Source organism: Pristiophorus japonicus, chromosome 2, assembly GCF_044704955.1.
Source record: "Pristiophorus japonicus isolate sPriJap1 chromosome 2, sPriJap1.hap1, whole genome shotgun sequence".
NCBI classification, from domain to species: Eukaryota; Metazoa; Chordata; class Chondrichthyes; family Pristiophoridae; genus Pristiophorus; species Pristiophorus japonicus.
In genome coordinates, this window is record NC_091978.1 from 87,706,656 (window position 1) to 87,828,551 (window position 121,896).

Sequence of the window (121,896 nt, forward strand, 5' to 3'; positions counted from 1 at the left end):
CCGCTCATTTCACTGTTCTCTGAAAACAAAGGTATCAATGCTAATGCTTCATCCCGCATCCAGAGGTGGGCACTGACATTGTCCGCTTATGATTATGTCATTTGCCATAGACCTGGCACCGAAAATTGTGCCAATGCTTTGAGCCGTCTGCCATTGCCCACACCAGAGGTGGAAACGCCACAACCGGTGGACCTATTGTTAGTTATGGATGTTTTTGTGAGTGAAGGAGCCCCTGTCACGGCTCAACAAGTTAAGACCTGGACCAGCCAGGACCCAATTTTATCGGTGGTGAAGAGTTGCATCCTCAAAGGTGGTTGGTCTGCCATACCCAAGCAAATGTGTGAGGAGACCAAACCTTACATTTGTCACAAAGACGAACTGTCTATTCAGTCGGATTGTATACTGTGGGGCAATCGTGTTGTTATGCCCAAGAAAGGGAGAGAGAAATTTGTACGTGAGCTACATAGCACACATCCCGGCATTGTAATGATAAAAGCCAGGTTTCATGTATGGCGGCCGGGAATTGACTCTGAGCTGGAATCATGTGTCCTTCAGTGCAACACTTGTATGCAGCTCAGCAAAGCACCAGCGGAATCGCTGCTGAGTCTGTAGTCATGGCCGTCCAAACCATGGTCCAGGATCCACATAGACTTTGCAGGTCCCTTCCTGGGGAAGATGTTTTTAGTTGTGGTGGATGCATATTCGAAGTGGATAGAGTGTATAATCATGTCATCCAGCACGTCCACAGCTACCATTGAGAATCTCATGTTCGCGACACATGGTCTGCGTGACATCGTTGTTAGTGACGACGGATCGTGCTTCACCAGTCAAGAGTTTCAAGACTTCATGAAACTCAATGGTATCAAACATGTAAGATCAGCACCGTTCAAACCTGCATCCAATGGGCAAGCAGAACGTGCTGTCCAAATCATAAAGCTGAGTATGAAGCGAGTAACCCAAGGGTCACTGCAGACCCAGCTGTCATGCATATTGTTGAGTTACAGGACAAGACCACACACGCTTACCAGGGTCTCACCTGCTGAACTAATGATGAAGAGAGGTCTCAAGACCAAGCTATCTCTTGTACACCCTGACTTAAATAATCATGTTGAATATAGAAGACAAAGTCAGCAAGGGTATCATGATCGCGCAGCTGTGTCACGCGATATTTCTGTAAATGATCCTGTATATGTTCTGAATTAGGGTCAGGGTCCCAAGTGAATTGCTGGTACTGTCATGGCCAAGGAGGGCAACAGAGTATTTATTGTCAAGCTCAAAAATGGGCAAACATGCAGGAAACATATGGATCAGACAAAGCAGTGGCACACAGACGAACCGAAACAGTTGGAGGAAGAGACAATCGACGACCAACCAATCTACCCCTAGTCATCAGGAGACTCAGTGGTCATCAGTGAATTGGGCCTTTCAATCACTGACATGTTCAATGAAAATGGACTTTCAATTGCTGACATGGCCTTTGCCACTCGCACCAGGTCAGTCACCCAGCCACCAATCACAACAGACTCTGAACACTCACCCAAGGCTGGAGTTGAACTGAGATGGTCAATCTGGGAGCGTAAACCACCAGACCATCTCAATTTGTAAAAGACTGTGTTAATATCTCAGAGGGAGGGTATTGTCATGTATGTACTTTTGGGATCACTAGCCACTAGCTGGTGTCACTGTTGGAGACCATTGGGCTGCACACGCATGTATATTAGTCATTTTGTATATTAGTCACTTTTTGGGCCTAAATAAAATAGAGCCAAGGTCGTACCTCTTGGAGTTAAACAGTACTCAGTCTAACAGTTATTGCATACACAACACCCACATACACTCTATGAACTCTTCCTCAAGGCTACCTTTGCCAATTTGATTATTTCAACCAATATTGTTTCAAATTTCCCATGATTATTGCCGTACCTTTCTTACAAGCCTCCATTATTTCTTGATTTATACTCTGTCCTCTAGAGTGGCTACTGTTTGGGGGCCTGTAGACCACTCCTGCCAGTGACTTCTTTCCCTTATTATTTCTTATCTTTACCCAAACTGATTCTACATCTTTATCTTCTGAACCAATATAATTTCTCACTATTGCACTGATCTCATCCCTTATTAACAGAGCTAACCCACCTCCTTTTCCTTTCTACCTATCCTTACAAAATGGCAGATACCCCTAAATATTCAGTTCCCAGCCTTGGTCACCTTGCAACCATGACTCTGTAATGGCAATCAAATCTTACCCATTTAGTTCTATTTGTGTCGTCAACTCATCTATCTTATTACGAATGCTTTGTGCGTTCAGATATAGAGCTTTTAATTTTGTCTAATGTGTACATGCTCTGTCCCTTCCTGTCACACTCTCGTTGTCATTATCCCTAACGCCACCTTGCACTTTTGCCTTCTCCTTTCCCTTTGACTTTTTAAATTGCCACTCCACGACCCCCCCCCCCCTCCCCTCACACACACACACTATTTAATTTAAAGCTCTATCAACAGCTCCAGTTATTAGATTCACCAGGACACTGGCCCCAGCCTGGTACAAATGAAGTCTGTCCCAACGGGAAAGCTCCCTCCTATCCCATGTACCAGTGCCCCATGAATTGAAACCTATTCCTCCCACACCAATCTTTGCCACGCATTCATCTCTCTGATCCTATGTACCCTATGCAAATTTGCTCGTGACTCAGGTAGTAATCCAGAGATTATTACCTTTGTGGTTCTGCTTTTTAATTTAGTCCCTAGCTGCTCATACTCCCTCAGCAGAACCTTTTTGTTTGTCCTGTCTATGTCGTTGGTACCTACGTGGAGCACAACAACTGGATCTTTCCCCTCCCAGTCCAAGTTTCTCTCCAGCCCAGAGGAGATGTCCTTAACCCTGGCACTGGGCAGGCAACATAGCCTTCGGGACTCATGCTCTCGGCTGCAGAAAACAGTATCTATCCCCATAACTATACTGTCCCCTACCACAATTCTTTTTACTCCCCCAACTTGAATGGCCCCCTGTACCATGTGCTGTGGTCAGTTTGCTCATCCTCCCTGCAGACCTTGCTCTCGTCAAACCAGTTGGACAAGAGGCTCCTCCATCACTACCTTCTGGGTCCCCATAGCTGCCTCACTCATAGTCACACCCTCCTGTCCCTGACCATAGACCAAATTTGAATTATTTAACTTAAGGGGTGCTGGAATACAGTGTCCAGGTAATTCTCCCCCTTCCTAATGTGTCACAGTGTTTGAAGCTCGGACTCCAGCTCATCAATGCGGAGCCGAATTTCCTCGAGCCACCAACACATACTGCGCATGTGGTCACCATGGATTACACTGGTGTCCACCAGCTCCCACATGTTGCAGTAACAACACATCGCCTTCCCTGCCATCTCGAATATATTTTATTTAATTAATTACGTTTTGAAGTTACAGGTATTAATGTTTAGTTTTTAATCCCGGCTCTTAATTTAAACCAATGTCCAAGAAAAAGAGAGAAATACTGACCAACCAATCACTTCCCTGGGTTCTGCTGCTCTCCCGCTGTCAGTACTGGCTCTTTTTATCCCCGCTGGGTTCGGCCCCAAGATGTCTTACTGCATTTATATAGTACCATTAGTGAGACGACATCTGGAGTACTATGTACAGTTTTAGTCTCCTTACCTAAGGAAGGTTTTAATTCCCTTAGAGAGAGTGCAATAAAGGTTCACTGAACTGATTCCTGGGATGGGAGGATTGTCCTATGAGGAGAGATTGAGTAGACTAGGCTTATATTCCCTAAAGTTTAGAAGAATGAGAGGTGACCTCATTGAAACATATAACATTCTTACAGGGCTTGATAGGGTAGATGCTGGGAGGATGTTTCCCCTGGCTGGTGAGTCTAGAACCAGGGGTCACAGTCTCAGAATATGGGGTCGACCATTTAGGTCTGAGATGAGGGGAGAAAATTCACTCAGAGGGTGGTGAATCTTTGTCATTCTCTACCCCTGAGGGCTGTGGATGCTCAGTCAGTCAGTATATTCAAGACAGAGATTGATTGATTTTTGGATACTAAGGGAACCAAGGGATATGGGGATAGTGGAGCTGAGGTTGAAGATCAGCCATGATCTTATTGAATGGCGGAGCAGAAGCGAAGGGCCAAATGGACTACTCCTGCCCCTATTTCTTATGTTCTTATGTTCTAATGACCCCTACCTACTAAGAAAGACAAGAGCAGCAACATCATGAGAACACCATGACCTGCAAGCTCCCTTTCAAGTCATGCACCATCCTAACTTGGACATAATGTTGTTACTTCATCATTGCTGGGTCAGAATCCTAGAATTCCTTATCTAAGACAGTGGGAGTACCGTCAGCACAATGTCTGCAACAGTTCAAGGAGAAAGCCCACCATTATCTTAAGGCAATAACAGATGGGCAATAAATGCAGGTTGACAGTATCACCAATATCTCAAGAATTCATAAATAAAAATATAACTCACGTTTAGCATAACACACATTTAGCAGCTGTACAGAGAATTCTCTATCAGTGTGGTGATGTCGCCATAAGTGCTGATTCCTTATTCCAATTATTTCATTTTCCTTGGCTATGATTTTAAAATTAATTTGCTCCCTCTCCCTCATACCTGCTTCATTTTCTAATATTTTAATGTTGTGGAACTTATGTCTCATCGGCACAAAGTGTTCCTCTGTGAAGAGATGATTAACCAGATTTACTGCCCAAATCTCAGTCCATTGACGGTCTACACATCTGGATGTCCAATACAAACAGAAACAGACTGAACTGTGACACCACATCTGCTCAAAAAGCCTGCCAATGCTGTCTCAAGGGAGATACTGGAAGATTGTTGCTGCCTTTTGGGTTGTAGCTGAAGAGTTGGGGAGTGTCTATGGAGTCATTAACAAAAACCATAATGATGTCATAAAGGTATGAAAATAAGAACACCTTGTGGGTAACATAACTAACTCATGATGCTACAATATGTTCAAACAGGTCAGCTGGTTAGAGGTTGTGAAAACAGTTCAGCTCCACAAAATCAAAATACTGAAAATGAAGATTTAACAAAGGTATGAAGGAAGGGAAAAGGAGAGCGGTAGCAGAAAAGAGAGAGAGAGAGAGTCAGGTTTAAAAGCATGGACAATGGAAGGGAAACTGCTGGAATTAGGGACAACATAAGGTGGTCATAAATATTGATTCATAAAGAATTCTCTGTAAAGCTGCTAAACATAGGTTGTATTTCAGAGGTAGCAATGGCCCTGAACATCATATTATTTGAAATTGAAAACCACACATTTTATGTGGTTTGGGCTTTGGCTCTCCTCAGCCTAACTTTGATATTTTCCTCTGTGTGTTATTGTCAATAAATTTGTAAATTTGTAAACACAGCTACAAACAATATGCTTGCACTTGAAGAATATTGTCAGGGTTATATGAATAATTGGACAGAGCTTTTTCTCACCGTGCAGCTTTGTTAACATTCTGAGTGTGATTTAAGAACATAAGAACATAAGAAATAGGAGCAGCAGTAGGCTATACGGCCTGTCGAGTGATGGTACTGTGCAATGAGACAGGATTAATAAATGATCTCCTAGTAAAGGATCCTCTAAGAAAGAGTGACCATAGAATTGTTGAATTTCAAATTCATTTGGAGGGTGAGAAAGTTGGATCTCAAACCAGTGTCCTGAGCTTAAATAAAGGAGACTATAAAGGATGAAGGCTGAGTTGGTTAAAGTGGAATGTGAAAATAGATTAAAGTGTAAGATGGTTGATGAGCCGTGGCGAACATTTAAGGAGATATTCCATATCTCTCAACAAAACTATATTCCAATGAGAAGGAAAGACTTTAAGAGAAAGGATAACCATCTGTGGCTAACTAAGGAAATAAGGGATGGTATCAAATTCAAAAGAATGGCATACAAAGTGGCCAAGATTAGTGGGAGGCCAGAGGATTGGGAAACTTTTAAAAACCAGCAAAGAATGACTTAAAAAATAAGAAAGAAAGGGAAGATAGATTATGAAAGTAAACTAGTAAAAAATATAAAAACAGATAGTAAGAGTTTCTACAGGTACATGAAAAGGAAGAGAGTGGCTAAAGTAAATGTTGGTCCCTTAGAGGATAAGACTGGGAAAGTAATAATGGGGAACAGGGAAATGGCAGAGACTTTGAACAAATATTTTGTATCGGCCTTCATGGTAGAAGATACTAAAAACATCCCAATAGTGGATAATCAAGGGTATATAGGGAGGGAGGAACTTAAAACAATTACTAAAGAAGAAATACTCGATAAAATAATGGGACTAAAGGTGGACAAGTCCCCTGGACCTGATGGCTTGCATCCTCGGGTCCTAAAAGAAGTGGCTGCAGAGATAATTGATACATTGGTTGTAATCTAACAACATTCCCTGGATGCTGGGTATGTCCCAGCGGATTGGAAAACTGCAAATGTAACACCCCTATTTAAAAAAGGAGGCAGTCAGAAAGTAGGAAACTATAGACCAGTTAGCTTAACATCTGTCATTGGGAAAATGCTGGAGTCCATTATTAAGTAGTCAGTAGCAGGACATTTGGAAAAGCATAATTTAGTCAAGCAGAGTCAGCATGGTTTTATGAAAGGGAAATCATGTTTGACAAATTTGCTGGAGTTCTTTCAGGATGTAACGAGTAGGGTGGATAAGGGGGAACCAGTGAATGTGGTGTATTTGGATTTCCAAAAGGCATTTGATAAGGTGCCACATAAAAGGTTACTGCACAAGATAAAAGTTCACGAAGTTGGGGGTAATATATTAGCATGGATGGAGGATTGGCTAACTAACAGAAAACAGAGAGTCGGAATAAATGGGTCATTTTCCGGTTGGCAAACAGTAGCTAGTGGTGTGCGATAGGCTGGGGTCTCAACTATTTACAATTTATATTAATGATTTAGATGAAGGGACCGAGTGTAATGTAGCCAAGTTTGCTGATGATACAAAGATGGGTGAGAAAACAAGTTGTGAGGAGGACACAAAAAATCTGCAAAGGGATATAGACAGGCTAAATGAGTGAGCAAAAAATTTGTCAGATGGAGTATAATGTGGGAAAGTGTGAGGTTATCCACTTTGGCAGAAAAATTATTATTTAAATGGAGAAAAATTACAAAATGCTGCAGTACAGAGGGACCTGGGGGTCCCTGTGCATGAAATACAAAATGTTAGTATGTAAGTGCAGCAATAATCAGGAAGCCAAATGGAATGTTGGCCTTTATTGCAAGGGGGATAGAGTATAAAAGCAGAGAAGTCCTGCTACAACTGTACAGGGTATTGGTGAGGCCACGCCTAGAGTACTGCATATAGTTTTGGTCTCCTTATTTAAGGAAGGATATAGTTGCATTGGAGGCTGTTCAGAGAAGGTTCACTAGGTTGATTCCTGAGATGAAGGGGTTGACTTATGAAGAAAGGTTGGGCAGGTTGGGTCTGTACTCATTGGAGTTCAGAAGAATGAGAGGCGATCTTATTGAAACATAAGATAATGAGGGGGCTCAACAAGGTGGAATCTAGAACTAGGGGACATAGTTTTAGAATAAGGGGTCGCCCATTTAAAACTGAGATGAGGAGGAATTTCTTCTCTCAGAGGGTTGTAAATCTGTGGAATTCTCTGCCCCAGAGAGCGGTGGAGGCTGGGTCATTGAATATATTTAAGGCTGAGATAGACAGATTTTTGAGCGATAAGGGAATAAAAGGTTATGGGGAGCGGACAGGGAAGTGGAGCTGAGTCCATGATCAGACCAGCCATGATTGTATTAAATGACAGAGCAGGCTCGAGGGGCCAAATGGCCTATTCCTGCTCCTATTTCGTATGTTCTTATGATTAGCTCTGTCTCACTTTGTAAATATGGGTATTACATTGACCACTCGCTGGTCCTCCAGCATACATTCACATTCAATTGAGCAATGAAATATAATTTATAGGGCCTCAACAACTGCCTCCCTCATCTCCCCTAGAATCTCAGGATTAACAACAATAAGAATAAAACCAGACGGATCATCTGGCATCGACCCAAGCATCGGCTAGGGCCCGGAAACGGCACACCCAGCCAAGTCTTATTAAATGGCGGAGCAGGCTAGAGGGGCCAAATGGTCTATACTTGCTCCTATTTCTTATGTTCTTATGGTGAGGAGGCACTTGAACTTTGGAAGCAAGGGTTACACCTTGTCACCCGTACTCCATCCTGAAACTTTCCTGGTTTTCCTAAATGCACCTGTGAGGCTGGACAGTCTCCAGATAAAAGCATTGTGACAACTGCTGGCAAATTTTAGCCTAAACATGAGAATTTGTTGCTGCTGTTCACAAACAATTTGAACATTCAGAGAGTGGAATCTTTTTCTATTCAGGAAATTCAGTGGATTCACAGTAGGGGTCCATAATGCAACATAATTGTCATCTATTGCCCTCTGACTTTTTGGAAAACCACCAGCAAAATAGAACAAAATAGCCCTTCATGCTGTTGCCTTGGAGTTACCCCAGTGTAAGTGAATTCCTAGCTCTCCTAAAGATGGTATCAGTGACCTTTTTTATTCATTCGTTCCGGGATGTGGGCATCACTGACAAGACCAGCATTTATTGCCCGTCCCTAATTACCTTTGAGAAGGCGGTGACGAGCCGCCTTCTTGAACCGCTGCAATCCTTGTGGTGAAGATACTCCCACGGTGCTGTTAGAGAGGGCATTCCAAGATTTTAACCCAGTGACGATGAAGGAACGGTGATATATTTCCACATCTGGATGGTGTGTAACTTGGAGGGGAATGTGGAGAAGATGGTGTTCCCATTCTGCTGCTACCCTTGTCCTTCTAGTTGGTAGAGGTCTTGAGTTCTGGAGGTGCTGTTGAAGAAGTCGTGGCGAGTTTCTGAAGTGCATCTTACAGACGGGACATACTGCAGCCACGGTGCACTGGTGGTGGAGGGATTGAATGTTGAAGGTGCTGGATGGGGTGCCAATCAAGTGGGCTGCTTTGGCCTGGATGGTGTCAAGCTTCTTGGGTGTTGTAGCTGCACTCATCCAGGCAAGTGGAGAGTATGCCATCACACTCCTGACTTGTGCCGTGTAGATGGTAGAAAGGCTTTGGGGAGTCAGGAGGTGAGACACTTGCTGCAGAATACCCAGCCTCTGACCCGCTCTTGTTGCCACAGTATTTATGTGGCTAGTCTTGTTAAGTTTCTGGTCAATGGTGACCCCCCCCAGGATGTTTATGGTGGGGGATTCGGCGATGGTAATGCCGTTGAATATCAAGGGGAGGTGGTTAGACTCTCACTTGTTATAGATGGTCATTGCCTGGCACTTGTGTGGCATGTTACTTGCCACTTATCAGCCTAAGCCCAAATGTCGTCCAGGTCTTGCTGCATGCGGGCATGGACTGCTTCCTTATCTGAGGCGTTGCGAATGGAACTGAACACTGTGCAATCAACAGCAAACATCCCCATGTCTGACCTTTATGATGGAGGGAAGGTCATTGATAAAGCAGCTGAAGATGATTGGGCCTAGGACACTGCCCTGAGCAACATCTGCAGCGATGTCCTGGGGTTGGGATGATTGATCTCACGCAACCACAACCATCTTCCTTTGCGCTAGGTATGACTCCAGCCAGTGGAGAGTTTTCCCCCTGTTTCCCATTGCCTTCCATTTTACTAGGGCTCTTTGATGCCACACTTGGTCAAATGCTGCCTGATGTCAAAGGCAGTCACTCTCACCTCACCTCTGGAATTCAGCTCTTTTGCCCATGTTTGGACCAAGGCTGTAATGAGGTCTGCAGCCGAGTGGTCCTGGCGGAAATCAAACTGAGCATATTGGTGAGTAATTGCTGCTTGATAGCACTGTTGACAACACCTTCCATCACTTTGCTGATGATTGAGAGTAGACTGATGGGGCTAAATAAATCACTGAATGGCATCCTGAGTGATGTTACAAAGTCCCGTGTTCCAGCCTGGCATGAGCCAGTGCATAAAAGTTGCTCACTTTGACAGCCACTGACAGAGCTGTCTGGGTCTGTGTGTAGAATTATCACAGGGTGTCTAAGGTTTCCTTTGTGAATCAAAGTCTGCAAAGGCATTATGTCGCTTTCAGACCCTCATAAGATCTTCTGGGGTCTGTCGACTTATACAAGGATTGTTATGGGTTGACGACATCCTTCATCAATGCAGACATACTCTCCTTTGCACCATTCTGGACTTCTCCTTTAATATTGCATGCAGAGGAATTCCCATAGTGTAACCCATGCTATTATATAGCATCCTTATCCCTGGTTGGGGGTTGTATATTTTCAGGTAATCAGAGTGTCCCTCACTGTGTCAATTTAAAGGCCATCCCAGTAGCTCTCCAAGTCAAAAAAAAACCCTGAAATACGCAACCCTCAGATATGGAAAAATGTTGCCCAGTCAGTCAATGCCTTTAAATGTAATATTTCTGCCAGAATCAAAGCAGAAACTTGGAGGAAGCATGTCCTGCCGCAATGTCTTTATGAATCCCCTGCTGTCATTACTCGCCAGTCCACTAAAATTGTGAGGGAATTTAGGGCCTGGTACTTAGCATTCCGTGGGCAGGGGGCGGGAGGGTGGTTTCGAATGGGGTTTTGCTGCACTTGGGGGCAGTGCTGTGGTATAGCAACAATGGCAGCAGTCCTGGGCTTTAGTCGCACGGAATCCTAGATCCTGGAGTCCTGCAGAATTAGGGTGGGGGTCCTGGAGTTTGACAGTGGGGTGGGAGTTAATATGACATCACTGGGCGAGGGAACCTGGGGTTTAGAAAAACTGAAGAAGACAAACTTGGGGTTCGGCACAATTGGAAGGTTTGGGGAGGGGGAGGTTGGAATTTTAACCTAAAAAATGGGTGGGTTTGGAGTGTGGGGCTAGTTACATTTTTAAAAATCGGATTCCTGACCTGAACATGCCTTCAACCCACCCACTTCCAGTTTTAACGGAGGCAGGACGGGAATCAGAACACGTTTGGCCAGCCAACGCTCTCCATGGAGGCGGGACATCAATTGAAATGATATAATGAAGTTGGAAGCAGCTTTTTTAACCTCAATTTTATTTTTAACTGCATGTGGGTGGGTTTTACACACCTTATAAAACCCGGCAGTTCGAGCAAGGAGGGGACTGCTGCATCCAGGAGGTAAGCCCATGGGATCCAAGGCAAAGTGGCAAGTTGGATCCAAAATTGGCTCAGCAGCAGGAAGCAAAGGCTAATGGTTGATGGGTGTTTTTGTGACTGGAAGTTTGTTTCCAGTGGGGTTCCGCAGGGCTCCGTACTTGGGGTTAGAAATTCGCCATCGTAATATGCGTTTTAACGTGATTTTTTTTGTGTTAAAACAAAGTTTTTGTCCTAATAATAAACTGCTTAAAATTCCACAAACCTTAAGGATGGTATTGTCAAAATATCACCAGTTTCAGTAACGCCATACCTAAAAAAATATATCACCTTAGTTTGGCCATTTGGCACCGCTGTACTCGCTTTGCAAAACACTGTTTTGCAAAAAACCTTGCGTTGCAGTTTCAAAAATGTCGTAAAGTAAAAAGACCTACAAAAAAGGTAAGTTGAATTTTTTTTAATTTTCAGCAATTCTGTTGTTAATGTTTTTTGAATGTTTTCTCAATTTGTTGTTGGAAAATTTTTTGGTGTGTTTTTTCCCCTGTATTTTTTGTGATATTGGCGTCGTGGTAAAGTTGGAGAGGACAGTGCTTTCCAATATGGTTTTTTCAGCAATGCCGTTTTTTAACGATGGGGGAATTTTTTGGCCAAACTTACCCCATTAAAAAATGGCATAATTTTTCTTATTATTTTTGCACTAAAATAACGTTATTGGTCAAATAACGACAGTCTGTCAAAATTCTAGCCCTAGGTCCCTTGCTTTTTGTGGTATATATCAATGATTTGGATTTGAATATAGGGGGTATGTTTAAGAAGTTTGCAGACGATACAAAAAATTGGCTGTGTGGTTGATAATGAAGAAGAAAGCTGCGGACTGCAGGAAGATATCAATGGACAGGTCAGGTGGGCAGAACAGTGGCAAATAGAATTCAATCCAGAGAAGTGTGAGAAATGCATTTGGGGAGGGCTAACAAGGCAAGGGAATACATACTAAATGATAGGACACTGAGTATAGAGGAACAAAGGGACATTGAAGTGCATGTCCACAGATCGCTGAAGGTAGCAGGCCGGGTAGATAAGGTGGTTAAGAAGGCATATGGGACACTTGCCTTTATTAGCCGAGGCATAGAATATAAGAATAGGGAAGTTATGCTTGAACTGTATAAAACACTAATTAGGCCACAGCTAGAGTACTGCATGCAGTTCTGGTCACCACATTACGGGAAAGATGTGATTGCACTAGAGAGGGTACAGAGGAGATTTACGTGAATGTTGCCTGGTCTGGAGAATTTTAGCTATGAGGAAAGATTGGATAGGCTGGGGTCATTTTCTTTGGAACAGAGGAGACTGAACGGAGACCTAATTGAGGTGTATAAAATTATGACGGACTGAGATAGAATAGATAGGAAGGACCTATTCCCCTTAGCAGAGGGCTTTGAGTTAAAGTAAGTGGTAGGAGGTTTAGAGGGGACTGGAGGAGAAACTCTTTCACCCAGACGGTTGTGGGAGTCTGGAACTGACTGCCTGAAAGGGTGGTAGAGGCAGAAACCCTCACCACATTTAAAAAGTACATGGATATGCATTTGAAGTGCCTTAAACTACAAGGCTGCGGACCAAGAGCTGGAAAGTGGAATTAGGCTGGATAAGTCTTTGTCGGTCGACACCGACATGATGGGCCGAAATGGCCTACTACTGTGTTGTAAATTTTTAGGATACTATGATTCTATGATTCTAAGTGCCTTTATACCTATCTCCTGCACCCAGGGTCCGTGCCTGGTCCACCTCCTGAAACAGAGACCCCCTCACAAAGCCTCCGATGAAGGGGAAATCATGTTTGACAAATTTGCTGGAATTCTTTGAGGATGTAATGAACAGAGTGGATAAAGGGAAACCGGTGGATGTGGTGTGTTTGGACTTCCAGAAGGCATTTGACAAGGTGCCAGATAAAAGGTTACTGCACAAGATAAAAGTTCACGGGGTTGGGGGTAATATGGGCAGAGGATTGGCTAACGAACAGAAAACAGAGTCGGGATAAATGGTTCATTCTCGGGTTGACAATCAGTAACTAGTGGGGTGCCGCAGGGATCAGTGCTGGGACGCAAACTATTTACAATCTATATTAACGATTTGGAAGAAGGGACCGAGTGTAACGTAGCCAAGTTTGCTGACAATAGAAAGATGGGAGGAAAAGCAATGTGTGAGGAGGACATAAAAAATCTGCAAAAGGACCTAGACAGGCTAAGACAGTGGGCAAAAATTTGGCAGATGGAGTATAATGTTGGAAAGTGTGAGATCATGCACTTTGGCAGAAAAAAATCAAAGAGCAAGTTATTATTTAAATGGAGAAAAATTCCAAAGTGCTGCAGTACAGCGGGAGCTCGGGGTACTTGTGCATGAAACTCAAAAGGTTAGTGTTATGTATATACACTTGTATATATCTTGTACAGCCACCAGAGGGCTCATCCCCTGGAGTCCCAATGGATCCCACAATCCCTTGGGAGCACAGGTACTTAAGGAGGCCTCACAGGCTGGAGAGGCACTCTGGAGACCTGCAATAAAAGACTAAGGTCACATTTTACTTTGAGCTCACAGTATCCAGTCAGACTCTTTATTCATAATTAACAACTGGCAACGAGATACAGATGACGAACCCAACGATGCAGAGAACAGTGGGCATCCTGAAGAAATTTTCGGAGGGAAGTGATTGGGAAACCTTCGTGGAGCGACTCGACCAATACTTCGTAGCCAACGAGCTGGAAGGAAAAGCGAATGCTGCCAAATGAAGGGTGATTCTCCTCACTGTCTGCGGGGCACCAACGTATGACCTCATGAAAAATCTGCTTGCTCCAGTGAAACCCACAGAGAAATTGTACGATGATTTATTCACACTAGTCCGGGAGCATCTGAACCCGAAGGAAAGCGTTTTCATGGTGAGGTACTGGTTCTACACCTACAAAAGGTCTGAAGACCAGGAAGTGGTGAGTTATGTGGCCGAGCTAAGACTCCTTGCAGGACATTGCGAATTTGAAGGACATTTGGAGCATATGCTCAGAGACTTTTTCGTACTTGGTATTGACCATGAAGTGATACTTCGCAAACTTTTGACTATAGAGACCCCAACCTTGAGTCATCACTCTTAGGCGGTCCCTCGAAACGAGGATGACTTGCTTCCACACCAAAAAAAAAAGGATGAGTTCACAGGTGTTTCGAAAGAAGAACCCAAACTACATCCTCAAGGGTCGAAGATGCCTGTGCGTGGAGTTTTTAACATGTGGTGGCCATTGCACACCAGCCACCACACGGGCTTGACAGAGCTAGGTCTTGGTCCAGTGGTAAGGATTACCCAAGACAACTGGAGACCTGCTCTGCTGCACGAACCTAGTACGTGCACATATCACAGTGTGGGCTGGCCCGTGCTGCCCCTGGGCCCCTGGCCCCGATCTCACGCCTCACCTGGGCTCCAATCATCTCCCTCCACAGTCTCTCACAGCTCCTTCGCCCCAATCTCGTCGCTCCTGCTGCACCTGCCCATGCGCCAATCACCGACCTGGACCTTGCTGACATCACTCTTCGCTGCCATTGCCCTCCTGCACCAGCTCGTGCTGTACCTTGTAGTGGCATGCCTCCTCGCTCAACCTTGAGTAAGGCCATAGCGATAGCCCAGGCATTCAGTGACAGTACTAAGCAAATCTCTCAGCACACATGTGCTGCTACAAGTACTGTGAACAAAGTGATGTTGTTTTCAAATCGCAAAGTACAGGGCAGTCCCCACATGCCTGCAGCTGCACATCTGCTGATGTCTCAGAGTCCACCATCAAGGGTGATGAATGCAAGGCCATTAATACCTTGTTGGCGCTGTGAAGGTGATCATCGTTTCCATTCATGCCGCTTCAAAGGGTACGTTTGTAAGGGCTTGGAACAATGGGACACCTCCAACGTATGTGCAGATGAGCTGCAAACCCTGTTAATCCTGCAAACCACTATGTTGCAGAGGAGGACAGATCCACGGTGGGAATGTACAATAGGTTGGGCCTCTCCTCATTGGATTTCAGAAGAATGAGGTGATTTTATCGAAACGCATAAGATTATGAGAGGGCTTGACAGGATGAATGCAGAAAGGATATTTCCACTGATAGGGGAGACGAGAACTAGAGGGCATAATCTTAGAATAACGGGTCATCCATTTAATATTGAGATGAGAAATTTCTTCTCTCAGAGAGTTGTAAATCTGTGGAGTTTGCTGCCTCAGAGCTGTGGAAGCTGGGACATTGAATAAATTTAAGACAGAGATAGACAGTTTCTTAACCAATAAAGGGATAAGGGGTTATGGCAGGAAAGCGGACCTGAGTCCATGATCAGATCAGCCATGATCGTAATGAATGGCGGAGCAGGCTCGAGGGGCCGTATGGCCTACTCCTGCTCCTATGTCTTATGTTCCTATCACTCCACAGATAATGCTGAGGCCAGCCATGATCTTCCCTCCCCCCCACCGCCGATCATCTGGTGTCTGGTCCTGATCCTGCAGAGGCCGCCCATGATCTTCCCTTCACCCCCCCAATCCGATCATCCAGCCCCAATCCTCTCTTCCAATGCCCCCTCCCCATCGATCTTTTACCCAACCCCACCCCACACCCGATCTTTTTAACGGCCTGGACCAGCCCCCAGTTTGCTGCCTGACCCACCCTCCATCCGATCCTTAATGTCCCGGCCCCCACACAAACCCTCCCTCGCTCTTACCACCCGCAGCCAGCCATCCTCTCAATCTGGCTCGCTGCAGACAGGAAACCAAGGCATTGCATGCAAATCAGGCCATGCCATTAAAGTTGGCAGGACCTGCGGGAAACCCAGCCTAGGTTGGGTGTGGTGGGGCTCCGAGGCGGGGGGAAACCCAGCCTCCCAGGTTTCCCGCCCACCTCGGAGCCCCACCATCTCCAACCCAGCTTCCTCCTTAAAGTCCAACCCCTGGTGACCGTCATTAATGAGGAGAGGGACAGGGAATGGGCCTGTCAACACAGAGGTGTCATATCTGAACACAGCAGGTAACGCCATTTCTCTGGGCTTCCACCAATCTCCCACCAAATGAGATTAGGGCAACTCCTGTTCCTATGTTGCTATGAGCCATTTGTTTTGCTTTCTGACTTAAGAAAAACGTTATGTTAGACGAGAAAATAAAATTCTTGTGTTCTATGCAAAAAAACAGAGGATGAAATTGATCTTTGCCAATAGCATGAAACATAAGAACATAAAAATAGGAGCAGGAGTGGGCCATACGGCCCCTCGAGCCTACTCCACCATTTAATACGACCATGGCTGATCTGATCATGGCCTCAGGTCCACTTCCCTGCCCGCTCCCCATAACCCCTTGTTCCCTTATCGGTTAAGAAACTGTCTATCTCTGTCTTAAATTTATTCAATGACCCAGCTTCCACAGCTCCCTGAGGGAGCAAATTCCACAGATTTACAACCCTCTGAGAGAAGAAATTCCTCCTCATTTCAGTTTTAAATGGGCGGCCCCTTATTCTAAGATTTTGTCTTTAGTTCTAGTCTCCCCTATCAGTGGAAACATTCTCTCTGCATTCACCTTGTCAAGCCCCCTCATAATCTTATACATTCCAATATGATCATCTCTCATTCTTCTGAATTCCAATGAATAGAGGCCCAGCCTACTCAACCTTTCCTCATAAGTCAACCCCCTCATCTTCGGAATCAACCGAGTGAACCTTCTCTGAACTGAGCTCGTAGTGAATCAGCAGGCGATATTATACCACGCCCAGCTATTGACATCAATCGCAAAGTAAATTGGGCATGGTGTAAAACAGGCTGCTTGTTTCACACTACTGGCGATGACTAATTTCACCCACATTTTTTCCTAAAAAGAGGTGGGAATGCATGGGATGTGACTCTCCGAAAGGAGGCTCAACTAAACAAGTTGGTAAGCTCTGTCCTAGTGATAGTCTTAGTAAAGTTATTTCTACTTAAATATTTGGGCAGAATTTTCTTGGGAGGTAGGTTGGGGGCGGAGCTGTTCCGAGGTGGGCGGGAAACCCAGGAGGTTGGATTTCCAGCAGGCCCTGCCGACTTTCACAGTAGAGCCTGATTTAAATCGAGGCCTCAGATTCCTGCCCGCAGCAAGCCTAATTGAGAGGCTGGCTGACTGCGGGTGGGTAGGCCTCAGAAGCGAGGGGCCGGTCTGGGGAAGGGATCATGGGAGGAGGATCAACAATCGAAAGGGGTTGGGGATCGCGGGGGGGCGGGGGGGAGGTGGGGAGAGAGCATCGGCAGGGGATTGCAGGAGGTGGGGTGGGGGGGGAGGGGGGGGGGTTCGGCCAGGGATAGTGGGGGGAGGTGTTGGCCAGGAATCGTGGGGTGGGGCAAAGAATTTTGGGGCTGGCCACCGGGGAATCATGGACGGCCTTGTCATCATCGTTGGTGGGGGGGGGAGACCTGGAGGGGACTGGGGTTGGGTAGGGACCCTAGATCCAGGAGGTAGGTATAAAGCCACTTACCACCTGGATGCAGCAGTCCCCGCCTCGGTTTAACTGCTGGGTTTCACGAATTGTGTGAAACCCGTCCACAGGCATTTGCACAAAATGGATCGGAGAAAGAGACTTCCAGCCTCATTCCAATATTTAAATTGAGCTAACACCCCTGTCAGCTCGCCGCCCCCCCCCCCCCATCCCGCCTCTGGTAAAAGCGGAAGTGGGCGGCTTGGAGAGGTGGGGGGGATCAGGTCATGAATCCCATTTTTAGCACTTTAACTGCCCCCATGCTCCAAACCTATCTGTTTTTTATGGGGAACATTCTGGACTTTGTATTTCCCCAAAAGTAATGTTGGTTTTGTTTTGAGGGTTGAGGAAATGAATCAGCTTTTTTTTCATCTCTACATTTCCAACTTTTTGGTTCAACAAACTTTGTATATATTATAAATCACAGAATTACATGGCTGTTAGTTGATTACACTTCCTGTTATTGAACTCCATATATATTTTGCTCTGTTCTGTTTTAAACAGTCCATTTTATTTTTAGTCTCTGATATAAAATGTGTATGTTTACAATTCGGAGATTATTTCGACTCTTTGCTGGTGGGGTTTCACTCTTGTTCTTGTTACTGATTTAATTTCTCTACTTTTTTACAAGCTAGTATTGATTTAGTTGTGTAATTCTCTTCTTTAATTATCAATTCTTTTTGACAGTAATTCCACTAGCTTTTTTATAAATTGGTGTCAGTTATAACATTCTTATATCTTTGTTGGAAAGTTGGAGTTCAAGCCCCACTTCAGAGTATATACCAATACTGAAGGGTGCTATAATGTCACAAGTGCTGTCTTTTGTTGGACTGCGGCTTCATCTGCCCTCTGGTGGATGTAAAAGATCCCATGGCACTATTTGAAGAAGAGCAAGGGATTCTACTGGTGTCCTGACTAACATCAATAAACAGATTAACTGCCATTCATACTAGTTACCGTTTGTGGGATGCTTCTCCGTACAAATGTGTGCTGTGTTTGCCTATTTAACAATTATTGCACTTCAAAAATGATTCATTGGATGTGAAGTGCTTTAGGACCTGAAAGGCTCTTTATAAATTATTTTTTTTTAAAAAAGTACATTACAGAGTAACCATTCTTCAATAAAAACAGAAAATGCTGGAAATACTCAGCAGGTCAGGCAGCATCTGAGAAGAGAGAAACAAAGTTAACGTTTCAGGTCAATGACCCTTTGTCATCGACCTGAAACGTTAACTCTCTTTCTCTCCTGACCTGCTGAGTATTTCCAACATTTTCTGTTTATATTTCAGATTTCCAGCATCTGCAGTATTTTGCTTTTGAGCCATTCTTTAATTCCTTGTATCTTCAGCCCAGTGAAAATATGTTCTAAACAGATTTTCTTTTGGAAATATACAATGGCACAGAGATCAAAGCCTTTCCTTATTGATTTTTATGTTGAGCACATAAATCTAGCCTGTCACTCCAGTGCAGTACTGAGGTGCCGTCTTTCGGATGAAACATTAAACCGAGGCCCCATCTGCCCTCTCAAGTGGATGTAAAAGGTCCCATGGCACTATTTCGAAGAAGAGCACAAGAGTTATCCCTGTTGTCCTGGCCAATATTTGTCCCTCAATCAACATAACAAAAACAGATTATCTGGTCATTATCACATTGCTGTTTATGGGAGTTGATGTGCACAAATTGGCTGCCGCGTTTCCCACATTACAACACTTCAAAAGTACTTCATTGGCTGTAAAGTGCTTTGAGACATCCGGTGGTCGTGAAAGGCACTGTATAAATGTCAAGTCTTTCTTTTTCAAAAGTGTTAATATAGTTTTGATGTTGCTTTGTTGTTTTTGAAATTAAATTATTTGTATCCTTCACCCCAACATGTGATTTTTCTCCACTGTTGTCAGTTCTATCCAGATTTTCCTCACAGTTTCCTCTTTTAATAATTGTGACCGATTGTAATTTTTTGTTAAAGAATTTACCTATATGTGATTTTGTTTGGGAACTCACTCCTTAGCTCTTCTCATGGTCAAATACAAAGGCTAACAGCTGTCTATCCAAGTAGACAACAGCTTTATTTGAAAAAGCCACAGCCGGGATTTTGCTGATCTCAGCGGGTTCGTGGCAGGCGATGTCGGTGGCAGGTCCCAGCCCTGCTGCTGGCTCCATCCCGCTCTGTGAAATGATTTTCCCTCAATAGGGCCTGGTAAGCCTGCCCAGCGTGTTTCCCAGTTCAATTACAGGAAACAAGTCTGGTGATGTCATTTCATAATGCGTCACCAGCCGGTTTCTTAAAGGGACCATGTCCAACTTTATTTTGACATTTGTGCTGTCAGTGTCCAACAGCATTGAAGTGCTGCAAACACTGAAAATGACTGTACAGAGGTGCACGGCTGCACCCAGGCTCTCCCATGACTCCCTGCATATGCTTATGGAGGGAGTCAGAGCAAGTAGGGACGTCCTCTTCCCTTCCGATGGCTGGAAGAGACCTCCGCAGGAGACAAAGGCAGCCTGGTTGCACGTTGCACAGGAGGGCACAAGCCCGGATGGCATAGAAACATAGAAACATAGAAATTAGGTGCAGGAGCAGGCCATTCGACCCCTCGAGCCTGCACTGCCATTCAATAAAATCATGGCTGATCATTCAACCTCAGTACCCCTTTCCTGCTTTCTCTCCATACCCCTTGATCCCTTTGGCCATAAGGGCCATATCTAACTCCCTCTTGAATATATCCAACGAACTGCCCTCAACAACTTTCTGTGGTTGAGAATTCCACAGGTTAACCACTCTCGAAGTGAAGAAGTTTCGCCTCATCTCGGTCCTAAATGGCTTACCCCTTATTCTTAGACTGTGACCCCTGGTTCTGGAACTCCCCAGCAATGGGAACATTCTTCCTGCCTCTAACCTGTCCAATCGGTCAGTAATTTATATGTTTCTATGAGATCCCCTCTCATTCTTCAAAACTCCAATGGATACAAGTCCAGTTGATCCAGTCCCTCCTCATATATCAGTCCTGCCATCCTGGGAATCTATATCGTGAACCTTCGCTGTACTCCCTCAATAGCAAGAACGTCCTTCCTCAGATTAGGAGACCAAAACTGAACACAATATTCCAGGTGTGGCCTCACCAAGGCTCTGTACAACTGCAGTAAGACCTCCCTGCTCCTATACTCAAATCCTCTAGCTATGAAGACCAACATACCATTTGCCTTCTTCACTGCCTGCTGTACCTGCATGCCAAACTTCAATGACTGATGTATCATGACACCCAGGTCCCGTTGCACCTCCCCTTTTCCTAATCTGTCACCATTCAGATAATATTCTATCTTCCTGCTTTTGCCACCAAAGTGGATAACCTCACATTTATCCACACTATACTGCATCTGCCATGCATTTGTTCACTCACCTAACCTGTGCAAGTCACCCTGCAGCCTCTTAGCATCCTCCGCACAGCTCACACCGCCACCCAGCTTAGTGTCATCTGCAAACTTGGAGATATTACATTCAATTCCTTCATCTAAATTATTAATGTATATTGTAAATAGCTGGGGTCCCAGCACTGAACCCTGCAACACCCCACTGGTCACTGCCTGCCATTCCGAAAAGGACCCATTTATTCCGACTCTCTGCTTCCTGTGTGCCAACCAGTTCTCTATCCATGTCAATACATTAACCCCAATACCATGTGCTTTAATTTTGCACACTAATCTCTTATGTGGGACCTTGTCAAAAACCTTTTGAAAGTCCAAATACACCACATCCACTGGCTCTCCCTTGTCCACTCTAGTAGTTACATCCTCAAAAATTTCTAGAAGATTTGTCAAGCATGATTTCCCTTTCATAAATCCATGCTGACTTGGACCGATCCTGTCACTGCTTTCCAAATGCGCTGCTATTTCATCTTTAATAATTGATTCCAACATTTTCCCCACTACTGATGTCAGGCTAACTGGTCTATAATTCCCTGTTTTCTTTCTTCCTCCTTTTTTAAAAAGTGGTGTTACATTAGCTACCCTTCAGTCCATTGGAACTGATCCAGAATCAATAGAATGTTGGAAAATGACCACCAATGCATCCACTATTTCTAGGGCCACTTCCTTAAGTACTCTGGGATGCACCCTTTCAGGCCCCGGGGATTTACTGGCCTTCAATCCCATCAATTTCACTGGACCTGGGTGCGGTGACGCAAACCTTTCAATGATCTCAGTAGATTATGAAATGTTAGTACAAAGCCACACTCACCTTCATCCTGCTGTGCCTCTCATCACATCCCCATCACTCTGCTTTCCCTACCCTATTCCTGCACATCCTTACTCACACCAACTTACCTTGCACCTCCACCCATCCCTCTCTCTATCTACATTATCACATCCACAGCTCACTAGCCACCCCTCACACTCACCCTCATTCTTGTCCAATCATATGAACTAACAACACACAAAGGTAGCCACTTGGGTGTTTTAACCAATGTTCATGTAAAGTTTCTGTTAATGATCTGTCAAACATTGAAACCTTTAATTTCAACACTTTGTGTTCTTGGACAGATGTATGTGCACCTTTGGAAGTGGCTGAGTGAGTTGCAGTGAATGGTGAGACATAATGGTACCCCCCCGCCACCCCCCCGCCCCCCCTGCTATGCTGATGTGTGTGAAATGAATGACCTGGGTATTGTAGGGTGCTTTATGGTGTTGGTGTGGGGTGGTGCCAACCTGGCGTATCATGTGGCAGCTAGGATGGGCAGCGTGAAATGAATAAAATGTGGCCATGGTGAGTCCATCCCTGGCCACCCGGGCAGCAACGTGGTCGGATGCTCATGCCTTCTGTCCTGTGCAGCATCAGGTGATTGCGGAGAAGGTTGGTGTTGTTATTGGTGCTGCTAGTGTGCCTGATGCTGCTGGTGTTGGGGCTGATCGTGGTTGGATTCTGAGGACCAAGGTGAGACACTATAAAGAGCGCCTATGCTGATGGAATAGATGGCAGGCGAAGTACAGATGACAGAAGCGATCTGTCAATGATCAGAGAGGTAATGAGGTGAGACTTTGGTGGCAACACTTGCAACTTGTTGATTCTGTTCTGGAAATGCAGTGAGGAGTAGCTTGTGGCTGAGGAAAGTGATCATCTGTCAGGTGGGAGCTTTTATTATACATTTGAAGCTGTCAAGGAATGACCACTGAACTCCCACCTCAGATGTGGTCCCCAAACAGCGTGGTTTCCGTGGCCATGAAGTTAAAATTAAAAAGTAAGTTAAAAAAAGCTGTTAAGGACTTAAGTAGAATATAATGTGTTTAATTGGGTCTCCTGCCTCTGCCTGTTGGCTCTGCTCAACAGTGACAGATGCGACATTGGGAAAGGTATGTTGCGGTGTGATGACAGCGGGTTTGGGGCAGTTCTTTCACCGATGGATATTTTTATGCACTGGCAAAGGATGCACCGAGCCCCATGTGGATTTGGGCTCTTTGTGCAAAAAAAATTTTGACTACGCTAAGCCGGCGTTTCCCCGGCATTTGCGCGCGCTCACAGGATGCACATCAGCGCCATGCTGATGATGTCAGCGCGTCACTGGCATGTGGCATCATGGTGCAGCGTCGCAATGTCCCTTCCCTTCTCTGAAAGGGTCGGGTCACTACGATCTGAGCCACCAGGGAGGATGCCTGCCTAGCTGTTGGCGGCCCGGCCGAACTAGCGGCTGCCATTGTCGGGCTGACTGAAAAGTCGGCTGACACAAAAAGCATGCGGCCATCGTGCTCCCACCTCCCCTTTAAGGGCAGCCAGGGCGCCACAGCCGCCACAGCTTCTTGCGCCGAGAAGTTGTCGGTGGCATTGCTCCACGCTGACCTCGCTCCCGCAGGGCAATTTTCCCCGAGAGGCGCAAAGGAGTCGACACGCACAGCTATGATGACATTGTGGCACTGTGCTAACCATGCGGTGCGGCGCAAACCATTTTTCGCCAGCGGAGCCCCGGGGGCAAATCCATGTGAGTCGACATGGCCACCGTACCCGCGGCTAACGTATTACTGCTCCACTAGCGCCGGCCAACAGCGCTGACTGCGCAAAGGGGCAATTTCGGCCCCAAAGGCCAGCATCTTCACCTTGGAGTCAGGTCAGATGCGTGCAGGTTGCATTGCGCGTTGAACTTAATGGTACCAATTGAAAGACTCATGTGCGTTTCCCAGCCCGATTAAATGGAGTGGGTTTGATGATGTCACTGAATACTCGTTTTCAGCGCTGATATTTAAAGCAACCTTGCACACATCTCATTTGGAAGTTGTTGAAGGGGTGTAGAAGATGGTTTCACGAGGTCTAAATTACAAAATAAAACTGACAAATCTGTGGGTAATGGAGACAAGGCAGAGGGCAGCGGCAAGATTAACAGATACCTCCTTGGAAGTGCTGCTGCAGGCAGTAAGAGCACGCAGGGAGGTCTTCTTCCCTGGGGATGGATGAAAATGACCACCCAATGAGACAAACAGGGCATGGCTAGAGATCGTGGTCAGTAGCAGGGATGTCGTGAGGAGGTCATGGATCCAGTGCCGCAAGAGATTCAATGATCTCATAAGGTCAGGAAAGGTGAGTGCAAAGCCACAGTCATCTACATCCTGATCTGCCTGTCACCACAAACCGCTCACTCTGCCTTCCCAAGCCTGCTCCCACACCATTCGTCGCACTAACCTAGCCTGCACGTGCACCCTTCCCTCTCTGTCTATGTACTCACATCCCGATCTGACTAACCACCACTGACACTCACCCTTATCCTAATGCAATCATAGCAAGTAACACCACAGAAGGAGGCCATTTGGCAATGTCACGCCACTCCCTCATAATCACCCTCTACAGATGTAGCACATCCATTACACTCCTTCCATCAGTCTAAGTCAAAGTTCTCTTCTTTCCTCCTTGCAGGAGAAGAGAGAGCACAACAGAGAGACACAGAGCACTGGAGGTGGCCCTCCTTCTTTCAGTAATTTGACACCAGCAGAGAAATCTCTGGAGTTGCAGAACTGCTGGCAGTGGTGACAAAGAATGGAGACCTCCCAGCAACCCTGGTAACAGAATTAAATCTCATACATCACATGACATACCCGCGAACTTCAGTGCCAGTTTAGCGCTGGCGTTAACACTTACCGCCTGGGCCTCTAGCACCTCGCAGATCACAGCGTCATAAAGTGCGCTGCGTCCCATTACCGCCCCAGATGTGAAATTGCCTCCTGCCCCCTGCTGTATCACCATTTAGCCCCTTGAGCCTGTTCTGCCATTCAATGAGATCATGGCTGATCTGTGACCTAACACCTTTGGCCCATATTCCTTAATACTTTTGGTTAACAAAAATCTATCAATCTCAGATTTAAAATTAACAACTGACCTAGCATTGAGTGCTGTTTTCCGGAAGAGAATGCCAAACTTCTACCACCCTTTGTGCGTTGAAGTGTTTCCTAATTTCACTCCTGAAAGGTCTGGCTCTAATTTTTAGATAATTCCCCCTAGTCCTGGACACTCCAACCAACAGAAATAGTTTCTTTCTATGAGGAGAGATTGGGTCAACTGGGCCTGTATTCACTAGAGTTGAGAAGAATGAAAGGGGATCTCATTGAAACGTATAAAATTCTGACTGGGTTGGTGAGACTGGATGCGGGGAGGATGTTTCCACTGGCTGGGAAGTCCAGAACAAGGGATCACAGTCTCAGGATATGGGGTAGGAAATTTAAGACTGAGATGAGGTGAAATTTTTTCACTCAGAGGTTGGTGAACCTGTGGAATTCTCTACCACAGAAGGCTGTGGAGACCAAGTCACTATATATATTTAAGAGGGAGATAGATAGATTTCTAGAAACAAAAGGCATCAAGGGGTATGCGGAAAAAGTGGGAATATGGTGTTGAGATAGAGGATCAGCCATGGTGATATATTGAATGGCGGTGCAGACTCAAAGGGCCGAATGGCCTACCACTGCTCCTATTTTCTATGTTTCTATGTTACCCTATCTGTTGCCCTTAATATCTTTAAAACTTCAATGAAATCACCCCTTAACCTTCTAAATTTTAGGGAATACAACTTTAATTTGTGTAATCTCTCAGGGGACTTGTCCGCTTTTAATCCCATTATTTTACCGAGTACTACTCCCTCCCTATAGCCCTTTGATTATCCCCTGTTGGGATGTTTTTAGTGTCTCCTACTGTGAAGACCGATACAAAATATTTGTTCAAAGTCTCTGCCATTTTCCTGTTCCCCATTATTAATTCCCCAGTCTCATCCTCCTAGAGGACCAACATTTACTTTAGCCACTCTTTTCATTTTTATGTAGAAACTCTTGTAGAAACTCTTACTATATGTTTTTATATTTTGTGCTAGTTTACTTTCATAATCTATCTTCCCTCTCTTTATTATTTTTTTAGTCGTTCTTTGCTGGCTTTTAAAAGTTTCCCAATCCTCTGGCCTCCCACTAGTCTTGGCCACATTATGGGGCCAAGTTTCGGCCTGAGTTGCTCCTGTTTTTTTGGAGCAACTGGTTTATAAGGGAGTATCTTAGAAATTTGAATTCTCGGCATTTAGTTTGCTCCAGTTCTAGTCAGTTAGAACAGTTTCACTTTGGAACAGAATTTTTTTTTTTCAAAAGGGGGCATGTCTGGCCACTTACGCCTGTTTTCAACGTTTAGGCAGTGAAAACTTACTCCAAACTAACTTAGAATGCAGTAAGTGAAGATTGTTGTACGTTTGAAAAAACCTTGTCTACACTTTAGAAAATCAGGCGTAGGTTACAAATTAGGCATACGGAATGGGGGGGGATTTAAAGGGAAGTTTACAAACATTAAACACTTCAGTTTTACAAATAAAGAGCCATCATCAATAATAAATGATAAATACATCAATAAATCAACCAATAAATCAATGAAAAAAAATTAATAAAAAATAATTTTTTTAAAAATCAATAAATAAAACATTTTATACTTCCCGACTGCAGCACCGGGAGTTCTCCAACAGCGTGCTGGGATGCCCCTCACCCCAGTGTGTCTCTGTCAGTGTCTCTATCTCTCTGTCTGTCTGTGTGTGTGTCTCACTCTCTGTCTGTCAGTGTCTGCGTTTCTGACAGCGAGGGGAGGGGGAGAAGGGGGGTGGGAGGGGGAGAGGGAGAAAGGGGGGTGGGAGCGGGAGAAAGGGGAAGGGGGTGGGAGGGGGAGAAGGGGGGTTGGGGGAAGGGGGAGAAGGGGGGATGGGGGGTGGGGAGAAGGAGAAGGGGGGAGGGGGAGAAGGGAGGTGAGGGAGGTGGGGGGGAGGGGGAGAAAGGGGATGGGGAGGGGGATAAGGGAGGTGGGGGGGAGAGGGAGAAGGGAGAGAGGATGGAGGGAGGGAAGGAGAGGCGGGGAAGGGAGAGAAGGAGGCTGAACGGCCGGGCCCAAGACTTCGGGCTGGATTTACAGGTAGGTGGCGTCGGGTCTCGGGAGGGGTCGCAGAGATCCGGGGGGGGGGGGGTGGGGAGAGAGTCACGGAGGTCTGGGGGGTGGGGGGAGCGGAGGTCGGGTCGGCCGGGGTGGGCGGGGGTCGGGTCGGCGGGGAGGGAAGCAGAGGTCGAGTCGTGGAGGTCCGGGGGATGGGTGGGGGAGAGTCGCTGAGGTCCGGGGGTGGGGGGGGGAGAGAGAGAGTCGCGGAGGTCTGGGGGAGGGGGGGGGAGCGGAGGTCGGGTCGGTCTGGTCGGGTGGGAGGAGCCTTATTCATGCAGCCCCAGTGAGGCCATTCGGCCAGGGCTAGGGGCTGCGTGCTTCGGGCCCCTCCCACAGTTGTGGGCGCCTGGAGCTACTGCACATGCACTGTTACTGTAGCGCGCATGTGCAGAGGTCCCGGCACTGTTTTCAGTGCAGGGACCTGGCTCCGCCCCCTACAGCTCGTGCTGCACTGCGCCAAGCTCCAGAGGGCCTGCAGGGAGCCGGAGAATAAGTAAGTTTTTTTTAGGCGCACTTTCTGGCGCGGCCCGAAACTTGGGCCCTAGTTTTCAATTTGATACCATTCCTTATTTCCTTAGTTAGCCACGAATGGTTATCCCTTCTCTTACAGTCTCACTGGGACTGCACCGAATTCGGGCACAATCTACTTTCCAAGCCACTGTGCTAGAAATGTACTGATCCTGAGCACTCAGCATAGATTGTCTGACATAGGCCTTCCACTTGGGTTGTGAGAACAGGAGGATAAAAACAGCCCGAAATTCTCATTGGTAGTCAGGCATTTAAACAAAAAGCTGCGCTGGCAAGGTTTCACCAGGTTTAGAAGGTCAAATGCAAGTCAGAAGTTAGCAGTTACTTTGTTTAAATCAAGCAAGACCACCCTCTGATGTGGGGATGAATTTGTTATTTTGTATTATTACACAAAGATAGGTTGTACCAATTGAACTAATTGAGTCTGATCATAAGTGTTGCTCTGTATGTTCAATTGCTGTGAAATAAAACATCTTAACAATTGGTATCTGGCCTTGTCTTACCAAATTTTTCACTTTGATCGCTCTCACCCAAAAATGGCCGCAATTTCCGGTGATAGTGCTTTTTTTATTTTTCAGGATCGCTGGAATATTGACCATTTTTAAAACCGCTAGTTTCGCCTTTTTAATTTGGGTGATAGCCTTAATGATGTGAAATGGGCGATAGCGATATATTCAGTCATGCAAGGCTGGCATCCATAGCAATGGTCGTTCTGCGCATGCGCTTTTTTTTCAGGCAAAGAACGTTTCCCGTGATTTGGGAGGTCAGGGGTCATCTTAGCATGCTCAGAAGGCAAAGGGAGGGAGAGAGAGAAGGAAGGTTTGTGAAGTCTTGCATTTGAAGGAATTGATATGAAGAATAATTAGATAACTATAATAATCAGATAACTAGATGGAGCACGAGGAGTCAGGAGAGAGTGTTGAGGAGGTTGCAGGGACAAGGAGGGCGAAAGCCTTCTCCTGAGGCAAATGAGGCCCTTAGTCCATGAGGTGGAGACTCGGTGAGTCCAATTAACCCGAGGTGGGTGTGGGAACCCCTCCCCCCCCCACCCAAGTGTATACCAGCAAATATGGGCAGATACCACCGCGATAGTCTCATCGGCAGCCCACGATAGAAGAGAGGCAGACCAGTGCCGCAAGCGCTGGAACAGCCTTGTTTCATATGCAAGAGTAAGTATTAAATTATTAAATTTATAATTGTAATGATGCACTGACTCATTAATTAGAATGTAAATCTGCCGGATTGTAATTAAACTGGGTAATCTTGGGTAGTTTCCCTGTTACGATTTGGACTGGGGTCAGAACCTGTCCCCTTTTACTCTAATGTTGCTGAGATGCCTTAAACTTAATCGACGGTATTAATTATTATTTAAACACTTTGATCAAAAATTGGGGCCGAAGGAATGACTGGAAACAGACAGACCGCTAACATTCGGCATTTCTACCACTAGTTTAGAAGGAGAATTATAGGGCCCAAGTTTCCACATGATTTGCGCCTGATTTTTAGGAGCAACTGGTGGAGAACGGACTATCTTAGAAATCGCAATTCTCCACATTTTTTTTTCTGCAGTTCTAGTCAGTTAGAACAGTTTCACTTTGGAACAGAATTTTTTCTTCAAAAGGGGGCGTGTCCGGCCACTGACGCCTGATTTCAAAGTTTCCACAGTGAAAACGTACTCCAAACTAACTTAGAATGGAGCAAGTGAAGATTTTTGTAGAACTGAAAAAACCTTGTCTACACTTTAAAAAATCAGGCGCAGGTTAGAAATTAGGCGTCCAGAACGAGGTGGGGGGAGGGGGGAAGGGAAGTCATTAAATTCTATAATAAATCCTTATTTATACTTCTACAAATATTATACAAATAAATCCAACCTGAATAAATATTTATAAGCAAAAAAAAGATTAAATAAACCATGTTCCTACCTGTGTGAAAGTGCTTCAGCCAGGGAGAATGCTGCAGGAAGCCTCACAAGTTGAGGCAGCCGTTCCCGCGGGGGGGGGGGGGGAGGAGGAGGAAGCCGTTCGTTCCCGCGGGGGGGGGGGGGGGGGGGAGGAGGCAGCCATTCGTTCCCGTGGGAGGGGGGAGAAGGAAGCAGTTCCCGACGGCGGGCAGGGGGGGGAGGGAGTGCGGGCCCAACCGACCAACCGACCGAACGCAGCGGGGTGGGGGGGGGGGGGGGGGGAAGCCGTTCCAGACGACGGGCGGGGGTGGGGGGAGGAGACAGTGAGAAGGCTGCAGGAAGCCTCACAAGTTGAGCAGCCATTCCCTGACGGCAGCGGGGGAGGCCGTCGGGAAACGGCTGCCTCAACTTTCTGAGGCTTCCTGCAGCCTTCTCACTGCTGCAGGAAGCCTCAGTGCTGATGTGCTGATGGCAATGTGCTTTTATTAAAAAATGTTCAAATTAAACAGCTACAAAGAACTACAAAAATGGCCGAGTGCCAATGTTTCCTTCACACTGCGCGTGCGCGAACGCTCCAACGCGCACGCGAAGGGTTGCCGGCAGGAAAAAAACGAATTTAAATGGTACCCGCCCCCTCCCACTTACAAAATCGGCGCGAGTGTAGGCTCCGCCCCCCTGGGCACCGCGCCAAGCAGACATGGAGCTGCAGGGCGCTCCAGAATCGCGCGTTTTTTTTCCGGCGCCGCTTTCGGCGCGAAAACGGGCGCCCAGCTCGGAGGGGCGCCCATTTTTTATCGTGTGGAAACTTGGGGCCATTAAATTATATCGCTGCTTATGTGCTGTGAGCAACTCTTTAACTTGGGCACCATGTCCTTTTTGGTTAGGTTGGTGGATGGGGGCACGACTGAGCACTGAGGGGTCCGGTCAGCTTTGCCCAGACTGTGTGAGTCTGTCCGGCTGCTGTCAGTCACACAGTGACCCAGCCTGGGAGAGCTGCCCTGGCTCACTGTATGCCCGGGGACACTTTGGGATATTAGCACAGCCACACAGAGGTTCTCCGAGCACAGCCCAGGGACATGGTGCCCCCTCCCCTCATGGTCCTGTCATTGCCGAGCTCACCAGCTCAACAGCAGTCCTGATTCCCCCCCCCTCGGGGACCTCCATTAATTTCCAATAAACCGCCTCCCTCCCCTCAGGTGCCGAATGGCACAGCCCGTGGATGGGGCCTTTCCTGGGGATTGTACACAAGAGGGTTGGTGTCAAGCGTTAGTTCTTAAACACGATCTTATTAAATATTTTCTCTGAACGTAGATATTATCACCATGCATCCATTGGATACAAACCATATTAGCATATAATGTTAATGTTAATGATGAATAGCATGTGGGGTGACTAATTATGGATTACAATATATGTTGTGTTTCTGTAATAGTACCGAGGCAATTAGCTTTGGCCATGCTCTTGTCACGTTTGCAGAGGAAGATATCTAAGAATCAGGCGGAGTGGAGGCGGACCAGAGGAAGGCCTGATGACCTGTACTCTGTGACTTATCTGGAGGAGTATACCGCAGCCTTAGTGGACACGCATAATCGTTCTGCCACCCGTGCTAGTGCAGATCCCGTTGTTCCGCCACGTGAGTAATGTGTAAACCAGTGGTAATTTAAAGTAATTTAATGCCATTTGATTATAATATATGAATGATGTAATGTTATGCATGCAGCTTCTCTATTCTTCTGTACCCTCATGTTAATCCTATGTAAAGTCTCTCGTTCATAGAAACATAGAAAACATAGAAACTAGGTGCAGGAGTAGGCCATTCGGCCCTTCGAGCCTGCACCGCCATTCAATGAGTTCATGGCTGAACATGCAACTTCAGTACCCCATTCCTACTTTCTCGCCATACCCCTTGATCCCCCTAGTAGAAAGGACTACATCTAACTCCTTTTTGAATATATTTAGTGAACTGGCCTCAACAACTTTCTGTGGTAGAGAATTCCACAGGTTCACCACTCTCTGGGTAAAGAAGTTTCTCCTCATCTCGGTCCTAAATGGCTTACCCCTTATCCTTAGACTGTGGCCCCTGGTTCTGGACTTCCACAACATTGGGAACATTCTTCCTGCATCTAACCTGTCTAAACCCGTCAGAATTTTAAACGTTTCTATGAGATCCCCTCTCATTCTTCTGAACTCCAGTGAATACAAGCCCAGTTGATCCAGTCTTTCTTGATATGTCAGTCCGGCCATCCTGGGAATCAGTCTGGTGAACCTTTGCTGCACTCACTCAACAGCAAGAATGTCCTTCCTCAAGTTAGGAGACCAAAACTATACACAATAGTTTGGTGTGGCCTCACCAAAGCCCTGTACAACTGTAGTAACACCTCCCTGCCCCTATGCTCAAATCCCCTCGCTATGAAGGCCAACATGCCATTTGCTTTCTTAACCGCCTGCTGTACCTGCATGCCAACCTTCAATGACTGATGAACCATGACACCCAGGTCTCGTTGCACCTCCCCTTTTCCTAATCTGTCACCATTCAGATAATAGTCTGTGTCTCTGTTTTTACCACCAAAGTGGATAACCCCACATTTATCCACATTATACTTCATCTGCCATGCATTTGCCCACTCACCGAACCTATCCAAGTCACTGCAGCCTCATAGCATCCTCCTCGCAGCTCACACTGCCACCCAAATGAGTGTCATCCGCAAATTTGGAGATACTACATTTAATCCCCTCGTCTAAATCATTAATGTACAATGTAAACAGCTGGGGCCCCAGCACAGAACCTTGCGGTACCCCACTAGTCACTGCCTACCATTCTGAAAAGTACCCATTTACTCCTACTCCTTGCTTCCTGTCTGACAATCAGTTCTCAATCCATGGAATGTTGGAAAATGACTGTCAATGCATCCGCTATTTCCAAGGCCACCTCCTTAATACTCTGGGATGCAGTCCATCAGGCCCTGGGGATTTATCGGCCTCCAATCCCATCAATTTCCCCAACACAATTTCCAGACTAATAAGGATTTCCCTCAGTTCTTCCTTCTTACTAGACCCTCTGACCCCTTTTATATCCGGAAGGTTGTTTGTGTCCTCCTTAGTGAATACTGAACCAAAGTACTTGTTCAATTGGTCTGCCATTTCTTTGTCCCCCGTTATGACTTTCCCTGATTCTGACTGCAGGGGACCTACGTTTTTTCTTTACTAACCTTTTTCTCTTTTTCATATCTATAGAAGCTTTTGCAGTCCGTCTTAATGTTCCCTGCAAGCTTCCTCTCGTACTCTATTTTCCCTGCCCTGATCAAACCCTTTGTCCTCCTCTGCTGAGTTCTAAATTTTTAAGTCTAAGGATAAGGGGTAAGCCATTTAGGACCGAGATGAGGAGGAACATCTTCACCCAGCGAGTGGTGAACCTGTGGAATTCTCTACCACAGAAAGTTGTTGAGGCCAATTCACTAAATATATTCAAAAAAGAGTTAGATGTAGTCCTTACTACTAAGGGGATCAAGGGGTATGGTGAGAAACCAGGAATGGGGTACTGAAGTTGCACGTTCAGCCATGAACTCATTGAATGGCGGTGCAGGCTAGAAGGGCCGAATGGCCTACTCCTGCACCTATTTTCTATGTTTCTATGTTTCTCCCAGTCCCCGGATTCGCTGCTATTTCTGGCCAATTTGTATGCCACTTCCTTGGCTTTAATATTATCCCTGATTTCCCTTGATAGCCACAGTTGAGCCACCTTCCCTTTTTTATTTTTACGCCAGACAGGGATGTACAATTGTTGTAGTTCATCCATGCGGTCTCTAAATGTCTGCCATTGCCCATCCACAGTCAACCCCTTAAGTATCATTCGCCAATCTATCCTAGCCAATTCACGCCTCATACCTTCAAAGTTACCCTTCTTTAAGTTCGGGACCATGGTCTCTGAATTAACTGTTTCATTCTCCATCCTAATGTAGAATTCCACCATATTATGGTCACTCTTCCCCAAGGGGCCTCACACAACGAGATTGCTAATTAATAATTTCTCATTACACAACACCCAGTCTAAGATGGCCTCCCCTCTAGTTGGTTTCTCGACATATTGGTCTAGAAAACCATCCTTTATGCACTCCAGGAAATCCTCCTCCACCGTATTGCTTCCAGTTTGGTTAGCCCAATCTATATGCATATTAAAGTCACCCATGATAACTGCTGCACCTTTATTGCATGCACCCCTAATTTCCTGTTTGATGCCCTCCCCAACATCACTACTACTGTTTGGAGGTCTGTACACAACTCCCACTAACGTCTTTTGCCCTTTGGTGTTCTGCAGCTCTACCCATATAGATTCCACATCATCCAAGCTAATGTCCTTCCTAACTATTGCATTAATCTCCTCTTTAACAAGCAATGCTACCCCACCTTCTTTTCCTTTTATTCTATCCTTCCTGAATGTTGAATACCCTTGGATGTTGAGTTCCCAGCCCTGATCATCCTGGAGCCACATCTCTGTAATCCCATTCACATTTATTGCAGTGGTGTTGCTCCTCGTACATATGCCTGCGCAGCGCAAGCATTCTCATGTCTTCTCTTCTCTTCTACTAACCTCAATTATATTTTCCAGCTTCCCAGGCGCAACAGGAGGTGCCTGAAGCATCACCCCAATTGCTGCAGGTCGTGCTGACCATGGGGGAAGAAGAAGATACGACCGAGGAGGAGGAGGATGAGCCCGAAGGGTCATCCATTGTACCTGCAGTCACGTCATCCTCAACGGATGAAGTAGTGGGGCCAAGCGGCTTGCAGCAGGGCACTCCGAGTGGTCCAGTGCTCACCCCAATCCCACGGGGATTGGGTCGGCAAGGTCGGCACGAGCAGCGACGGGCAGATGTGAACCAGGACATGGTGTCTCTGTCGAGGGTGAGCATAGACATTAATCGAGAGCTCCTCCAAGCGCTTGGTGGGTTGACCGGCAACATTGTCACACTATCTGCACGAATCGCGGAGGACATGGGGCAGATGGTTGTGGCAATGCAGCGAATGGCCGACTCCATCGATGCCATGCAGCAGGCGATAGTTTCGGGATATGGCACTACACCCCAAGGTGCCGTACCACCATCAACTTCGACAAATGCAGGTCAAGAGGAGGCAGTTGCTTCTGACTCGGAAGAAGTTTCTTCGGAAACTTCCTCTCCTCGGCCCCCTGAAGTCAATCTGCCAATATCACCTTCCCACCCCCCCGGCCCCTACAGCAGCAGCCCTCGAGGTGCTCTACTGCAAGACGACTTGGCCCCATTACTAGGGGCGTAAGTGGGAAAGGGGGGTTGAGATGAGGGGGGTGGTAAAGATGGAGGAGGGAAGCATGGCTGCAGGTAGGAGGATCGGCCTAATCTATTTTTGTTATTAAAAATTTGTTGAATGTTGGGGGTTGTTGGAGGGTGTTATCATTAACTAAAAGTTATTGTTGTTGGGAAAATGTTGTTGACTGTTGGGGGTGGAAGGAGATGGGTGTTATATTGTTTGTTATAGTTTGTTGACATTTTTTTTACGTCACTTGTTAAGGTATTAAAATTTTTTATTGAACTTTACAATTGTTGTGCAGTGTCTTTTAATAACGTAAGGTTGCAAACAATGGCCAGGCCAGGAAAGGCAAGGATGAAACATTACGCAACTGTAACTGTCACCAACGTAACTTCACGCAAAGCGTTCATTTATGATCTGCTGACGCGACAATTTTGCAGCTGCGTAACTGCCATGGGGCTTTTCCAGTTGTGTGAGGTGGGATGGGGCTATGGGTTCATCGCCAGGCTGATTATCCTCCACGAGGTCCTCATCCTCTTCCTCCTCATTCTCTTCTTCTGCCTCCCCCATCTCCTGAGGTGGACTGGCAGTCCAATCTGGCAATTGTTGTCCACTTCTGATAGCTCGATTATGCAACATGGAGCACACCACAATGAACTCAGTGACCTGGTCAGGGTGGTATTGTAGGTTGCCTCTTGAGTGGCCCAGACATCTGAAGCGCTGCTTCAGAACTCCAATTGTCTTTTCGACAATATTGCATGTGGCTATATGGCTTTTGTTGTAGCGCTTCTCAGCTTCTGTCTGGTACTTAAACAGGGGGGTCATGAGCCAGCTGGCAAGGCCATATTCTTTATCCCCCAGCATCCAACTGTGACCTTGTGCTGACTCTTAAACAGATCAAAGACAGTGCTTTCACACAAGATGTGCAGCATCATGGATGCTCCCTGGAAAATTAGCATTTAATGCCATGATTATTTGCTTGTGGTCGACATCGAGCTGCACATTCAGAGAGTGAAATCCTTTTTGGTTACGGTATACCTCTGCACCCTGTAAAGGTGCTCACAGGGCAATGTGCGTACAGTTTATTGCTCCCTACACCTTGGGGGAGTTTGCTATTCTCGAGAAACCCAAAACCCTCTCACTCTCTGCCTCCCAGGTTATAGGGATGTTTATAAAGTCCATCCTGCGTGCGTAAAGGGCTTCAGTCACCTGTCGAATGCAGCAATGTGTGGTGTGCTGAGAGATACCGCAAATGTCGCAAGCTGAGGCCTGAAATGAGCCCGATGCATAGAATGAAAGTGCCGCAGTAACCTTAACCTCAACAGGCAGTGTGATCCTGATGGTGCTGGTAAGCTGCAGATCTCCCTTAATTAGCTGGCATATCTCACTGATGACCTCCTTTCGGAATCGCAGCCTTCTAACGCACGTGTTATCGGTCAAGTCCAGGTATGATTGCTTATCCCTGTAAATGCGTTGGCTGTAACATCTCCTCCTCCTCAGCAGTCTGCCACCTCTTTGATTGAAGAGCATTATGTGCCCAATGAACCTTCTCCCATCTCTATTCTGCAGCATGTGAGTTGTCATCAATACTGGTTGAGAAATTACAGGTCCCATCCCTATAAATCACTATAAATGCCCTAATCTGTCTTCTTAAATTGTCCTCAACAAATACAATATAAACTGCAAATTAACTATAATGTGATTAGGTGATTGGCAAGATTCAAAAATGCCCTTAAAATCACTCACAAATTACTTCAATGCTTCCAACCACTTCAAGCAGCCTTTTATTAAACTTCCTCCATACTACCTTGTTAAGTTCAGGTGAATGCAGCTTTTCTTGAGCGTCTTTTTGGGCGAGCGATCATTTTGGCGCAATATGGGCGAAATGCTGAAAGTAGCGCTCGGCGATAGCCTGGGCAATAATCGGGCGCTATTTTCCATGGTAAACAGTATTCTGAGCCTTGCACGAGTGATGACGCATATTTTTTTTTTAAATAGGCCGGCCGATTCAGCTCATTCCTATATGCCGAAAGTTGCGCCAGCAATAAATGGGCAATAATCGGGCGCTAGTTTCCATTTATCATCAAATGTCACTGCCTGGAAGAGTGATGGATGCAGAAACCCTCACCACATTTAAAAAGCGCTTGGATGGGCACTTAAAGTGCCGTAACCACTGCAGGGTTACAGACCTAGAGCTAGTAAGTGGGATTAGACTGGATAACCTCTTGTTGGCTGGCGCAGTTACGATCGTAAGTATTGCAGGGAATCGAATATGGCCAAGGTGATCTCCTGGACTAGTTTCGATCGCCTGGATGGGTCGGAGAGGAATTTTCACAGATTTTTTTCCCCCCCAATTTGCCTATTCCAGGAGATCACATGGCTCCGGTTGGGGTGGTGTGTAAAATGTTGCGATACATGGGTTATCGCAGTTGTGTGAGGCGGACTGGTTGGGCTGGGTGTTCTTTACTTTTTCGCCATTGTTCATTATTCATAGGTTTATATGTAACCTTCAGAGCTGCTGAACAAGGACCGTGTGGCTCTTTGTCAGCTGGCACGGACACGATGGGCCGAAATGGTCTCCTTCTGTGCTGTAGATTTCTATGTTTCTATGGGTGATAACCTGAATCTCAGCATTTATATGGAAGGTAAATGGGTGCTAAATGGGCGATTATGTGCTGAAAGTCTAGCCCCAAGTGTTTTCTCAGTCTACCTTTGAAAAGATTGAGGAGATGCTTGTGGGGCAGTGTACATAAGACACAAGCAGACAGTTCAGATCACAAGGCAGTAGTACAGTAGTACTGTTACACCACTGTGTCACACTATTGTATCGTTAGATATTGATCAATACAGGCACACCCTAAATGTAAAATGCTCAGATCGTTTACTGAAATGACTTGTACCCAAGGCACGACCTGCATTTGTAACACATAATGAACTTTATCTGGCATGCTACCATACTGCATTTATGCATTTTATTATCTATCTTCAATGTGTATGTTAAACCGTTGACTAAACTGCTACTTCTTCTCATAGAGTGCTGATTTGTTCTTCAGAAAATAATGCTTGTTTTCCTTTTTCATTGTACCAGTGCCAGTTCTCCCCAGGAAAGTCTTCCTGCCCATTACCCTGACTGGATTGTTGTTAATAATACAAACGGTTTCCTGGTTACAGTGCAATTCAGCCAAATAACACCACGTCACATGCTTGCACTTCCAGTCAGGTAGGACTTTACAACCTTACAGGTATTTTTTTGCAAAGCTCTAAAGAAAAGAGCTGATTGTAGGTTTGCTGATGTAAATGACTTTCTAAATGTACCTGTCAAAATGGACATTCCATTTCAATTGTCAATGTTCCAGTGTCAGGCTGCAGTGGCCAAGTACTGCTGAAACACACACAGACAATGTCTACTGGTCAAGGCTCGGGAAAACATAAGGCGAAGAAGGACCATTTTATCCCCCAGGCTGCAGGTAACCAATCCAACCAGATGGCTCCAGGAAGCAGGGCAGGCAACCCATCTGGAACTAGCCAAGCCCTCGTGCCACATCAACCATCACAAGCCCAGCAAGAACAAACAATGCTTGTCCCAAAAGGTAACGTAAAAAACACTTGCGTCTTTAAGATTCACTTTAGTTATCACTTCAGGCTGGCAGCATGTAATACTATAACAATACAAAGACTAAGGGCTGCAGCTAGACTTGCCGACTCAAAATTTCCATGGGGTTTGTGCTGATCTCCCTTTTCAGCAGGAGATTAGCGGAACCCCCAGAAAAAGTTATGGCAAGAGTCGGGACGACCGCAATGGAAATTCAGAGCTGCCATCTTTTGCCAAGTCCAAAACCAAGCAGGAAGCAAGATACTGGCACAGCAGGAGCGATAGAACCAAACCATATAGCAGGAGGCTTTAGAGGTGGGATCATGGATTAAGTTCTGATGTTTTCTTTTGGGGTGATGAAAAGTCTTTAAAAGCAAAAGAACTTTAATAATTAATGCATCTCCATCATAGAAACATAGAAACATAGAAAATAGGTGCAGGAGTAGGCCATTCGGCCCTTCGAGCCTGCACCACCATTCAATATGATCATGGCTGATCATGCAACTTCAGTACCCCATTCCTGCTTTCTCTATAGAAACATCATAAGAAATAGCAATATGGAAAATGTAGCCTTCTATTTTATGGCCTCTGGTGTGACTTCAGAAGTGTTCGCACAACCAGACTATCCACTCCAACACTGAGCAGGTGGTAATACCACCCACAGTGGCATACAATACTGGAGTCTTAAAGAACCAGTGTTGTCAGGAATTTCTTGTTTCAAGAAAGAATTTACAACTTACAAAGAAGTATGTGGATTGGGAGCTTCCAAACAACAAAAACTTGTATTTACATAGCGCCTTTAACATAGTAAAACACCCCAAGGCGCTTCACAGGAGACAAAAAATTTGACACTGAGCCACATAAGGAGAAATTAGGGCAGGGGACCAAAAACTTGGTCAAAGAGATAGGTTTTAAGGAGCATCTTTAAGGACGATAGAGAGGTGGAGAGGTTTAGGCAGGGAATTCCAGAGATTAGGGCCAAGGCAACAGAAGGCACGGCCACCAATGGTTAAGCAATTGTAATGGTTTTGGTCTTCCCAATATTCAATTGGAGGAAATTTCTGCTCATCCAGAACTGGGATGTCGGACAAGCAGTCTGACAATTTAGAGACCGTGGAGGGGTCAAGACAAGTGGCAGTGAGGTAGAGCTGGGTGTCATCAGCATACATGTGGAAGCTGACACTGTGTTTTCGGATGATATCGGCAAGGGACAACATGTAGATGAGAAATACAAGGGCCAAAGATAGATCCTTGGGGACATCAGAGGTAACGATGTGTAAACGGGAAGAGAAGCCATTGCAGGTGATTCTCCAGCTACGATTAGATAGATAAGAATGGAACCAGGCGAGTGTAGTCCCACCCAGTGAGGAGGAAAGGGTGTAAGAGAAAAGATAGCCATCCGTGGCTAACTAAAGAAATAAAGGACGGTATCCAGTTAAAAACAAGGGCATACAAAGTGACCAAAACTAGTGGGAGGACAGAAGATTGGGAATCTTTTAAACGCCAATAAAGAATGACTAAAAAAATGATTAAGAAAGAGAAGATAGACTATGAAAGTAAACTAGCATGAAATATAAAAACAGATAGCAAGAGTTTCTGTAGGTATATAAAAAAGAGAAGAGTGGCTAGAGTAAATGTTGGTCCCTTAGATGATGAGACTGGGGAATTAGCAATGGGGAACATGGAGATGGCAGAAACTCTGAACAAATATTTTGTATCAGTCTTTACGGTAGAGGGCACTAACAATATTCCAACAGTGGATAGTCAATGGGCTATAGGGGGGAGGAAATTAACACAATCACAATCACTAAGGAGGTGGTACTCAGTAAGATTATGGGACTAAAGGCGGATAAATCCCCTGGACTTGATGGCTTGCATCCTAGGGTCTTAAGAGAAGTAACGGCAGGGATTGTGGATGCACTGGTTGTAATTTACCAAAATTCCCTGGATTCTGGGGAGGTCCCAGCAGATTGGAAAACTGCAAATGTAACACCCCTATTTAAAAAAGGAAGCAGACAAAAAGCAGGAAACCATAGATCAGTTAGCCTAACATCTGTGATTGGGAAGATGTTGGAGTCCATTATTAAAGAAGCAGTAGCAGGACATTTGGAAAAGCAAAATTCGGTCAGGCAGAGTCAGCATGGATTTATGAAGGGGAAGTCATGTTTGACAACTTTGCTAGAATTCTTTCACGATGTAAGGAACAGGGTGGATAAAGGGGAACCGCTCGATGTGGTGTATTTGGACTTCCAGAAGGCATTTGACAAGGTGCCACATAAAAGGTTACTGCACAAGATAAAAGTTCATGGGGTTGGTGGTAATATATTAGCATGGATAGAGGATTGACTAACGAACAGAAAACAGAGGTCGGGATAAATGGTTCATTCTCGTGTTGGCAATCAGTAACCAGTGGGGTTCCGCAAGGATCAGTGCTGGGACCTCAACTATTTCCAATCTATATTAACGACTTGGAGAAGGGACCGAGTGTAAGGTAGCCAAGTTTGCTGACGATACAAAGATGGGAGGAAAAACAATGTGTAAGGAGGATACAAAAAATCTGCAAAAGGACATAGACAGGCTAAGTGAATGGACAAAAATTTGGCAGATGGAGTATAATGTTGGAAAGTATGAGGTCATGCACTTTGGCAGAAAAAATCAAAGAGCAAGTTATTATTTAAATGGAGAAAGATTGCAAAGTGCTGCAGTACAGCGGGACCTGGGGGTACTTGTGCATCAAGCACAAAAGGTTAGTATGCAGGTTCAGCAAGTGATCAGGAAGGCCAATGGAATCTTGGCCTTTATTGCAAAGGGGAGGGAGTATAAAAGCAGGGAAGTCTTGCTACAATTGTACAGCGTATTGGTGAGGCCACACCTGGAATACTGCGTGCAGTTTTGGTTTCCATATTTACGAAAGGATATACTTGCTTTGGAGGCAGTTCAGAGAAGATTCACACGGTTGATTCCAGAGGTGAGGGGGTTGACATATGAGGAAAGGTTAAATAGGTTGGGCCTCTACTCATTGGAATTCAGAAGAATGAGAGGTGATCTTATCGAAACGTATAAGATTATGAGGGGGCTTGACAAGGTGGATGCAGAAAGGATGTTTCCATTGATAGGGGAGACTAGAACTAGAGGGCATAATCTTAGAATAAAGAGCCGCTCATTTAAAACTGAGATGAGGAGAAATTTCTTCTCTCAGAGGGTTGTGGATCTGTGGAATTCGCTGCCTCAGAGAGCTCTGGAAGCTGGGACATTGAATACATTTAAGACAGAAATAGACAGTTTCTTAAACGACAAGGGAATAAGGGGTTATGGAGAGCGGGCAGGGAAGTGCACCTGAGTCCATGATCGGATCAGCCAAGATCGTATTAAATGGCGGATCAAGCTCGAGGGGCCGTATGGCCTACTCCTGCTCCTATTTCTTATGTTCTTACGTTCTTATCCTTAGAGGAAGTTTGGCCTGGTGGGCTAGAAGAAGGAAGAGAAGAGGCAGAGGCGGCTGAATGGATGATCTTAATCTTAGAGACAAAGAAGTCCATGAACTCCTCACACTTATTGTCGTAGGTGAGGGTGAAAACTGGAGAGAGGGGTTTAAGAAAAGGGTTCTCAGTGGAGAAAGAAGCCAGGGTTTATCTTTGCATTCCAGGATGATTCTGCAATAGTGAGCAATTTTGGCTGACGAGAGCAAGACCCAATAATTCTTTATGTGGTCCAGCCAGATCTGGCGGTGAATGGCTAAACCAGTTGTCCGTCATAACCGTTGAAGTCTTCGTCCCTTGGAATTAAGGGAGCAAAGATGAGGGCTGTACCAGGGGGAACGGCCACATGGTGAGAGAGAGTAATTGTTTTAATAGGGACTAGGGCATCAAAGGTGGTGATGAGGATGTGATTGAGCAGATCGGTAGCTGCAGAAATGTCATGGTGAATGGATAGTTGGGAGTTCATAAGTGCAGTTGTAAGAGAGTCAGGAGAGAGTTTTTATCCAGGGAGGACACAGAAGAGGTAGGGGAGACAAAGCAAATGCTCTCCACCATTAATAAATTTAGGAGAGTTTTATTTTTCATCCCCACAACTTCACAACTGACAAGTGCCGAGGTACATGCGATTCCACAGGTACCTGGAGTCCCTGAAATGTTCCTGTTTCGAAAAGGTAACCCCAGCAAATTATACTGTATCATGGGATAGTTTCAGCTCCTGATGTTACCAGGAACTGGTTCTCTAAAGTTAAGTTTCCTGTCATGCTGTTGCTGCAATAAGTGCACAGCGAAGACCATGTCTGAAGTTACTTGTTACAATAATTCCAGTGCAGACTCTTTCATTCAATTCTCAATTTTTTAATCTTAGTCTTTTATATTTTTTAAAAGTGTGATCTCAGCAGTTGGGGTGTTAGGACTGACCTCACCATCCTTGGATGAGAGGTTTTAGTTATGAAGAGAATCAAGAAAAACTAGGCTTTTTTCATTAAAGCAGTAAAATGTCAAGACAGATAGATTATGCTCAAATTTCAGAGGGTTTTGATAATGTAAATAGATGAGTTGGTAACTGGCACGCATAGGATCATCACCAAAGGAATGAACGGAAAGGATAAGAGAAATATTCTTATGCAGAAGGTTGTCAGAACATGGAATGGCCTACCAGAAACAGTGGTGGAAACAAAATCTATATTAGCTTTGAAAGGAAAGCGGATAAATATTTGAAAAAGAAAAATTAAAAAGGATACATGGAAAGGGCAACGGAATGAGACTAACTGGATAGCCCTTTTAAAAAACTGACCCATAGTAACCCAAATGGCCTCCTTCTATGCTGTAAAATTTATGGAGGTGAAATTTAACATTAGTGAGGGCACAAAACGGGTTGCCTGTTATGCACACTGCTCAATTATCTTTTCCATGGAAGTCAGAAAAATCGGGCAGGGATTGTAACATTCAGTAAATCCGTTACCGCACATTTTGTGCACCAACCAAGGTTATATTTTACCCACTATGATTCTAATAGTTACTTGGGTGAGGTGCGATAGAGCTACAATAGCAAGGAACTATACACTGCACCTTGATGAAAACTTTCGTCTTCAGGAGAAGAGTGAATGGGAAAGACAATCAAAAGAAAAGTTAAGCGGAAAAAAATAACATTATTGCATTGCAAACTCCATCTTCATGCACACCGTCATTTTAAAAAAGGCATTTTCTCACTGTTCCTTTTTAAATGTCCCTGAAAGTCTCATTATTCTAAAGCTCACAGAATATTTGATTGTCAGTCTCTTTAATAAATCTATCTGTTGCTATGGTAACAACTTATGCCTCTTAACAGTCCCTTCCTGAACCTGGGTGCTGAAATGTAACATAGAAGCTCGGTATTACCGGCACTTTTAGGGATGGGAGCCCCTTGTTCATCTTCATGGCAACCATTGAATATGAACCTATTGTATATGTCATCCACTGACATGGGAATTCTCCATAAAACTGCAGTTAGACTGGGCCAGTTAAGAATATTTCTTCTCGGGGATGAAGCATGTTAAATATTTTTTAAGTGACTCATGCTCTTTCAATTTTGTAATTAGTTTTAACAGGAAAATATTATTGAATATATTTCTTCCTTAAAGAAATGTACCAGCATTATATATTTTGGGCTCACATAAAAAATGTTTGAAATCCTAATGGCTAATCCTCACTTACTGAGAGTGAATGAGAGACTGAGGAACTGAAATGTGAAACATATGTCACACCTAGCTGAACATCCACAGCCATTTTCACTGCATTCCCCAGTCCCCAACCCAGCTGGTCACCTGACTGAGGCAGCTTTCAAAGACTCTTCACATTCTTCGAAAATTATTTGGCACTAGCTTTAAGGAATTTCCCCAAATTCCAACGATCGAGATTTATTTTAAAAATGTTTATGTGACCTTAAGTTTATTCAAAATTGATTTGATTTTATTGACAGCTAGTTGGATTTATTTTACCACACAAATTAAAATGCATTAATGTTTCTAAACCCTTTGGGCTGGATTTTCAGTTCATTGTCATCTCTGTTTTTGCCACGGAGGGGTAATAATGGCAGAGGAATGCATTTCCAGGAGGTTGGCCAACTTCCAGCGCCCTGCCGGGAAATTCGGTGCAAGGTTTGCAGGGACACAGATCAGTACGACCCGAGAGAGGCGAGCCGGTGTGCAACGCCCCCTGGTTGCGACACTGGCTCGAAGTTTTGAAACTCGCCCGATCTGTAGCGCCCTGTAACACGCCCTAGTGGGACCACCTGTGAATGCTGGCAGTCTGAGCTGCAGCGGCCGCTGTGAGTGAAGGAATGTCGACCTGAGGTAAGTGTGATTGTTTTTCATTTTTTTATTTTTGCGTTTTACGTGGATGTGGTGTTTTTTGGTTTTTGTTTTTGGTGGGTTTTATTCAGATTTTTTTTTCCCACGGATGCCTCTCTCAGGGTGCTCCGAGGCTGGCTGTTTACCTTGGCATTTTCATTTGCTCAGCCGGCCTAGCGCCCTAAAAGAGGTGTGGAACATCTCCCTTAGCACTCCGCTCCATACTCAGGGTCTAGCTGCTGAATTTTGCGGCTGAAGACACTATTTCCTGGCACAAAATTTAGCGCTCCACCCGGGTTAACGCCGCAACAGAGGCATGACCGAATTTCCACCCCATATTCTTCACTTCTTCTTAAAATCTTCAGACATTTAAGATTCAAGCTTGGTGTCACTTAATCATTGTTTCCTCATTTAACCCGCATTGTCTTCTACCCTTTCCAACCTTGGTTGTGTCCGTCACTATGGGTCTTGGCCCTTCACCTTGGCTTCTCAATAAAGGAAGAATCGAAATTTTTTATAATAGCAAGTTAAGAGTCTAACAAAAAAAACGTCTATCTGATGAAAGGTTTCCTGCAATTATCTTTTATAGGATACACAGTAAAACCCATAGTTCCAGCCGAAAAGGCTGAGCTCATCTCTGTCGCCAAAGCAATGCATAGAGAGGAATTTGGGAGTCGGGTGAAGGAACTATTTGATCCTGAGAGAGAAGCAGCACTGGATGCCCTTCAAACAGGTGTTTTTAATTATTATTGTTATTTGTTCTCGGGATGTAGGATTTGCTGTCAAGGCCACATTTGATGTTCATCACTACTCTAAGAATTCACAGTGAATACTGAGCCACTTCAAAGCACATTAAGTGTCCAAAAAAAAGTCACATGTAGGTCAGACTAGGTAGGGGGTGGTTGGTTCCCTTGCCTGAAGGGCATTAGTAAACCAGTTGGGTTTTTGAATCTCTTACAAAGGGTGGCACCTCTAACAATGCAGCACTATTCAATGCTGAATGTAATAGAATCTGTGAAGGATCTTCAATTGAAAAGTGACCTGGGGGTCCAGATAAGATGCATCCTAGGTTGCTGAGTGAAGTAAGAGTGTGTCTGAATTGCAACAGGAAGGAACATGCAGGTGCAGCAAGTAGTTAGGAAGGCAAATGGTATGTTGGCCTTCATTACAAGAGGAGTTGAGTACAAGAGCAAGGATGTCTTATACAGGGCCTTGGTGAGACCGCACCTGGAGTATTGTGTAGCGAAGGTTCACCAGACTGATTCCTGGGATGGCAGGACTGTCGTATGAGGAGAGATTGGATCAACTAGGCCTGTATTCACTAGAGTTTAGAAGAATGAGAGGGGATCTCATTGAAACGTATAAAATTCTGACTGGGTTGGATAGACTGGATGCAGTGAGGATGTTACCCCTGGCTTGGAAGTCTAGAACAAGGGGTCACAGTCTCAGGATACCGGGTAGGAAATTTAGGACTGAGATGAGGAGAAATGTTTTCACTCAGAGGGTGGTGAACCTGTGGAATTCCCTACCACTGAAGGCTGTGGAGGCCATGTCACTGAATATATTTAAAAGGGAGATAGATAGATTTCTAGAAACAAACGGCATCAAGGGGTATGGGGAAAAAGCGGGAATATGGTGTTGAGATAGAGGATCAACCATGATCATTGTAAAGTCCTGTCCCCTCAGCACAGATTCACACGAGGCATGTAGTGAAGTCAAGGTCACTCTGGACCTGCACCTTTATTTCACAGCTCTGGAATGCTGCACTTGCCTGAGACTTGTCCTTATATACCTGTCTCTTGCAAGTGCACCCCTGGTGGTAAGGTATGCTGATGGTTACATGTCATATCTTATTACAGTCATGTATAGCATGTTAGGATACTGTTATATATAATAATGTAAGATACATGACATCACCCTCACCCAAGATCTTATTGTCTTTATAGGTTCAGTCTCTCAGGTGGTCTACGCTCTCACGTGGAGCGTCTGAGTTGTGGTTCAGTTGTTTGCCTTGGTGTCTGTTTTTCTTTGGGTGTGGTTGCTGGTATCTCGCTTGGGCTGTCTGTTTCGATTGGTGTGATTGTTGTTGACTCGCCTGGGCTGTCTGTTGGAATTGCCCTTTTCTCAGGTAGTTCCCTCTGTCTGTCCACCAGGTGTGGTGCGAGTTCCACATTGTAGTCTGCCTCTGGTTCCGCAGTGTTGTTGGTAAATATGCTTTTGACTTGATCTACATGCCTCCGGCAGGTTTTGCCATTGTCCATTTGTACTACCAGTAGCCTGTTTCCTTCCTTGCCTGTTACTGTCCCTGCAAGTCATTTGGGACCCCTGCCATAGTTTAGTACAAACACTTTGTCCCCTCTCTCATTCCATCTCCTCCTCGAATTTCTGTCATGGTACTCAGTCAGCTTACGGCGCTTTGCCTCAACGATTTCGTGCATGTCTGGGAGGATTAATGAGAGTCTTGTCTTTAAAGTCCTTTTCATCAACAATTGCGCGGGGGGAGATCCCAGTCAATGAGTGCGGACGAGATCTGTATGCCAGCAGGAGTCGCGACAGGCGACCCTGCAGCGTGGGACCTTGGATTTTAAGCATGCCTTGTTTAATGATTTGCACTGCTCTCTCTGGCTTGAACGGTGCCGTCTTGACGTGATTTATGCCGTGGTCAATTATAAAATCTTGGAATTCTGCGCTGGTGAAACACGGACCATTGTCACTGACCAATATGTCAGGGATTCCGTGCGTTGCAAACATGGTTGCGAGGCTCTCCACAGTGATGGAGGTTGTGCTCGAGTTTAAAAGGGTGCATTTGATCCACTTTGAAAATGCATCTACAACTACGAGGAACATTTTGCCCATGAATGGGCCCGCATAGTCTACGTGCACCCGCGACCACGGTTTGGTAGGACAAGGCCAGGGGCTCAGGGGAGCCTCCCTGGGGGCATTGCTGGTGCACCTTCGGACGCAGAGCTTCAAGTCCGCGTCAATACCAGGCCACCAGATGTGGGATCTGGCTATGGCCTTCATGAGAACGATCCCCGGGTGCTCGCAGTGGAGCTCCCAGACAAATGCCTCTCTGCCTCGCAGAGGCATGACTACTCGGCTGCCCCACACCAGGCAGTCTGCTTGTAGTGATAGCTCATGCATGCGCCTGTGAAAGGGTTTTAATTCCTCGGAGCAGGCATCGCGAGCCTCTGCCCAGTCACCGGCTAGGACACATCGTTTTACTAAGGATAACCTGGGGTCGCTGGCCGTCCAGGCTCTGATTTGGCGAGCCGTCATGGGCGAACCTGTGGACTCAAAGGTATTGATTGCCATGACTATCTCACAGTCCTGTTCGTCAGAACCTTCCGTGGTCGCAAGGGGTAGCCTGCTGAGCACGTCGGCACAGTTGTCTGTGCCTGGTCTGTGCCTTATGGTACAGTCGTAGGACGCCAGCATGAGTGCCCACCGTTGAATTTGCGCCGAGTCGTTGGCGTTTATTGCCTTGCTCTCGGAGAGGAGGGACGTGAGGGGCTTGTGGTCGGTTTCTAACGCGAACTTGGCCGCGAAAAGGTATTGGTGCATCTTTTTGACACCATACACGCACGCGAGCTCCTCCTTCTCCACCATTCCGTACCCACACTCCGCCCGCAAAAGTGACCTGGAGGCATAAGGTATGGGTTGTAATTTGCCCGCATTATTGACTTATTACAAAACGCACCCGACCCCATACGCTGACGCATCGCATGTGAGAACTAGCTTTTTACCTGAATCAAAGAAAGTCAAAAAACTGTTGGAACACAGAAAGTTTCGTGCCTTATTGAAGGCGCGTTCCTGGGCGTCCCCCCAAAACCAATCGCACCCCTTCCTGAGTAGCACGTGGAGAGGATCCAGCAGCGTGCTTAAGTTCTGCATAAAGTTCCCAAAGTAATTGAGTAGCCCGAGAAAGGCGTGCAGTTCTGAGACATTCCGGGGCCTGGGTGCCAGGTGAATTGCTTCTGTTTTGGACTCTGTTGGGCGGATTCCATCAACGGCAATCCTTCTGCCCAAAAATTCAACCTCGGGTGCGAGAAACAGGCACTTGGATTTCTTGACTCGTAGGCCTACCCAATCCAACCGCTTTAGTACTTCCTCCAAATTACGGAGATGGGAGTCGGTGTCCCTGCCCGTGATAAGTATGTCATCTTGAAATACAACCGTCCCCGGGATGGACTTGAGCAGACTCTCCATATTGCACTGGAATATGGCAGCTGCCGACCTGATGCCGAATGGGCATCGATTGTACATGAAAAGTCCTCGATGTGTGTTGATGGTGGTGAGTAGCTTGGATTCCTCAGTCAATTCTTGCGTCATATACGCAGATGTGAGGTCTAGTTTTGAGAAAAGTTTACTCCAGCCAATGTGGTAAATTAGTCCTCCGCTCTGGGCAGCGGGTACTGGTCCTGTAGGGAGACTCTGTTTATGGTAGATTTGTAGACCCCACAGATTCGTACGGATCCATCAGGCTTCATGACTGGGATGATGGGACTTGCCCAGTCGCTAAATTTCACAGGTGATATAATGCCTTCCCGCAGAAGCCTGTCTACTTCGTGTTCAATCTTTTCCCTCATCACATAGGGTACAGCTCTGGCCTTGTGATGGACCGGTCTAGCATCCTGTGTGATGTAGATTTTGACTTTGGACCCTTTGAAAGTGCCCACACCTGGCTGAAAGAGATGTTCAAATCGCTTTAGAACTGTTGAGCAGGTGGTCCATTCCTCTAATGACATGGCATGGACATCATCCCATTTCCAGTTTAGTTTTGCAAGCCAGCTTCTCCCCAGCAGTGCTGGGGGGTCTCCGGGGACAATACACAAGGGAAGTTGGTTCATTGTCCCTTTGTGTGTGACAGAGAGCATGGCGCTGCCGAGGACTGGTACGATTTCTTTGGTATAGGTCCTTAGTTTGGTGTCGACCCTTGTGAGTTTTGGTCTGTCTCTTTTATGCGGCCACAGTTGTTCAAATTGTTGAGCGCCCATGAGAGATTGACTCGCTCCCGTATCCAGCTCCATGTTGACAGGTATCCCGTTGAGTAGGACCCTCATCATTATAGGAGGCGTCTTGTTGTAGGAGCAGCGGCCATTGATCGTGTTGACCCGCTGTACATCGGTGTCCCGGGTACTGTCCCCACTGTCTTCTGGTCCGCTTTACGACCCATCCGATTCGTATACCAGCCGAGCTGCCGTTTTTTTGCACATGCGGGCCAAATGCCCTGTATATTCACAGTTCCTGCAAACAGCCTGCTAAAATCGACATCCCCTTGATGAGTGCCCACCTTCACACCTCCAGCACAGACTGCTTGCAAAGAATGAGCTGCGTCTGGCTGATCTCTCTTGAGCTTCTCTCAGTTTGTAGTTGATTGCTCGCATTGTGGGTTGATGAGGTGGAAACGGCCGTTCCTGTGGCCCTTGATGGCTTCTGGCACCACTGCCTGCTGTCGAGAGCCTGTTCTCCCGGTTTTGTCTGTGTGTGGGGTTGCAGCTTGTTTAATGCTGTGAACTTCTTGTTCCGATATTCCGTTAGTTGTCGTACCTGCATTGTAAATTAACCTCGTTTCTTCTTCCCCTACCAAGAATGTCTGTGCAACCAGTGCTGCTGCCTCTAAGGTCAGGTTCTTGGTCTCGATGAGCTTTCGGAATATGCCTGCGTGGCCTATTCCTTCAAAGAAAAAGTCTATCAGCATTTCTCTCCTCAGTTCATCGGAGAACTCACATAAACGAGCCAACCTCCGAAGTTCCACTACGAAGTCGGGTATGCTCTGGCCCACACAGCGTCTGTAGTTGTAGAACCTGTGTCTGGCCATGTGTAAGCTGCTCGCTGGCTTCAGGTGGTCTCTCAGCAGTGTGCTCAATTCTTCAAACGACTTGCTTGCTGGTTTCTCGGGTGCCAGCAGATCCTTCATTAAAGCTTATGTTTTTGAGCCATAGCTGGTCAAGAGATGGGCTCTTCTCTTGTCTGCCTTATCGTCGCCTAACCAGTCTTTGGTTACAAAGCTTTGCTGGAGCCTTTCTATAAAGTTCTCCCAATTGTCTCCCGCATTGTACTTTTCATCTGATCCGTTGTTCGCCATTCTGTGGATTCTGTAATCCTGTAACTCGTCGCCACTGTAAAGTCCTGTCCCCTCAGTACAGATTCACACGAGGCATGTAGTGAAGTCAAGGTCACTCTGGACCTGCACCTTTATTTCACAGCTCTGGAATGCTGCACTTGCCTGAGACCTGTCCTTATATACCTGGCTCTTGCAAGTGCACCCCTGGTGGTAAGGTATGCTGGTGGTTACAGGTCATATCTTATTACAGTCATGTATAGCATGTTAGGACACAGTTATATATAATAATGTAATGTACATGACAATCATATTGAATGGTGGTGTAGACTCAAAGGGCTGAATGACCTACTATTGCTCCTATTTTCTATGTTTCTATGTTTCTATATTTCTATATATTTCAACCTGGGCATTATATTAATTTTGAAAGTATTCACCTTGTCTTGTAGTGAAAGGAGAATGAGCTTTCCTCCTCTTTAGACCTTGTTTTTAATGCCAGCCAATAGTTTGAACACGTTACCGTCTAATAGTAAAGTGGATTTGTGACAATAATTATGCCCAAGTAAAACTTCCCTTTAGGCTCTGTTCCATATAGTAGAGTGAAGACGTCAGGGGAACTTAACCTTAGCACTTAATTATTTGATCGACATATTTTGTGCCTTCTTCAGTAACTTTTTACCTGTTTAGAAGACACAGGGCTGAACTTTTCTAATCAGCATAATAATGTCTAAAAATGGCTGGTCCAGTGAGATTGCACACTGTCCTTTCACGTCAGAGATCTAGTTTTGAATGCAAAACAAGTGAGATAAAGACCTGTTCTCTCTGGAAGTTGTAAATACCTTGTTATATATGCAGACTATATATATATCTCTGTGTAATCACGGTATAGTTGCATAAAATGGAAACTTGTTTACCTGATGTACTGTCAATAAGGTTTACACTGTTATATACATGCTGGCACCACTAGAGGGTGCAACTGGCGGAGACCATGGTTTCCTGCCCTGGTGGCAGGGGCTGTGTAAAAGGGGAGCCACCATGTGGCTGCCTCACTCTGGAGTTAGAAATAAAGGACCAAGGTCACTACAGTTTGAGTACAACACATTGCCTCGTGGAGTCATTCATAGGTACATTCCAGACATAATATATCCGACATGAAATGAGTTTGGGCACTCTCAATCCACTTGACCGCCCAGAACTTCCACTATTGGCATTAGGCTGGTAGCCTCAAGGACAGAAAGACAACTGGGGCAGAGATTTCTGAGTGTGCTACATTTCAAAAATTGTAAACTTAATAAATGTGTTCAAAATTTTGCTGCACGTGTTGCACAAAGGTAATCTTCCCCTTGATGTGAAGATGGAAAATCACACTATTGCAGTGTGGTTCTGTTCTGCAGCTTTGCTTAATTTGGTCAGGGTAGCAGGAGTTGACTTTGCTAATCAGAGGGAACAACTTCAGCCTTGTAGTTTCATAAGTATTAATATTGTAACTTTTGATGTGAAGGAGATGGAGTTATTTTTCAATGTATAGTAAGGCAAATGCTTTGGGCATGAATACCTGTGTTCCTTTCTCACATTCATTTGGGACTTATCACAAAATGCTTTGGTATATTTCAGTATTGCTTTAAGGTATTTTCACCACCTGCATTGTAAGTGAGTAGCATGTAGTTCAACTATTACATTTGTAACCGATGCATTGATGCATTGTATTGCTTTGAAAGGGATCTATATTGGATATCGATGTCCTGAATACAAATGGGATTGCATCCGAGTTGGAGTAAAGTCAAAATGCTTTTGCGGGCACCTCCTCGCTGAACATGAACGTTTTACCGGTATGGAACAGAACTTGGTATCTAAATCTATATTTTTGTCTGAATGTAAAAATGAGGTAGCATGTTATCAAGACATTCACTCTCAGAATTTTAGCGATGTTAATAGCAGTGTATGTTTATTTCACAAGAGGGAGGGAAGGAAATTAGTGTTATTCAAAATAGGACTTCACCAGCTGATGGGTACAGCATAAAGGTCCTTGATAGAATAATCATACATGGACTCTGGAGGGAGGGGCTTGATGGGCCGACTGAACTTTTCTCCTTCTGTACTTGCTTACATTCTCATCAGCATGTATCCTTGCTAGCAGCAATCACAACTAAATGTTATCACAACCACAAGGATGACTGGCTCATTAACTCATATACGTTTTTATTCCAAATATAAATTCAGTAGAAATTCAACACTGGATTAACAACTCCCTTGTTTTTAAACATTTCTCACCTGAAAATGTTGACTTTTGCTGACATGGGCCCAAGTTTCGACAGGAGTTGCTCCTATTTTTTTGAAGCAACTGTTTTTTTTTTGAGTATCTAAAAATCGCAATTCTCCACATTTAGTTGCTCCAGTTTCAGTGAGTTAGTTCAGTTTCTTTTTAGTTCAATTTTTTTTTCAAAAGGGGGCGTTACCAGTCACTTATGCCTGTTTTGGCCATTTAGGCAGGTTTAGACAGCTAAAAGTTACTCCAAACTAACTTCACCCTGCATATGTGTCCACTTTTGTACGTTCAGAAAAACCTTATGTAGACTTAAGAAATGAGCGCAGATAGCCAGAGATGCGGGGGGTGGAGGGAAGTTAGAGGATTTTCCAAAGCATTAAACACTTCACATTTAACAATAAAGAACCATCATCAATAATAAATGATAAATAAATCAATAAATAAAGAACTAAAAGTTCCTACCTCACCTACTGCAGCACGCAACGTCTATCCGTTCGGGCCATTCGGCCAGGGGCTAGGGACGGGATTCGAGTACTGGGGGCCAGCAGCACACGCAGCAGCAGCGTCTTTTTGTGCCATTCAGCCAGGGGCTAGGGGCTAGGAGCCAACTTTAAAGATGGCCGATTGCCAATGTTTGGAGCGCGCATGCTTCAACACGCTGCCGGCACTCAGAGACACGCTGGGCCCTAGCCCCGCCCCCCCTGCTGCTCCTGCTGCGCTGCGTCGAGTCCGATGGAGGCCTGATGAACGTCGAGAATACTGTGGTAAGGATTAGGCGTGCTTTTTATTCCAGAAACTCGGCGCCCTCCAAGAGGTGTGCCGTTCTAAGGATCGGTTGAAACTTGGACCCATAGTTTCTGCCCTCTCAGACCTCGTCCAAGTGGCCGTTCTTCATGTGTGAGCCTAGGCAGAGATTGTCTGCTCACATCACTCACACACTCACACTCACAGACACTCTCACACACTCACACTCACACACTCACACTCACAGACACTCTCACACACTCAAACTCACACACTCACACTCACAGACACTCTCACACACTCAAACTCACACACTCACACTCACACACTCACACTCACACTCACACTCACACACTCACACTCACTGACACTCTCACACACTCACGCTCACACACTCACACTCACACACTCACACTCACAGACACTCTCACACACTCAAACTCACACACTCACACTCACACACTCACACTCACAGACACTCTCACACACTCAAACTCACACACTCACACTCACACACTCAAACTCACACACTCACACTCACAGACACTCTCACACACTCAAACTCACACACTCACACTCACAGACACTCTCACACACTCAAACTCACACACTCACACTCACACTCACACTCACAGACACTCTCACACACTCAAACTCACACACTCACACTCACACACTCACACTCACAGACACTCTCACACACTCAAACTCACACACTCACACTCGCACACTCACACTCACACACTCACACTCACAGACACTCTCACACACTCAAACTCACACACTCACACTCACACACTCACACTCACAGACACTCTCACACACTCAAACTCACACACTCACACTCACACTCACACTCACAGACACTCTCACACACTCAAACTCACACACTCACACTCACAGACACTCTCACACACTCAAACTCACACACTCACACTCACACACTCACACTCACACACTCACACTCACAGACACTCTCACACACTCAAACTCACACACTCACACCCACACACTCACACTCACAGACACTCTCACACACTCAAACTCACACACTCACACTCACACACTCACACTCACAGACACTCTCACACACTCAAACTCACACTCAAACTCACACACTCACACTTACAGATACTCTCACACACTCACGCTCACACACTCAAACTCACACACTCAAACTCACACACTCAAACTCACACACTCACACTCACAGACACTCTCACACACTCACGCTCACACACTCAAACTCACACACTCAAACTCACACACTCAAACTCACATACTCATACTCAAACTCACACACTCAAACTCACATACTCAAACTCACAAACATACACTTCGCAACAGGAGCAGTCATGCTGGATAACATTTAGCCTGCCAAACCCAGAAGAATTGAGTTACATAGAAACATAGAAAATAGGTGCAGGAACAGGCCATTCTGCCCTTCGAGCCTGCAACGCCATTCAATATGATCATGGCTGATCATGCAACTTCAGTACCTCACTCCCGCCTTCACTCCATACCCCCTGATCCCCTTAGCTGTTATGGCCACATCTAACTCCCTCTTGAATATATCTAATGAACTGGACTCAACAACTTTCTGTGGTAGAGAATTCCACAGGCTCACCACTCTCTGGGTGGAAAAGTTTCTCCTCATCTCGGTCCTATATGGCTTACCCCTTATCCTTAGACTGTGACCCCTGGTTCTGGACTTCCCCAACATCGGGAACATTCTTCCTGCATCTAATCTGTCCAGCCCCGTCATAATTTTATATGTTTCTATGAGATCCCCTCTCAGTCTTCTAAATTCCAGTGAGTATAGGTCTAGCCGATCCAGTCTTTCTTCATAGGTCAGTCCTGCCATCCCAAGAATTAGTCTGGTGAACCTTCGCTGCACTCCCTCAATAGCAAGCACATCCTTCCTCAGATTAGGAGACCAAAACTGCACACAATACTCAAGGTGTGGTCTCAACAAGGCACTGTACAACTGCAGTAAGACCTCCCTATTCCTATAATCAAATCCTCGCACTATGAAGGCCAGCATGCCATTTGCTTTCTTTATTGCCCCCTGCTGGACCTGCATGCCTACCTTCAATGACTGATGTACCATGACACCCAGGTCTCGTTGCACCTCCCTTTACTAATCTGTCACCATTCAGATAATAATCTGCCTTCCTGTTTTTGCCACCAAAGTGGATAACCTCACTTTATCCACATTATGCTGCATCTGCCATGCATTTGCCCATTCACCTAACCTGTCCAAGTCAACCTGCAGCCTCTTGGCATCCTCCTCACAGCTCATACTGCCACCCAGCTTAGTGTCATCTGCAAACTTGGAGATGTTACATTCAATTCCTTTGCCCAAATCATTAATGTATATTGTAAATAGCACTGAACCTTGCGGCACCCAACTAGTCACTGCCTGCCATTCTGAAAAGGACCCGTTTATTCCCACTCATTGGGCCCAAGTTTTGAGCCGCGCCTAGAACGGCGCAGTCCCAACCTGGACGCCCGTTTTTCGTGCCACAAAGTGCGCCTAAAAAAAACTTCCAGATTCTCCAGCTCCCTGCAGGTCGTTTGCAGCTCTGCGCAGCGCAGCACGAGCTGTAGGGGGCGGAGCTAGGTCCCTGCGCTGAAAACAGAGCCGGAACCTCTGCACATGCGCGCTACAGTGGGCGTGCATGTTCAGTAGCTCCAGGCGCCCAAAACTGTGTGGGAGGGGCCGAAGCACGCAGCCCCTAGCCCTGGCCCAATGGCCTCACTGGGGCTGTGTGAATAAGGCTCCTCCCACGGCCAGCTCCTGCTTCCTCTCGACCCGACTCGACTCCCGCTTCCCGCCTCCCGTCTCCAGACCGGACCCGACTCCCGCTTCCCCTGCCCCCCCTGGACCGGACCCGATCCCGACCCGACTCCCGCTTCCCCCCCTCCGCCCCCGGACCGGACCCGACCCAAACCCCCGGACTGGACCCGACCTGACTCCCGCTTTCCCCCCCCCCTGCCCCCCGCCTCCAGACCAGACCCGACACCAACCCGACTCCCGCTTCCGCACCCCCCCCCCCCCGGACTGGATCCGACCTGACCTCCCTCCCCCCGACCTGACCTCCCTCTCCCTCCCTCCCCCCGACCCGAACCGAACCGACCTCCCTCCCACCAGCCCCCCCGACCCGCGCTCCCCCCGACCCGACCCAACGCCACCTACCTGTAAATCTGGTGCTGGGGATGGGCCCTGCCCGAAGTCTCGGGCCCGGCCCGTTCAGCCTCCCTCCCCCTTCTCCCCCCCCTCCCCCCTCTCCCCCCCTCCCCCATTCCCCCCTCCTCCCCCTTCTCCCCCCCTCCCCTTCTTCTCCCCAGCTCTCCCCCTTCTCCCCCATCCCTCCCCCTTCTCCCCCATCCCTCCCCCTTCTCCCCCCCTCTCTCCCTCTCCCCCATCCCTCCCCCTCCCCTCGCTGTCAGAAACACAGCCATTGACAGACAGAGAATGAGAGACACACACAGACAGACAGAGAGATAGAGACACTGACAGAAACACACTGGGGGGGGGGGGGGGGGGGGCATCCCAGCATGCTGTTGGAGGGTTCCCGGTGCTGCAGTCGGTGAGTAGAAAATGTTTTATTTATTGATTTAAAAAAAACATTATTTCTTATTAATTTTTTTTGATTGATTTATTGGTTGATTTATTATTGATGATGGCTCTTTATTTGTAAAACTGAAGTGTTTAATGTTTGTAAACTTCCCTTTAAACCACCCCCCCCCATTCCCTACGCCTGATTTGTAACCTACGCCTGATTTTCTAAAGTGTAGACAAGGTTTTTTCGAGCGTACAAAAATCTTCACTTACTCCATTCTAAGTTAGTTTGGAGTAAGTTTTCACTGATGAAACTTTGAAAACAGGCGTAAGTGGCCGGACACGCCCCCTTTTGAAAAAAAATTCTGTTCCAAAGTGAAACTGTTCTAACTGATTAGAACTGGAGCAAACTAAATGACGAGAATTCCGATTTCTAAGATACTCCGTTCTACACCAGTTGCTCCTAAAAATCAGGAGCAAATCATGTCGAAACTTGGGGCCTTTGCTTCCTGTCTGCCAACCAGTTCTCTATCCACGTCAATACATTACCCCCAATACCATGTGCCTTAATTTTGCACACTAATCTCTTGTCTGGGAGCTTGTCAAAAGCCTTTTGAAAGTCCAAATACACCACATCCACTGATTCTCCCTTATCCACTCTACTAGTTACATCCTCAAAAAACTCTAGAAGATTTGTCAAGCATGATTTCCCTTTCATAAATCCATGCTGACTTGAACCGATCCTGTTACTGCTTTCCAAATGCGCTGCTATTACATCTTTAATAATTGATTCCAGCATTTTCCCCACCACCAATGTCAGGCTAACCGGTCAATAATTCCCTGTTTTCTCCCTCCCTCCTTTGTTAAAAAGTGGGGTTACATTAGCTATTCTCTAATCCATAGTTACTGATCCAGAGTCCATGGAATTTTGGAAAATGACCACCAATGAATCTACTAATTCTAGGGCCACTTCCTTGAGTATTCTGGGATGCAGACTATCAGGCCCTCGGGATTTATCAGCCTTCAGTCCCATCAGTTTCCCTAACACCATTTCCTGGTTAATAAAGATTTCCCTCACGTCCTCCTTCTCGCTAGATCCTCGGACCCCTAGTATTTTCGGGAGGTTAATCATGTTTTCCTTCGTGAAGACAGACCAAAGTATTTGTTCAATTGGTCTGCCGTTTCCTTGTTCCCCATTATGAATTCACCTGATTCTGGCTGCAGGGGACCTATATTAGTCTTCACTAATCTTTTTCTCTTCACATATCTATAGAAGCGTTTGCAGTCAGTTTTTATGTTCCCTGCAAGCTTACTCTCATACTCTATTTCCCCCCTCCTAATTAAACCTCCTCTGTTGAATTCTAAATTTCTCCCAGTCCTCAGGTGTGCTGCTTTTTCTGGCCAATTTATATGCAACTTCCTTGGATTTAACACGATCCCTAATTTTCCTTGTTAGCCAAGGTTGAGCCACCTTTCCTGTTTTATTTTTACGCCAGGCAGGGATGTACAATTGTTGAAGTTCATCCATGTGATCTTTAAATGCCTGCCATTGCTTATCCACCATCAACCCTTTAAGTATCATTTGCCAGTCTATCCTAGCCAAATCACACCTCATACCATCGAAGTTTCCTTTCTTTAAGTTCAGGACCCTAGTCTCTGAATTAACTGTGTCGCTCTCCATCTTAATGAAGAATTCTACCATATTATGGTCACTCTTCCCCAAGGGGCCACGCACAACAAGATTGCTAATTAATCCTCTCTCGTTACACAAGGCCCAGTCTAGGATGGCCTGCTCTCTAGTAGGTTCCTCGACATATTGGTCTAGAAAACCATCCCTTATACACTCCAGGAAATCCTCCTGCATAGTATTGCTACCAGTTTGGTCAGCCCAATCAATATGTAGGTTTAAGTCATCCATGATAACTGCTGTACCCTTATTGCACACGTCCATAATTTCCTCTTTGATGCCATCCCCAACCTCCCGACTACTGTTTGGTGGTCTGTACACAACTCCCATTAACATTACAATATACTTTAATGATTTAGATGAAGGAATTGAGTGTAATATTTCCAAGTTTGCAGATGACACTAAACTGGGTGGCGGTGTCAGCTGTGAGGAGAATGCTAAGAGACTGCAGGGTGACTTGGACAGGTTAGGTGAGTGGGCAAATGCATGGCAGATGCAGTATAATGTGAATAAATGTGAGGTTATCCACTTTGATGGCAAAAACACGAAGGCAGAATATTATCTGAATGACGGCAGATTAGGAAAAGGGGAGATGCAACGAGACCTGGGTGTCATGGTTCGTCAGTCATTGAAAGTTGGCATGCAGGTATAGCAGGTGGTGAAGAAGGTAAATGCTATGTTGGCCTTCATAGCTAGGGGATTTGAGTATAGAAGCAGGGAGGTCTAACTGCAAGTTGTACAGGGCCTTAGTGAGGCCTCACCTGGAACAGTGTGTTCAGTTTTGGTCTCCTAGTCTGAGGAAGGATGTTCTTGCTATTGTTCAGCGAAGGTTCACCAGACTGATTCCAGGGATGGCTGGGCTGTCATATGAGGAGAGACTGGATCAACTGGGCCTTTTTGCACTGGAGTTTAGAAGGATGAGGGGATCTCATAGAAACATAAGATTCTGACGGGACTGGACAGGTTAGATATGGGAAGAATGTTCCCGATGTTGGGGAAGTCCAGAATCAGGGGACATAGTCTTAGGATAAGGGGTAGGCCATTTAGGACTGAGATGAGGAGAAACTTCTTCACTCAGAGAGTTGTTAACCTGTGGAATTCCCTACCGCAGAGAGTTGTTGATGCCAGTTCATTGGATATATTCAAGAGGGAGTTAGATAAGGCCCTTACGGCTAAAGGGATCAAGGGGTATGGAGAGAAAGCAGGAAAGGGATACTGAGGGTTACTCAGCCATGATCTTATCGAATGTTGGTGCAGGCTCGAAGGGCCGAATGGCCTATTCCTGCACCTATTTTCTCTGTTTCTATGTTTCTATGTTTTCTGCCCTTTGGTGTTTCACAGCTCTACCCATATAGATTCCATATCATCCAAGCTAATGTCCTTCCTTACTATTGTGTTAACCTCCTCTTTAACCATTAACGCTACCCCACCTCCTTTTCCTTCCTGTCTATCCTTCCTGAATATTGAATACCCCTGGATGTTGAGTTCTCAGCCTTGGTTACCCTGGAGCCATGTCTCTGTAATCCCAATTACATCATACCCATTAACAGCTATCTGCGCAGTTAATTCATCCACCTTATTACGAATGCTCCTCGCATTAAGACTCAGAGCCTTCAGGCTTCTTTTTTTAAACACTCTTTGTCCCTTTAGATTTATGTTGTAATGTGGCCCTTTTTGATTTTTGCCCTTGATTTCTCTGCCCTCCACTCTTGCTTTTCTTCTTCCTACTTTTTGCTTCTGCCCCCTTTTTACTTCCCTCTGCTTCTCTGCATAGGTTCCCATCCCCCTCCCCAACCGCACTAGCAAACACTCTGCCTAGGACATAGGTTCCGGTCCTGCCCAGGTGCAGACTGTCCGGTTTGTACTGATCCCACCTCCATCCGAACCGGTTCCAATGCCCCAGGAATTTGAATCCCTCCTCCTTGCACCATTCCTCAAGCCACGTATTCATCTGAACTATCCTGCGATTCCTGCTCTGACTAGCACAATGCAATGGTAGCAATCCTGAGATTACTACCTTTGAGGTCCTACTTTTTAATTTAACTCCAGCTTCCTAAATTCAGCTTGTAGGACCTCATCCAATTTTTTACTTATATCGTTGGTACCTATATGCACCACGACCGCTGGCTGTTCCCCCTCCCCCTCCAGAATGCGCTGCAATCGCTCCGAGATATCCTTGACCCTTGCACCAGGGAGGCAACATACCATCCTGGAGTCTCGTTTGCGGTGCAGAATCGCCTATCTGTTCCCCTTACAATAGAATCCCCTATCACTATAGCTCTCCCACTCTTTTTCCTGCCCTCCTGTGCAGCAGAGTCACTCATGGTGCCATGAACTTGGCTGTCTCTGCCTTTCCCTGATGAGTCATCTCCCCCAACAGTACCCAAAACTGTGTATCTGTTTTGGAGGGAGATGACCGCAGGGGACCCCTGCACTACCTTCCTTCCACTGCTCTGCCTGATGGTCACCCATTCCCTCTCTACCTGAGTAACCTTTACCTGCGGTGTGACCAACTCACTAAACATGCTATTCACGGCATCCTCAGCATCGCGGATGTTCCAGAGTGAGCCCATGCGCAGCTCCAGTGCCGCAATGCGGTCTGTCAGGAGCTGCAGCTGGACACACTTCCTGCGCACATAGTAGTCATGGACACTGGTAGCGTCCCTGACTGCCCACATGGCACAGGAGGAGCATGACATGAGTCTGGGCTCTCCTGCCATGACTTAACCCTGAGATTAACTTAATTTGGCAACAATGCCAAAGGTTTCTTACTGATAAGAAAAAAGAAAAAGATCAAATACTCACTAATCCACCAGCCAATCACTTAACCGCTTGGCTGTGACATCACACTTTGATTTATTTTTACCTCTTTGTTTACCTTCTGCCCCAACTCAGTTGTAGTGATTTGCTGCCCCAGCTAAAATCAGCGAAGTCTACAAACCAGGGATTGTACCAGGAGGTTTTTTTTTTATCCTGTTTGGTTCAATACCAAATTATGCAGTATATTTGCCACTTGAACCATTGGGGAAACCCCAAATAGTAAAATTTTTAAAAAGTTAATAAAATGTGATAAATTGTATGGTGACTTCTGCAACAGCTGTCCTAGTAACCCTTTCGAGAAGTCACCGGGTGTATTGGCCCACAATATTTTTCCTTAATGGTCCCATAATTACAAAACGTTACTCTCAGCTTGGTGCTTACTCAACGGGAGTGCAGATCAGAGAAAAAGGCGGAGAATTTAGCCTGCACAATTCTTCTGGTCATGGCTGGAAAATCAGGAGTGCCCAGTTCTCTGAGTTAAGTAAAACGGCACCAGATTTGGAATCTCTGAATTTCAGGGTGAACCTACCAATTTAGATCATTCCCAATCTTTTCCAGTGGTTTGCTGAATTGTCTAGTACTCTTCATTTCTTCTCAACAGGTAAGAGTGTTCGAGTGCCCTGTGTAGTGATGGACTGTCAGTGCAAGGCTTATGCCTTCATCCCTGCCCGCCCCGAAGATGTAGGTGAATTCTGGCTGAGAAAACGAAGAAACTTTGACCCCAGTGCATGGAGAGCTAAGTGCCGTTGTAAACATAACCATGAAGAACATAACGTCGTTGGAAACCATAATTGCAAGATTAGTGGTAGGTCAACAATCCTGGAAGCATCTTTACCTCTGTTGATTTATATTTCTGAAACATCTTTTATCATCATTAGAGTTGGATAAGATTTCTATGAAGCATCAAAATCCATCCACACTGAGGACCAGGCAATGATCCTTACTAGAAAAGTAGATTGTACTGTTTCATAACTAAAATCCTACATCATTAGTTTCTTGGTTGGATGGGAGAAAATAGGTTATCTCACAAAATTGTAAAAACTCAAACATATTCACCCAGAAGGGAAAAAAAATTAATTAACTTGAGCTAACACTAGAAGCTTCATGTTCAACATAAATGACTAAAAGCAGCTCATAACTATGTATATATGTATGTGTGTGTGTGTGTGTGTGTGTTACTTGGATCATTGAATGAAAGGATGTAGTGATGATTGATAAATGGATTTATAGATGGAGGAAGAGGAGAAGGAAAAGGCGGGTGGATAAATAAAGATAGGTAAGTTATATGGAAGATCAATTAGACTAATTATCTAATGGAAATGTTTTAATTTCTTCGCTTGCCGGTAATTGTTTTCCCACTCAGCTTTGTCTCATGCCAAAACAGTCATATCAAAGTAAAGTCACTGCTCTGTGCTCACCTTTTCATTCATTGTTGTCTCATTCATCAATAGTACCTTGGAAAACAAACTATGTATCCCAAAGTACCGTCAGGATCTTAGCAGTTCTTTCAACAGTACATGGTCGAAACTTAGGTTTGACCAAACTCGAGCACTTAGACTTGGCACCAAATAATCACAGCTTATCTGATCTGGTGGTGTGATGCAGGGGAGAGAATTGTTCAGCGTGCTGAGGGAGGGGTTTTGCCGACTGTTGCCTGGTGATAATTGAGAAGAAAGGAAGACTTGGATTGATATAGCACCTTTCACAACCACCAGACGTCTCAAATCGCTTTACAGCCAATGAAGTACTTCTGGACGGTAGTCACTGTTGTAATGAATGGAGAAATCAAGAGCTATGCTTAGCACCATGCATCAGAAATTAGCTGTATTTATTTTATAGTTATCATGTCAATTGTGTTCCGAACACAGATGAGACTGAACACAGGGAGGTTAAAGTAACAGTGACCTCAGTCTTTGTTAAGACACTCCAGAGTGAGGAACAGGCCTTAGAGGCTGGCTTATACACAATGGTCCCAAGGGATGCTGGGATGCCTTGAAATTTCAGGGGATGCTCTCCCTGGTGGCGGAACATGGGAGTGCATGCTTTACAGATACAGAACATGTCTCCCCCCAAAGTCAAAGCGAAAACTATTTACAAGGTGAGGCAGTTGGGAGCCTTTCTTTCCCTGGTGGACCACATCGGTACAAATGTCTGTTCTGGTGTGTTGGCTGTGCCCTCGCTGGGCAGGCGTGTTGTTGGCCCTGCAGGGCTGCTCGGTGAGCCTGGCCTTGATGGGTTGTTGGGCGTGATGGGTTCAATTTCCTGCCCCGGGGTGGTGTCGTTGATCCTTTGGGTGTGTGTTGTGGGCTTGAAAAAGGTGGTGTCTGCTGTGGGTTGTTCAGGGCAGTCTGTGAACCGCAGCCTCATTTGGTCCAGCTGCTTGCTGCAAATTTGTCCATTGTTTAGTTTGACTACAAACACCTTACTCCCTTCTTTGCTATCACTGTGCCCGCGATCCACTTGGGACGATGTCCATAGCTTAGCACATACACAGGGTCATTCAGATCAATTTCCCGTGACACAGTGACGCGACCATCGTTTACATTTTGTTGCTGCCGCCTAGAAACATAGAAACATAGAAAATAGGTGCAGGAGCAGGCCATTCAGCCCTTCTAGCCTGCACCGCCATTCAATGAGTTCATGGCTGAACATGAAACTTCAGTACCCCCTTCCTGCTTTCTCGCCATAACCCTTGATCCCCCGAGTAGTAAGGACTTCATCTAACTCCCTTTTGAATATATTTAGTGAATTGGCCTCAACTACTTTCTGTGGTAGAGAATTCCACAGGTTCACCACTCTCTGGGTGAAGAAGTTTCTCCTCATCTCGGTCCTAAATGGCTTACCCCTTATCCTCAGACTGTGACCCCTGGTTCTGGACTTCCCCAACATTGGGAACATTCTTTCTGCATCTAACCTGTCTAAACCCGTCAGAATTTTAAACGTTTCTATGAGGTCCCCTCTCATTCTTCTGAACTCCAGTGAATACAATCCCAATTGATCCAATCTTTCTTGATAGGTCAGTCCCGCCATCCCGGGAATCAGTCTGGTGAACCTTCGCTGCACTCCCTCAATAGCAAGAATGTCCTTCCTCAAGTTAGGAGACCAAAACTGTACACAATACTCCAGGTGTGGCCTCACCAAGGCCCTGTACAACTGTAGCAACACCTCCCTGCCCCTGTATTCAAATCCCCTCGCTATGAAGGCCAACATGCCATTTGCTTTCTTAACCGCCTGCTGTACCTGCATGCCAACCTTCAATGACTGATGTACCATGACACCCAGGTCTCGTTGCACCTTCCCTTTTCCTAATCTGTCACCATTCAGATAATAGTCTGTCTCTCTGTTTTTACCACCAAAGTGGATAACCTCACATTTATCCACATTATACTTCATCTGCCATGCATTTGCCCACTCACCTAACCTATCCAAGTCACTCTGCAGCCTAATAGCATCCTCCTCGCAGCTCACACTGCCACCCAACTTAGTATCATCCGCAAATTTGGAGATACTGCATTTAATCCCCTCGTCTAAATCATTAATGTACAATGTAAACAGCTGGGGCCCCAGCACAGAACCTTGCGGCACTCCACTAGTCACTGCCTGCCATTCTGAAAAGTACCCGTTTACTCCTACTCTTTGCTTCCTGTCTGACAACCAGTTCTCAATCCACGTCAGCACACTACCCCCAATCCCATGTGCTTTAACTTTGCACATTAATCTCTTGTGTGGGACCTTGTCGAAAGCCTTCTGAAAGTCCAAATATACCACATCAACTGGTTCTCCTTTGTCCACTTTACTGGAAACATCCTCAAAAAATTCCAGAAGATTTGTCAAGCATGATTTCCCTTTCACAAATCCATGCTGACTTGGACCTATCATGTCACCATTTTCCAGATGCACTGCTATGACATCCTTAATAATTGATTCCATCATTTTACCCACTACTGAGGTCAGGCTGACCAGTCTATAATTCCCTGTTTTCTCTCTCCCTCCTTTTTTAAAAAGTGGGGTTACATTGGCTACCCTCCACTCCATAGGAACTGATCCAGAGTCAATGGAATGTTGGAAAATGACTGTCAATGCATCCGCTATTTCCAAGGCCACCTCCTTAAGTACTCTGGGATGCAGTCCATCAGGCCCTGGGGATTTATCGGCCTTCAATCCCATCAATTTCCCCAACACAATTTCCCGACTAATAAAGATTTCCCTCAGTTCCTCTTCCTTACTAGACCCTCTGACCCCTTTTATATCCGGAAGGTTGTTTGTATCCTCCTTAGTGAATACCGAACCAAAGTACTTGTTCAATTGATCCGCCATTTCTTTGTTCCCCGTTATGACTTCCCCTGATTCTGACTGCAGGGGACCTACGTTTGTCTTCACCAACCTTTTTCTCTTTACATACCTATAGAAACTTTTGCAATCCGCCTTAATGTTCCCTGCAAGCTTCTTCTCGTACTCCATTTTCCCTGTCCTAATCAAACCCTTTGTCCTCCTCTGCTGAGTTCTAAATTTCTCCCAGTCCCCAGGTTCGCTGCTATTTCTGGCCAATTTGTATGCCACTTCCTTGGCTTTAATACTATCCCTGATTTCCCTAGATAGCCACGGTTGAGCCACCTTCCCCTTTTTATTTTTACGCCAGACAGGAATGTACAATTGTTGTACTTCATCCATGCGGTCTCTAAATGTCTGCCATTGCCCATCCACAGTCAACCCCCTAAGTATCATTCGCCAATCTATCCTAGCCAATTCACGCCTCATACCTTCAAAGTTACCCTTCTTTAAGTTCTGGACCATGGTCTCTGAAATTACTGTTTCATTCTCCATCCTAATGCAGAATTCCACCATATTATGGTCACTCTTCCCCAAGGGGCCTCGCACAATGAGATTGCTAATTAATCCTCTCTCATTACACAACACCCAGTCTAAGATGGCCTCCCCCCTAGTTGGTTCCTCAACATATTGGTCTAGAAAACCATCCCTTATGCACTCCAGGAAATCCTCCTCCACCGTATTGCTTCCAGTTTGGCTAGCCCAATCTATGTGCATATTAAAGTCACCCATTATAACTGCTACACCTTTATTGCATGCACCCCTAATTTCCTGTTTGATGCCCTCCCCAACATCCCTATTACTGTTTGGAGGTCTGTACACAACTCCTACTAACGTTTTTTGCCCTTTGGTGTTCTGCAGCTCTACCCATATAGATTCCACATCATCCAAGCTAATGTCTTTCCTAACTATTGCATTAATCTCCTCTTTAACCAGCAATGCTACCCCACCTCCTTTTCCTTTTATTCTATCCTTCCTGAATGTTGAATACCCCTGAATGTTGAGTTCCCAGCCCTGATCATCCTGGAGCCACGTCTCCGTAATCCCAATCACATCATATTTGTTAACATCTATTTGCACAATTAATTCATCCACCTTATTGCGGATACTCCTTGCATTAAGACACAAAGCCTTCAGGCTTGTTTTATTAACACCCTTTGTCCTTTTAGAATTTTGCTGTACAGTGGCCCTTTTTGTTCTTTGCCTTGGGTTTCTCTGCCCTCCACTTTTCCTCATCTCCTTTCTGTCTTTTGCTTTTGGCTCCTTTTTGTTTCCCTCTGTCTCCCTGCATTGGTTCCCATCCCCCTGCCATATTAGTTTAAATCCTCCCCAACAGCACTAGCAAACACTCCCCCTAGGACATTGGTTCCAGTCCTGCCCAGGTGCAGACCGTCCGGTTTGTACTGGTCCCACCTCCCCCAGAACCGGTCCCAATGCCCCAGGAATTTGAATCCCTCCCTGCTGCACCACTGCTCAAGCCACGTATTCATCTGTGCTATCCTGCGATTCCTACTCTGACTATCACGTGGCACTGGTAGCAATCCCGAGATTACTACTTTTGAGGTCCTACTTTTTAATTTAGCTCCTAGCTCCTTAAATTCGTTTCGTAGGACCTCATCCCTTTTTTTGCCTATGTCGTTGGTACCAATGTGCACCACGACAACTGGCTGTTCTCCCTCCCATTTCAGAATGTCCTGCACCCGCTCCGAGACATCCTTGACCCTTGCACCAGGGAGGCAACATACCATCCTGGAGTCTCGGTTGCGGCCGCAGAAACGCCTATCTATTCCCCTCACAATTGAATCCCCTATCACTATCGCTCTCCCACTCTTTTTCTTGCCCTCCTGTGCAGCAGAGCCAGCCACGGTGCCATGAACTTGGCTGCTGCTGCCCTCCCCTGATGAGTCATTCCCCTCAACAGTACCCAAAGCGGTGTATCTGTTTTGCAGGGGGATGACCGCAGGGGACCCCTGCACTACCTTCCTTGCTCTACTCTTCCTGCTGGTCTTCCATTCCCTATCTGGCTGTGGACCCTTTCCCTGCGGTAAGACCAACTCACTACACGTGATACTCACATCATTCTCAGCATCGTGGATGCTCCAGAGTAAATCCACCCTCAGCTCCAATTCCGTAACGCGGACCGTCAGGAGCTGGAGGCGGATACACTTCCCGCACACATAGTCGTCAGGGACACCGGAAGCGTCCCTGAGTTCCCACATGGTACAGGAAGAGCATAACACCCGACCGAGCTCTCCTGCCATGTCTTAACCCTTAGATACACTTAAACTGGTAATAACAATGTTAAAAGTTACTGACCAATATAAGAAGAAAAAGAAAAACTACTCACCAATCACCAGCCAATCACTTACCCCCTAGGCTGTGACGTCACCTTTGTTTTTTTGCCTTCTCCCTGTAGCTGCACCGGTACGCCTCTCGCCGACCCCGGACTCGCGCTGCTCCGAGCTCCCGCCTCCTCGACTGACTGCTCGAACTGCTCGACTCCCGCTGGCCTTTATAGGCCTCTCGCCGACCCCGGACTCGCGCTGCTCCGAGCTCCCGCCTCCTCGACTGACTGCTCGAACTGCTCGACTCCCGCTGGCCTTTATAGGCCTCTCGCCGACCCCGGACTCGCGCTGCTCCGAGCTCCCGCCTCCTCGACTGACTGCTCGAACTGCTCGACTCCCACTGGCCTTTATAGGCCTCTCGCCGACCCCGGACTCACGCTGCTCCGAGCTCCCGCCTCCTCGACTGACTGCTGGGTCTGGATCACTGGACCCTGAGACTGGTCCCTCACACACTGAGCCTCACATTCCTGCTCTCTACCTGATCATGCAGTTGGGGTGAACCAGCGAGCGTCTGGTTTTAAGTGTCCTTTTCATGAGTAGCTCAGCCGGGGGCACGGCACCCCTGTGAGCGAGTAGGGTCTCGTGCGGTAGCTGAGCAGTACTTAGGACAGGCGGGTTTGGAGTGAGCCTTCTGTGACTCGTTTAAGGCTCTGTTTGATTGTTTGTACTGCCCGCTCTGCCTGCCCATTGGAGGCTGGTTTAAACGGGGCCAAGGTGACATGTTTGATCCCATTGCGGTTCATGAATTCTTTAAATTCGGCACTGGTGAAACATGGCCCGTTGTCACTGACCAGTGTGTCAGGCAGGCCGTGGGTGGCAAACATGGCCCTCAGGCTTTCAATGGTGGTGGAGGCGGTGCTTCCCTGACATTATTTCACATTCAATCCATTTTGAAAAAGCATCCACCACCACCAGGAACATTTTAACAAGAAACGGGCCCGCATAATCGACCTGGATCCTCGACCATGCAGGGCCACAAACTTAGTGGTGCCTCTCTGGGCACATTGCTCAACTGAGCACACACGCGGCATTGCCCTACACAGGACTCTAAGTCAGAGTCGATACCGGGCCACCAAACGTGGGATGTGGCTATCACTTTCATCATTACTATACCCGGGTGTGTGCTGTGGAGATCCGAGATGAACGTCTCCCTGCCCTCTTTGGGCAGCACTACGCGGTTACCCCACAACAGGCAGTCTGCCTGAATGGACAGCTCATCCTTTCGCCGCTGGAACGGCTTGATTAGCTCTTGCATTTCAACAGGGATGCTGGCCCAGCTCCCATGCAGTACACAGTTTTTTACTAGGGACAGCAGTGGATCTTGACTGGTCCAAGTCCTAATCTGGCGGGCCGTGACAGTTGATTTATCATTTTCAAACGCTTCCATGACCATCAACAAGTCTGCGGGCTGCGCCACCATCAACAAGTTTGCAGGCTGCACCATTTCCACCCCCGTGGTGGGCAATGGTAGCCGACTGAGAGCATCCGCACAGTTCTCGGTGCCTGGCCTGTGGCGGATGGTATAGTTATATGCTGAGAGCGCGAGTGCCCACCTTTGTATGCGGGCTGAGGCATTTGTATTTGTTAGCGTTAGTGTTTTCTTAGAAGAATCACTCAACACTCAGGGTCGGTTCTAATGCTGAAGCAGCTTTTATTACGCTCAGCGGGAAGGAAAAACTCAGGACCGTATCCAGGTTTCTCTTCACAGAACAAAGGATTACATGCACCTTTATATGTTTCACAACAGTTACAAAACATTTTACTACAGCTACACAGCCCATCACGGCTGGACACAAGCCAATCACAATGATTATAGATTACATATAGGTTATTTTAACCCAATAGAATTCCCCTTATGTCTCAGGAACCATGTGTTCGTCTTTTGTCAGCTTGGGCTGATTGATGGCTTTATAGGTTCTCTCCCTAGTTCTTTCATCTGGGAGAAATAATTGGTATATAGCCTTGTTTACAGCAAATGGTTTCCCTCTTATCTTTCTTCCTGAAATAATTGGTTTCATGGCCTTGTTCACAGGAGATGGTTTCCTTCTTATCTCTGTCTTCCCAAGCATTCCTACAGTGGGCCTCACAGGGTTATTGCTCGGTCAGTGAACGTTCAACAGTTCACAGTTTGACTACCTGATTTCCCATAATGCCTGGGCAGCCATTTTATGTGTGTGTCCATTTAAGCTTATGTGAGTTCTAAATATCCAGCAGGTGCCTAATGCCTAAGTCTATATATATCTTTCGACTCTCTACAACAATTCCCCCTTTCGGTAAAGGGACTAGCCCTAGTCCCCTTTTAACCGAAATACTGCCTTTATCTGATATTTGTGCACGGCCCGGTATTCCTTGCCTCAACGTGCTGGCCAGTCACGCGGTTTCAGGAGTTCCGGTTGCTCAAATCAAATTAACAAAGGCTAGCTCCTCCCGTCCCCTTATCAAACAGACTTGTTTAATATCCAGGGAACGGTGATTGGTCCGTTTCTGTCATTTGTGGCGCCTGCATACCTGGCAGGCCATCACGCCCCATGTTATTGCTAAGATTAATTGTATTCCGACCAGTGTGTGTGAAATAATTCGGATCCATGGGTGGATGTTCACATTTATTCCCCAGTCCCAGACCTTTCTCCACCAACTCTGACTTTGTAAGTCTACCTCGGTATCTTCTTCCAGTTCTTTGATTTTAGTTTGTAGCTGGTGATAGAGTTTTACGGATTGCCCCACTCTGAGCCTTAACTCCCGTAATACCTCCGTGAGATGTGGGATAGGGACCTGCTCTGGCTCGTCATAATCCTGCAAATGATCATGGAGCTGATCAGTTACTTCAATAACTTCGGACTTCCGGCGCCTAACCTGGGTGATATGCGCTTGCCCGATCGCGACAGGTCGTAGTGGTGTAAAGCAAAAGTTTGGCTGCGGTATAGGGCACTGCAGGTCATTATACTGGTATGAACTCTCAGTAGTAGAGACGCAGTATCTTCCCCTCCCTCCGTAGCCTGCCCTCGCGAAGTGCATGTGTGCGGGCACTATTTCTAGTACACACCCGTTGGTTCGGTTAAACCCGCACTCGTCTAGTTCACCTCGGCCCACCGGGTGAGGGCATACTGTGATTTCCCCCCCTTTGCTTGCAATCTGCTAGGGAAATCCCAGTAAGTATGTTGTTTCGACGAACGGCAGAGGTGGTGGTCAGGTAGTAGCGTATGGAGACATTTTTCCGTATTACTCCGATATTCTCTAGTTGGTATAAGGGGAACGGCCCTGAGTCCGGCGTTGCTATAGGGATCAACAGGACTATCCCTATCCCGGTAGTCCTACCCATCTGGCAATCTGGAATTGCGGGGTATACTCGGGTCAGTCCCTTCAGAGTACAATTATCCAGTGTCCCCCTTTGGTTCGCCAACTGAGCTAAATGTGAACTGTCTATCCAATCGGGTACTTCCCCGCGTTGGATCTGGTCGAGGTTGTGGCGGATCTGTCCCACCATCCACAGACCATAAGCATGACAGAGTTGCCCCTGTCTTTGCTTTATTGTATCTTCTTGTTCTCTATCAATGAGGTGATTGATGGTTTTAGCGTGAGCTTCCAGGACTGAGATGCCATCCAACTGGATTTCGGCACCCTCCTTTCCTAGGTTGGCCTGGTCTTCCTGGTTTTGCTCCACCCTCTCCAATAACCCCTTCATCACCCCTTTAAGCTGTTCTACCCTCTCATTTAGCCCTTGTATGTCTATCGAGTTCACTACGGAGGTTCCTGTATTGAAAACGGTAGCAACATCATTTACTATTTCCCTCTTCACCCTGGGTGCTAACCCCTGTCCCCGGAACTTACTGGCACCCATGGCATCGGCAGCCTGCTGCATTACGACTTTACTTAATACATTGTACATCTTCCTTGACTGTTCGGTACAATATTCCGGCATCTGGATGCCTGAAATATTGATCAGAACAGGCACAATTTCATGTTTAACATTATCATACAATAATTCCCCTTCGTTGTACATTGCAATCCCATTTTCTGGTCCCTTAGTAGTTATGGGACAAGGCAGTTCTTCGGGCAATGTAGTGATTCTTATGGGGCGCGGTGTCGGAGGGGGTGAGAAACATACATACAATTATATTGCAGCCGCCCCCGCCTCCTCGTAATACCCACACAGCCCCATTCCCTTCTTGCGGATGACTGATTGCTGGGATTGTCCCGGAGGCGCGCAAATTATGCCGAAAGTACATTCATCAGGCCCTTTGACATCCCTCCGTTTAATGCATCTGCTCCTTATACCCGTGGAGCACTGTACACATACTCTTATTCTTATTAGGATTCTTATTAGGATTCACTTGTAACCATGCATTAAAATAAGTCCTGTCCTTGCTCCAGTCCTTGGCTGCTGGGATGCACATTCCGGCCGTTAAATTAAACAAGACACCATTTCCAGCGTGCTCTGCTGTCCGTCGGTGTTGCCCAGGGTACGTGCATGTCGCAGGGCTATCCAGATTACGAGTAGCGCCGTTCGTATTCCCATTCCGGTAAGTATTATCTGTAATTTTAAACAGACGGCCTGGTCGTCACCAGGGGTTAAGTTTTTTGCTCTACGAGTGTCCCTGTCACCCTGCAAAATCAGAAGCACAAGGTTATAATCGAACCATTTCGAGCTGAATCTGTAGGGCGTGCGCCCGTGTCTTTACCCACTTAAATATTACCCAAACTCCTATGACCAAGGCCAAAGCTATTCCTCCAAACATCGCTGTCTGCTTTACCGTTAGGTTGGGTTTGTGGACTACACCTACCCACCGTGGGGTACATTGGCTCTATTGCCAGAGGTGATGGTGCTATGGCTGCGCACTGCACTATCCGTCTAGTCCCGTTATCTCTTCCAGCCTGTTTATCTTAGCTTTTAACTCTTCAATTTGTTTTATTGAATATCTATTTCTTTATTGTATCAGGCAAGTATTATTACATAAGCTAGTTCTGTTTTTATTTTTGTTTCCTCTGTTAGGTGAGTCTTTTTTTTTCCCTATTAAGAAATCCAAATTAATAATGTTCAGTATAAAACGGCTGTCAATGGAAAGGGTTAACTCCTTTCCAGGTTTGTAAGAAGACCTGATGTCATTACGTGACTTCACGTAATCATCTGGAAAAAAAAAAGTCTTTGTGCCTTCAAAACTGGCTTTGAAATTAGGAATCCGTTAAACAGCATAAATCATTAGAGTAAACTCCAATGTTTTCTTAACTTCTAATTCAAGTACTTGCCAAAGAATTTTTTTTTTTAAATTGTTTTAAAACAAGACCACACATACAATAGCAATTTTGTTTACTGAAATTCAATTCTGTTTTTTTTTTATTTCTCTCTTTCTCCTCGTTATCTTCAAAACCCTCCTGCTTGTTTAGACTGTTCGGGACATTTTGGAAATCTTTTCAAACTGCATTGAAACTTTTTCATAATTGAAAATTCGAATCCATGTAGAGTGTTTTTTACTTATTCCAATTTTTTTTTTTCTTCTAATTAAACCAATATCTTTTTCACAGCAAACATCAACTAGTATTTAGTAAGTTATGTCTTTTTCCATTTAGTCTGTTACATCTTTTTTTTTCTTCAAATTAGGTTTTGTATTTTACACGGAGGGTTCGTAACTCCATAAAGTTGTTAATTTAAAATCATTTGTTTACTTTCAAAGTGGCGTCTTTATCTTTTTCTTTTTCTCCATAACTGGAATGAAGTCCATCTTTGAGAGTTTGAGTGCTTTTTCGTTATCTCAAAATGCTCCAGTTTCAAAGTCGTTACTAAAGCTTGCTGTTTTTTAACATTTTCCAAAAGTTCCTTTTACACCTTCGCAGATAGCTCGCCACTTGCCCAGGAGTTTGACCTGATCAGATTTAATTTAATCTTTTTTTTTTTTTAAATCCACCTCAGTATTTCCTGTGCCTTCTCTGAATATCTCAAAATCCCAATTCAAACTTTGTAATTTCAATCTTTATTTAAAACTTTTTTTTTAGAAGCTCTCTTTTTTTTAAGCATTCTTTATCTCATTCCGAGACCAAATTTATGTCTTTCAACCCAATCAATCATTGCATGTTTTCTTTCGGCAAGTAAGTGAGCATGTCAAATAAATATTTTGCTCAACAAACCTATTCTTTATTTGTTTATTTTCCTAGCTCCGTAACTTATCATCCGAATAAATCCACACCTGCGTTTCTAACTTAAATGTCTTAAAACTTCCCACATACAGGACAACATTACAAAGGGTTTAAAAAAAAAGACTTTCACTCTGTTTCTAAAATAAACAGACACTTGCATTCCTCTTCCAACCAGACTTTCGGAACATGAAAACATAAAAAAATTCATTCTGCAGTCAAAAATCACACAGACACTTCTCACTCAACGATTTACAACAGTCTCTCTTCTTGTTTTGGCCGGCTCTATTTTTGGATCCATGACCTTTCAGGGAATTCGTAGTTTTATCTAAATAATTCCTCACATAACTAATTCCTGAGGATTCCACCCTGCTTTAATCATATTTTCAATAAGCTTCTTTTGTTTTTCCGCCAGGTGGCGGGTAAGCGACCCTTCTGGTCCCCACTCGAGTTTACTTGTTTTCATGGCCATTCCTGGGTAGGACTACTACCGTTAGGAATCTACTCTCAGAGGTCCGCTTTCTTTCTAGCGCGACTTGTAGTAAACTGTCTCTTGGCTACTGTCAGGTCACAAGTTCTGCTGTTGCACAAACTTATACAATTCTTAAAAACGCGTTTAAGCAATTCCCGCAGTGCTCTACATATCCTTAACGACTACCTACCACCGCTCAGCCCGTTGGTCCGACCCTGTTCACAGGTTTGGATTCCGTTAGCCGCTGTACACCGCTTGGTTCTATCCCGGGGTATTTCAAATTACACTACTGGGTCCGGAAGATGTCTCTCGGTATCACGATCCCACGGTCTAAGTGTGTTCCCTACGCCTACTTGGTTCCTGGCCGTCACGTGGGACAAAAGTCCTCTTAATTCAGGCTCAGGCTAGGCGTTTGAGATATTAGACCGTCTCCTCATGTCGATCAACCAGCTTCCACCTTCCGCACCCTTTATACTTAAAAATAGTTTTTTTATACTCACCCGGGTTTTTTTCCAAGGGCGTTCAGCGACTCCGGGAAATCCCGTCGACTACGCCATTGTTAGCGTTAGTGTTTTCTTAGAAGAATCACTCAACACTCAGGGTCGGTTCCAATGCTGAAGCAGCTTTTATTACGCTCAGCGGGAAGGAAAAACTCAGGACCGTATCCAGGTTTCTCTTCACAGAACAAAGGATTACATGCACCTTTATATGTTTCACAACAGTTACAAAACATTTTACTACAGCTACACAGCCCATCACGGCTGGACACAAGCCAATCACAATGATTATAGATTACATATAGGTTATTTTAACCCAATAGAATTCCCCTTATGTCTCAGGAACCATGTGTTCGTCTTTTGTCAGCTTGGGCTGATTGATGGCTTTATAGGTTCTCTCCCTAGTTCTTTCATCTGGGAGAAATAATTGGTATATAGCCTTGTTTACAGCAAATGGTTTCCCTCTTATCTTTCTTCCTGAAATAATTGGTTTCATGGCCTTGTTCACAGGAGATGGTTTCCTTCTTATCTCTGTCTTCCCAAGCATTCCTACAGTGGGCCTCACAGGGTTATTGCTCGGTCAGTGAACGTTCAACAGTTCACAGTTTGACTACCTGATTTCCCATAATGCCTGGGCAGCCATTTTATGTGTGTGTCCATTTAAGCTTATGTGAGTTCTAAATATCCAGCAGGTGCCTAATGCCTAAGTCTATATATATCTTTCGACTCTCTACAACAGTATTTATCCCCTTGTTTTCAGCGAACAGGGATATGAGGGGCTTGTGATCGGTTTCCAGCTCAAATTTGAGGCCAAACAGATACTGATGCATTTTCTTTACCCCGAACACACATGCTAATGCCTATTTCTCAATCATGCTGTAGGCCCTCTCGGCCTTAGACAAGCTCCTGGAGGCATAGGCAACAGGTTGCAACTTCCCCGCAATGTTAGCTTGTTGTAATACACACCCGACTCTGTACGACGACGCATCACATGCTAACACAAATCTTTTACACGAGCTATACAATACAAGCAGCTTGTTGGAGCATAAAATGTTTCTGGCTTTCTCAAAAGCAATTACTTGTTTTTTTCCCCATACCCAGTTCTCACTTTTGCGCAATAACACATGTTGGGGCTCTAAAAGGGTGCTTAACCCAGGTAGGAAGTTACCAAAATAGTTGAGGAGTCCCAGGAACGACCGCAGCTCCGTGACGTTCTGTGGCCTGGCCACGTTGCTGATAGCCTCTGTCTTGGCATCTGTGGGCCGAATGCCGTCCGCCGTGATCTTTCTCCCCAAAAACTCCATTTCTGTTGCCATGAAGACGCATTTCGACCTCTTCAGCCGCAGCCCTACGCGATCCAGTCGCTGGATTACCTCCTCCAGGTTTTGTAGGTGCTCGGCGGTGTCTCGACCCGTGACCAATATGTCGTCCTGAAAGACCACTGTGTGTGGTACTGCCTTGAGAAGGCTCTTCATGTTTCTCTAGAAGATTGCTGCAGCTGACCAAATTCCAAACAGGCATCTGTTGTATATGAACAGTCCCTTGTGTGTGTTGATGCAGGTGAGGCCCTTCGAAGACTCCTCCAGCTCTTGCGTCATGTAGGCCGAAGTCAGGTCAAGCTTGGTGAACATCTTGCCTCCTGCCAGCATTGCAAATAGGTCATCTGCCTTAGGTAGCGGGTATTGGTCCTGTAGCGAGAAACGATTAATAGTTACTTTATAATCGCCGCAAATCCTGACCGTGCCATCACTTTTGAGTACTGGAACAATCGGGCTGGCCCACTCGCTGAATTCCACTGGGGAGATGATGCCCTCACGTTGCAGCCTGTCCAGCTCGGTTTCCACTCTCTCCCTCATCATGTGAGGTACCGCTCGCGCCTTGTGGTGAATGGGTCGTGCCTCTGGGGCCAAGTGGATCTGCACCTTCGCCCCAGAAAAGTTTCCAATGCCTGGCTCAAAAAGGGAAGGAAATTTGTTAAGAACCTGAGTACATGAGGCCTCATCGACATGTGATAGCGCTCGGATGTCATCCCAGTTCCAGCGGATTTTGCCCAGCCAGCTCCTTCCGAGCAGTGTGGGGCCATCGCCGGGGACAATCCAGAGTGACAGTTCGTACACCGTGCCGTCGTAGGTGACCTTGACCATGGCGCTGTCCAGGACAATGATGAGCTCCTTGGTGTACGTTCTCAGTTTCGTGTGGATGGGGCTCAGGGCTGGTCTGAGTGCCTTGTTGCACCACAGTCTCTCAAACATCTTTTTACTCATGACGGATTGGCTAGCGCCAGTGTCAAGTTGCATGGCTACGGATAAGCCATTCAATTTTACATTTAGCATTATAGGTGGACATTTCGTCGAAAATGTGTGCACTCCGTGTACTTCAGCATCTGCCTCCTCTCTCTGAGGCTCGAAATTGCTTTGATCCACCATGGGCCGATCTTCCTCTGCCACGTGGTGGTTAGCAGGTTTTGCAGAGCTTGCAGCTCATCTGCAAGCTCGTTGGAGGTGCCCCATTGTTCCACAGCTCTTGCAAACATACCCTTTGAAGTGGCATGAATAGGCTGAATGGAAGCCTCCACAATGCCAGCAAGGTGTGATTTGCCTTGCATTCATCCTTTGTTGCGGATTCTGAGTCATCTGGGTCACCTGAGGCCTGCTGGCAGTTGCAGACTCGTGGTTTCTGCCCTGTACATGTCTGCTCACAAACACAATTCCAGTTATTTTATGAACATTGCTAGCACTTGTGTGCTGAGAGATTTGTTTGGTGTTATCACTGGTGGACATAAACGCCTGTGCTATTGCAATGGCCCTACTGAAGGTCAGTGTCTCTACAGTCAAAAGTTTTCATAGGATGGTCTCGTGGCTAATGCCCAGTACAAAAAAGTCTCTGAGCACCTGCTCCAGGTAGCCATCAAACTCACATTGTTATGCTCGCCACTTACTGACCTTCAGATCGTTGGCACATGTCGAACCGATACCTCGCCATCAGCACGCTCTCCCTCAGGTTAAGATGCTCCCGAACCAGTGTACACAGCTCCTCATATGACTTATCTGTGGGTTTCACCAGAGCCAGAAGCTTCTTCATGAGGCTGTAGGTCGGTGCCCCGCAGACCGTGAGGAGGACCGCTCTCTTTTTTGCAGCGCTTCCTTCTCCATCCAGCTCTTTGGCTACAAAGTACTGGTCTAGCCATTCGACATAGACTTCCCAGCCCTCACCCTCCGAGAACTTCTCCACGATGCCACAGTTTGCTGCAACTTTGCATTAGATTCGTATACTCGTCGCCAGTTATTGTGTTCCTAACACAGATGAGACTGCACACAGGGAGGTTAAAGTAACAGTGACCTCAGTCTTTGTTAAGACACTCCATAGTGAGGAACAGGCCTTAGAGACTGGCTTTTCTACAGTGTTCCCAAGGGATGCTGGGATCCCTTGGGACTTCAGGGAATGCTCTCCCTGGTGGCAGAACATGGGAGTACATGCTTCACAGATACACAACAATGTCATCTGATTATCACTACCAGTATGACACCTGCAGTGTTGTTTAGCCATTCATTTGAAACTCATTTGATTGCAATTTTCAGTTTAGCGCAACAATTTGAAGTCCAGTTTCTTCCCCTATATTTCCAAATCTGAAATGTTTGTTTTATAGCATATTCATTTATTGCAATTCTCACTTATATGCAAGTGTGATGTTAGTGAATCCCGCTTTAATGAAACTTGCCAACTTTGAACCTGGGACTTTCACATCTTAATCTGATTGGTATTGATGGTCAACGTGTTTGGTTTGACCTGGTTTCCACCTGTTTGTTAGTGTTATGTGGGTGAGGAACGAATGGAAGTCCAATTTCCAGATGGCTCAACAAAATTGGCCATGAATTGTCGCTGCATGAGCAAGTGGATGTTTTGAGCAGTTTGAAGAAATTGAGGGTTCAAAAGCTAATTTCAAAGAAGCACGGAATTTCTGAATCTCAAGTTTCTAGAATTCTGAAAAGAAAAGTGGACTGGGAAAGAAATGAGAACCGAGATCAGAAACGGAAGCATGTAAGATGGTTGATTTTGATCAAGCACTGCTTTGGTGGATGTTAGATCTCTTAATTTCCAATGAAATATGAATTCCGGTTGTAGTTTTAATGTAACTTTATTATGGCAGCAGCAACAAGCTTCTGGCTTTAAGCCAGGCCTTTGTCCTTCTGAGACCACATGGCCAAAATGGCTGTACTTATACCTGGTTCAATTTGCAGAAAAGAACTCGCCTTCTTTGACCTTTAATTGGCTTGCTACCCAAGGTCCTAAAATGTCAAGTTGATAGATGACTTAATGCAATGTGGTCTGTGTTTTTTTCAAAACTGCAGCCGGGCTGCAGAGCTTGAATTCTCTATCAATCCCCCCTTTGATTCTTTCACAAACTGAATCATAAAACATCAGGTATCACATTCTAAAAAATAATTTCATACATGTTAATAGAGTTTCCTTCTAAAATTTGTTGATGTGTTTCACCACATGTCCGGACTAGTAGCTTCCACACAAATTTACACCAACCCGAGTTCCATCGTGGCCACAATGGAAGTCTGGTTTTAGTAGGTTAATTAACCTTATTCCAATTTAATCCAAATCAATATCTTAATTCAACCAGTAAACAACCTTCCCTTAAGCATAACATATCCCTGTGCCACGTACAGACGGTCTGCTGGGACCTGCAAGGTGTCTCACCTGCGGGACAGCAGCTACAGCCGCCTGGTTGCAACAACATTTAATCAACATAAACAAACAATATAAAAGTAAAATAATTACAACGAATAGAATTAAACCTTCCACCAATGAAGTTCCTATTGAACCTAGCCATTCAGTGGCTCCGCTCCACAAAGTGAATGATGAGGGTTGCTTAAGTTTTTCTACCTCCTTTTGGATATTCTCCGCTAAGTGGGTAATTTCTTCGGAGCTATCTGGGATATACGTGCAACACTCAGTTCCGAGTAGGGCGCAAGTACCTCCCTTTTCAGCCAGGATGTAATTAAGGGCCAGTCTATTCTGTAGGGCTACTCTGCGGATTGCGACCATTTCTGCATTGATTTTAACTAGGGCCTCTGAGGTATCATTGGCTACTCGTTCCACAACGGATGCCATGTTAATGGATTCCCTTGCCAGTCTGGCGGTCCCATACCTGGGGATCAGAATGGCAAAGAACCTCTCTGTTTCTGTGATAGCTCTCTTTGGATGGTGTAAATGCTCTGACAGTGACTTTATATGATACATATAAGGCACAATGTAGGCTAAATAGCAGGATCCCGTCCAATTCTGGGGCAGCCAAGGGTAGGCCTTGCACCACACACCCAATAGATGCCATTATAGGCAATGAAGGTTAGCTGTTTCTTTGTCAGCAACACTCCGGGGCCTGTCCAGGCTTTTCCATCTGTTTTATTCAGAATCCCCGTTACGTTAAAAATTCCCACATCGGCCCAGTTTGTACGGTTCCATGGCCTGATTATATTATAATTCCGGGAGCAGTTACAATACCCCATATTTTGGCCTCCTTTGATGTTTCTAATCAGACAGACCGATTCCCCCGGTCTTCCTATTCCCGTTGTATTAGTGATAACAAAAAATGGGGGCCGTTTGGAATTATTGTAGCACAGTTGGTATCCCCCTTCAAAGGTAGTCAGATTGTAACCTGCTGACTTCCATTTACGTGCCCAGTTTTCCGTATCCTGAAACGCATTGCCTGTTTTGTTTTGATTAATTATCCACCCAGCCATTTCCGAGATATTCAAGGGAACTAGCCTCAAGGGAATCCCTCCCTTTGAGTGAATAGGAATATGCGCACATACCCAACAACTAGAAATGTTACCTTGTTTGGCATAAATGTATGACATATATAAAAAGATATTTACATGTAATTCCCTTGGTACTCTACTATTTCCCTTTGGTGCAGAGGGTCGGCTAGTAAGAAGTAGGCAAATGCCTAGAATACCTACAATCAGTAATACAATAAATTTATACATTTTGGCAAAAAGTAATTGTCCTTATTAGATTTCAGCTTCAGTTACGGGTGCTCATTTAACGTGTGAAGCGTGGATCCAGGCTTTCTTTCCTTGGACTTTAACAGCTGGCTGGGTGGTCAATAACAGTTCATAAGGTCCCTCCCACTTGGCACCCAAAGGTTCTTTATGCAACTTTTTCACATACACCCAGACTCCCGGGATGATGTCGTGTCCTCCTTCAGGTGGATTACCCCAAGCTGCCGATACCTGTCGGGAAACAGAACAAATAGCATTGGTTAGGTTCTGACAGTATGATAACAAAGTGTCACTCATTAAGTGAACATCAGCTTTCCTTAAATCAATAGTTCCTGGCAGCGACATGGGTCTTCCTGTTATAATTTCAAGTGGGCTTAGACCTGTAGTTCTGTTCGGGGTTGCCTTAATGTTACATAGCACTATTGGTAGTGCCTGGGGCCATGGTGTTCCTTCTTGGTGATATTTGGCAAGCTGTTGTTTCAGAGTTCGATTCATTCGCTCTACTTGTCCTGATGATTGTGGATGATAAGGACAGTGTAAATCCCATGTAATGTTCAATAACCTACAGACTTCTTGGCAGACAGCACCTGTGAAGTGTGTTCCCTGATCTGAGTCAATGCTACTCGGGACTCCCCATCGGGGAATGTAATCCTTACACAAGACCTTTGCAGTGTGATTGGCTGTGGCTCTTTTAGTTGGGACAGCTTCTACCCATCTAGAGAATCTGTCGACCATGACAAGAATGTTAGTGTATCCTTGGCATGGAGGAAGAGATATATAATCAACCTGCAGATGCTGGAATGGTCCGACAGGGGCAGGGGGCCTCAGTTGAGGCATTACCGTGATGGGTCCAGAATTATTTTTCTGGCAGACCACACAGCAGTCTACTACCAGCTGGGCGTGTTTTTTAAATCCCCGACCCCACCAGCTTTTCTGGAACCGTGCCGTCATCTGTTGTGAGGCCGTGTCCCCACGAGTGGATCTGTTGGGCTAAAAAAGGCATAAGCGCTTGTGGCGCGACTGGCTTGTCGGTAACTCTTTGTCTCCAGACACCATCTTCACATAGCTTGATTCCTGCCTCAATCCATGTCCATTTTTCCTCTCGGGAACACTTCCTTGCATTGTTTGAAGGTCTCGTGTCAGAGTCCTGAGTGCTTTCAATCTGCACATCTATGTTGGTTCTTCTGGGGGAGCGCCCTGTGAGGCGGCATCTTTAGCTGCCTGGTCGGCTAGGGCATTTCCCTGTGCTTCTGTGGTATTTTCCTTGGTATGGGCCTTACACTTCAGGATGGACACTTCCTGAGGTAATTGTATGGCCTCTAGTAAGTCTCGGACTTCTTTTCCATTTCGGATAGGTGTACCAGCAACAATGAGGAATCCCCTTTTCCGCCATAACAGACCAAAGTCGTGAGCGACTCCAAAAGCATAACGCGAATCTGTGTAGACATTAGCTGTCTGTCCTTCTGCTATTCGACATGCTTCTGACAGGGCCCGTAACTCGGCCTGTTGTGCTGACGTTCCTGAGGGTAAACATCCTTTTGCCACTACCTCATATAAGGTTGTAACTGCCCATCCTGCTTTTCTGGTACCATTGTCAACATAGGAGGAACCATCTGTAAATAGGATGAGGTCTGGGTTGTGCAGAGGCTCCTCTGCTGCTAAGGCTGCTTCTTCTGTTTCTTTTAAAATCTCCACGCAGTCATGCTCTTCACATTCTCCCCCTCTTGCTCCCTCGATTCTGACATCGGGAGCATAGTTGCGGGATTAACCGGGCTGGCCCGGATGATATGCAGATTAGGAGCTTCCAAAACTGCTGTCCAGCGGGTCCATCTAGCTGCCGTCACCTGAGACATTCTATTCATAGACAGCAAAGCATGTACGGTGTGGGGACACTTGACAATCAGCTTTTGGTCGAGGACTAGACCGCTCGACATGTAGCTTCCATGGCCCTGAGGCAACTTCCCCATCCGAGGGCTACTACATCCAGTTTTGCCGAATAATAGCCAATAGGTCTTTGCCGATCCCCATGTTCTTGTGTCAGTATAGCTGTCATGTATCCTTCTTTCACATGGACAAACAGGGTAAATGGCTTACCACTGTCGGGGATTCCCAGAGCCGGTGCCGAACACAAAGCCTTTTTCAAACTCAGGAAGGCCTCTTGCTGTTCCTTAGTGAGGGTGATGGCTTCTTTAGAGGCACGTTTCCCCTTTAAGATATCATTCAGTGGCTGAGCAAGCTGTGTGAAGGAGTCAATCCAATTTCTGTTAAAGTTACACAATCCCAAAAAAGACCTTAGTTCCTGAATAGTGGTGGGTTTTTTTAGCAGCCCGAATGGCTGCAGTTCTATCCTGGGTAAGTTCTCTCTTTCCTTGTGAAATCTTTTGTCCCAGGTATACAACCTCTTCTTGGGATATTTGTGCTTTATTTGTGTCCTTTCAGCCAAAGGTGGTCCAGCAAAGCTCGTAAATCTTGTTCATGCTGTTCTTCCGTGTTTGAAGCTAGCAGGATATCATCTACATATTGGATGACTGTGGATGACAGGGGAGGTAATTCTCGCAAATGGCTTTATAAAGCCATGTGGAATACCGTAGGGCTGTTGTGGAAAACCTGCGGTAACTGGGTCCAAGTATACTGTTGTCCTTGGACCGTGAAAGCAAACCACTGTCGAACCTCCGGTGCCAGAGGCACCGACCAAAATCTGTTGGCCATATCTATAACCGAGAAATATTTATGTTCTGGTTTGAGGGCATTAAAAATGGTGGAGGGATCTGCGACCAAAGGAGCTTTTTGATCAATATACTGGTTAGCTTTCCTATAATCGACAGTCAAACGCCAAGTCTCATTAGATTTCTGTACCGGCCACACGGGGCTATTGGAGGAGCTATGCGTTTTAATAAGCACCCCTTGTTTCTCCAATTGCTGAATAACCGGTAAGATTCCCGCGATGGCAGTTGGACTGATGGGATCCTGTTTAGTGCATGGAGGCTTGGTCCCGGTAAATGACGCAGGGTCCATCTGGAGTAGGCCACAATCGTACTTATCTTTAGCCCATATCGGGTGTTCCTTCAATTCTTCTTTCTTCAAAATTCTAATTGACCATGTCACCCGACCATTCTCGAAATGCAACGATGAATCTATTTGGATTAGAATGTCCATTCCCAAAAGGGGTTGATCTACTGGGCCTATCCAGACCGGCGTGGTTAGTTCATGTGGACCCAGCCCTTTAAGTACCGGTGTTGTCCTTTTAATTTCCATTTTATGGCCACCAACTCCATAGGCTGTACGTGCCGTACCATCCAACGACAAAAAGTCTCCATATTGTAGGGGTAAGCATGTTAATTCCACCCCTGTGTCTAAAAGACAGTCCACATCCTTATCGCCCACTCTCACAGTTATATATAGCCCATCTCCCCTCTGTTGTATTAGTGCGAGGAGGGGGGTCAGGGTGGGCTCTAATCGTTTTTTTCTATCCCAAGTAACTCCTTCTGTTGTTGTATTGTCAGTCACTTAAATGCTTCTATGAGGTCGTTATCTTGTGACAAGCCTGGTTTGTTGGCTGAATTGTATCCCTGGCTGCGTCCTCTTCCCCAGCCATGACCTTGCTATTTTGCCCTGCACGTCTTAGCCCAGTGACCTTCTTTCCCACAATAATGACATTTTCCGGGTAATTTTCCGAATAACTGTTTATCGGAATCCTGGGATTTCCATCCCACAGCCTGCAGAGCTCGGACTTTAGCTCCCATATCCCGATCTAATTGGTTACATCGATCCACCAATGCTGCAAAGGTAGTTCCTCTACCTTCCCAGTCCGGTAACACTACCGTAAGCATTTTGGACAGTTCTGGCTTTAGACCTGCCACGAAAGCTGCTTTCAGGGGTCCAAACACTTGTTCATCCATTTCCTCATCCATATTATTCATATCCGAATGTTCTAGCCACGTGCATCTAAACCGCTCGTCAAACTTCAGGACCTCCTCTGTTCCTTTCTGTTGGCAGGCTGCAATTTTTCCCCAGTCTGTCTTAGCTGGACTGAAGGCTTGCAGCCAGTGTTTAATCGCCTCCCATCCTGTGTCTAATTCTTGCTCATCCCGCCCCAAAGCTCCTTTTACCTTGTCGTACAATTTTCTTCCTTGTGTTTTTGGCACCATTATGGTCAAAATTTGCACTCCGTCCCAGGGATGAAGTTGATATATATTTCTTAAGCAGTCCAATTGGTCCCACGTTTTCACTCCCCCTTTCTTTGGATTGGTCAATTCCTTGGACCATTTATCAATTTTCTCTGGGTCTGCCGGATCATGAACTAAGTATTCTGCATACACCCTTTTCCTCGTTTTTTTGGTTCCGCCCTCATCCGCAGTCTCTTCTGATTTGACTACAACTCGTCTTTTTTTAAATGGGGCAAAGCACACCCCTAATTCGTCATCCTCCAACCCTGTATCGTCGGAGGACTCAGAATCCGTATCTATTCCTCGGTCATGTCTTCGGGTTTGCGCTTTTAATTTATCCAAACATGGGTACCCTGGGAATTGACCGATACATTTTCCTTTTCCTATTACTGTCCCTTGACCTAATGATTTTTTCCATTCTTTAATTTCACCTTTAAGATCTTTAACTTCCGCTTCCGATTTTTCAAGTTCAAGTTTTTTCTGTTGCAGCTGTGCACAAACAGCTTGCAATTGGTCCTTTGTACTGGTCAGTTCTTGATCATGTTGGGAATGCATTATAATTTCATTCTGCTTTCGGATCTTTCCCATAACGGCTAGGGACCATCTAGTTCGCTCTTTATTTTTCATACGGGTCGTTTTTCCCCAGACCCTTTTAATCTCGTCCAAGGACCATTGTCCTTTGGAGGTTCCGTACATTTGTTCAATCTTAATACAGGTTTTAGATAAGTCGAATTGTTGCTCTATGTATTCTTTCAATTGTTGGAGGATTTCATCTATCGAAACCTCAGGTGGTGCCTGCCCACCTTTAATAGTTGTAGGCAATTCTTTGCTCTTATCTCCTGCTGCCATAATACTGATTTCTTTACTGGGGTCTCGAGTCGTAGGCTTTCCAGCCGATCAGTAGGTCAGTGATTAATTAACTAACACATCGCTGAAGTTAGACGTCTATGGGACCTCGAGCCGACTACCAACCAGAGGGTTCGCAAACCGGAGGCTTTCGGAATCGCGTAGAAGGAGAGGCGAATTTAGACTTTTGACCGAGGACTTTTATAAAAAGAAGTCCTTACCTCAGTATGTAGGTCCAATGTCCAAAATTCAGTTTCTTTCCTCAGCGATCATGTTCGTGATGCCAAAATTGTTAGATCTCTTAATTTCCAATGAAATACGAACTCCGGTTGTAGTTTTAATGTAACTTTATTCTGGCAGCAGCAACAAGCTTCTGGCTTTAAGCCAGGCCTTTGTCCTTCTGAGACCACATGGCCAAAATGGCTGTACTTAATACCTGGTTCAATTTACAGAAAAGAACTCGCCTTCTTTGACCTTATTGGCTCAACTGATATCTTTTAACCTTTAATTGGCTCGCTACCCAAAGTCCTAAAATGTCAAGTTGATTGATGACTTAATGCAATGTGGTCTGTGTTTTTTTCAAAACTGCAGCTGGGCTGCAGAGCTTGAATTGTCTATCAGTGGTTTAATCACAAAAGAGGTCCAAGTCCGGCTTGATGGCTGCCTGTTGAAAGCTAAAGCTAATGAGCTTGGCAAAGAGCTCAGCGTTGGAAGTGTGGAGGTGGTCTCATTGAATCATACAAAATTCTTACAGGGCTTGACAGGGTAGATGCAGGGAGGATGTTTTCTTTGGCTGGGGAGTAGAGAACCAGGGGTCACAGTCTCAGAATATGGGGTCAGCCATTTAGGACTGAGATGAGGAGAAATTTCTTCGTTCAGAGGGTGGTGAATCTTTGGAATTCTCTGCCTCAGAGGGCTGTGGAGGCTCAGTCATTGAGTATATTCAAGGCTGAGATCGATTGATTTTTGAATATTAAGGGAATCAAGAGATATGGGGATAGCGCAGGAAAGTATTGAGGTAGAAGATCAGCCATGATCTTATTGAATGGTGAAGCAGGCTCGAGGGGTCAAACGGCCTACTCCTGCTCCTATTTCTTATGTTCTTATGGAGAGATGACTGAAGCAGAAATTGTTTCTTCTCTGAATGACTCAGAAAAAGAGGCTGCAAATGAAGATGAAAAATTCACAAAGTTCGGTCGATTCTGCACTGTGCAAAGGATAGCGAAACATTTGATGAAATTTAAGCACTGGAAGGGAAAGTGCAGAGATTGAGGACTTCTGACCTACACCAAAAAACTTAGAATTCTTAGTAGCTTAAAAAAATCATGCAACACGCAAGCATTTTTCTTTAATTTTTAAGATATTATACAGTATTTATACTTTTAAGAGGTTGTAAGATAATCAACATCCCTGATTATAATCGCTCCAACCATTGGTGGCTGTGCCTTCTGTTGCCTGAACCCTAAGCTCTGGAACTCCCTGCCTAAACCTCTCCGCCTCTCTACCTCTTTCCTCCTTTAAGATGCTGCTTAAAACTTACCTCTTTGACCAAGCTTTTGGTCACCTGCCCTGATTTCTCCTTATGTGGCTCGGTGTCAAATTTTTAATCTCATAACACTCCTGTGAAGCGCCTTGGGAAGTTTCACTATGTTAAAGACGCTATATAAATACAAGTTGTTGTTGTTGATGTTACAATTTTTAAGATATTACACCCTTGCTGTAAAATTTGGTATGAAATTTAGGCAAATAAAGATTGTTATATACCAAAGCAGCTTGTGTTGCTTCCCGCTTTATAGAAATTTCTGTTTTATCGCAATTTGAGAGATTGTCCAGAGTAGTTGCAATTGAATAGGTTCTACTGTACTCCCTTTGATATTTTTAAACCTGCCTTGGAAACATCAGTGTTGAGAAAGAAACTTCATAATGCTGGATCACCAACTTCGAAGCAATATCACAGGGGAGAAAGTGTACTGGCCCGGATTTTATGGGGCCGATGGCAGTATATGCACAGCGTGCGACATCGTAAGTGTTCAGAATGACCCCGCAAGTTCTGAGTTTCCCAATGCGCTGCGTATGCGCAAAAACCCGGAACTTGTGATCTGTCAAGTTTCACATTGACAGATCCTTTGCATCCACTGCAAAAACACTTTCACTGGCACAGAGTTGGGCTATTTGCGCAACTACTGTTCAGTGAATGCCCACGAAATTCTTATGCCTGGTAAAAGCAGGCATAAGGCCTTTTTTTATCACCAGAGTAAGGGTTAAAATAAATGTTAAAATAATGTTTTTTAATGATATAAACATACACATACATTTAAAATTAGTTTAGGTAAATGTTTAAATTTATTTTATAAAAAATGAAATTTTTAGTTTAAATGCTTAATTAAAGGGTCTTTTAATTAATTTTGTACATAAGAACAATTATTTTTATTTAAGTGGTGTGAATTCTTATTTATTTGAGGATATCTAATAGGCTTATGGGGATTCCATATGTAAGTGGACTCCCCATAAGGATCAAAGGAATTACCCTTTTTGATTGGTTGACCTGGTCCACGTGATCCCAGGAACGCTTGTGAATCGTATGCATCTCTGGGATTTGTGAGCCTTTAAGCAGGCGAATGCCTGCAGGCCTAGGACATAAAGAGACTGAAGCTCTGGAAACACTAGGTGTGTTCGGATTTTATTTTCGGTTCGGAGGCATATTCTTCTGGTATGGCTCTGACTGCAAATTCAAGGCCATTACGTCTTGATTTCCATGGTAATGTGAAAAATAGAGTGTTGGTGTTATTGAACGGAAGTTTGGAGCTGTTATGTTTTTAATTTTGATGGATGGTTTGTAGTGGAAGTATCATAAGGATCGAATATGAGCACTGCATCAATCTACTGCCTTTGATGTAGTGTTATCAATTATAAAGTTATATGTAATCTACCACTAATGCCTAATCAACTATAGCTGTTACCACTCCTCAGAAAGCTTCTGATCTTTCAACTATTCCCATATCTAATGAACCAAACATCTCCCACAATGTTGTTTGTGCTCCTGATCCTGGTATGAACTCTCCAAGGAAAGTTGTGAAACTTAATGGTTTTGAATGTAAAAAGTTACCATCTATTGCTTCTGTTATTAAGGCCAGAGATAGAAACATAGAAACATACATAATAGGTGCAGGAGTAGGCCATTCGGCCCTTTGAGCCTGCACCACCATTCAATAAGATCATGGCTGATCATTCCCTCAGTACCCCTTTCCTGCTTTCTCTCCATACCCCTTGATCCCTTTAGCCATAAGGACCATATCTAACTCCCTCTTGAATACATCCAATGAACTGGCATCAATAACTCTCTGCGGTAGGGAATTTCACAGGTTAACAACTCTCTGAGTGAAGAAGTTTCTCCTCACCTAAATGGCCTACCACTTATCCTAAGACTGTGTTCCCTGGTTCTGGACTTCCCCATCATCGGGAACATTCTTCCCGCATCTAACCTGTCCAGTCCTGTCAGAATCTTACAAGTTTCTATGAGATCCCCTCTCATCCTTCCAAACTTCAGTGTATAAAGGCCCAGTTGATCCAGTCTCTCCTCATATGTCAGTCCCGCCATCCCGGGAATCAGTCTGGTGAACCTTCGCTGCACTCCCTCAATAGCAAGAACGTCCTTCCTCAGATTAGGAGATCAAAACTGAACACAATATTCCAGGTGAGGCCTCACCAAGGCCCTGTACAAATGTAGTAAGACCTCCCTGCTCCTATTCTCAAATCCCCTAGCTATGATGGCCAACATGCCATTTGCCTTCTTCACCGCCTGCTGTACCTGCATGCCAACTTTCAATGACTGATGAACCATGACACCCAGGTCTCGTTGCACCTCCCCTTTTCCTAATCTGCCGACATCCAGATAATATTCTGCCTTCGTGTTTTTGCCCCCAAAGTGGATAACCTCACATTTATCCACATTATACTGCATCTGCCATGCACTTGCCCACTCACCTAACCTGTCCAAGTCACCCTGCAACCTTTTAGCAGCCTCCTCACAGCTCACACCGCCACCCAGCTTAGTGTCATCTGCAAACTTGGAGATATTACACTCTATTCCTTCATCTAAATTGTTAATGTATATTGTAAAGAGCTGGGGTCCCAGCACTGAGCCCTGCGGCACCCCACTAGTCACTGCCTGCCATTCTGAAAAGGACCCATTTATCCTGACTCTCTGCTTCCTGTCTGCCAACCAGTTCTCTATTCACATCAGTACATTACCCCCAATACCATGCACTTTGATTTTGCACACCAATCTCTTGTGTGGGACCTTGTCAAAAGCCTTTTGAAAGACCAAATACACCACATCCACTGGTTCTCCCTTGTCCACTCTACTAGTTACATCCTCAAAAAATTCCAGAAGATTTGTCAAGCATGATTTCCCTTTCATAAATTCATGCTGACTCGGACCGATCCTGTGACTGCTTTCCAAATGCGCTGCTATTTCATCTTTAATAATTGATTCCAACATTTTCCCCACTACTGATGTCAGGCTAACCAGTCTATAATTACCCATTTTCTCTCTTCCTCCTTTTTTAAACAGTGGTGTTACATTAGCTACCCTCCAGTCCATAAGAACTGATCCAGAGTCGATGGACTGTTGGAAAATGATCACCAATGCATCCACTATTTTTATGGCCACTTCCTTAAGTACTCTGGGATGCAGACTATCAGGATAGTAACAACTTTGTCTTTTTCAAAGTATTTAGGTGATAGATGCATAAAAAATGACTTTGATTGGATGTTAATGTTCTATTACAGTCTGTTTTCTGCTATTCAGTGAGAAATGTAAGGCCTGCGTATTAAACTTGCTGTTAGACTGCTCCTCTGTCAGGTAGTTGACTTTGTATTAGAATCGCTTCCTGGAATCATGGACACTGCGATTGATATGATTGCTATGTCGTCTGCACTGCTGGGCTGCATCTCCTCCTTCACTTCCTGCTGCTTCAACAACCAATCTATGCATCCATATCCACTTATGACACCGTGTTGCTAGAAAATAAACACTAGCATTTAAATGATGGAGTCCAAAGGGACAAGTCAGCTGGAGCTAATTCTCCTGCCTCTTTTGCTTAACTTGCAGAGAAAATCAGTACATGCTATATTCGTTGACCCTTTAGAAGGCTCTATAGGGTTCAATGCTGCTTGTTTTTTATATTTCACTAAACTTTCGGAGCACAGTGTAGACATCAGAGGAAAATGCAGATCAGCATTAGCATTCTCGTACTTCTCTCCAGATTTGAAGAATTTGTTTAGTTACTCCACAGTTACTAATTTTAGTGCAGAGAGGTACTCATCTCCCATGATCTCTATATCTCGCCAGCATTTCATCACTCTATTTTTGTTTCTCTGACACTGTAGAGTCTATCTTTCTCTCTGTCACGGACACTCTCTCGCCGAATGTAGTACCAGGCAAAATTCTCTTCCTTTGTTCTTCCACTGCTCTCTCTCAGTTGCTCCTCTGTGCCCATATATTGTTTCTTTCACTTGTTATTGTTTCCCCGTTTCACTCATCGGATTTCGGCATCTTACTATCACTGCCAGTCAAACTGTGCACTATGCTGAGAAAAACTCTTCACACACTCTCTTAGAAAATACACAATTAGAATGAATATTGGATTATTTCAGACGTTCTGTAGCCATAATTAAAAGACCTTAGACATCCACCAATTTGTGAAATTGTTCCTGTATTTATACTGGTCATGGGTTCTCACTGCGGTTGGTGTCTATCACAATAATGCCACTTGCAATTTTGTTAATAAAACTGTTTTAGTTTTCATAACTATGTTGTAAATTCCATTCAAACCTGGGGAACAGACACAAATAATCCCTAGATATATATTCCAACCTACAAATTCTCGCTGCCACATTATAACCCTGATATCATGCAATTGCAATCAGTCGACTGAAATTCAATGGAGAATGAGAAATGAGGAAATTTCCCACCAACCCCCAGAAAAATACATGTTTTAGTAATCTGCAATGATGATCTTTAAACAATATGCAATTACACAAGAATAAAAATGTAGCAATATTTTAGAGGGAGAATAACTGTTACACAAGGCACTTATAGTATCGAGTTGGCGAGGGTAGCCTTGAGGAAGAATTCATAGAATGTATCCGGGATAGTTACCATGAACAGTACATTGCGGAACCAACCAGGGAGCAGGCTATCTTAGATCTGGTACTGTTTAATAAGACAGGATTAATAAATGATCTCCAAGTAAAGGATCCTCTAGGATTGAGTGACCATAACATGGTTGAATTTCAAATTCAGTTGGAGGGTGAGAAAGTTGGATCTCAAACCAGTGTCCTAAGCTTAAATAAAGGAGACTACAAAGGTATGAAGGTTGGCCAAAGTGGACTGGGGAAGTTTGATGACCAGCGGCAGACATTTAAGGAAATATTTCATAACTCGCAACAAAAAATATATCCCAATGGAAGGAAAGACTGTAAAAGAAGGGATAACCATCCATGGCTAACTAAGGAAATAAGGGATGTTATCAAATTGACAACAAGGGCATACAATGTGGCCAAGACTAGTGGGAGGCCAGAGGATTGGGAAACTTTTAAAAGCCAGCAAAGAACGACTACAAAAATGATAAAGAGAGGGAAGGTAGATTATGAAAGTAAACTAGCACGAAATATAAAGACAGATAGTAAGAGTTTCTACAGGTACATAAAAAGGAAAAGAGTGGCTAAAGTAATATTGGTCCCCTAGAGGATGAAACACAGGAGTTAATAATGGAGAACAGGGAAAAGGCAGAGACAGTGAACAAATATTTTGTATCGATCTTCACAGTAGAAGACACGAAAGACATCCCAATAGTGGATAATCAAGGGACTATAGGGAGGGAGGAACTTAATACAATCACTATCACTAAAGAAGTAGTACTTGGTAAAATAATAAGACTAAAGGCGGACAAATCCCCTGGACCTGATGGCTTATATCCACGGGTCTTAAAAGAAGTGGCTGCAGAGATAGTGGATGCATTGGTTGTAATCTACCAAAATTCTGGGGCGGTCCCGGCGGATTGGAAAACTGCAAATATAACGTCCCTATTTAAAAAAGGGGACAGACAAAAAGCAGGAAACTACAGACCAGTTAGTATAACATCTGTCGTTGGGAAAATGCTGGAGTCCATTATTAAGGAAGCAGTAGCAGGACATTTGAAAAAGCATAATGCAATCAAGCAGAGTCAGCGTGGTATTATGAAAGGGAAATCATGTTTGACAAATTTTCTGGAGTTCTTTGAGGATGTAACGAGCAGGGTGGATAATGGGGAACCTGTGGATGTGATGTACTTGGATTTCCAGAAGGCATTTGGTAAGGTGCCACATGAAAGGTTACTGCACAAGATAAAGGTTCACGGGGTTGGGGGTAATATATTAGCATGGGTAGAGGATTGGTTAATTAACAGAAAACAGAGAGTCGGAATAAATGGGTCATTTTCCGGTTGGCAAACAGTAAGTAGTGGGGTGCCACAGGGATCGGTGCTGGGGCGTCAACTATTTACAATCTACATTAATAACTTGGATGAAGGGACCGAGAAAAATGTAGCCAAGTCTGCTGATGATACAAAGCTGGGTGGGAAAGCAAATTGTGAGGAGGACACAAAAAATCTGCAAAGGTATTATAGTCATCATCATAGGCAGTCCCTCAGAATCGAAGAAGACTTGCTTCCACTCCTGAAGTGAGTTCTTTGGTGGCTGAACAGTCCAATACGAGAGCCACAGACCCTGTCACAGTTGTGACAGACGTTCGTCAAGGGAAGGGGTGGGTGGGACTGGTTTGCCGCACGCTCCTTCCGCTGCATGCACTTGACCTCTTCACGCTCTCAGGTGTTGAGATTCGAAGAACTCAAACGCCCTCCCAAATGCACTTTCTCCACCTAAGGCAATCTTCGGCCAGGGACTCCCAAGCATCAGTGGTGATGTCGCACTTTATCAGGGATTTTATAAGTCGAATTGTTGCTCTATGTATTCTTTCAATTGTTGGAGGATTTCATCTATCGAAACCTCAGGTGGTGCCTGCCCACCTTTAATAGTTGTAGGCAATTCTTTGCTCTTATCTCCTGCTGCCATAATACTGATTTCTTTACTGGGGTCTCGAGTCGTAGGCTTTCCAGCCGATCAGTAGGTCAGTGATTAATTAACTAACACATCGCTGAAGTTAGACGTCTATGGGACCTCGAGCCGACTACCAACCAGAGGGTTCGCAAACCGGAGGCTTTCGGAATCGCGTAGAAGGAGAGGCGAATTTAGACTTTTGACCGAGGACTTTTATAAAAAGAAGTCCTTACCTCAGTATGTAGGTCCAATGTCCAAAATTCAGTTTCTTTCCTCAGCGATCATGTTCGTGATGCCAAAATTGTTAGATCTCTTAATTTCCAATGAAATACGAACTCCGGTTGTAGTTTTAATGTAACTTTATTCTGGCAGCAGCAACAAGCTTCTGGCTTTAAGCCAGGCCTTTGTCCTTCTGAGACCACATGGCCAAAATGGCTGTACTTAATACCTGGTTCAATTTACAGAAAAGAACTCGCCTTCTTTGACCTTATTGGCTCAACTGATATCTTTTAACCTTTAATTGGCTCGCTACCCAAAGTCCTAAAATGTCAAGTTGATTGATGACTTAATGCAATGTGGTCTGTGTTTTTTTCAAAACTGCAGCTGGGCTGCAGAGCTTGAATTGTCTATCAGTGGTTTAATCACAAAAGAGGTCCAAGTCCGGCTTGATGGCTGCCTGTTGAAAGCTAAAGCTAATGAGCTTGGCAAAGAGCTCAGCGTTGGAAGTGTGGAGGTGGTCTCATTGAATCATACAAAATTCTTACAGGGCTTGACAGGGTAGATGCAGGGAGGATGTTTTCTTTGGCTGGGGAGTAGAGAACCAGGGGTCACAGTCTCAGAATATGGGGTCAGCCATTTAGGACTGAGATGAGGAGAAATTTCTTCGTTCAGAGGGTGGTGAATCTTTGGAATTCTCTGCCTCAGAGGGCTGTGGAGGCTCAGTCATTGAGTATATTCAAGGCTGAGATCGATTGATTTTTGAATATTAAGGGAATCAAGAGATATGGGGATAGCGCAGGAAAGTATTGAGGTAGAAGATCAGCCATGATCTTATTGAATGGTGAAGCAGGCTCGAGGGGTCAAACGGCCTACTCCTGCTCCTATTTCTTATGTTCTTATGGAGAGATGACTGAAGCAGAAATTGTTTCTTCTCTGAATGACTCAGAAAAAGAGGCTGCAAATGAAGATGAAAAATTCACAAAGTTCGGTCGATTCTGCACTGTGCAAAGGATAGCGAAACATTTGATGAAATTTAAGCACTGGAAGGGAAAGTGCAGAGATTGAGGACTTCTGACCTACACCAAAAAACTTAGAATTCTTAGTAGCTTAAAAAAATCATGCAACACGCAAGCATTTTTCTTTAATTTTTAAGATATTATACAGTATTTATACTTTTAAGAGGTTGTAAGATAATCAACATCCCTGATTATAATCGCTCCAACCATTGGTGGCTGTGCCTTCTGTTGCCTGAACCCTAAGCTCTGGAACTCCCTGCCTAAACCTCTCCGCCTCTCTACCTCTTTCCTCCTTTAAGATGCTGCTTAAAACTTACCTCTTTGACCAAGCTTTTGGTCACCTGCCCTGATTTCTCCTTATGTGGCTCGGTGTCAAATTTTTAATCTCATAACACTCCTGTGAAGCGCCTTGGGAAGTTTCACTATGTTAAAGACGCTATATAAATACAAGTTGTTGTTGTTGATGTTACAATTTTTAAGATATTACACCCTTGCTGTAAAATTTGGTATGAAATTTAGGCAAATAAAGATTGTTATATACCAAAGCAGCTTGTGTTGCTTCCCGCTTTATAGAAATTTCTGTTTTATCGCAATTTGAGAGATTGTCCAGAGTAGTTGCAATTGAATAGGTTCTACTGTACTCCCTTTGATATTTTTAAACCTGCCTTGGAAACATCAGTGTTGAGAAAGAAACTTCATAATGCTGGATCACCAACTTCGAAGCAATATCACAGGGGAGAAAGTGTACTGGCCCGGATTTTATGGGGCCGATGGCAGTATATGCACAGCGTGCGACATCGTAAGTGTTCAGAATGACCCCGCAAGTTCTGAGTTTCCCAATGCGCTGCGTATGCGCAAAAACCCGGAACTTGTGATCTGTCAAGTTTCACATTGACAGATCCTTTGCATCCACTGCAAAAACACTTTCACTGGCACAGAGTTGGGCTATTTGCGCAACTACTGTTCAGTGAATGCCCACGAAATTCTTATGCCTGGTAAAAGCAGGCATAAGGCCTTTTTTTATCACCAGAGTAAGGGTTAAAATAAATGTTAAAATAATGTTTTTTAATGATATAAACATACACATACATTTAAAATTAGTTTAGGTAAATGTTTAAATTTATTTTATAAAAAATGAAATTTTTAGTTTAAATGCTTAATTAAAGGGTCTTTTAATTAATTTTGTACATAAGAACAATTATTTTTATTTAAGTGGTGTGAATTCTTATTTATTTGAGGATATCTAATAGGCTTATGGGGATTCCATATGTAAGTGGACTCCCCATAAGGATCAAAGGAATTACCCTTTTTGATTGGTTGACCTGGTCCACGTGATCCCAGGAACGCTTGTGAATCGTATGCATCTCTGGGATTTGTGAGCCTTTAAGCAGGCGAATGCCTGCAGGCCTAGGACATAAAGAGACTGAAGCTCTGGAAACACTAGGTGTGTTCGGATTTTATTTTCGGTTCGGAGGCATATTCTTCTGGTATGGCTCTGACTGCAAATTCAAGGCCATTACGTCTTGATTTCCATGGTAATGTGAAAAATAGAGTGTTGGTGTTATTGAACGGAAGTTTGGAGCTGTTATGTTTTTAATTTTGATGGATGGTTTGTAGTGGAAGTATCATAAGGATCGAATATGAGCACTGCATCAATCTACTGCCTTTGATGTAGTGTTATCAATTATAAAGTTATATGTAATCTACCACTAATGCCTAATCAACTATAGCTGTTACCACTCCTCAGAAAGCTTCTGATCTTTCAACTATTCCCATATCTAATGAACCAAACATCTCCCACAATGTTGTTTGTGCTCCTGATCCTGGTATGAACTCTCCAAGGAAAGTTGTGAAACTTAATGGTTTTGAATGTAAAAAGTTACCATCTATTGCTTCTGTTATTAAGGCCAGAGATAGAAACATAGAAACATACATAATAGGTGCAGGAGTAGGCCATTCGGCCCTTTGAGCCTGCACCACCATTCAATAAGATCATGGCTGATCATTCCCTCAGTACCCCTTTCCTGCTTTCTCTCCATACCCCTTGATCCCTTTAGCCATAAGGACCATATCTAACTCCCTCTTGAATACATCCAATGAACTGGCATCAATAACTCTCTGCGGTAGGGAATTTCACAGGTTAACAACTCTCTGAGTGAAGAAGTTTCTCCTCACCTAAATGGCCTACCACTTATCCTAAGACTGTGTTCCCTGGTTCTGGACTTCCCCATCATCGGGAACATTCTTCCCGCATCTAACCTGTCCAGTCCTGTCAGAATCTTACAAGTTTCTATGAGATCCCCTCTCATCCTTCCAAACTTCAGTGTATAAAGGCCCAGTTGATCCAGTCTCTCCTCATATGTCAGTCCCGCCATCCCGGGAATCAGTCTGGTGAACCTTCGCTGCACTCCCTCAATAGCAAGAACGTCCTTCCTCAGATTAGGAGATCAAAACTGAACACAATATTCCAGGTGAGGCCTCACCAAGGCCCTGTACAAATGTAGTAAGACCTCCCTGCTCCTATTCTCAAATCCCCTAGCTATGATGGCCAACATGCCATTTGCCTTCTTCACCGCCTGCTGTACCTGCATGCCAACTTTCAATGACTGATGAACCATGACACCCAGGTCTCGTTGCACCTCCCCTTTTCCTAATCTGCCGACATCCAGATAATATTCTGCCTTCGTGTTTTTGCCCCCAAAGTGGATAACCTCACATTTATCCACATTATACTGCATCTGCCATGCACTTGCCCACTCACCTAACCTGTCCAAGTCACCCTGCAACCTTTTAGCAGCCTCCTCACAGCTCACACCGCCACCCAGCTTAGTGTCATCTGCAAACTTGGAGATATTACACTCTATTCCTTCATCTAAATTGTTAATGTATATTGTAAAGAGCTGGGGTCCCAGCACTGAGCCCTGCGGCACCCCACTAGTCACTGCCTGCCATTCTGAAAAGGACCCATTTATCCTGACTCTCTGCTTCCTGTCTGCCAACCAGTTCTCTATTCACATCAGTACATTACCCCCAATACCATGCACTTTGATTTTGCACACCAATCTCTTGTGTGGGACCTTGTCAAAAGCCTTTTGAAAGACCAAATACACCACATCCACTGGTTCTCCCTTGTCCACTCTACTAGTTACATCCTCAAAAAATTCCAGAAGATTTGTCAAGCATGATTTCCCTTTCATAAATTCATGCTGACTCGGACCGATCCTGTGACTGCTTTCCAAATGCGCTGCTATTTCATCTTTAATAATTGATTCCAACATTTTCCCCACTACTGATGTCAGGCTAACCAGTCTATAATTACCCATTTTCTCTCTTCCTCCTTTTTTAAACAGTGGTGTTACATTAGCTACCCTCCAGTCCATAAGAACTGATCCAGAGTCGATGGACTGTTGGAAAATGATCACCAATGCATCCACTATTTTTATGGCCACTTCCTTAAGTACTCTGGGATGCAGACTATCAGGATAGTAACAACTTTGTCTTTTTCAAAGTATTTAGGTGATAGATGCATAAAAAATGACTTTGATTGGATGTTAATGTTCTATTACAGTCTGTTTTCTGCTATTCAGTGAGAAATGTAAGGCCTGCGTATTAAACTTGCTGTTAGACTGCTCCTCTGTCAGGTAGTTGACTTTGTATTAGAATCGCTTCCTGGAATCATGGACACTGCGATTGATATGATTGCTATGTCGTCTGCACTGCTGGGCTGCATCTCCTCCTTCACTTCCTGCTGCTTCAACAACCAATCTATGCATCCATATCCACTTATGACACCGTGTTGCTAGAAAATAAACACTAGCATTTAAATGATGGAGTCCAAAGGGACAAGTCAGCTGGAGCTAATTCTCCTGCCTCTTTTGCTTAACTTGCAGAGAAAATCAGTACATGCTATATTCGTTGACCCTTTAGAAGGCTCTATAGGGTTCAATGCTGCTTGTTTTTTATATTTCACTAAACTTTCGGAGCACAGTGTAGACATCAGAGGAAAATGCAGATCAGCATTAGCATTCTCGTACTTCTCTCCAGATTTGAAGAATTTGTTTAGTTACTCCACAGTTACTAATTTTAGTGCAGAGAGGTACTCATCTCCCATGATCTCTATATCTCGCCAGCATTTCATCACTCTATTTTTGTTTCTCTGACACTGTAGAGTCTATCTTTCTCTCTGTCACGGACACTCTCTCGCCGAATGTAGTACCAGGCAAAATTCTCTTCCTTTGTTCTTCCACTGCTCTCTCTCAGTTGCTCCTCTGTGCCCATATATTGTTTCTTTCACTTGTTATTGTTTCCCCGTTTCACTCATCGGATTTCGGCATCTTACTATCACTGCCAGTCAAACTGTGCACTATGCTGAGAAAAACTCTTCACACACTCTCTTAGAAAATACACAATTAGAATGAATATTGGATTATTTCAGACGTTCTGTAGCCATAATTAAAAGACCTTAGACATCCACCAATTTGTGAAATTGTTCCTGTATTTATACTGGTCATGGGTTCTCACTGCGGTTGGTGTCTATCACAATAATGCCACTTGCAATTTTGTTAATAAAACTGTTTTAGTTTTCATAACTATGTTGTAAATTCCATTCAAACCTGGGGAACAGACACAAATAATCCCTAGATATATATTCCAACCTACAAATTCTCGCTGCCACATTATAACCCTGATATCATGCAATTGCAATCAGTCGACTGAAATTCAATGGAGAATGAGAAATGAGGAAATTTCCCACCAACCCCCAGAAAAATACATGTTTTAGTAATCTGCAATGATGATCTTTAAACAATATGCAATTACACAAGAATAAAAATGTAGCAATATTTTAGAGGGAGAATAACTGTTACACAAGGCACTTATAGTATCGAGTTGGCGAGGGTAGCCTTGAGGAAGAATTCATAGAATGTATCCGGGATAGTTACCATGAACAGTACATTGCGGAACCAACCAGGGAGCAGGCTATCTTAGATCTGGTACTGTTTAATAAGACAGGATTAATAAATGATCTCCAAGTAAAGGATCCTCTAGGATTGAGTGACCATAACATGGTTGAATTTCAAATTCAGTTGGAGGGTGAGAAAGTTGGATCTCAAACCAGTGTCCTAAGCTTAAATAAAGGAGACTACAAAGGTATGAAGGTTGGCCAAAGTGGACTGGGGAAGTTTGATGACCAGCGGCAGACATTTAAGGAAATATTTCATAACTCGCAACAAAAAATATATCCCAATGGAAGGAAAGACTGTAAAAGAAGGGATAACCATCCATGGCTAACTAAGGAAATAAGGGATGTTATCAAATTGACAACAAGGGCATACAATGTGGCCAAGACTAGTGGGAGGCCAGAGGATTGGGAAACTTTTAAAAGCCAGCAAAGAACGACTACAAAAATGATAAAGAGAGGGAAGGTAGATTATGAAAGTAAACTAGCACGAAATATAAAAACAGATAGTAAGAGTTTCTACAGGTACATAAAAAGGAAAAGAGTGGCTAAAGTAATATTGGTCCCCTAGAGGATGAAACACAGGAGTTAATAATGGAGAACAGGGAAAAGGCAGAGACAGTGAACAAATATTTTGTATCGATCTTCACAGTAGAAGACACGAAAGACATCCCAATAGTGGATAATCAAGGGACTATAGGGAGGGAGGAACTTAATACAATCACTATCACTAAAGAAGTAGTACTTGGTAAAATAATAAGACTAAAGGCGGACAAATCCCCTGGACCTGATGGCTTATATCCTCGGGTCTTAAAAGAAGTGGCTGCAGAGATAGTGGATGCATTGGTTGTAATCTACCAAAATTCTGGGGCGGTCCCGGCGGATTGGAAAACTGCAAATATAACGTCCCTATTTAAAAAAGGGGACAGACAAAAAGCAGGAAACTACAGACCAGTTAGTATAACATCTGTCGTTGGGAAAATGCTGGAGTCCATTATTAAGGAAGCAGTAGCAGGACATTTGAAAAAGCATAATGCAATCAAGCAGAGTCAGCATGGTATTATGAAAGGGAAATCATGTTTGACAAATTTTCTGGAGTTCTTTGAGGATGTAACGAGCAGGGTGGATAATGGGGAACCTGTGGATGTGATGTACTTGGATTTCCAGAAGGCATTTGGTAAGGTGCCACATGAAAGGTTACTGCACAAGATAAAGGTTCACGGGGTTGGGGGTAATATATTAGCATGGGTAGAGGATTGGTTAATTAACAGAAAACAGAGAGTCGGAATAAATGGGTCATTTTCCGGTTGGCAAACAGTAAGTAGTGGGGTGCCACAGGGATCGGTGCTGGGGCGTCAACTATTTACAATCTACATTAATAACTTGGATGAAGGGACCGAGAAAAATGTAGCCAAGTCTGCTGATGATACAAAGCTGGGTGGGAAAGCAAATTGTGAGGAGGACACAAAAAATCTGCAAAGGTATTATAGTCATCATCATAGGCAGTCCCTCAGAATCGAAGAAGACTTGCTTCCACTCCTGAAGTGAGTTCTTTGGTGGCTGAACAGTCCAATACGAGAGCCACAGACCCTGTCACAGTTGTGACAGACGTTCGTCAAGGGAAGGGGTGGGTGGGACTGGTTTGCCGCACGCTCCTTCCGCTGCATGCACTTGACCTCTTCACGCTCTCAGGTGTTGAGATTCGAAGAACTCAAACGCCCTCCCAAATGCACTTTCTCCACCTAAGGCAATCTTCGGCCAGGGACTCCCAAGCATCAGTGGTGATGTCGCACTTTATCAGGGATTTTATAAGTCGAATTGTTGCTCTATGTATTCTTTCAATTGTTGGAGGATTTCATCTATCGAAACCTCAGGTGGTGCCTGCCCACCTTTAATAGTTGTAGGCAATTCTTTGCTCTTATCTCCTGCTGCCATAATACTGATTTCTTTACTGGGGTCTCGAGTCGTAGGCTTTCCAGCCGATCAGTAGGTCAGTGATTAATTAACTAACACATCGCTGAAGTTAGACGTCTATGGGACCTCGAGCCGACTACCAACCAGAGGGTTCGCAAACCGGAGGCTTTCGGAATCGCGTAGAAGGAGAGGCGAATTTAGACTTTTGACCGAGGACTTTTATAAAAAGAAGTCCTTACCTCAGTATGTAGGTCCAATGTCCAAAATTCAGTTTCTTTCCTCAGCGATCATGTTCGTGATGCCAAAATTGTTAGATCTCTTAATTTCCAATGAAATACGAACTCCGGTTGTAGTTTTAATGTAACTTTATTCTGGCAGCAGCAACAAGCTTCTGGCTTTAAGCCAGGCCTTTGTCCTTCTGAGACCACATGGCCAAAATGGCTGTACTTAATACCTGGTTCAATTTACAGAAAAGAACTCGCCTTCTTTGACCTTATTGGCTCAACTGATATCTTTTAACCTTTAATTGGCTCGCTACCCAAAGTCCTAAAATGTCAAGTTGATTGATGACTTAATGCAATGTGGTCTGTGTTTTTTTCAAAACTGCAGCTGGGCTGCAGAGCTTGAATTGTCTATCAGTGGTTTAATCACAAAAGAGGTCCAAGTCCGGCTTGATGGCTGCCTGTTGAAAGCTAAAGCTAATGAGCTTGGCAAAGAGCTCAGCGTTGGAAGTGTGGAGGTGGTCTCATTGAATCATACAAAATTCTTACAGGGCTTGACAGGGTAGATGCAGGGAGGATGTTTTCTTTGGCTGGGGAGTAGAGAACCAGGGGTCACAGTCTCAGAATATGGGGTCAGCCATTTAGGACTGAGATGAGGAGAAATTTCTTCGTTCAGAGGGTGGTGAATCTTTGGAATTCTCTGCCTCAGAGGGCTGTGGAGGCTCAGTCATTGAGTATATTCAAGGCTGAGATCGATTGATTTTTGAATATTAAGGGAATCAAGAGATATGGGGATAGCGCAGGAAAGTATTGAGGTAGAAGATCAGCCATGATCTTATTGAATGGTGAAGCAGGCTCGAGGGGTCAAACGGCCTACTCCTGCTCCTATTTCTTATGTTCTTATGGAGAGATGACTGAAGCAGAAATTGTTTCTTCTCTGAATGACTCAGAAAAAGAGGCTGCAAATGAAGATGAAAAATTCACAAAGTTCGGTCGATTCTGCACTGTGCAAAGGATAGCGAAACATTTGATGAAATTTAAGCACTGGAAGGGAAAGTGCAGAGATTGAGGACTTCTGACCTACACCAAAAAACTTAGAATTCTTAGTAGCTTAAAAAAATCATGCAACACGCAAGCATTTTTCTTTAATTTTTAAGATATTATACAGTATTTATACTTTTAAGAGGTTGTAAGATAATCAACATCCCTGATTATAATCGCTCCAACCATTGGTGGCTGTGCCTTCTGTTGCCTGAACCCTAAGCTCTGGAACTCCCTGCCTAAACCTCTCCGCCTCTCTACCTCTTTCCTCCTTTAAGATGCTGCTTAAAACTTACCTCTTTGACCAAGCTTTTGGTCACCTGCCCTGATTTCTCCTTATGTGGCTCGGTGTCAAATTTTTAATCTCATAACACTCCTGTGAAGCGCCTTGGGAAGTTTCACTATGTTAAAGACGCTATATAAATACAAGTTGTTGTTGTTGATGTTACAATTTTTAAGATATTACACCCTTGCTGTAAAATTTGGTATGAAATTTAGGCAAATAAAGATTGTTATATACCAAAGCAGCTTGTGTTGCTTCCCGCTTTATAGAAATTTCTGTTTTATCGCAATTTGAGAGATTGTCCAGAGTAGTTGCAATTGAATAGGTTCTACTGTACTCCCTTTGATATTTTTAAACCTGCCTTGGAAACATCAGTGTTGAGAAAGAAACTTCATAATGCTGGATCACCAACTTCGAAGCAATATCACAGGGGAGAAAGTGTACTGGCCCGGATTTTATGGGGCCGATGGCAGTATATGCACAGCGTGCGACATCGTAAGTGTTCAGAATGACCCCGCAAGTTCTGAGTTTCCCAATGCGCTGCGTATGCGCAAAAACCCGGAACTTGTGATCTGTCAAGTTTCACATTGACAGATCCTTTGCATCCACTGCAAAAACACTTTCACTGGCACAGAGTTGGGCTATTTGCGCAACTACTGTTCAGTGAATGCCCACGAAATTCTTATGCCTGGTAAAAGCAGGCATAAGGCCTTTTTTTATCACCAGAGTAAGGGTTAAAATAAATGTTAAAATAATGTTTTTTAATGATATAAACATACACATACATTTAAAATTAGTTTAGGTAAATGTTTAAATTTATTTTATAAAAAATGAAATTTTTAGTTTAAATGCTTAATTAAAGGGTCTTTTAATTAATTTTGTACATAAGAACAATTATTTTTATTTAAGTGGTGTGAATTCTTATTTATTTGAGGATATCTAATAGGCTTATGGGGATTCCATATGTAAGTGGACTCCCCATAAGGATCAAAGGAATTACCCTTTTTGATTGGTTGACCTGGTCCACGTGATCCCAGGAACGCTTGTGAATCGTATGCATCTCTGGGATTTGTGAGCCTTTAAGCAGGCGAATGCCTGCAGGCCTAGGACATAAAGAGACTGAAGCTCTGGAAACACTAGGTGTGTTCGGATTTTATTTTCGGTTCGGAGGCATATTCTTCTGGTATGGCTCTGACTGCAAATTCAAGGCCATTACGTCTTGATTTCCATGGTAATGTGAAAAATAGAGTGTTGGTGTTATTGAACGGAAGTTTGGAGCTGTTATGTTTTTAATTTTGATGGATGGTTTGTAGTGGAAGTATCATAAGGATCGAATATGAGCACTGCATCAATCTACTGCCTTTGATGTAGTGTTATCAATTATAAAGTTATATGTAATCTACCACTAATGCCTAATCAACTATAGCTGTTACCACTCCTCAGAAAGCTTCTGATCTTTCAACTATTCCCATATCTAATGAACCAAACATCTCCCACAATGTTGTTTGTGCTCCTGATCCTGGTATGAACTCTCCAAGGAAAGTTGTGAAACTTAATGGTTTTGAATGTAAAAAGTTACCATCTATTGCTTCTGTTATTAAGGCCAGAGATAGAAACATAGAAACATACATAATAGGTGCAGGAGTAGGCCATTCGGCCCTTTGAGCCTGCACCACCATTCAATAAGATCATGGCTGATCATTCCCTCAGTACCCCTTTCCTGCTTTCTCTCCATACCCCTTGATCCCTTTAGCCATAAGGACCATATCTAACTCCCTCTTGAATACATCCAATGAACTGGCATCAATAACTCTCTGCGGTAGGGAATTTCACAGGTTAACAACTCTCTGAGTGAAGAAGTTTCTCCTCACCTAAATGGCCTACCACTTATCCTAAGACTGTGTTCCCTGGTTCTGGACTTCCCCATCATCGGGAACATTCTTCCCGCATCTAACCTGTCCAGTCCTGTCAGAATCTTACAAGTTTCTATGAGATCCCCTCTCATCCTTCCAAACTTCAGTGTATAAAGGCCCAGTTGATCCAGTCTCTCCTCATATGTCAGTCCCGCCATCCCGGGAATCAGTCTGGTGAACCTTCGCTGCACTCCCTCAATAGCAAGAACGTCCTTCCTCAGATTAGGAGATCAAAACTGAACACAATATTCCAGGTGAGGCCTCACCAAGGCCCTGTACAAATGTAGTAAGACCTCCCTGCTCCTATTCTCAAATCCCCTAGCTATGATGGCCAACATGCCATTTGCCTTCTTCACCGCCTGCTGTACCTGCATGCCAACTTTCAATGACTGATGAACCATGACACCCAGGTCTCGTTGCACCTCCCCTTTTCCTAATCTGCCGACATCCAGATAATATTCTGCCTTCGTGTTTTTGCCCCCAAAGTGGATAACCTCACATTTATCCACATTATACTGCATCTGCCATGCACTTGCCCACTCACCTAACCTGTCCAAGTCACCCTGCAACCTTTTAGCAGCCTCCTCACAGCTCACACCGCCACCCAGCTTAGTGTCATCTGCAAACTTGGAGATATTACACTCTATTCCTTCATCTAAATTGTTAATGTATATTGTAAAGAGCTGGGGTCCCAGCACTGAGCCCTGCGGCACCCCACTAGTCACTGCCTGCCATTCTGAAAAGGACCCATTTATCCTGACTCTCTGCTTCCTGTCTGCCAACCAGTTCTCTATTCACATCAGTACATTACCCCCAATACCATGCACTTTGATTTTGCACACCAATCTCTTGTGTGGGACCTTGTCAAAAGCCTTTTGAAAGACCAAATACACCACATCCACTGGTTCTCCCTTGTCCACTCTACTAGTTACATCCTCAAAAAATTCCAGAAGATTTGTCAAGCATGATTTCCCTTTCATAAATTCATGCTGACTCGGACCGATCCTGTGACTGCTTTCCAAATGCGCTGCTATTTCATCTTTAATAATTGATTCCAACATTTTCCCCACTACTGATGTCAGGCTAACCAGTCTATAATTACCCATTTTCTCTCTTCCTCCTTTTTTAAACAGTGGTGTTACATTAGCTACCCTCCAGTCCATAAGAACTGATCCAGAGTCGATGGACTGTTGGAAAATGATCACCAATGCATCCACTATTTTTATGGCCACTTCCTTAAGTACTCTGGGATGCAGACTATCAGGATAGTAACAACTTTGTCTTTTTCAAAGTATTTAGGTGATAGATGCATAAAAAATGACTTTGATTGGATGTTAATGTTCTATTACAGTCTGTTTTCTGCTATTCAGTGAGAAATGTAAGGCCTGCGTATTAAACTTGCTGTTAGACTGCTCCTCTGTCAGGTAGTTGACTTTGTATTAGAATCGCTTCCTGGAATCATGGACACTGCGATTGATATGATTGCTATGTCGTCTGCACTGCTGGGCTGCATCTCCTCCTTCACTTCCTGCTGCTTCAACAACCAATCTATGCATCCATATCCACTTATGACACCGTGTTGCTAGAAAATAAACACTAGCATTTAAATGATGGAGTCCAAAGGGACAAGTCAGCTGGAGCTAATTCTCCTGCCTCTTTTGCTTAACTTGCAGAGAAAATCAGTACATGCTATATTCGTTGACCCTTTAGAAGGCTCTATAGGGTTCAATGCTGCTTGTTTTTTATATTTCACTAAACTTTCGGAGCACAGTGTAGACATCAGAGGAAAATGCAGATCAGCATTAGCATTCTCGTACTTCTCTCCAGATTTGAAGAATTTGTTTAGTTACTCCACAGTTACTAATTTTAGTGCAGAGAGGTACTCATCTCCCATGATCTCTATATCTCGCCAGCATTTCATCACTCTATTTTTGTTTCTCTGACACTGTAGAGTCTATCTTTCTCTCTGTCACGGACACTCTCTCGCCGAATGTAGTACCAGGCAAAATTCTCTTCCTTTGTTCTTCCACTGCTCTCTCTCAGTTGCTCCTCTGTGCCCATATATTGTTTCTTTCACTTGTTATTGTTTCCCCGTTTCACTCATCGGATTTCGGCATCTTACTATCACTGCCAGTCAAACTGTGCACTATGCTGAGAAAAACTCTTCACACACTCTCTTAGAAAATACACAATTAGAATGAATATTGGATTATTTCAGACGTTCTGTAGCCATAATTAAAAGACCTTAGACATCCACCAATTTGTGAAATTGTTCCTGTATTTATACTGGTCATGGGTTCTCACTGCGGTTGGTGTCTATCACAATAATGCCACTTGCAATTTTGTTAATAAAACTGTTTTAGTTTTCATAACTATGTTGTAAATTCCATTCAAACCTGGGGAACAGACACAAATAATCCCTAGATATATATTCCAACCTACAAATTCTCGCTGCCACATTATAACCCTGATATCATGCAATTGCAATCAGTCGACTGAAATTCAATGGAGAATGAGAAATGAGGAAATTTCCCACCAACCCCCAGAAAAATACATGTTTTAGTAATCTGCAATGATGATCTTTAAACAATATGCAATTACACAAGAATAAAAATGTAGCAATATTTTAGAGGGAGAATAACTGTTACACAAGGCACTTATAGTATCGAGTTGGCGAGGGTAGCCTTGAGGAAGAATTCATAGAATGTATCCGGGATAGTTACCATGAACAGTACATTGCGGAACCAACCAGGGAGCAGGCTATCTTAGATCTGGTACTGTTTAATAAGACAGGATTAATAAATGATCTCCAAGTAAAGGATCCTCTAGGATTGAGTGACCATAACATGGTTGAATTTCAAATTCAGTTGGAGGGTGAGAAAGTTGGATCTCAAACCAGTGTCCTAAGCTTAAATAAAGGAGACTACAAAGGTATGAAGGTTGGCCAAAGTGGACTGGGGAAGTTTGATGACCAGCGGCAGACATTTAAGGAAATATTTCATAACTCGCAACAAAAAATATATCCCAATGGAAGGAAAGACTGTAAAAGAAGGGATAACCATCCATGGCTAACTAAGGAAATAAGGGATGTTATCAAATTGACAACAAGGGCATACAATGTGGCCAAGACTAGTGGGAGGCCAGAGGATTGGGAAACTTTTAAAAGCCAGCAAAGAACGACTACAAAAATGATAAAGAGAGGGAAGGTAGATTATGAAAGTAAACTAGCACGAAATATAAAAACAGATAGTAAGAGTTTCTACAGGTACATAAAAAGGAAAAGAGTGGCTAAAGTAATATTGGTCCCCTAGAGGATGAAACACAGGAGTTAATAATGGAGAACAGGGAAAAGGCAGAGACAGTGAACAAATATTTTGTATCGATCTTCACAGTAGAAGACACGAAAGACATCCCAATAGTGGATAATCAAGGGACTATAGGGAGGGAGGAACTTAATACAATCACTATCACTAAAGAAGTAGTACTTGGTAAAATAATAAGACTAAAGGCGGACAAATCCCCTGGACCTGATGGCTTATATCCTCGGGTCTTAAAAGAAGTGGCTGCAGAGATAGTGGATGCATTGGTTGTAATCTACCAAAATTCTGGGGCGGTCCCGGCGGATTGGAAAACTGCAAATATAACGTCCCTATTTAAAAAAGGGGACAGACAAAAAGCAGGAAACTACAGACCAGTTAGTATAACATCTGTCGTTGGGAAAATGCTGGAGTCCATTATTAAGGAAGCAGTAGCAGGACATTTGAAAAAGCATAATGCAATCAAGCAGAGTCAGCGTGGTATTATGAAAGGGAAATCATGTTTGACAAATTTTCTGGAGTTCTTTGAGGATGTAACGAGCAGGGTGGATAATGGGGAACCTGTGGATGTGATGTACTTGGATTTCCAGAAGGCATTTGGTAAGGTGCCACATGAAAGGTTACTGCACAAGATAAAGGTTCACGGGGTTGGGGGTAATATATTAGCATGGGTAGAGGATTGGTTAATTAACAGAAAACAGAGAGTCAGAATAAATGGGTCATTTTCCGGTTGGCAAACAGTAAGTAGTGGGGTGCCACAGGGATCGGTGCTGGGGCGTCAACTATTTACAATCTACATTAATAACTTGGATGAAGGGACCGAGAAAAATGTAGCCAAGTCTGCTGATGATACAAAGCTGGGTGGGAAAGCAAATTGTGAGGAGGACACAAAAAATCTGCAAAGGTATTATAGTCATCATCATAGGCAGTCCCTCAGAATCGAAGAAGACTTGCTTCCACTCCTGAAGTGAGTTCTTTGGTGGCTGAACAGTCCAATACGAGAGCCACAGACCCTGTCACAGTTGTGACAGACGTTCGTCAAGGGAAGGGGTGGGTGGGACTGGTTTGCCGCACGCTCCTTCCGCTGCATGCACTTGACCTCTTCACGCTCTCAGGTGTTGAGATTCGAAGAACTCAAACGCCCTCCCAAATGCACTTTCTCCACCTAAGGCAATCTTCGGCCAGGGACTCCCAAGCATCAGTGGTGATGTCGCACTTTATCAGGGAGGCTTTGAGGGTGTCCTTGTAACGTTTCCACTGCCCACCTTTGGCTTATTTGCCATAAAGGAGCTCCGCATTGAACATTTGCTTAGGGAGTCTCGTGTCTGGCATGCGAACTATGTGGCCTGCCCAGCGAAGCTGATCGAGTTTGGTCAGTGCTTCAATGCTGGGGATGTTAGCCTGGACGAGGACACTAATGTTGGTGCGTCTGTCCTCCCAGTGGATTTGCAGGATCTTGCGGACACATCGTTGGTGATATATCTCCAGCGACTTGAGGTGCCTTCTGTACATCGTCCATGCCTCTGATCCATACAGGAGGGCGGGTATTACTACAGCCCTGTAGACCATGAGCTTGGTGGTAGATTTGACGGCCTGGTCTTCGAACACTCCTTTCCTCAGGCGGCCGAAGGCCGCACTGGTGCACTGGAGGCGATGTTGAATTTCCGCCAATGTCGTCAATGTCTGCTTTTGTTGATAAAAGGCTCCCAAGGTGTGGGAAATGGTCCACGTTGTCGAGGGCCACATCATGAATCTTGATGGCTGGGGCGCAGTGCTCTGCGGTGAGGACAGGTTGGTGGAGGACATTTGTCTTACGGATGTTAAGCGTAAGTCCCATGCTTTCATGGGCCTTGGTGAATACATTGACTATATCCTGGAGCTCAGCCTCAGAATGTGCGCAGACGCAGGTGTCATCCGCGTACAATAGCTCAACGACAGAGGTTGAGGTGACCTTGGACCTGGCCTGGAGGCAGCATAAGTTAAGCAGCTTCCCACTGGTTCTGTAGTTTAGTTCCAGTACAGCGGGGAGCTTGTTGATTGTGAGGTGGAGCATGGCAGCGAGGAAGATTGAGAAGAGGGTTGGAGCAATGACGCAGCCCTGTTTGACCCCAGTCCGAACGTGGATTGGGTCTGTAATGGATCCATTGGTAAGGATCACGGCCTGCATGTCATCGTGGAGCAGGTGAAGGATGTTGATAAACTTTTGGGGGCATCCGAAATGGAGGAGGACGTTCCATAGACCCTCGTGGTTGACAGTGTCAAAGGCCTTTGTAAGGTCGAAGAAGGCCATGTATGAGGCTGGCGCTGCTCCCTGCATTTTTCCTGCAGCTGTCGCGCTGCAAAGGTCAATCCGCACTGTGACTCCGGGAGGAGCTCCTCGGCCACAGGGAGAAGACGGTTGAGGAGAACTCTAGCGACAACTTTCCCAGTGGCTGATAGCAGGAAGATTCCCCCGTGGTTGCTGCAGTCGGACTTGTCCCCTTTTTTAAAGATGGTTACGATCACTGCATCTGTGAGATCTCCCGGCCTGCTCTCCTCCCTCCAGATGAGAGAGATGAGGTCATATATCCGCGCCAACAGCACCTCTCCGCCATACTTTAGAACCTCAGCAGGGATTCCATCCGCACCATTAGCCTTGTTATTCTTAAGCTGTTTTATGGCTTTGCCTACCTCGTGCAATGTTGGGGTTTCACTGAGGTGGTGGCGGGTTGCAGGGATATAGACAGGCTAAGTGGGTGGGCAAAAATTGGCAGATGGAGTATAACGTGGGAAAATGTGAGGTTATCCACTTTGGCAGAAAAAATAGAAAAGCAAATTATAATTTAAATGTAGAAAAATTGCAAAGTGCTGCAATACAAAGGGACCTGGGGGTCCTTGTGCATGAAAGACAAAAAAGTCAGTATGCAGGTATAGCAAATAATTAGGAAGCCAAATTGAATGTTGGCCTTTATTGCAAGGGGGATAGAGTATAAAAGCAGAGATGTCTAGCTACAACTGTACACCTGGAGCACTGCGTACAATGTTGGACTCTGTTTTTAAGGAAGGATATACTTGCATTGGAGGCTATTCAGAGAAGGTTCACTTGGTTGATTCTGGAGATGAGGGGGTTGAGGTATGAAGATAGGTTGAGTAGGTTGGGTCTATACTCATTGGAGTTCAGAAGAATGAGAGGTGATCTTATCGAAACATATAAGATAATGAGGGGGCTCGACAAAGTGGATGCAGAGAGGATATTTCCACTCATAGGGGAAACTAAAACTAGTGGACATAGTCTCAGAATAAGGGACTGCCCCTTTAAAACTGAGATGAGGAAGGTTGTAAATCTGTGGAATTCTCTGCCCCAAAGAACTGTGGAGGCTGGGTCATTGAATATACTTAAGGCGGAGGTAGACAGATTTTTTCAGCGATAAGGGAATAAAGGGTGATGGGGAGCGGGCAGGGAAGTAGAGTTGAGTCCATGATCAGATCAGCCACGATCTTATTAAATGGTGGAGCAGGCTCGAAAGGCCAGGTGGCCTACACCTGCTCCTATTTCTTATGTTCTTATGTTAAACTGCTGTTGTATATGCTGACTATGGATGTACTCTATGTGTAGTCACTGTGAGATTGTATAAGATGGAGACTTGTTTACCTGATGTACTATCAATAAAGTTCACACCATGTACATACATGCTGGCACCACTAGAGGGTGCAACTGGTGGAGACCGGGGATTTCCTGCCCTGGGGACAGGGCCCTGTATAAAAGGCTGCACACCGTGCTTGCACAGCACTCTGGAGTTTGGAATAAAGGACCAAGGTCACTACAGTTTAAGTACAACACATTGCCTTGTGAAGTAATTCATAAGTACATTACAGACATAACAACTGTATTATTATTTTAAATCTATATGCATTTTAAACAGGTTGCTCCTGCCCAGCCTTTGACTCCAATTTCCTCTGTGCAGCCTGTGATAAGCATTGGGAACAACATCAAACATTCTTTGAAACAGAAACACAAAGAAAAGAAGCTGGGCTCCCATACGGTAGGAAGGTGATACTAAAGCTGTCCGTATTTATTCATGTTCTCAGATATACAGAGTACCAATTTCAACTGACTTAATACTGTTTCACCCAAGACAACATGAAACAATGTGGAGGAAAAACATGAATTAATGTAGAAATCGAAAGAAAACAATATTCAAATTGCTATGTTAAATGTTGGAGAAAAATTAAAGTTATCAAGTGGTTAAACTAATATGGCAGGGGGTTGGGAACCTATGCAGGGAGACAGAGGGAAGTAGAATGGGGGCAGAAGCAAAAGATAGAAAGAAGAAAAGTAAAAGCGGAAGGCAAAGAAACCCAAGGCAAAAATCAAAAAGGGCCACATTACAGCAAAATTCTAAAGGGGCAAAGTGTGTTAAAAAGACAAGCCTGAAGGCTCTGTGCCTCACTGCGAGGAGTATTCATAATAAGGTGGGCAAATTAACTGCGCAGGCAGCAATTAACGAATATGATATAATTGGCATCACGGAGACATGGCTCCAGGGTGACCAAGGCTGCGAACTCAACATCCAGGGGTATTCAATATTCAGGAAGGATAGACAGAAAGGAAAATGAGGTGGGGTAGCATTGCTGGTTAAAGAGGAAATTAACGCAATAGTAAGGAAGGACATTAGCTTGGATGATGTGAAATCTATATGGGTGGAGCTGCAGAATACCAAAGGGCAGAAAACGCTAGTGGGACTTGTGTACAGACCACCAAACAGTAGTAGTGAGGTTGGGGACAGCATCAAACAGGAAATTAGGGATGTATGCAATAAAGGTACAGCAGTTATCATGGGCGACTTTAAGCTACATATAGATTGAGCTAACCAAACTGATAGCAATACGGTGGAGGAGGATTTCCTGGAGTGTATTAGGGATGGTTTTCTAGACCAATATGTCGAGGAACCAACTAGAGGGCTGACCATCCTGGACTGGGTGATGTGTAATGAGAAGGGACTAATTAGCAATCTTGTTGTGCGAGGCCCCTTGGGGAAGAATGATCATAATATGGTAGAATTCTTTATTAAGATGGAGAGTGACATAGTTAATTCAGAGACTAGGGTCCTGAACTTAAGGAAAGGTAACTTCGATGGTATGAGACGAGAATTGGCTAGAATAGACTGGCGAATGATACTTAAAGGGTTGACGGTGGATAGGCAATGGCAAACTTTAAAGATCACATGGATGAACTGCAACAATTGTATATCCCTGTCTGGAGTAAAAATAAAACGGGGAAGGTGGCTCAACCGTGGCAACAAGGGAAATCAAGGATAGTGTTAAATCCAAGGAAGAAGCATATAAACTGGCCAGAAAAAACAGCAAAGCTGAGGACTGGGAGAAATTTAGAATTCAGCAGAGGAGGACTAAGGGTTTAATTAGGAGGTGGAAAATAGAGTATGAGTGGAAGCTTGCCGGGAACATAAAAACTGACTGCAAAAACTTTTATGGATACGTGAAGAGAAAAAGATTAGTGAAGACAAATGTAGGTCCCTTGCAGTCAGAATCAGGTGAATTTATAATGGGGAACCAAGAAATGGCAGACCAATTGAACAAATACTTTGGTTCTGTCTTCATGAAGGAAGAAACAAATAACTTTCCGGAAAAACTAGGGGACCGAAAGTCTAGTGAGAAGGAGGAACTGAAGGAAATCCTTATTAGGCAGGAAATTGTGTTAGGGAAATTGATGGGATTGAAGTGCCAATAAATCCCCGGGGCCTGATAGTCTGCATCCCCGAGCACTTAAGGAAGTGGCCCTAGAAATAGTGGATGCATCGGTGATCATTTTCCAACAATCTATCGACTCTGGATCAGTTCCTATGGACTGGAGGGTAGCTAATGTAACACCACTTTTTAAAGAAGGAGGGAGAGGGAAAACGGGTAATTATAGACCAGTTAGCCTGACATCAGTAATGGGGAAAATGTTGGAATCAATTATTAAAGATGAAATAGCAGCGCATTTGGAAAGCAGTGACAGGATCGGTCCAAGTCAGCATGGATTTATGAAGGGGAAATCATGCTTGACAAATCTTCTAGAGTTTTTTGAGGATGTAACTAGTAGAGTGGATGAGGGAGAACTAGTGGATGTGATGTATTTGGACTTTCAAAAGGCTTTTGACAAGGTCCCACACAAGAGATTAGTGTGCAAAATTAAAGCACGTGGTATTGGGAGTAATGTACTGACGTGGATAGGGAACTGGTTGGCAGACAGGAGGCAGAGAGTCGAGATAAATGGATCCTTTTCAGAATGGCAGGCAGTGACTAGTGGGGTGCCGATGACACTTTGCAGATGACACTAAGCTGGGTGGCGGTATGAGCTGTGAGGAGGATGCTAAGAAGCTGCAGGGTGACTTGGACAGGTTAGATGAGTGGGCAAATACATGGCAGATGCAGTATAATGTGCATAAATGTGAGGTTATCCACTTTGGTGGCAAAAACATGAAGGCAGAATATTATCTGAATGGCGGCAGATTAGGAAAAGGGGAGGTGCAACGAGACCTGGGTGTCATGGTACATCAGTCATTGAAAGTTGGCATGCAGGTACAGCAGGCGGTGAAGAAGGCAAATGGTATGTTGGCCTTCATAGCTAGGGGGGTTGAGTATAGGAGCAAGGAGGTCTTACTGCAGTTGTTCAGGGCCTTGGTGAGGCCTCACCTGGAATATTGTGTTCAGTTTTGGTCTCCTAATCTGAGGAAGGATGTTCTTGCTATTGAGAGAGTGCAGCGAAGGTTCACCAGACTGAATCCCGAGATGGCAGGACTGACATATGAGGAGAGAGTGGATCCACTGGGCCTGTATTCATTGGAGTTTAGAAGGATGAGAGTGGATCTCATAGAAACATATAAAATTATGATGGGACTGGATAGGTTAGATGCAGGAAGAATGTTCTCGATGCTGGGGAAATCCAGAACCAGGGGCCACAGTCTAAAGATAAGGGTTGAACCATTTAGGACTGAGATGAGGAGAAACTTCTTCACTCAGAGAGTTGTTGACCTGTGGCATTCTCTACCACAGAGAGTTGTTGATGCCAGTTCATTGGATATATTCAAGAGGGAGTTAGATGTGGCCCTTATGGCTAATGGGATCAAGGGGCATGGAGAGAAAGCAGGAAAGGGGTACTGAGGTGAATGATCAGCCATGATCTTATTGAATGGTGGTGCAGGCTCGAAGGGCCGAATGGCCTGCTACTGCACCTATTTTCTATGTTTCTATGTTTCTCTATAGGAGAATGACAAACTTGACCCAGGCAAATTGTTTGCAGTGGCTCAAGGCTTGCTTACTAGGGCTTAAGCTAAACATTAAGAACTAAGAAGGAAAGTCAGGTGCAGAGTTTTTTTACACAAAGAGTAATATAGTTTTGGAAGGCAATGAATTGAACAATATAAATGGGTTCAAGAGACAACTATACATGCTTTTGGAGAGAGAGTGACGAATATGGGAAGGTGAGGTTGAAATCCATCAAAAAGGATGCGCTTTCTCTGTTACAAAACAAATCCTGTTTTCTTCTGTTCTTATGAAATAAATATCCCGTTTTATTAAAATACATAATTATAAGCCTAGAATTTCCATTGCCTCACAGCACCCCCATCATCAGCTAGATGCTATTTCTCAAAGAGGTTTCAATCTGCACATGCCAACCTAGAAAATTTCCAAAAGCTGACAAACATCTTCAAAAAAGCTGACATCGTTCAAGAAAACCTGACAACTGAAAAAAATGATTAGCACACAGCAAGGTCCCTCAAATCGCAATGACCTGATTTTTGACCTGATAACCTGATGACCAGACAATCTGTTTTAGTGATGTTAGGTTGAGGAATAAATATTGACCAGGACACCATGGAGAACTCCCTTGTTCTTCTTTGAATAGTGCCAAGGGATCTTTTTACTTCCACCTGAGAGTATAGAGAGTGCCTTTGATTTAAGGCCAGGATTTTGCAGTAAAAATAAGAATGGGGCTATCAGCACTCACCGTTATTAAAGAGTAAATCGAACAGCAACTTCCACCAACCACACATGCGCAGTTAAATATGGAAATCAGGAAGTTGCTGTCTTAGTTCCCTGCTTCTCCAGAAGCTTTGCTATAACAGTATCTCGCTGACAGACTCGGCATTCAAATACATGGAACACATGAAGTTGCGCTCCTTACACACTAGATACCCACTAAACACGCCAGAATAAAATTAGGGTTTGTCCTTTCAAGTGTAAGTGAATATTTAATGGCATGATAAATCTTAATTACTGCCAAACAACCTCTCTGGCATTGAAAATGTACTTTTTCAAGTTTGGAGTTTCATTCCTTCAGATTTTAATTATTGTTGGAGATTTTTTTAAATTAAAATTTCAATAGTATTTTTAAAATTTTCTGTTTCTCTTTTATCTCTCCCTCTTGATCCCATTTTTCGTTCCCTCTCTTTATTTCACTTTCTGTACGTGACTTGGCATTTAATTAACTATTCTAACATACCCTTCCTGGATCAGACTCTATAGCCGGAATTTTGCCTTTGCCAGGCATGCAGGTTTGGAGGCGGTTTGGCAGTAAAAGTTGTCAAAATTGTGAGCTGCGTCGGGAACCCACCATCATCCTGCCACCTCGCGCATTTTACTCTGGTGCGTTTTCTAGCGTACCACAGACCTGAACGGCAGAAGCGGGTGATCTAATAGAAGTAATTAAGTGTTTTGTTGTGAGACCCTTAACAGCAAAAAAAAAATGATAAACAGTTTAAAGATCCAACTGAATTCCATAAATTCGAAACACGCCCATCTGCTCAATTACCAAAACTGTTACATTCCACCTCCACAACCTTACCAATGTATGCCCATATCACTCCCCATCTACCACCAAAAATCTAGTCCATGCTGTCATGTATCTCACACTACTGTACATAACTGTATCTTACCATGCTATACATGACTGTAACCAGATATGACCTGTAACCACAAGCTTACCTTACCACCAGGGGTGCACTTGCAGGAGACACTGGATATACCTGTTCCACACGGGTATATAAAGACAGGTCTCAGGCAAGTGTGACATCAAGAGCTGTGTAATAAAGGTGCAGGTCCTGAGTGACCTTGACATCAGCATGTGCCTCGTGTGAGTCTGTACTGCAGGGACAGGACTTTACATATGCCTTCATGATGCCCTCCTAGATCACCTCCTTGCATCAACCCTCCACAAGCTTCAACTCATCTGAAACATCTGTGGACTAAGTCCCACTCCCAACCTCTCTAAACTTCACTGGCTCCCCATGCCCCAATATATATTGATTTCAAAATTCTCCTCCTTGTTTTCCTATCTCTCCATGGCTTCACCCACCTTACCTTAAGCCACCCTTCCTCAAGCCTTATGTTCCTGCATGTGCCCTCCTCTTCTCTAATACTAGATTTCTCCTCACCCCCTCACTCCCTCCACTCCACAACTGGTGGCCTCCCATTCAGCCACTACACTCCTATCGTTTGTAATTATCTGTCCAGTCACCTCTACCTTACCACCTCCCACCATTTCAAAAACCTCCTCAAAACACTGCACTTCAGTCATGCCTTTGTTTCCCTATCCTAGCCTTCCTATTCCCCTCCCTTTCCGCATGCTTTGTACTCACTATATCCCTTTCATCCTTATTGTAAACCGCTCCGCAATGTTTTCCTGTGCATGAGGGGAGCTATGTAAATGTAAGTTAATGTTGAAAGGAAGTGAATGAAAAGAAGCTATATGAAAGTGGGATAGAAAATGTTAATCCCTAAAACTATTTTAAATTGGGCCACAACAGCAAAACGAGATATAAACTAGTATAAGGCAAATTCAGGACCAGTCCCAGGAAGCACTACTTCAGTCAAAGAGTGATTCATACCTGGAATGTTTTGCTACATTAAAGGTGCTATATAAATAAAAGTTGTTGTTGTAATGATGGAATCCGAGTAGAACAATGAAGGTAAGAACTCATCCAGTGGCCAAACATTATTCTTTTCTATGGCGTAGAAGTTATGCTGCAGGATATTTATATGTTATAAACACGTTAACATGTGCATTTAGGACAGAGGAATACAGTACCACACCACAGTGTAATTTCAAAGCATATATATTTTCCTCTGATGTGTTGTTTTGCTACAATAAGTGGGGGTTGTCCATAACATTATGCACAAGAGTACAGTTTGTTTTAATGATACGGTCAGTGTAATTTTACAGTCCATGCTGTCAACAGGGAACCTCGCCAATTGGCAATGCAAGTCGGATATTTGGATGTCAAAGGCCTACAACTTTCCAACCATTAAAATGAATGATCAGAGGTGCGTGGTCAGTAGATGCACAAATGATGCTGCCAGCAGGCGAGGCACCCCACCGCAGGTGCGGTCTCATAAAATTACCCCTAGTATTTTTGTGTCTCTTAAAATATTTTTTTTTGTTATTGAAATGGTTTTAGGTGAAGCTTACTTGCCCTTTGCAGAGATGCCCAACTTACGAAATGCAGTGCTATCAGGGAATGAGGCCGATGATTCAGCATACCAAGCCATCACTAGTGGTACTGGATCCTATTCACATCTAGGACCTTCTTCCAGCTCAGCCAGACCTGCTTTACCACCAGCCACAAAGCCAAGATGATCTTGAGCAACCTGTAATTAACACTTACAGATGTAACTGTCTGAATAAAACTCACACAATCATTTTTGTCTGGGTTTTTGTCTATGATCCATTTTGTCCATAATTCATGGGAGTTTTATAAATTTGATCCCAATGCACGAGAGTGAACATGATAAATATTTTAAAAGCTGTTACTAAATTATAAATAGAAAAGTAGATTGACCATTCCATTGAAAAATACATATCTGCCAAGTACCAGGAAAGCCTTTGCTCGCCATGTGCTGGTGTGCTGTTTAAAGTGCTAGTGAGCAGAGCACATTGTTGAAAACAACATCAGTTCACAAGATAGTAACAAATGAAGATGGTCATTCCGCCCAACTTATGCCATCTATCCAGAAAGATCCTAGCACTCCTCATTGTAACATCCAACTGTTTCTTAAATGATTCCAAGAATTTTGTCTCCACTATTTTATATGGAAAACTCCATACATTGATTACCCGATATCAATCCTAAATTTACCTTTTACTGGTTTAAACCTGTGCCCTCTTGTCCTATTCACACAATTTAATTTGAAGTAATATATATTCAACAACTCGTCTGCTCACTAGGACTTCAAGCAGTAGAATAGCACGTGAGCAAGGCTGGTTTACTTTTTGATTCTAACTTCGTAAAAGCTTTTAAAATACTTTCTACGCACACGCTCTGAGTGTCCCATAAACTGTTAAACAAAAAGTCACCAGGTGAGCTAGCTGCCTCATACATCTAGGTGAAAAGATTACATCCGCGCCAGGGTGTCCTTGGAGATGGAGCACGCGGTGTCCACCGGTACGCTCGCGGCCTTCCACGAGAGGTGGGCACCGGAGGGACTGGAGTGCATCATCATGCCCGGCAACCAAATTTTTATTTGATTTTATGTTTTAAAGTTTAATTTGTTTTAATTGCCGGTGTTTTTAGTGTCCCCCTCCCTTTTTATAGGGGGCACTTGGAGAAAAAAAAATATATATGATTTTAGTGCCCAAAAAAACACCAAAAAAAACAAAAACACAAAAAAACCCACAAAAAAGGGCCTTGTAAATGTTTGGTGTGCCCCCCAGATCGGGGGGACACGATTTAAGGATTAATGTTTTAGTTTTCTCCCAAAAGAGTTCTAGGTGAAAAGACAGGTGAGACAGGTGATAAGAGCCAACTATTTGGTTTACTGAGAAGAAAACTATGGGAATAAGGCAATTGGTATCAGGTGAATACCATTCAGATCAAGAAAAAATAGGTCCGATAGTTTGGGCTTCATCCAACGCTTTTTCTTGTGTAAATAGCTTGATGACAGTTTTGATCATTTATTTAATTTTTGGTCACTTGGGTGTCTGACACAGAAATCTACTAAGATGTTTAAGGGTCTTCAAACCAAACAACTCAGTAATCCACCTGTTTTCCTGATATGGAGTGTACAACCTCTTCTATTGGAACGTACCCTATTTACCTAAGTCAGGAGAGCTTAGTTGTAGGTAGGCAAAGCCAAAGCTAGCCAAGGTCCAACTAATAATTCTGACCATGCTAAAATTGCTTAGCAGAGAACACAAGATCTCATCAATTCAAAAGACAGAACCTCTTTGTGCAGGCTAAACTACTGTCCAGATTTATTTTCAAACATTACTTCCCTCCCAGCAGACATTTCTCTTGAGTACTGGTGGCATGCCACTTATGAGAACTAAAACTGCCTTCTAACCTTGGTGAGATAGCCCATC

The 121,896-nt window shown here is 44.6% G+C and overlaps 1 protein-coding gene across 1 annotated transcript; it reads left to right on the top strand.

The window, feature by feature from the left end:
- The first annotated feature begins 38,138 nt into the window (after nucleotides 1-38,138).
- On the top strand, nucleotides 38,139-120,212 carry LOC139228797 (protein FAM221B-like). Its single transcript, XM_070860181.1, has 7 exons — nucleotides 38,139-38,328; nucleotides 45,227-45,370; nucleotides 52,420-52,521; nucleotides 59,734-59,741; nucleotides 62,390-62,588; nucleotides 113,459-113,578; nucleotides 119,996-120,212. Exons 1-7 carry the CDS (start codon nucleotides 38,139-38,141, stop codon nucleotides 120,172-120,174), a joined length of 942 nt encoding a protein of 313 aa, XP_070716282.1. The 3' UTR covers nucleotides 120,175-120,212.
- Nucleotides 120,213-121,896: the final 1,684 nt, after the last annotated feature.

Excerpts from the sequence above, each read along its gene's own strand:
- LOC139228797 (XM_070860181.1), top strand. The coding sequence starts at position 38,139 with ATGTCTACTGGTCAAGGCTCGGGAAAACATAAGGCGAAGAAGGACCAT. Across the intron at positions 38,329-45,226 it reads AACAATGCTTGTCCCAAAAG|GATACACAGTAAAACCCATA; the intron begins GTAACGTAAAAA and ends TATCTTTTATAG. Across the intron at positions 113,579-119,995 it reads AGAAGCTGGGCTCCCATACG|GTGAAGCTTACTTGCCCTTT; the intron begins GTAGGAAGGTGA and ends AAATGGTTTTAG.